The sequence below is a fragment of the Lepidochelys kempii genome, chromosome 22 (genome assembly GCF_965140285.1).
Source record: "Lepidochelys kempii isolate rLepKem1 chromosome 22, rLepKem1.hap1, whole genome shotgun sequence".
Taxonomy (NCBI): Eukaryota; Metazoa; Chordata; order Testudines; family Cheloniidae; genus Lepidochelys; species Lepidochelys kempii.
Window position 1 is genome coordinate 19,465,059 of NC_136401.1, and position 128,045 is coordinate 19,593,103.

A 128,045-nucleotide genomic window follows, 5' to 3' on the forward strand; every position below is an offset into this window, starting at 1 on the left:
TATAAACCGGGAGACCCGAGCCCGGCGCCCCTCGGCCGGGAGGAGCCGCCTCCCCAGCGGGGCCGGGGCTGCCGCTGGGCCGCGCAGAGCAGGCGGTAAGGGCGGGCGGGCGGGCGGGGAGGCGGTGCCGCGGGCCAGATGTGGCTCGAACGCGGGAGCAGCCCAGAGGCGGCGGTGACGGGGGGCGGCGGCTCGGGAGCAGGACCTGGTCCGGGGGGGTTCGGCCAGGGGAGCTGGGCTGGGGTCGCGGCGGGGGTGGGGGCGCGGCGGGGGTGGGGGCGCGGCGGCTGGGGAGGGGGCCGCCGCGGCTGGGGGGCCGGCCCTGGGCTGGGGGGCCGCCGCGGCTGGGGGCTGGGGGGCCGGCCCTGGGCTGGGGGGCCGCCGCGGCTGGGGGCTGGGGGGCCGGCCCTGGGCTGGGGGGCCGCCGCGGCTGGGGGCTGGGGGGCCGGCCCTGGGCTGGGGGGCCGCCGCGGCTGGGGGCTGGGGGGCCGGCCCTGGGCTGGGGGGCCGCCGCGGCTGGGGGCTGGGGGGCCGGCCCTGGGCTGGGGGGTGGGGGGCCCTGGGCTCGGGCAGGGGTCTGGGCTGGTGCCTGCTGGGGAGGCGGCAGCTGCAAAGGGGGAAGAGCCCTTTGGCGGCTTCTGAAAAGCGGCCGGTGAAGGGGAAGCACTTTGCACCTGCCCTTACCTGCTGCAAGGTTGCTCAGGCTTTGCATCAGACACCCGCACTCCGCTGTCCTCCGGTGTGGAGGGGGCTGGCTCTCCTGGGAGATCTGGTTGGGAAATGTATCTGACTTACTGTGTGACCTTCCAGACCAACTTTACTTGTCAATTTCTCACTCTTTTTAGAAAAAGCAGAAACCAGGGGGAATAAATGGTTTTCAAGGGTCTTTGGTTTTCCAGTAAAAGCTTCCACTTTTAATCACAAGTGTTGGATTTTTCTTTTTTGGGAGGGGGGGGGGAGAAAAGCTTGTGGCAAAACTTCCAACCAGCTACAGTATGGTGGTTCCCCCCTTGCTTATGAGGTTCTGAGTTGGAGGTTTTGAAGCTTGATTTAAAATCCCTCACAGCTGGCTTGGCTAACCTCCCTGAGAACACCATCCCCCTGGTTCTCCAGCAAGTGTCAGGGACGCCATGTTCTGAGACATCAAACTCTAGAGCAGTGATACTCCGACTGCAGCTTGGAAGCTGCAAGTAGCTCTTTAATTTGTCTCCTGCAGCTCTTTGCAGCACATATTAAAACACTGATTTAATTAACCACTCAGGGTGCTTTCCCTATATTTGCACAAAGCCATCGATGTTGCTGTGAACATAGAAAAACTAAAGATTTCCCATGTCATACTGTTTAAATATGAAACTATAGTAAATGAAACAATTAATACACACTTCTGGGGCTTTTTGGTAATGATTGTTAATTTGGCTCCTGAACTACTTTGGTCTGAGTATTGCTGCTCTAGAGCTAAATGTTTGAGGCTATTTGTGTACCCTAAAAGTGAAGGATGCAAGATTCTCTGCAGGTAACCTTTACATGCTGTTTGACCTCAGCCTCTCACAGGGAGAGCTGAGAACTGAGCCATGGGCTGATGGGACTCCAGAGCAGTGTAGCTTGAGGGACTTGTAAGTAGTAGAAGATTTTGAGCACAGAGCTTGGGCTTGCAAGGCCATCAGGATGATGGGTGGCTGCTGGCTCCAGTAAATGGACCTTCCCAAAAGAGTCAGACTTACTTACACCTAGTTAAGAGGCTGCAGGAGTTGGAAGCCTCAGGGTTGAACTACCTCTGTTTGGTAGTAGAAATCAGATCTACTGCAAATATCTACCCAGCTGCAGAGCCCTCTAACAAAGCGATCTTCTAGGGTAATCACTAACTGTTCTCCCTCTTCCACCAGCTCTGGTGTTCCTGACTTACCTAAAATTGTCTGCTCTTCAGAGCAGAAACCTTGTATGGTTTGTCCCCTACCCTTGCTGCAACACAAACATCCACAAGGTAAGGGGTTGGGTGCTGCATAAATGAATGTGTATTTCTGGGGCAGAGCAGACTGTTTTTCTTGTAGGTGGCTAAGCCTGTACTGTGCTTTTTCTTTTCTGCTTGCACAAAGCCACCAGCATCTGAGGAAACTACACTGCTAACCTCTAAACTCAAATGTCTACCTGCCCTGTGCTTATCAACACAGCTGCAGAGAAAGATGCCCAAAGTTGGCTCAATTAGGATTCAGGGTGGCAAGCTGCAAGAGGCCTGCACCTAAGTAATCCAAATCTATGACCACTTGGAGCTAAGGTCCATGTGAACTGCTAGCACTGGTCCTCTCTGCAGAACATACTGTAAGGGAGATTAGGCCCTGCACGCTTATTGTAAAGGGTAGAAATACAGCTAACATTCACCCTTCTCCAGATTAACTTCTCTCTGGGAGGTAGAGCAGGACTGCTAGCATGTCTCCTGAAGAAAAGATTGCATTATAACCTGCTGCTGTCCTCATCTGCTCACACACACAAAACAGGAGATAATCTATCAACCAGTTAATTGGTTCCTTTCTTCTTCTTGTCCCATAACTACAGTGGAGGTGTTGCTTTCAGTAATAATGAGCCCTTCTAAACCTGGATGCAAAAGGACCTGGTCTTTCAAAAGTAGTGAGACCTACAAAGTCTTTAACCTGCATTTTATCTGCTTCCCCCCTACAGTTCTATCAGCAAAGCAATAATATGCAGCTGGTAGGAGTATATTTTTCAGGTGGAGTGGGAGATAACTGGGGAATTAACTAAAGAGATACAGCTGACCACTGGCTAGACTCTTCACAGATTGTAGTTGTATCTCAGAGTGGCAATTCTTTTTCTGCAGACTTCAGTACAATTAAATACTAAACAGCTCAAAGTAAACCTGGGATCAGTGAGTGGTAAACAGGGTTCTTTTTGGCTGATTGCATAATATTTGGGCTAATCACAAGGAACATATGACTGAGATAATACCCTTAGCAATCTCGCATTTTATGAAATAGCAGCAAAGGAAAACAGACTTAACCCACTTTCCATTCTCTGTTATGCAACTGCAGGGAACTCTCATGAGAACAGCTGTCAGTTTCCCTCCTCTGCATTTCTGCTTTTGCAATGGATGCATTGAGTTAATCTGGACAGCTGCCTGTGACCCTGCTGCATTTACCAGACTGAGTGTGCAGAGATGCCAAGTATCTCAGACAGTGCAAGCAGTAGCAGGCAAGCCCAGCTGCTTTGCCTTCCCCAACAGTTTGGAGAGGGAAATCACTAGTCTTAATGCTGCAGTCAGCCATCTTTCTCACATAAAATTTTATCAGCAGGTATCTATAGTCTCTCCTCTGAACTTTCATTAAATAACTGGTAGGAGATAATCTCTCATCCCTATATTTTAGCATTATGATCACCCCCAACTGAAGAACAGTCTACAGGCCTAGATACAAAGAAATTGTGAGTTTCTTGCAGACAAAGTTGGCATCTGATGGCCTTCAGTGCTGGCTTTATACATTTTGCCTGGTGGTTGTTACACTATGAAAAATATAACCTCATTCCCATTGATCATATAAGATCAAGGCCTTGCAGAGGCTGGTGGCAGATAGAAGGAGCAATACAGATGAATTTGCTCCTTTTTAATTTACTGGGAGGGGAAAATCCTGTTGCTATGAATAGATGGAGGGAAATGCTAGAAGATGCTTCCAATGGATCTTTGAGTTTGGGAAGTGAGGTTGCACACAAGCAAATTTGCAATGCTGGCGAAAGGTGTCAGCTTGTAGTGCTGGGGCCTAACAGTTTCTGGTTATTCCTAGAATGCTGAACCATGCACAGCAGCAACAGAAGGGCTTCTCTCCCCCGCAACAAAGCCCTGCAGGCATGCCCTGTCTTTGCCTCAGCCTGCTTACCCTTAAGCATGGGAGTGAGAGATCAAGGGCCAGATCCTCCAAGATATTTACACACCTAACTCCTCTTAATTTCAGTGGGAGTTAGCTGCCTAATACTTTTAAGGACCTGGGCTCAGATCTGAAACAATATCCCAAGGGGTAGAAGGCTCCTGTTCCCATTCTCAGCTGACTGAGCAGACACCCTCTGCGTCTGCAAACACACATGCACAGTACCAACACACCCAGAAAACACTACTCTCTGGGGGTCTATGAGATTTTAATCACCTGCTGAATTTTTTGTTTTTCCATGACCTTATTACAAAAGACATTGCAAAAATAATTCCACTTTGCTGCAGCTAGACCTTGAGAGGCAGGATGTGTTTACAGGTTAGGGACAGCGGGTCAGAAGATGCAGGGTGAGGGATACACCGTACAGAGAGAGAGTTCCATATGGCACTGTCAGTGTGAGACGCTTCCACGTGAGTGCCTGAGCTGCGTCTGGGGGAAGCACCAGCTCCAGGTACCTACAGTACATGAAGGATGTGGCAGGAGAACATGTTCAACCAAAAGGGCTGCATAAACCCTCGAGTGACTGATGTGGGCCCAAGGGGAATCCGAGACTATGGAGAGGGGTTCCCTGCCCCCCCTCCAAGCAGCACTCCCTGGGATGACTGAAGGTGGGATTATTAATTCTTGTCCTGTGACCTACACAGTAGGGCTGTCTGCTACAGCCTGTGAGCTAGCAGAGCTGGTCATTTAGCAAGGCCGTAGAGGCTCCTGCTTTTAGATCTAGAGGTCTCAAGTTAGATCCCTGCTGCTTATAACCTAGCCTGCGGCATCACCTTATACTCACAGAGAAGGTGACATTTCCTCCACCATAACAGTCAATGGCTGATGAGCTTCCTGGCTGTGTGACCCAAGCCCTTGTTCCACATTTCCCTGGTACCTTACCCCAGCCTCCAATAGGGAGCTACAGGAGTCTCTAACCCCGCTGCTTCCTCCATAGGAAGGTAGCATCAACTGCCCACATTGGAGAGAGAGAGAGCACAATGGCTCCACCACAGAGCTCACTGGTGAAGACTTCAATGCACATTCAGGCTGGCCGGAGAACAGCAGTGCACATTTCCCCCTGCCCCTCCCCCCACTTGCACCAGGGACATCTCAGGCTGCAAAGCAGCGGCACTCTTCCTTGGGGCAGGCGAGTGACTGCACGGGGGTGTCTCCCGTCACTCTGTGTTGGAGGAGCTCAGACACTCATCTGGTTCTGGAACGCAGCACTTGTTTCCTCCTCTGATGTTGGGGATGCCCAGCCTGGCCAGGGTTTCCTCACGGGGACCCTCATCCTGCTGGACATCATTCAGCTCAGCTGAGAAGCAGGTGGTCCCGGTACAAGCTCAGGGTGGATTGGTCCTGATGTTCCATCTCCTTCAGTTCGTGCATCTCCTTGGCACTAGCTCCTGGGGTCTGCACCTCACATGTCTACTCGAAAGGCTCCTTTCTGCAGGGTCATGCAGGGCTCGAACCGGTATCCCCAAAGGATCTCGTCCTCTGTGTAAGAGTTCCGGGCTTGACATGTCATTCCTGCAGTGAGAAAGAAGCATATGCAGACAGGAAGGTTAATTGGGCAGGTTGTATTGCAAAAAGGGACACAGAATGGATATATAATCCCTCATGCTTCATGGGCAGAAGACAACTGCTGACTAATGGGGTCAGGAGGAAACTTTGCCTGGGGACAGGTTATCCCATAGCTGCATGGTTTCTTGTACCTTCCTCTGAGCCAGCTGGTACTGATGAGTGTTGGACATAGGATATGGGACTCATATAGTGGGTCTGAACAACCTGGCAATTCCCATGTGCCTGTTCAGCCTCTGAGGGTAAGTCTCCTGTGCTGAATGGGTATTTGTGCAGTTATTGAGGCATGTGAAATGGATATTTAGGTTCAGACAAGCACAGCTGTGGGGGCCAGATATAGACCCGTATTATACAGGAGCAGACAGTGCTAATCTGTGCACCAAAACCAGGACTTTTAAACTAGACTGGACAATATACAGATAAATATACAAGAAGAAACCAATCCTGTGCTGGCTCCCCGGGCTATGAACTAGATGGAACCAAATATGTCTGCTGTGTCTGTGATTCTAGGCCAGCGGGGCTCTCTTCTCAGCCCGAAGTTTGACTTGACCTGTCCTAGGATTGCTGTCAGACTCATGTAGACTGACAGTAGCTATTTAGTTTTTCATATACATGTTTGTCTCCCCAATGCTTCGCTATGAAACTAGGCTAGAAAGAACTCTATCTGGAGGATAGACTGTAGGGAACAATCGTGTACTGGCAGGGACTAGATCAGTTACACACTGGGAAGGGCTTTTGGGAACGCCTGATCAATATTGTGTCACCAGATTGCAAGGGGTGATTTCCTTGCCCTGATAGAGGTAGCAAGGGAATAGTTTTGCAAATGGTTCTATTGTCCCTGCTAGAGAAGATTCGTCCCTGGGCCTCAAAACAATGCTTGTGAATCTCTAATATTTTGCCTTTAGAATGGGCCAGACTGCTTTAAAAGGCAGCAAGTTTTCCCTAACTTTCCCTCTGGGGGAGGAGACACCCAGGTCCCTCTGCCGCCCCATCCCTATCATGAACAAGTTTGAACACTAGATGGGAACTGGCAGCTTGTGTTTTAAAATCACCATTTTTGACTCTAGGAAAGCCCAAGAGCTAAAGACCAGCAGAGGGAGCCCAAATCAGTTGACAATCTATTTGGAAGTAATGAAGAATAGAACAGCAAGGCGGCAGAGTTAGATTGAGAAAGGGTGTGTGCTCCATGAGAAGTGCGTGCATGTTTGTATGGGAGAGAGAGAAGAGGTGGAGAACTGATAAAGAACAACAACAAAAAGAAAGGGTTTTTAAATGGGATGGGGGAAGAAGCAGCTTAAAACATTGACATGAAAAATTCATATCAAGTAGCTGGGCACCATAACATCAAATCATCCATCCACACACCTGTAATTAACACAGTTCCAATGTCACCAACCCCAAGCATTCAAAAATCACAAGTCAGCCCCTTCTTCCCTCACCGTGCCCCCCCCTTCCCGAAAAGAAAAAAGAACATGAGATGAGCTTAAAAATAAAGAGATTTTTAAAAATAACCAATTTCTGGTTTGTTCAAGTTGTCTTCTGGGTTTGGAATCTCTAGGGTGCACAAATTCAAGCTTTTCTCCACAACCGTGAGGGCTAAAAAGTGAGTATTTATACAAACAAAAGCTGAGATTCTCATGTTATCTCATGATTCCAGTCTGGGGCTTTAAGAATGGTCTTCCCACCCCTCCCCCACAAAATCATGAGAGTTAGGAGGATATTTTCTCCCTCCAACAGTTTCCCACCATATTTAAGTGAATATCATGCTAGTGAAAAGGGCCAGACTCACCCCTCTGGGTCCTTTGGGAATCCACAGCAGGCTTCCTCCACGTCAGCTCAACACTGGGCTACAGTCCCGAGCTGGAGGGACCTCTCATTAAACGGGGAGAAGGGCCCATTCAGTCCACAGCATTTTTGCTGAGACTGTTAGCAAGGCGGTCAATCAGTACCAGCTGCAGTGATGGTTTCTGCAATGAAACTCTCTCTCCACTGATAAATGGACTGCTCCACCCCTGGGTCACCTCATGGCTTCCCAGCAACCCTTCGATGGCAACGACCTTTGGTCACTCCTCACTACCCACCTGTGCCCCAGTCATGCCAGTGACCTCCAGGGGAAAGGTTCAGTACTGGTCCCCATAGCCACCTGGCTGATGAGCATGTTCTGGCTAATTCTGCCGGAATCCTGAAAAGATGCCACGGGTTAGCTGGGCCATGGATTGTGAACTCCCTTCTCATCCCTCCCAGTGCTTCCCAGTCAGGGCTGAGGGATGTTGCGCCAGCAGCCAACTGGGAGCCAACACAGTAAGTGGGGCTCAGAGCAGGGTTACCTGACAGGCTGCTGAACTTGACTGCAGCTGTACAGGTAGCGGCAACGGAGGCCGTTTTCTTGCTAAAACTGTGTAGCAGTAGGGCTGCATGAAATTTTTTGACCGAAATGTTTTTTTCAGTGGGAAAAAAAGGTTGATTTGGTGAACAAATGTTGTGTGGATTCGCACCCGTTTCGCCAAATTGTTCGTTCTGAAAATAACCCCAAAAAAGCATTCAAGGGGAAAAAATCAAAACGTTTGGTTTTGACATTTTCAAAATGAAACATTTCACAGTTTTTCATTTTAAAGGAAATTTCAAACCAAACTGTTGCTCTGTATTTATTTTTGTTAAAAAAAATTCAAACATTTAAAAATGCTCAAAATCAAACAGACATTTACTTGTGAGTCAAATGAAACATTTTGTTTGACCTGAAATGATTTTTTAACTTTTTGAATCATTGAAAATTTTTTAAATGTTAATTTTTGGTCTGACCTGAAATGATTTGTTTCAGCTTTTCAAAACTGCCAGTGAACCAAAATATCTGGTTTTTGCCCAGCGCCACCTAGCAGGGGAATGGGCATTTCCTGCAGTACCACCTAGAGCTGCAGCATCTCTCTTCAGGACAGGCTGGATCCCAACTACTCTTTTCCTTCTCCCCTGGGATGGTGCCAAGGCTCTGTGGAACGTGTAGGATCCAAGTCTGCCCACCCGCCCTGTGTAGGCGGGAGAAGCAGTTGGTGACAACGGCTGCCTGGGTGGTTGGTTTTGGACGTCTTTCAAACAAACAAAATCCCTGAGTCAGCTCACTGTGTTAAGTAACCGTTTAGGGGAACACAGGGATTGAGATAACAAAGCCAAGTTCATGTCATGCAGCATCCCACCTCACTGCAGCAGGAGGACAGACCATCTAGGCTGGTACTCCACCCTCCACCTCAGTACAACAGATGAAGAGACCAACGAGTGTGGGATCTAATCTTTTGAACTAGGTTAGGTGACTGGGCCATTTAGACTGATATGGCACCTCCTGTTGTAGCAGATCACACTGTCAGGTCCTCTAGCCCCCTGCCCCACCAGCTGTCTCTCTGAGCAAGACATCAATGTCCCGCTGCCCTGGATCAGAGCAACGGGTGAATAATACTTATCACCTCCCAGCTTTCCATCTTCAAAGCACTTTACAGACCCTACTGACATCACCCCCCCTCAACCCAGCAAGGAAGGCTCATTGTCCCAATGGGGGAGCGAGTCAGACTTGCCTGAGGACACACAGGGAGGGAGTATTAGAACTGAGTGTCCTGCCAGTACTGTACCCTGACTCCTGATAGTTTGCGAAAGGAAGGAAACCCAAACACAATGCCCTGGGTCTAGTAGTATGGAGCAGCCCCTGAGCTAGGGAAGGATAACACCTTCCCAAACCCACCTGGGGTCTGCCTACCCTCCTCGGAGCTCCCACCTGAGGCTTCCACGATGCCCTCCAGAATCATGATGATCTCAAACTGCTCCCTCTTCAACAACTCTGCTGTCATTTCCCAGAAGGGGCTATGGTCATTGATGACATGGCAGATGATCTGTGGCTCCACCAAGAAGAGCCTGTCCTCCCCTGTGTCATAGCCCAGGTTCAGCTCCGACTGTTCCAAGGGGATGAACGCCCCTTCCTTGGTTTGTCTGGATTTGATCAGTTTGGACCTTATTTTTGCATCCACCATGTGGCTGTCCCGGAGGTCCCCAATGCGGAACATCAGGCAGAGTTTCTCATCCCGGTGGGAGACAACACACTTCTTGCTGAATATTAAGGTCTGGGCACGCTTCTTGAGCCTGGAGATCTTGACGAACATGCATCCCACCATGAGGGCATCTATCATGGACCCAACGATGGACTGGGCCATCAGCAAAATGACGCCCTCAGTGCAATTGGCCATCACAATCCGGGAGCCATAACCAATGGTCCTTTGACTTTCCACGGAGAAAAGTAAGGCAGATATGAAATTGTCCACATTCTTGATGCAAGGCTTCCACTCCGGGTCTCCTATGTGGTTGATGTCGTCCCTGATCCAGGCATCAAAGAAGAAGATGATGCCAAAGATCACCCAGGTGACGATGTAGCACATCATGAAGACAAAGAGGAACCTGCGGTACTTGAGGTCCACAGTGGTGGTGAAAATGTCTGACAGGAACCTCTTCTTTTCCTGGAAGCGGCCCAGAGTCACCTGGCACTTGCCCATTTTGGTCACACAGCGCTGCCGCTGCTGCTTGTTGGAGGAGCTGAACTGCCGATCGTCGTCGACGAGCTCGCCACGCCGGTTCTGAGGGGGTCATGGAGACAATGCTCCGGGTGGGTGTATTTTTCCGTGCTGAGTTGGGGATGTTGGGCACACTGAGGGCATGTCGTGGGTACCACCAGGTATTGATGTCCCGGAGCGGAGGCAGGGGATCATTGTGCGATGCCTGGTGGTAGTTGGGCAGATCTTCAGTGTTGATGGAGACGCTGGGCCGGTGCTTCACGGGTACCACTGCCCCTGTGCTGCTCTGCTCCACCATGCTGAGTCTCCTCTGAAGGACTGATCTGTCATCGGGGATGTTTGAGCCACAGGAGCGGGAGACAAAGTTTGACATCAGGGCATTTTTCTTTTCAGCCGCAGGGTCTGTTTGCTGCTGGCTATCTTCTGATAGGCCCATTGGGATGACCATCATTTCAGGCTGCAAGAGGAAAAGAACCAATCAAGAGAAATGCACCTGTTTTCCCTCCCATCCTTTGTCTGGTCTATTTAAACCTTAAGCACTTCATGTCTATGGTACAGCACAATAGGGCCCCAATCACAGCTGGGCAACTAGGTGCTACCTTAACACACACAATTATTAATACTGATACCAGATTCAGTCCCCAGCCCTTGCCATGACAGAGTTAAATAAAAGCCTCATCTCTGTGATAAAGCCTTTCCCAGCCCAGTAGCAGCATCGGTGCAGGAACAACCAATTACTGAGGAGACTAGAGGGATGGGAAGTAGGAAGCAAGAGGTAAAGAAGGAAGGAGGGAAAACTGCAAGAATTTCGCTATGTCGAGCAAACTCATTGCAGCTGCATTTTGAATACTTGTACAACACTTAGATACCTCTTAGCCTGGGCTGGCCAGCCTGAGCCTGAGAAGGAGCCAGAATTTATCACTGGACATTGCCAAAGAGCCATAGTAATACATCAGCAGCCCCCCATCAGCTCCCAGCCCCTCCTGCCCACTGGCAGCCCCGCCGATCAGCACCTCCCGCTCCCTCCCCACACCTCCCGATCACCCGTTTCATGGCGTGCAGGAGGCTCTGGGCGGGGTGGGGGAGGAGCGAGGGCATGGCAAGGGGGGGGGTGGAGTGGAGTGGGGGCAGGGCCTGAGCAGTGCGCACCCCCCAGCACATTGGAAAGTTGGCACCTGTAGCTCCAGCCCCAGAGTCGGTGCCTAGACAAGGAGCCGCATGTTAACTTCTGAAAAGCCGCATGTGGCTCCGGAGCCACAGGTTGGCCACCCCGTCTTAGCCAATATATATATGTTCAGGGTAGCATATGCCACATTAATGGGTACTATACATTAGGTAGCTACATTAGACAGATTTAAGAGCTGGGAAGTTACGTTAACTGAAATGGAGCCCCCCGCTTGGGAGCAACATGTGGCTGTTTTCCAGCTGCCGAGAAGCACAGGACAGGAAGTGCAGAAGAAGAATCCACTGCAATGGGCTGGAGGTAAAGCAAGTGAGGCAGAATGGAATCACCCATGATTGGGGCTAACACACCCCTCAGCTGTGTCAAGAACCGTTCAGATAAAGGAGCTGGGAAGAACATTGTCCCCAACTGGTCTGGGCTGTCCCATTGTCTACCTTCCTAGCTACATGGGTAGAAGAGTGATCAGGACTCAGCAGGATTGTTGTGGGCAATGGGGTGGGGCAGGATTTCTTCGTCGCTTGCATCAGGCAGGGCTACATGTCAAACGGAGGTGCCCAGCCTCGATGTGTCCTTTAATGATGGGAGCAACCTTACCTTCTGAGGGAAGGCGCCATATCTGCTGGTGTCCATCGGGGGCCGAGGCAGGTAGGCAAGCATGTGCTTAGCGGTGGGAGTCTGCACAGGAGGGATGGAGTTCCTCCAGCTCCGAGGCTCCTCGTACTTCAGCCAGCAACCACCGATGCTGTTGCGGACACAGAGCCCGTTGTCCTGCTGCAGCTCCATGCTGCTGCTGGCGATGGGCAGCACCATGGCTGACCTTCAGTGTTGGGCTTTGCACCTTCGCCAGTGGGGAATCCTGCCGTGTGAGAACACAGAGATGGGGGTTATTTTAACCAGCGAATGGGCAAGTTCAGTACCAAAAGCCAGCTCACTGTCAGTGAGGTTGGGGTCCTCATTCCAGAGTCGTACATGCACCCCATTCAGATTCAGCATAGAGGGGAGCCAGCCTGGCTTGGTAGAGCCCAGGTGCTCACCTCTGAGCATGGCTTAGTGCTGCAGACACACCCATGTCCCGCTGACCGGAGCTGGGTGCACTGAGGGGATATGACAAAGGCTGTCCTCGGTCCCATGAGATAGCCTGCTCTCAGACAGACAGACCGACTCCAGAGAAGCCCCTGAACTTGCAGAGGCTGCATAGTGTCTGAACCCAACATTCCTGAGCTGGGGGGGAAGTTCAGTTGATCTGTCTGTCTCTAGCTAGCTGCTTCTGTTGCCCTTGTCACTGAAATATCGAAGTGCCTCACAGATATCAGTGGGTTTCTCCTTGCATTGCCCCCCTGCAAGAGAGGGAAGGATCATTATCCCCATTTTGCAGATGTGGAACTGAGGCCCAGAGAGAATAAGTGACTTGCTCAAGGTCACACAGGGAGTGTGTGGCAGAGCTAGGACATGAATCCATGTCTTCTGAGTCCGTCACTTGTTCCAACTGCTAGACCACAGTCCCTTGTAGCCTCCAACATGATTTGGAGATTGCTGAATATCTCCCGATAATCACTAAAAGAGACAGAAGCATGGATACGCTGAGCCCCCTTAGAGGGGCCTGATTTTCAGATGGTAGGCAGCCTTCACCCCTTTCAGCAAAATAGGCACAGAGAGACTAAGTGACGTGCCCAAGGTCACACAAGCAGGCTGTGGCAGAACAGGGATGGGAATCCAGGTCTCCAGGCAAATGCCCTAACTCCTTCCTCTCTAAGGGAACCAGGGATAGCCAATCTCAGGGCTCGTCTAGCCAAGGAAGTCTGCACCAGTGTAACTACACTGCTATACCAGTGCAAAACCCGAGTGGAGACACTTCACGTGGAGCTTGCCACACGGGAGGCTAGCACTGATGTAACTACAGCAGGGCAACCTCCTCCCAAGACAGACAAGGGGAGCAGCTCCTCAGAGACTGAGGAGCCCAAGTCTCATTTTCAAAAGAGACAGGCGCTTAGAAGCCTACGGCCAGTGACTTTCAGACGGACTCCTGGTACATCTAGGCTACCAGTGCTCCAGGGGCACACCTGCATCGACATCCCCGGGGTGTAAATATGTGCAACAGCCATGGAAGGGGCTTCCCGTCACTGTCGTGAATCCACCCCCCTGTGAGGCAGCAGCGAGGCTGACAAAAGAATTCTGCCATTGACCTAGCTGAGTCTGCCGGGGGGTTGGTCGATCTCACTCCGCCACACAGGCCACATGACGTTTTTCACAGCCCTGAGCAACGTCGAGCCCAGTTTTAGGTGTAGGCCAGGCCTCAGGCTTCTAGGGGACATCTACACTGCAAAAAACACAACAACAAAATGCGACAGCACGTCTCAGAGCCCAGGCTCCAGGACTAAAAATAACAGTGCAGGCGTTCGCGCTTGGGCCTGCCCCCAGGCGCTGAAAGCCAGCAAGGGCAGGAGGACTCAAAGCCCGAGCTCCAGCCCAAGTGGGAGCGTGTACACAGGTATGTTTAGCCCCCTAACGCGAGCCCCGCAAGTCTGAGTCAGTTGACCCGGGTTCTGAAACTTGTTGCTGTGGGGTTTGGTTTTTTTTGCGCAGCGTCGACACAGGTGCCCAAATCTCTTTTGAAAATGGGATTTAAGTGCCTCAGTCCCTTAGATCCTTTTGCAAATGTTACCCTGGGCCTTATCCCACCACCAGTGTTTGGGTCCAGTCTCTATGACTGGGGAGCCCTGACGCTTCCCCCTCACCTTCCTCTGTATGTGTGCTAAGGCTGCAGAGCTAAAGGGCCCCACTGAAATTCACCAGTAGTTCACCCCTCGTGCTGCCGCCCAGCATTAATAACCCAGAGCATCTGTCCTGAACTCTGAGGGAGTAAGCCAAGTCCCAGATGAACTGCAGACTTTTCATTAGCACAGAAGCAGCACCTTGCACAAGATTCAGACACAATCTGGGGTGGGACACACACACACACACACACAACGTGGGGCTTGGAGGTGGATTAACAAAGCAAGACATAAATCCCCAGCAAATCAATCCCCTGAACTTGTTGTTCTGCATGATTGCTTCAGTAGAGGGGGAAAAAAGGGACAGGCCATTCACTAATGACAGCCCCACTATTTGCCCAAAGCCATAGGTTAAAAAAAGAAGGGTTTCATTGACAGATCTCTAAATCCTTTGCCAGCGTTAGTGACGTCAATGGAGACACAGCGCTTTGTCTTGAGATCACGTTTCGCTCACTCCCCAAAGTTGTGTTTATTTTAACAGAGGTTTTCATAGAAAGGGAAGCTGGACGCAGCCCAAACTGCTACTTAGAAACACAAACAGCACCAAGGAGAGCAAGACGAATGTCACAGCGGGCAGGTCACAATGGCTCTAGAAGCCTGCCATCTACAGACGCACGTTTGTTAGATCCACTGGGTAGAACTATTTTAAATCCAGATCTACCTAACATGGGCCCTAGCACAGTGGTTCTCTATCTGTCTATGGTTCACGTATGGCAGCCATTCCCGTAGTATCTTCACAACCTTTCCTGTGTGAGGCAAAGAGATACCACACCCCTGCGAGGTAGAGAAATGCTATTATCCCCATTTTAACCATAGGAAACTGAGGTACAGAAAGACTAATTGACTTGCCCTATACAGTGGGGATCCCATCCATGATTAGGGCCTCTATTTGTTACCTTAGTACAAATCATAAAATAGGGATAGTTATTACTATTAGTAATAAAAACACTTAGCACTTAATAGTAACGCCACCATGGACCCAGCAGAACTCTATCTATAGGGTGTTTCCAAACCGTACTTGAAACATTTGCTAATTGTCAAGCATATTGGTTTTTCAAGTCTCTCCCAATCCTCCTGGTTTCTGACATCCCCCCTCCCCTCCTCACTGCCAGGTCTGCAGGATTAGGGGTAGGGCTGTGAAGAGAACTCTGCTGGAAGCCCCCAAACTGTGCCTGGCAGACATTTAGCAAGGGCCAGGACCAACCACCTCCCCAGGAGCCGTAAATCCCCCATTGTTAGCTCTTCAGGGCTCCATCCATCAGCAATGCTGCCAGGGAAGCCTCAGTTCAAAGGCACTGAAGAACAGACATGAGAGTCTGGCCCCAAGGTGGCTCTGGGAGTTTGGGTCTGGCTTTGAAACCTTGTGCCAGCAAAGTGTGTTAAGATAATGAATTTAAGGCAGAGCTGGGACACAGAGTTTGGGGTGAGAGGCTGGGGGGCTCCAATGCAATGCCAGTTATGTGACATAACAGCATTGCCCAAGCTATCAAAGCAGGAGACAACTGTCTCCCTGGGTGCTTTCTGCGTCCCACCAAGGCAAGCTGGCCTTCCCCAGGAGCTGCTCTCAGGTCTGTGGGAGGTGGAGAGCGGTCAGAGTCTGGCAATGCGTAGTTTGGCCCACAGTTTGCCCTGTTTTGGTTCTAGTAGTAAACTAATTCACCTGATGTTCGTAGGCACAGGCCCCAAAAGCAGAGCACTCCTATCCTGCAGTGATGGGCACGGACACGCAAACCAAGCTAGACAGGGCTGGGTGCAGGTAAAACGGTGAGGAGCATGGTTTAATAAGCAAGGTACTGATGTGAAAGACATGGCCAACAAATATCCGAGAGTCCTTTCTCTCTCACTGTTTGCCCATCTCTGGACGTGGGTGGGAGGAACAGTCTCTCAGGCTTTGGGATGGGTAGTTTACCTCAGAAATAATTATCGGCCTTAACTATTCCCCTCTTCCAGGCTGCAGTGGCCAGCTGAGAACAGACATGTGCAAGCGTGGCGCACACATCACTTGGAAAGTTCACGCTCTAGGGGTCAGAGTGGCAACAGCCTGCACTGCCAAGGAGGTAATTTTCTTGTAGAAAATTCAGCCTCTAGGGCTGTCCGAGAAGGCAGCATGGCCTAGTGGACAGAGCACTGGACTGGGAGTCAGGAGACCTCACCTCTGATCCTGCCACTGACCGTCTGTGTGATCTTGGACCAATCACTTCACCACTCTGTGCCTCTGTTTCCCCTGCCTCCTTTAGTCTATTTAGACAGTAAGCTCTTTAGACCAGGGACTATCCCTGGCAATCTGTTTTGTATAACACCTGGTTCGTCAGCGCTTTGAGGTGCTGCTGTAATCCAAGGGCTTGTCTGGACGAACGGTCAGTGCATGGCAAGATAGGGTGTAAATCTACAGTGCACTGACCTGTTGCGTGCTCGCAGTTCATAGGAACCCTGCCACCGAACAGGTCAATGCACACTCGGGGACTGTGAGTGCGTGGCAGCAGGGTCCACACAGACAGTGCGCAGCAGCACTGCATAATGACACCCAGCTTGCGGAGCATTAACTGTTCATCCAGACAAGCCCCAAGCGATACCGCCCATCCAGCTCTAACATGCAGAAGGAGACTACAGCTCAAACTGTTACTAGTTTTAAATTTCATTTGTGCACACAACTAGGTCAATGACCTGTAGAACACAGTAGATGCTCTGAACTAGACAGACCCGTGTTGCCTCCCTTGAGGGAGTCTACCACGTCCCCAACAGAGTTCTGAGCATCAGGCTAAACCCAGTTTAACCTCCCAGATAAACCCCATTACTGAGGCCATTAAACACTGGTTGGTGTGGGTCTCCTGATTCACACTGATGTGTTACCTACTAGGGACTGATCTCACAGAGCTCCTGGTGTCTACCCACTCAGAGAGCCAGGGGCCATCGTAACCTTGGGTCTCCACACTGGGCAGGAGGGGGCCCATGGGCAAGGTGATTTCCCTGCCTCTGATGGGATCACCCCTGCCGGGCAGGACTAAGCTGGAATGACTCACAGTTCGCACCGCATGTCCGGGGTTTAATAAGAAATTCCCTGGCGGTGGAAGAAGTGACAATCTCACTACGATGGCAGTCGCCTGCTCTCCTTCCTGGACCACACAGTCTTTAGGCTCAGGTGTTTTCCCAGAGCAAAGATATAAACATCCAGCAAAAAGGATCCTGACTATCAATCCCTTTGCTGAGTGGTGCTGGCTCCTCCTGTTTGAATGGACTGAGCTCCTCTCAGAGGACGTGGGTTTGTCCCAGGCTGAGGGGGAATGCTTTGCGAGAGCCCCTGGCCCAAACACTAGTGGCAGGAAGCTGTGCCTGGCAGTGGAGGTTGCAGGTCAGGGGACAGACTCATTGGCATGGTAGCTTAGCCCTGTCTGGAGCAGAGACTCCTACTCTGTTCTGCCTGCCAGAGAACCAGTGAGCCCACAAGGAAATTCAAACCAAGCCAGAGGGCAGAGAACATGGAGACCATAACTACCTGTCTGTCTAGGGCCTGCAATGGTCCCATTTCCTTGTAGGGCCTGAGCTCCTTGCAATCATTAATGCATTCATCCTCCCAAGGCCCCTGTGAAGTTGCACAGGGCTATTATCTGCATAGTTCGGATAGGGAACTGAGGCACAGAGAGGCTAAGTGACTTGTCCGAGGTCCCACAGGCAGTCTGTGGCAGAGTTGTGCAGATCTCCTGAGAGTCACAGGCACAGGAGCAAGAGGCAGTGGGTTAAGAAAAGGCCAAAGGCAGCAAAAGGGCTGAGGGGGGGATCAGGAGAAACTTCTGCCTACCGGGAGGTTTATGTGGCAGGCATCTCCAAACAGCAAAGCGGTGTGAGGGGAGAAACATCCCGTGTTGGCAATGCCAGATGGGCAGGGACACCTCACGGTGAAGACACAGGCATCTGCCCTCCCACTCTGGCAGCATCCAGGCAGCACTGGCGAACAACTGGCTTGACTCACGGACTGTTGCGTCCTTTGCTGTGGCAAAGGGAGACCTCAGCAGCACCTAGCTTCCTTCTTCTGTCACCCCAAGCCTGGGCAGGCCCAGGGACAGCTCCAAACAGCACCTCAGTCTCTGAACATTTACCAGCTAGCATTTAAGAACTGGACTGGGTTGGGAGTGGCTTTCCCTTGGTCAAGCCCCTGGGAGCCTGGATGTGCTAGCCTCTTCTGGGACTTGCTCTTTGCCCCACTCACTGAATCAAGAGAGATCTCAGTTCAGTTTTCCCACCCCATCAGTCACTCCTGGCTGTAAAGTAATATTCACAAGATTCACCATCCCCTGCTTACACTTGAGAAGGCATGGTGGAGTCCCAACACCCTTCCCCAGACATCTCCTTGCTGAGAATTGTCATCTCAGCTTTGTGCTTCAAATCTAAAAGGCTGTGGGAGGGGGAAGGGAAACCCGTCCCACTCAGCACCAATCAGCTTTGAGCTCCTCTCTTCCACAGTCAGCTCAGCTGTGGCAGGTTTAATCCCAGGAAGGCAGATATTACCAAATGCCAAGTTCCTGGAAATCCGCCCTGGAAAGTGAGGCAGCAAAACACCAAGCCGTGCTCATGGGGGAGAGGGGCTCTGCTGTACCCCCAGCATTAGCTGGTTTCTCTACAGTTCCCCAAACCAGTTACCATCGTGATCAGCTTCAGACAAAAAGGGGAACTGGAACTGGATGGGCCCTTTAGGACTTGCAAAGTGAAAAGGGACAGACCTCAGACTCGCATACACAGCAGCTGGACATCTGGCTGTTCGAATGTCCCCTCCAGCTCTTTGCGGTGTGGTTGTAGCCGTGTTGGTCCCAGGATCTTGGAGAGAAAAGGCAGCTCGTATTTTTTACTGGACCAACTTCTGTTAGTGAAAGAGACAAGCTTCCAAGCTGAGACAGAGCTCTGTGTAGGCCTGAGTTACCAAGTGTTCAGGGACTTGCTAGCTTATTCATGGGGTCCCTGAAAGGAGACAGAGCCCCCCAGCCACCTTCAAAGCCAAGGACACTCCAGCAAAGCACTGGGCAGACAGGGCTGCTGTCACTGGTCATTTTCTTTAGACTGTACACGCTTTGGGGCAGGAAGTGGGTCTTCTTTGGGATTTGGAAAATGCCCGCCACACTTTAAACAGCTACTGTCATCGTCTGGCAGAGCACCTAGGGCATCCAGCCGGTCTCCTCTCCACACGATTAGCCTGGCTCCTGGCTACTCATGAAAGTCCTTCCCCACTGTTGCTTGGCTAGAGTGCTGTTGGGTTCTACATACAGTAATTTAGCGAGGCGTTCCAAACCAGAAAATGGCCCATCTAGCTCTGTCTTGTCTCCAACAGTGGTCAGTACCAGCAAACTCCAGGGAGAAATGCATTCCTGTTCCCAGGTGCTGTCTGTCTAAAGTAAATATCTAGCCCCCATCAAGATCTGGATACATCACAATCATTAATATATCACAACACCTTTGTGCGGTAGGGAAGTGCTATCACCCTCATTTTACAGATGGGAAACTGAGGCAGAGAGAGGCTAAGTGACTTGCCTAATATCACACAGGAAGTCTGTGGCAGGGCAGACAATTGAACATGGATCTGCTGAGTCCCAAGCTAGCACCCTCCCAATTGGGCCATCTTTCCTCTAAGATGCTGATCAGTTTATGCCCTGAAGCATGAGAATTGATAGCCCTTGTACATTTCTATCCCAGCTAGGGGCAGATTTACTTTGAGTTGCTATTTAAAATTCTTCCAAGGGTCGGAGTCACCCCACTGCTGGAAACCCAATGTTGGTAGGGAGCTGGGGTTGTTTTCCCTCCAGCCACGTTCTGTCATTCCAATGTGGATGAACTGGGCCCAAATGTATATTTGGGGAAGGATTCTAGCCAACATGTAACGTGGGACATGAGATACAAAATTTCAAACTTTGTAAGAAACTGTTGCCACATGAACTTAGTCTGTACTTTAAGCTGCTATTTAGAGAAGTGCCTGGGAATTGCACCCAGGTTCTAACTACTGCCACTAATGCAATTGCCCAGTATCCACCTGTCCTGGCAGGACAGAAGCAGCAGGCTCTGTTCAGCCCTTGGTCTTGCCCACTATATACTAAACTAAGTGGTGAGCTACAAGTTGCTTGGGACCAAGCCAAGTTCACCAGCCTGCGGAGTATTTCAGAGCTCACAAAGCCAGCCCTTGAGCTTCAACAGCATATCTTAAATCAATGCTGACTACGAGCTGGGTCCTACAGCCTCCGCCTGGCAGAGAATCATCTGGGATTATAGCGGAGGCGGCCCCGCACTGCACCCCATGGAAGCCAGGCACTCACTGGTCACTCAGACAGTAAAGGGACACGGTGCTACAGGTGGAAATGGACAAATGGGGGATTTTTTTGTTTTGCTCCTCAATGTGGTTTTGGGGGAGGGCAGTTTGGGCCCCAGATTGCAAGAGTGGGGTTCAGATAAATGACCCTGCCTCTAATCTCCCTCCAGGCAGCACCCAGCTGCAGTTCAATCTAGCTGCGCATCAATTCAAGACAATGCACATTCCCTCCAGCACATGATCCCGCGCCGCCGAGAGGCCAGACTGACTGACATGGGAGAGCCTGGCACCTGACAAGCCTTTTGTGTAAGTGTCTCCCAGAGTGACGCCATCTACTTAACAACATCCCTGCTGCACAGGGCCATGCAAACCACTCTGTCTTGCCTAGCAGACCCCACTTCCATGCATCATCTTCCTCTGGCCTACACCTAGCACCCCAAATGCTTTGTTCAGCTCCCTTCCCCAGACTCCCATTGCAGAACAGACTCATGTTATAGACCTGCTTGAGGTTTCCCAACAGAGGTTGGCTCAGTCATTCGTCCTGGCACCTTCCCATTGGGACAAATCCCTCCAGATTGGTGTTAGCCAAGAGGACCCCTACGGTAACCATGCAATAGCAGCTCAGAGCCCACAGCCTGCAGACTTCCTGGGAAGCAATGCACCTACCTCATCTTTCCAGCTGAGTGCCCTGCCAGGGCAGGAAATGGTGGGCTCAAGGCATGCAACCCCTCTTCTTCCAGCCGACTCTCCCACCGACCTTCCCGACACAATCCGGAACCTCGTCCCTGGGCTGGGGCCAGCCTACGGTTTGGAATCCCATCTGCCTCCACGCATCTTCCCATCAGTTCTGGATGCAAATCCTCTCGCAGTGTGCAGGGTACGAGAGCTCAGTGTCAGCTTCCAATCCCGCTCTGGGAGAAGAAGGTCACCAGTTAATCTGTCTCAATGACACGCAAAATTACCTCAAGATGATTTAATCAGGAAGGCTTGGGCAAGGAGGAGACATGCCTGGGAGAGCTGGAGTGTGCAGGGTTAATCTCCCAGGGCTTCTGATCCAGTGCGTGCAACACACTGAAGGGTATTGAACAAAATGTTCGCTAACCCCCCGCCCAAGGACACGAGCCCTGCCCTTCCCAGCACCGTACTGACAGATAGCTGACAGATAGTTCTGGCTGAAGCACTGGGAGACAGGACTTCTCGGTTCTACTTCTGAGACGTTAATAATTATTTATTGTTTGTACTGTGGTAGCACCTACTAGCCCCAGTCCTGGATCAGGACCCCACAGTGGTAGATGCTGCACAAACCCTTGGAAAGAATCTACCCCTCGTTTCCCCATCTGTGAACTGTGAGATAACACCCAACTCCCAGCAGGACTGCAGAGCTTCGTGCACTCCTGCCTGTGATGCTGGACGGTGCAAGAAAGGGGAAAGGACTGGGACAAGGAGAGGTGGGGAAAGAGCTGTTCTTCGGTTTCTAATAGGGGCTCAAACAGGGTCACAGCATGACAGGTGGCCCCAGTCACCCACCCTGGAGAATGGTTTATAGGCTCAGCCCCTTCCTGCTCTGGGATTCTCCAATGCCGCTCTTGCGTTCCCTGAAGGGAGCTCTATGTACTGTCTAGCACCCAGAAGCCCCAGCCAGGATGGGCACCTCCGTGGTGCTGGCTGCTCTGCAGGTGTGCGGATGCGCCAGAGGAGGACACGGTCCCTGCCCCAAAGAGCTCACAGTTCAGTTAAAAACAAGATGCAGCGAGTGAGTGTAAGAAGCCGCAGTCAGAGGCGGGTAGTGGGGAAATGGCTGTGCCAGTACGTGGTCTAACCAAACGCATAATGAGAGCAGGGCCCTGGCCCTGGCCCGGGCCCGCTGGGCAAGAACTAGAAGACCATTCCCTGCTCTGATAAGGAGTTCTGCAAGGGGGACTTTTCCCTGCTCTAGCATTCATGATGCCACCCATCTCGGACTATTCCCTCTCTGTCTTTGGGTGGTAGGGGTCAGCTGTCGCTAGGAAACACAACCCCTCATTCCCCCCACAATGCCAGCTCTCATCAGGTCCATAAACGAAGAACTGACATTTTGTGAGTGTTTCATTCAACCATGTGGTTACGTAGCATAGGCCTGTCCAGCAGCTCTGCTAACGATTCAGGATCTAACAACACTGTGTTGTGTTGTCTGGTAATGGTAACTAACAGCTTGCAGCCTATCAATACCGCCTCAGTGCCATGTAAGCTACTGGGGCTGTTAAAAGCAGCCACATGCTACATTTAAACCTAGTTCCCTACAGAGGGAAGGTTAAAAATAGCACAGGTAGCATCCCCATTATAAATAACTGCTTAGCCAGTGTCTTAAACGGCTCGAGGGTTATTAATACAGTACAGTTTAGTACTTAATACAGTACAAGTTAGTAACTTGCAGTCAGAGTTCAGGTAAATGATGTCTGAAGACATCAAATTCATTCTTAATTTACAGGTCAGTTTGGAAACCAATACAATTCCCCCCCCTCCCCCCCGGTTAATACCTTGCTAGTATGTTTAAACCTACCCTCCCAAACAACAGTGCGGAGTCCTGCATGCATTTTGGGATCGTGGGGATGAAGGAGGCCATGGAAATAAACAACACAGTCCTAGGTAACATGTTTACTAGTAAGTGACAATCCCAAGTGTTCTGCCTCAAGGGATTGGGCCTGGGATGTATCAGCTGGATTCAATGTTCAGTATGTCAAATTCGTCCCAGGTCAGTAGTGACTGGAAGTCGCCACCGCTGTCTGCTGGCTGCTCAGCAGCCTGTGTGAAGTGAAATCGGGTTCCAAAGAGCAGATGCCCACATCCCAAACACCGTGGCATGGCTGGAAGCCCCAAGGAGAGAAGGGGCCTGGGAGACTGGTCTCACACCAGGGGGTGCCTTTGGGTTAGGGATAGGTCCCTTTAGCAAGGGCAGCGGAGGGAAGAGGGGGCGGTGCTGGAACTGTCCCCGGGTGCCGAGGGATTCGGTCTTCTGGTCCGCCCCCTTCCAGCAGCCCTGGAGCCACCCACGCTGTGATGTCAGCGACAGAGAGTGACTCCCAGGTTGCTCTCGGATGTAGCTCGGTGACAATGTGGGGGTTGGCCCCCCCTTCGACATACCCCGACAAAGAGCAGTGGGAGTCCCGCACAGAGATCAGGACGAACCGCTCCCCCACACCCATTCTGGCCCTTAGGACACTTGCTCTAACCAAACGGCTGCCAGGCCCCAAGGCCCTGTGCCAGAAGAGAATGCAGAATTTCCTCCCCTCGGGATTAGTGAGATCCCAAGTCACGCGCCACAAATTGGGCACAGACCCAATGATGACAGTGCAGCAAGGAGCTAAAGAGGGCCATGGGTGTGCAGTGCCATCCCCAGGGAACACCAGGCCAGGTCCCTTACAGCTGTCCCAGGTGAACGCTGGAGGTGCCTTTTGGAGGAGGGAGATAGGGATGGGTGGGTTTCATTGCCCTGGCCAACAATTCCCCTCTTCTCCCTGGGTCCCAGTGACCCAGGGCTCCCCCTGAGCTCAGAAGGGCGGTGGGGTTTACGTGCACTGCGGAGGAGGTGTACCCCAGTGACAAGTGAGGTGCCACGGAAGACTCCTGGAGTATGAGAAGCCTGCTTCTCTTCATTTTTCAGCAACAGTGCAGCCCCAAGAGGCTGAACCAGCCCCTCTCTGCAGGCATGGGGTGGGGTGGGGGGGTGAGAGACAAAGAGGGGGCACGGAGCCAAAATGTCAATGCTGCAAATGAAGCGACAGGCAGCAGGGACTGAAAAATGAAGAGAAACAGGTTTCTCATGCTCCATGCATGTTCAATGGCACCTTCCACATCTCTGGGGTACGTGCACCGGGCCAGTCCCCTTTACCTCTCCCCATGGCCGGGGGAAGACACACCTGGAGCCGATCTCTCTGCCAATGTTCTCACAAGAGGAGCAGAAGACATTGCCCAATGCATCGGTATGGAGGATTTGCTCGGGAACTTCATTGTTCTGGTGCCCTTGACCTGTCATGCAAAGAATACAAGAGACTTTGTGAACAGCCCTCATGGTGCTTCTGAGAATCCTGACTGTGCCCAGAGCCCTTGGGGAAAACAGGCTGCAGGTGTTGGCAGCAACACCTGCTCCCCAAGACACTCCAAAGGGACAGGATTGGAGCATTTTGCCATTAATAGAGGTTGAGGTTGGGGAAGAGCCATAGCCTGTGCAGCCAGAGGGAAAGATCCCCCGGGGACCCCTGTTAAGTAGCCCCCTCTCTGGGGTTTCAGGTTTGGTTTGTACAGTCTAAAGAACACCAGTAAACTAACCCCTAGCACAGCCTCTGGTCACATTCCCTGCATGGGCCGTAAATGCTTCAATAGCAAACACAGTCCATGAGCTTCTCGGCAGCAGGTCCTCCACCCCTTCCACCAATTCTTTAGGCGGTTCTGACCTTCACTGAGCTCAGTTGCACTTAATGACATCCCAGCTGGGCAGCATCACCCTGGCCTGACTCTGAGAAGTCCTGCAGGGATTTTACTCCCCCAAACACATGCCACTGTGCTTCCTGACCCCGTGTGTGTGCCCATGAGCCGGGGGAAGAATCTCTGCAAAGACCTGTACTCCCTCTCCAATCCCAGCTGTGCCTGGCCTTTTGAACCCTGACAGTGACAAAGGTTGAGCTTTCCTAAGGGGCTGAAGGGAGTTTGCCTTCAGCTGAAATTCACCAGGGGGTGACTGCCTAACTCCTTTATGCTCCTTTGAAACCCCCTTGCTAGAGCCATTTCCCGCAGTGGCCGGAGGAAATGATTCCCCCACTGCTGATTGCAGTGCATGGAGGAGCTGCATTCCCCTAAGACGGCCTGATCTGGTTCCCACTGACACCAATGGTAGTTTGGCCTTGGACTCCCATGGGAGCAGAGGGGATTCAGCGCCAGCGAGTGCTCAGATTGGATGACTATGCACAGCCGGAAGTTGCTGCAGTTTATGGATTCAGGTCACACCTCACAAGCCAGGCAGAATGACAAGCTACATGCTGCAGAGCCATCTCCTCACCTCACTGCATCCAGGGCTGGAAAGCAAGATCTGCTTCTCAGCACACAGTGCCACACGCTGGCCAAGAGCCGAGCCACAAGGTCCAAGTTTTCCTCCCACATTAAACAGCAGAGCCTGGCCGAGGGAGCAGGAAAGCAGGGGCCCTGACAATGGAGAACAAACAGAGACAACGAGAAGAAAGAAACCCTCCCAAGGAGGTTAGGACACATGGTTACCCCAAAGAATGAAGCTAGCAATGGTTCAGACTAAACAAACGCATCCTGATGCCCACATTTTTGTAAAGTGCTCCATACTTTGCCGGAGAGGTGCAGTTGTCAGCCCCAGGGTTTGTTACTGTGGGGGTTCCCGTGGCTCCCGCACAGGGATCTGGAGTATGAGGACAGTGACTTTGATTGGGAAGGGATGCATCAGTCCCCCCCACCCCGTTGGCATGGCCCCTTCAAGCTGCTTGTATCAATGCCAAACTCACCTGACAATGTTACCAAATAGCAGCCACCGGTACCCGCTGAAGGACAAGAGCGCTTGGAACTAGACTTTCAAAAAGGGCTCAGCTCCAGAGTGACCAGTTAGTAAGTGTGAAAAATCAGGACAGGAGGGGTGTGTGTGTGTGCGTGGGGGTAATAGGCACCTATATAAGAAAAAGCCCCAAATATCAGGACTGTCCCTATAAAATTGGATCATCTGGTCACCCTACTCAGCTCCCATTTAGGCTCCTATGTAAGTGGCCAGATTGTCTAAGAAGCTCGGCGCACTGGGTGCTGAGCTCTTCAGACACTGGGCGCTGCTGGGGACTGAGTGCCTTTGAGAATCTGACCCCAGTGGTGGTTGCTGAGCCCTTGAAAATCCAATGCAAAATGGCAGCTAAACTAGCAGAGGTTTCCCTTTGGAATGTCTGCAGCACAAAGGCCTGAGCCTGCAAGACGCTGCGTGCTCTTCAACCCGCAAAGGGCCCTCAGTGCCTCACAGGGGCAGGTCCTAAGCAGCAGCCCAATGGTTTCAGTGTGCCAAACACAAAATAGGAGCCAAACTTGGAGCTTCAGTTCCAGTAGCTAACGTCCAGCCACAAATGGATTTTCGGTGCTGAGATAACTTCCCACCATCCACACCTAAAAACACAGGTACTGGAGGGGGAACCAGACAGGAAACACTGACACAACTTGTAAATTCAAGCTGTAGATGATCTGAGACTAAATCCTTCAAGTGGAGTTGGAAGACCACAGTATCCCCAACACCACCGCCACAATGAGGGAGATGCAGTAATTTACCAGCCTCGTCCCTGAATATCCTTCTCAATAACAAAGGAGTGAGTGAGAAATTAGAGTCACTAATCCCCCAATAAAGACAGAATTCTAAAAGCTGGACATTGTGTTCCCTTTGTACGTCTGTGCACAGAGGGATGGATGGGCACTGAATGGAAACAGAAACTTAAGACCTTCCCTATGACGTATTCCATCATTTATTTTTTAAACAACAGGGTATTTTATTTCAGCAACAAAACATGTCCTGTATCCAGGAGTCCCTCAGTTCTAATCCCAGCTTTGCCACCAACTCCTGGAATAGATTTGCACCAATCTGTGTCTCAGTTGCTCTAACCCTTAAATGGGGATAACAACATGGACCAGTCCCTGGGTTGTCATGAGGATCAATCCTTGCAAAGCATTTCCTGAGGATGTGGCGTGCCATTAGGCTTTAAGTCCAAAGATGTGGTTGCAATTCACAGAACCTTCTGGGATCCCACTGAGAAAGAAGGGAAGGCTGGGGATCCACAACATTGTGGTCTCCCCTTCTAGATTACCCATTTTCTGCTACCTGATGTATTTCAAAGGCAAAAAGCTGGCTCTTTGGGAGCATATGAATGGGCATGGACAAGTGTTTCCAGGGCAGGGCGGGTTCTGCAGCATCTGGAGGAAGGGTGGGGATGGGTTCAACCATAGATGGCAGAGTTCTACTATCTCCTTGGACACAGCATCAAGCCAGAAGCCGTTCACCAGCTGGGGACAGGAAGAAGTTGGCCACCAGTGCAAGGGATGTTTTGCCTTCCTTGGAAGCATCAGCTAGTGACCATTGCTAACCAGTCATTCGTCAGGCTGGAGTCATTGCTGGGTAAGGGAGGGTGGATCTGGTGGGACCAATGGGCCTGGCTCAATAATAGAGCAGAGTAATGCATACCAAACAAACAGATACATTTTTCTGATTGTGAGCCGGTTCCCATTCAGTTTAAATGATCTCAGACCATGGGCTCCCTCCTTCTGGCGCTGCCTGGTTGCAAAAACCATGACACCTGTGAAACAAGGAGATGAATTCAAACAGTTTTTTTCAAGTATATGTACCAAAGGAAGTTTTCCTAGTGGTTAAAGCAGCAGGACTGGGAGTCGGGACTCCTGAATTTACAACCGTCATTGACATGGGGTGGGACCTCGGGCAAGCGAGTTCGCTTTGTTCTGCCTTCATTCCCCCATCTGGGTAAGGCAGCTGGCTGTTCCTTTCAAGTTCTTGCATCATGCCCAGCACCCTGGCATTAGATCACTGGCATTTTAACATGCTCCCCACCTCCCGCTAGAGCAGGTTAAAAGGTGTAATTCAGCAGAGTTTGTAAATGGCCTCCAGCTCCTTGAAGGTAAAGTGCTGCAGGTGAACTGATCACTGTCATTACGCTTATTACGAAAGTGCTGCCCAGCCGGCAGTCTTTCCAACTCCCACCTTGAGCAAACAGGTCGCGTTTCCCCTCGGCATGCCAAGCGAGCCCTGGGAGATGCAGATGACGGGATTTCTCATAAAGGCCTGCCCACAATTGATTTCTCACTGTGGCATGCCAAGCTCCTTTGATATTTATTTAATGATTGAATAATGGCCAACACTTTAAAAAGCCTCAGAGAATGGGATAGAGAGTCACTCATCAGGCTGGAGTCATTAACGGGGGGAGAGGAGGTGTTTGGCTCAAGTATTCCACATCTCTAGTTGTTCAAGGGTTCTTCTCAACACCCCATCCCAGTTGTTCTTGGAGCTGCCATTTGTTCAGAGGTACTTTCTCTGCCAAGCCTCTCACTGCAGGGTTTCTGAGGCCTGGTGGGGGTGGGGTAGTCAGTCTTTTGCTTAACCCTCTTGCGTAAGGAGTGGTGGCCAGAACTCAATGGGACTGGTTGCCTGTTGTAGTTAGGTTGACTTTAGCGCACTGACACAGCCTGCACAGAGAGCCAGACCCTCCTCTCCCCACCAAACCTTTTTTTAGGGACAACTTCTCTCAGATGTGTTGCCTGAGAACAATCTAACTGCACCAGTTCCATTCTTCCTTTCTGCCTTGCCGTCCTGCTCTCCACTAGCACAGACCCCCTAATTCCTCTGCCTCCTCTTCTCCCTCTTCCCCTTCCCACACCTGCTCTCCCAGTTCTCTGTCCCGCTTCTTTCTTTACTCTGTTTCCCTCTCTCCTCCTTTTCCTCAATGGTAAAATGCACTTGGGTGGCTCACACCACCTGCCCTCAGACCTGGCTTCTGGAGCTGATTCATGGCAGGATCAGCTAGATAGTAGTCCGGGTACAAAAATCAACAGAGGGCCTTTTAAGTACTGCTTATAGCACTGGCTTTAACCTTAAAAAGCCTGGCCAGCCATGCCAGATGACCACCAAGTGAGGAGCACTAAATGATTGGAGATGCTTGACGACAAGGCACAAGACCAGACTTGATCCAAGTACTGCAACGTCCATCTCTCAGTAGCACTGTGGACACCCACTTGCATGTTGGAATCTCAGCGGCAATTAACAGGAGACCCTCCCAGCCTGTTGGCAGCAGCTGAATCTGCCTCAAAGTGCTGAGCTGGGCTGGGCTATGTTAGTGCGTTTTGGTTGGGACCCACACTGCAGTAGTTGCAGGGTCCCACAGCGGCTGTTTTCATGTATGCTTACGTATTGTGGTGGTGGTTGATCATTTGATGCCCTATTGCACAGCACTGAATTGGCTGGATTGCTGGAAGGCACTCCTGCCAGAATTTTTTTTTTTTAATCCAGTAAAACCAACAAAACATGAAAATAATTGTGGTCACACCCAGGAATTAGTGGTATAAGCTTGAATTTCCCCCACGCTACTCCTCTGAAAGCTAGAAACAAATAATAGCTCTCAGTCAACAGCCCGTCAACTGAAAGAGCATATTCATGGAAACCAACTCTGAAGCATAGCTTCAAAAGAGTTAATACCAAAAGCTTCTGCTCAAACACCCAAATTCATCTTGACCGGCACACAGCTCACACACACAGCATCAGCATGGCTTGGAGCTGTAACATGAAGGTTCACCTGGGAGGAATATTTCTCTCATTCTTTGGGTGGGTCTCATCCTGTGTTGTGACTTTTGTGCCACTCTGGAAGAATCGCAACCTGGACTTGAATGAAATGGAGATCTGGACCATGGGGCTTTGGCAAGTCTGCGTAACGCAAGAGGAAGGTATTATGGAATGTAAAAGCTATGAGTCTTTCTTGGCTCTGCCATTGGACCTCAGGGTGTCCAGAATTTTGATGTTCCTCTCTAATGGATTGGGACTTCTTGGATTCTTGATCTCCAGTTGTGGGCTGGACTGTTGCAAGGCCTGGGAAGCAAAAACAGCTCTAAAGAAACAACTGGCGCTTTGCGGAGGAGTGATTTTTGGCATCTCAGGAATTATGACCCTCATTCCAGTTTCCTGGGTCGCCTATAACACCGTAAATGAATTCTGGGATGAAACAGTCCCAGAAATTGTACCTAGATGGGAATTCGGGGAAGCAATGTTCCTGGGCTGGTTTGCTGGATTTTTCCTTGTAGTAGGCGGGCTGCTCATCGTCTGCTCAGCCTGTTTGAAAGGGACAGAAACGCCAACAATGCCTTTAGCAGCTTACCGCGGACCAACACAGGTGCAAGCTCCATTAGCAATGCAACACTGCGGCCAACATTCACACCCCAAAAACGCTGACCTGGTAATCTAAGACTTCCAGCACAGAGTTCTGTACTGCTCCCTAGCTTTTCAGGTTTTGAGACAGTTCCCATAATGATTTACAGGATGCTTAGCTCCTTTTTTGTCCATAAGAAATTATTGAGTCTTGCTATTTGTTTTGTCTTTCTGTGTGTTTGTAAGTTTTAAAGAGCAACAGCTTTTTCTGAGACACCTGCAAACTGAACCTAGCACTATAAAATCAAAGAGGTGAACACAGAAAACTAAACAGCACTTCATATTTCTAGCAATGCAGCATGTTATTGATTATACTATTTGAGCATCTTTGGAAATTTCTGATAGGAAAGTAACATCTGTACACAATTCTGAAGGTTATCGCTCCTTAACTGTCCATTGTAGGGAGACAAGGTGGGTGAGGAAATATCTATCTGTCTATACACAGGGATGAATTCCACCACATCAATTATTCAATTTGATGGCAACACGTTTCTGTGCTCTCAAAAAGTAACTGCATCTTGAACAGCATAAGAGGAGAAGATGGGGATGCAGGATTTTATCTATGAAAAGCAACACTGTACTATTTTTGTTCATCTAGCGAAATTTTCTGATAGAAAGCCAGTTTATACAAAAAATGCATTTTCTACATCTATGAAAGGTGCAAAATCAGTGGCAGTATCTCACCCATATATCTACTAGTCAGTGAAATCATAAAAATATCAGGCCCACAGTTAGAATGCTATCCAATTTAATTCTTTTTTTAGATCACTTGTGTATAACAATTAGAATGTAACTGTTCCTCTAAGGATCTCCTAAATTTTAACTTGGCTACCCAAAAAAAAAAAAAAAAGAAAAAAAAAAAAAGCTTGTATGCACTTACTATTACTACTACTAAGAGTTACACATAAGAAACCTGTTAAATATTCATTTTAGCCTGATCAGGAGTAAATCTGATGCTACAGTACTATTTAACAACTCTGTTTGGTTATTTTTAAAACCTTTGCTTACAATGTCTGTGACAATGAGATTGAAGCAAGGAAGCCCCCATCCAAAACCAGAATTCTTTTGAGCATCAAAGAAGTTCACTTTTGGTTTAAAAAGTTTGGTTTTGCAATTTGCTCTTCGTTCCAGCAGGGATACCAATATGCAGAGAGCAAGGTTATGGGCAGAGATTTTCCTAGCTTGGCTGAACCCAGGACATTTTAGAAACTTAGCAGACAGGCCAAAAAATGACCTTTAGGGAGCCCGAGCTCCCTCGGCCTTTCAAATCTCCCAATCACTACTTGAAATGATGCACATATTTCTTTCATGAATGGGAACTTCGCTTGCATGTCTCACTCAGGATGTGGTCTCACAGCCTGATCCAAGTCAACAGAAGGTCTCCCCATTTGCTCAGATAGGTTTGGATCAGGTCTCAAGTGTGTACAGATTAGAACCTTAAAACTCACGTTAAACAGAACTGAAAGGAACCCACCGAAAATTCGGAACAACATTCTCCTTCAGCCAACTCTGCTGCTCCCCATTGTCCGCTAAATTCGCATGAAAAAATTATTGGTGCTGCTGCTGCTGACTTCGCCTCCCCCTTTCCCTCCTGTTGCCCCACACCAAGTCAAAATCCTGTATTTGTGGCAACACCGCTGGCTGGTGTGGAAATTAGTCGATGACAGACAGTTTAGGAACTGTACAGAGCAGTAGCCAAGAGTCCTCTTTCTGTAACAAGGATCAAGAGATGCAAAACGCAGGGGCCAGGAGGGCAACATTCTTGGCTGGTGGAATGTGCTTTTCAAAGATTTATACAAACTGTTCGCTGCTTTCCAGAGGCCTGACAAACCGCCAAAGGCAAAAGAGACTCTCAGGTGTTGGCTGTTACTGTCATCCGCACCCTTGAGAAATCAACATAGGGAGTGAGGGGGGAGAGAAGAGAATTGTGGTGACAGCCCAGATTTTTTAGCTTCAGTGGGCTCCCTTTATGTGTTTGTTATGTGTTTAAGGCCTGATCCAGTGTCAATGGAAGGATTTCCGTGTGATTCACTGGGCACTGGATTGGGCTCTTCAAGCAGATTAGGTTACAGTAAACAAGTTCTTTAATTTCCTAATATTTGTTTTTTGCAGTGTGTGGGGTTGGAGGTCTGTTGTTCTTTTATTTTCGGTAGTAGTTTAATGGGACAGGGAAATATACCCATGACTGTACGAACAGCAGCACTCTGTGCATATTAGGACTGGGGGGGGGGGTACGACTGGTATGGTTCTTACACAGAGAGGTCTTTAAAATTACACACCTTCTACTAAACTCTCAACATAGCACAGTGGATATGAGGGAGTCTAGAAGGGTGGTGAACAGCAAATATTGTTACCAGGGTCATGGAGTAAAGACTTGATGAGAAATTACCTATATGGCAAAAGAGATAGGCACTTTGGGGACAGGGAAGACAAAGAGTTAAGGATGTCTCAGAACCCCATGCCCTTTCCCCAACAAGCCAAACTTGAAACTACCAAAAACGGAGGTCTCCTGAATGTTTTAGTACTAGATGATAACAGAGAGTAGCCAAGAAACAAGAGAATCACCACCATCCCACCTTGCAAAAGCAAGCCATTTAAGACAATATGAAACACAAATAAGGCCATAAAGTTGAAATATCAAAGGCCCTTGGCTCCACATCACCCCTTAAAAAGGTAACGGCATGTGACTATCTCTGTACAGTGGTAGGGTGGTTTCTTTAAGAGTGTTTTCAGTTTTGATTCTATGTTAACTGGGGAAAAAGAGGGTGAACCCCAACTCCAAAGTTAAATAACCAGGTGAGGGTGAAACAGGCAAAGTGAGTCATCCTGTCATTGACAACTAATCCTCACCTGTTTGCATTCAAACAGAACTCCACTAATTATTACTATTTTGCACTCTTAACCCAGCCCTATAAATGTCTATCTTCAATTTTCCCATCGAGTCCCCCATCTGGGAAGTATTTTATTTTAATTTTTACAGCTGTGTTTTGAACTGTTGGAATAAATCTGTGCTTTGCTAGGGAAATGCTAACAGAAGCTTAACTATAAAAAGGGTAATGGTTCTGCTATAATGCAGATTTATGTGAGCCACTGAATATGAAACTCAAACATCTCAGTCCCAAATGAACAAACTGTTTGGCTGCAGAAGCTTACAGTGCTTCTCCCTCCTCTTTGCTAATTTAATCCAACTGAATTACTCACTGTGGTGTGTTAGAAATGGCTGTTTCCTGAAGGCATTGTGCATAGAGAGAGCCTCCTGCAGAATGACTTGAAATAGAAAGGGGTTCAAAGTGGGGCTCTCTAAAGGAATTTCTCTTGGGTGGCCTGTCCTAACAAGGAGACTTCAAAAGAAACCAGTTAGCATCAATAAGCAACCTGTGTGCCAAAGTCTCTGAATTATGTACAGTGGAGGACAGGCGGGTGAAAGAGCCTTAGGTGACGCAGTATTCAAGGTGGGTGAACTTCACCCAGAAGTAAGATACAAAAAACTTCTCTACTAATGGCTCCATTTGTCTAGACCTCAATTCTTGCCAGATGGGCTGATGTAGGTCAGGACAAAGAGTACAACCACCAGGAAGGACTCAAGAAATCTGTCTCCTATTGAAAAGCTAATCCAGAGCAAAAGGGAATGTGCAACTACACTTAGACTATTTATCTTGAAGTAAAAAAAAAAAACCTGGACACAAAACAAGTCAGGGGAAAAACTCAAAGCTACAGTTCAAAGCTACTCAAAAACTACAGCTAGCTCCACCCTTATTTAACTTACATTTAAGAGAACGCAAGATTCTCTGATCCACTAAAGATTCAGCTACACTGTAACTTATCTTTTTTAACACATTAAACAAGATTGAAAACTGTAGTGCAGACAAACAACAAATGTTTATGCTAGTTGTTTTTAAACTCTAGGTTTGTTGCTAGCTATTTTTAACCCTAGGATAGAATATGACTTGTATCATATTTTTTTTCTTTACCTACACTACAATTTACAGCATGTTAATATGCGATTACAAACTACAGTGTTGCCAACTCTTTAATGATCGATTTGTTAAATGTTGATCAATGATGGGTTGAAACAACAGTACCACCTTTGGCTAACAATAGAAACTGTACACACACACATCTCTCTGCCACTAGGTGTCATTCTTTTTTCATCAAGGAACTAGCACAGGTTTGGTAGGTCAGCCTCAAAGCTTTCTTGAAGTTCCGATCTTTGTAATTTAAGAAAGTTTAAAATGATCTTGTGGGCCAATGTTCGCATTTCTTCTGTTCATTCCAAGACACAGAAGTGTTTTAAAACTTGACAGCAAAGGAAAATAAAACAGAGAGGGAGCTATTTCACTCTAAAATAAAACAAATGTTTTTATTGCACATTTATAAAACCTGCAGTCCTATCAAATAGGAATTCTCTTCCCCATTTATTCAGAACATTTTGGTTTAAACAATTTTGTCTATTCAAATAAAACACAGACTGCCCTTAAAAAGTGTCCAACTGTGGTTCTCCCCCTCACTCCCCAGTACATTTTTACAAAAAAATACAAATATACACGCTTTTACTCTAACCTTAAGTGTCCAATGCTCAATTTTCTCATCAATAACCTTAGTGGAGGAGGAAATATTTTCAGATCCGAGAAGGGAATTCCCTTTAGGGATTTTGTTTTCTTTAACCAGTTACTGATCATTAGCACAGTGATATTGTATACAAGTCAATCTTTAAAATTAGGTTCCATCATAGGACGCTGTCATTATTTGCTTTTGTCTGTCTCACAAGAAGAGCCCTGCATATTTGTTTGGCAGTTAAAAAGACAAGAGACAACTTAACTTCCTGTTTGACTTCACTCAGCTAATATATGCAGCTGCACGCATGACTGCCTGCCTGTCTTACACACAGCGTTCCATCAATCCTCGCTGTCTCTCAGTCTCCCGACTCAGACTCCTGCCAGCAGTACTTTGCCAAGATCTGGATTTATAAGCTCTTTCAGCTAAGAATTTAGAAAGGTGTGGATGTGTTTGCTGGAACCAAGGTAATAAGTGTCACTGATTTGTCAATAAACCATTCTCTTGTGCAGCTGTTGTCACTGTCCCAAGTATCTGAGGGACATTTTTTGAAAGTAGCAAGAAATAGAGAGACAATGCATTTTTTATTGTTGTGGAGATGAGAAACAGCTGTTACTGCCAGCCATATATTGTGCTAGTGGTTCCTGCCCTTCGCATTGTCATTGACAATTGTATCTTAAAAGTTCAATACCATTTTTCATTCCTTTGTATCGACACCAAGAGCATGGTTTACATCTGGATATGAATCGTCTTTATCTACCTATTCTCCTCCCTCTCCCATTCAAATGCTGTCCGACAGCAGGATACTACACCGATAGATGGGTTCCTATGTACCGCATCTAGGGCTGGAAAGTTGGAAGTTTATTTGACAGTCACAGGTGCGGCCCCATGAATGGACTCCATCACGGCTGCGAAGCGGCTGCAGAGGTCATAGGGGGAGTTGGGCCGGATCTTCGGGGGTTCTTTTAGAATGATGACCTCTGCAGAGCAGTCCAGGAGCCTGGGGAGCAGTTCGCCCAGCTTCATTTGCAGGTTGGCTGTGGAGGAGGATGAAAGAGTCAAATGCACTGGAACAGGCAGTTACAAAAAAAGGCCAATCGCAGCAGGTTTTAGCGTTGTAAGGAAAAACAGTTGCTTGCTTTTTAGACAATTATCTACCATAGCCAAAAAACTGCTCACCTCGAGCATACAGAGATGAGTATTGTTTTACGGAGAAGAGATCGTGTCATCCTAGACCAGACCTCTGGTCTATTTAAATCCTGTATCTTGTCTCTACCAGTAACCAATATTGTATGGTTGATGGTGGAGGGGTGGTGACACACCAAACTCCTCCCCTCCCTCCCCCTGACCTCCCCACACACACGTACACTATATCACAACCTAGCTGCTTGGCAAACCAGTGATGTGAAGTTAGTAGGAATACAATTGGAGTGTGTTACCAGTGCCAGGCTTTCCTCAATCCAGGCCACTTTACATGGTCGTCCCAAACCTAATTCTCTAACCTTGCAATCTCAGATTTATGCACTATATCTAGTATAGGCCAGGCATTATTCAGTCCTTCATGAATGACTACCCTCCCAGTGCTGACCCAGCAAACTCCAACAACAGACAACGAGTCAAATTTGTAACCATCCAACAATGCAAAACCAAAAGCAGACACCCTCTTCCCTGAGAGTGATGGGAATGTAGCCCCAACAGAAGAACAAGCAGAACAGGGCACAGTCCTCTAATTGATGATGCTGCAAAAATTAACCGGAACTGCCAATTACTGTACAAAAAATTCTGACCTCACTGTCCAGTCAATGGGGGAATGGAAACATTTCTCCTGTGGGAGGACTCTTCCTGTCACATCAGGTGTTAGCAGAAACTCCATGCCTATTTCAGCACTTGGCAGGCCAGCTCTCTAGTCGGTAATTAATTTGAGGAGTTCAAGACTTTCCAGATGAATGTGCTTAAAATCATTACCACAACACCCTTTTCTTCTTCTGACAGATTAAAAATCAACTGACTTAACCTAATCTACAAGCAATTTTACATGCAACATGAACAGGCTGGGGACAACAGACTTGGCCCATGCAACACAAAGAGAGATGGAAACGGCTGAGTTCTGCTCCTTTCAAATCTCAAGTTTCACTGTTTGGGATTCCATTACATGGAGGAGTTAATAAGAAAGCCAAATTTGGGGAAGTCAAACTGTTAGCAAATTTCTCCAGCTTTCTACTTTGCAGCAGCATTTTGAGAACAATCCTCCATATTTTTACCTCACTTTCCTGTAGCAAGTTTACCCTCTGCTGGTTAAAATGAGCAGTGTTAAGAGTCTCAACGCTGTTCTCTTACCCAGCCTAAGAGGAGTCATGGCAGTTTAACTTCAGCACATGAAAGGAAATGCAGAACAAACGCAGTTATCCCAAACTGAAATTCAGACCCAGAATGACCAGCATCTCCTCACTACACTCTGGATCTAATGGGCAATTCGTTGCAAAGCCTCTTCAAAGCTTGACACAGCTTCCCCCATCCCTTCCTCAAACCTGTTGGATACTGTACATGCATTTGTAGTTATGAAGCTGTACACAGCTAGAAAAAGTTCCTGTCAGTGTGTCTCATTTCTAGCATGAAGTCAGACTGCATCACATACCAACTACATGATTAGAAGCACAAATGCACCCAGTCAGTTTAGAATCTTTTCTCTCTCATCTTACAGGTGAGCATTCATATAGAAAGCAACAAAATCTGCTAATGTTAGTGTATCAGTGAAATCACACTGGCTGAAATGCAGGTTAAAGTGCTGATCACAAAGGACAGATGAGACCAAGGTACCTATTTCACATATTTTAAAATCATTCACTTCTTATATTTCAATGGCCAGGGATCTATTTTCTGTAGCTGTAGGACAAACAACAATCAAATTGTCCCATTAACACATTTCACTCTAAATATGAGCACGTTTTCGGGCATAAGTCCAGTCACAAATGCCTAGATACGCTACATATATATGGCAAATCCTAAGAATGCTAGGAAGGATTTTAAATAGGCAATAAAGCCCCTTTCTAGTTTAGACCTATGGAACATCCTGACCACTCAGAACATAGGATTTTAAGGGAAGCAAGCAAGTCAGCAATTCCCTACCATCCATGTCTTCTTGTCCCAGATAAGAGCACCAGCGGTTCCTCATGACCTCAATGGCATCCAGGTCATCCTTGGAGATGTCGTTATTGATAATGAGGTGCATACAGGGGATGATCAGCTCATTCAGGATGTTAATACCCTCCAACACATCCGCCTCCGTATTGCTTACAAACAAAGCCGCTGCCATTTCATTCAGCTTCTGTGGGAGAATCAGGGGTCACAGACATTTGAAAAAGCCCTGACTTCAAAGCATGAACAGGCTCCTAGGAAAGGTGCACACGACCCACGCCTCTTCTACCTGATGGGTATGTATGGAACACACACAGATTAATGAGAGCTGCATGTGTGCACCAAGAGAACGTAACCCTTAGAACAGTGGTCCCCACATTTTTGTGGTCACCCCCCGACTTGAGCCGCGGCTGGAAGAGGGGCCGGGGCCATGGTTGGGAGTGGAGCCGCAGCCGAGATCAAGGGCACAGCTAGGGCCACGGAGCCACAGAAATAGCTGCAGCTGGGGGTGGGGCTGGGTGGCGCTCCCTCCCCACTCCTTGTGGGACTGGCCCAGACCCCGCCACACCCTCCCTTCCCCCGAATGTGGGCACACCCTACAGTTTGGGGACCATCGCTTTAGAAGGATTAGATCAGAGAGAACATATTGCTCCAGAATTAGCTCTAAAGTATACAAATAATTTTGGCTTTGAGAGGCTACGATTCAGATCCAGAAACACCAAATGGATTTCCTGAAATCCAAACTCACTTCAGTGAATTCTGCTTCCTAGATTTTCATATTAGTGCTGGCACTTGGGAAGGGGTAGATGCCATAATAATAGGTGCCTTAGATATGATTATGCTGGCCTCAGCAGCCAAAATAAAGCAGGAACTAAAAATAAGTCTCAGTCTGCTGTTACTTATTCCTTCCCAAGGAAAGCCACATCACCTAGTGCCCAGCAAAACACTTTGACTGGTTACAAAGGAGGAGGTGATGCTGGCTCCCCACAGGGAGGGAAGAGTAGATACTGCTCTTTGTGAAAAGCAAATGGCTGGCATCCACCCCCTCTCTGAAAAACTGTTTTAATGACAAGCTCTACTACAAGGAGGTGCATGATACATTTGTCTCTTTGGGCAACCTGGAGTGAAGAGAGAATGTTCAGATGTGAACTGAAATCACTGAACTAGAAGGATTGAGTATTTAAGGCTAACCAGTCTACCACTGAGATTGTTCACTTTCAATTTAAGACTCAAAAGATACAAACCAAGAGGCATTTTCTTCTGTACAAAGCGATCAGTGATTCATCCACCCCTCTGTTGGGTCCTTTCATCAGCAGGGTGGTGTTACTTTGGTAGGCATACACCAGGTAGGTCAGTGCTTCCTGGTATCTTGGAGGAGGAGAAGGGTGGTAGTAGTCCAACACACCAGTTGTCACACATTCCAAAAGCTCCAGTTTAGCTGTCCACCCAGGCCAGATTCCCCACTTCCTCCCCAACAGAGACAAACACTTCACCTTCATTAACAGTGTTATTTTCTCCCTTCTCTCTTTTTCATTCATCAAACCTCTCAAGCACAGCCCCCATACTAGGCAGGTTTGCATTCCGTATGCCTCAGGGACACTTTGGCACTCTGGTTTCAACCGCAACATTTAGACTCTGGTCTAGATTTCCCCTGGTTTCAATGGGAACTTGGAGATGAAAGGCACTATTAGATGTTTGGAGAACAGTATTTTTTTTTTCGAGACTCCAGGGTTATATTTAGAGCTGGTCGAAAAAATCTGATGAAACACGTTTTCATTAGAACTTGCCAGTTCATCTAATTCTAAACGTTTTGTGAGACTGTTCAATTTCAACCAAGCTCCGATGGAGAACTCTCTGACCTGCTTGATTTCCTGCCAGCTTACCCACCTGCTGGACTGCCTCGGAGTCAGGGACCCCAGGGTTTTCATGACTCCAGCAGCCGGCCAATCAAGCTCTCCCAAAGCTAGAGCTTGGGATAGCTCCGTGGTTTGAGCATTGGCCTGCTACACCCAGCGTTGTGAGTTCAATCCTTGAGGGGACCATTTAGGGATCTGGGGCAAAAAAAAAAAATTGGGGATTGGTCCTGCTTTGAGCAGGGGGCTGGACTAGATGACCTCCTGAGGTCCCTTCCAACCCTGATATTCTATGAATTCCAAAACTTTGAGTTTACATTCCAAATTGGTACAAACCAAATTCTGAAATACCAAAATCCTCCGTGAAAGGGAATTATCTTTCTCCATTCAGATGTCTATATGGTATACTGGTTGCAGTATGGGGGGAAAAAAGCCCAGCTTTTCAGGTCAAAGTTCCAGGGACCTCTGTCTCTACATAGGAATCAAATTGTAATGAGAGTTTCATTTTCACCCAGCTTTCCCAAGAGCCAAGCAGTAATGGCAGTTAGTGCACTAAGTCCTCTCCAAGGACCAGAATGTAAAGTTCTGCTCATGGAAAACAAGCTGGGAACCGTGTAAGAGGCCATATCACAAAACCACCTATTAACTCAGCACAATAGTTACACTCTGGCTCAAGGTCAGCTCTGAGCCTGTACTGCAAGGAGTATCAGCAGGTCAGGAATAAAGTACCTTGGGAAAAGCACAAGGGGCCCCAAATGGCGATACTTAGGGGTGCTGCATGTGCAAGGGTACTAGCAGAGAAGCAGGCACTTTTAGGTATAAGTTACCCCATAGCTTCATCCAAAATATAATTAAATTAAACCTACTTCCTATTCTGGTAGAGTTCCAACCCTGTCAGCAGGTAAACAGACACCTTGCGAAATAAACTGTAGTCTTCATGCCATTTCTGTTTAGGGTAACAGGAAATATTACAGGTTAGTCAATAACATGCTTTCATGTACCTGTGTGTCTGGGACAAGTCCCCCAACCCCAGCAAAACCTGGTATGTTAGCTCATTTAGCCTCTGGCACGGAGTGCTCTTACAGGGACATGAATTCACTCAAGCTCAGGGCAAGTTCCCAACATCCCCTTTGCCTCCCCAAACAGCTCAAGAACACATTCACCAAGACAGATGAGTCTCTGGCAGTGTTTAACTCCACACAGAGCACCAAATGAGTCCTCTAGAACAAGTGTGAAAACACAAACAGCTGATGCTCTGTTGGGGGGTGCGGGGGAAGAGGTTAGCCTCATGGCTCCCATTCTGATTATATAGACTGACTGTTCCAGGAGCAAGTTAAAGATCCCACTGTACCTTTCAAAAAAGGATAGGGCTCAACTGAAACCGCTGTGTCCTGGTCAGCACTCCTTGGGAAACAGCTCCTAATGCTTCTGACTATATAACTGTTACCAACGGGTATGGAATAGTTGCTGTGTTTGTTTGCACAGTCAGTGCGCTGCCACTATCTTGCTCACTGCTTTGGGACACCTCCAGCACTAAGGCATTAGAGAAAAGGATAAGGAAAAAGTTCTAGTCCCTTACCTTATACTCCTCCATATTCACATCATCAGGGCCAATCTCCTTCAGCTTAGCTCGTGCTACTTGCATAATGCTAATTGACCTGCTCAGTGCAACAGACAGAGACATTAGAGAATGGCGAAGCTACGGAATCCCAAATAAGAAAGTCATGATATTGGATCCCCTGGCACAAACCTTTCATCATAGCTGAGGTTTCTATCTGCAAACTGCTCCAGGAGGGTCCGCTCCACTACCTGCTTGGGAGCATTGTTCTGCAAGAAGTAGACGAGCACGTGTTGCAGCCGGGGGTCATTGTGAGGAGCTGGGGTCTCTTTGGCCAGCAGATACAGTCTGGAGTACTCTTCATGGAATGCCTATCAAAGTCAAGCAAATGCTAAATGACTATTCTTTATTATTGCTCCACACTGAATTTGAAACCTGCAGTGGGAAGGTTGATAAGGCTGTAACTGTCCTGTAACTTAGCAGGATTCGGTGCAGAGATGTCTAACTTACATTAGCTGGCAATTGCCTAGGGTATCTTCAATTAGGCACACAGTTCCTACAGTTCTAGCCCAGAAGGGACCATTAGATCATCTAGTGTAACCTCCTGTATGTGATATATATTATATATCCTCCAGATAACCCTATGCTGAGCCCAATAACTTCAGTTAAACTACAAGAGACTACACTGTTGTGTGCTACAGGCAGAGAACAGGAGAAACCGAGGTGCCACCAATGAACAAGGCCCCTCTGATGGCAGGGAACTGAGTAGGTGAGATAGGCTCAGGTGATCCCAGCAGGCAAACCATACCCCACAACGCAACAAAAAGCGAAACATCCCCAAAAGGTGCCTGCCAGGCTGGCTGGGGTCAGAAATGAATTTTTCCCCCAAATAGGTGATCACTATGACCCTGGGCATGTGAGCAAGACACACTAGCCAGGCTTCTTCAAGGATTTTCTATACCAAGTCAGAGCACAGTTCCACCCAACTGATATACCATCTCCACTATATAAAGATGGATGAATCATATCAATCTATGTCTTAAACAAAAACATCACCTTTAAAAAGAGAACCCAAGGGAGGTAGGCACTGGCTCCACTGACTTTCAATGGAGTTGGGTGCCTAACTCTCTTAGGCATTTTTGAATATCCCAGTCCAAGTGCTCATTTTAAGGAACCTGTGTTAAAATGTGAGAGGAACAAGAATGCAGCTGGCAAAATGTTACTCTGAGCAATAACACATGATAGACAGTAAACCAAAAGCCCCATCCGATGTTCGTTCTCAATTGCAGTTGCAGAAAGCCACTGGTGTGATTTATGACTACCAGAAGCCAGTAGTCTGCTAGAATGAGTGATTTTTCCTAAGCCCTCTTGTAATTTAACTTTAGTTGTTTGTCTACAATGTCTAGCCCAAACTAGCAATGACTTGCTCTCTGGTCAGGATTATTTACCTTTTTCTAGTCCCTTTTCCCATTGCATAAGCTCAGGAGGACATACTTTACAGAAATTCCTACAGTAAGTGTGTATATTTATGGCCCAAATTTAATTACACACTATATACAGTCTGGTTATGACTAAAATTTAATTTGTATTTTCTGGTGATAATTATATTGAGCACTTATATAGTACCTTCCATCCAAGGGCTCCAAAGTGCTTTTCAGACATAATTAAACTTCACAAGCTCCTGTGAGATATGTATGGTAAGTATCATTTTTGCACTTGGGGAGAGAGAGAAGTGGAGTGATTTGGCCAAGGTCCCACAGCAAGCCATGATCAGAGTTGAGACAAGAACACATGTCTCTTAACTCTCAATCCATTGCTTTAAACAGACTATGACAAATGCATATGCTTAACTTTACTCAAGGGCTGCACTGACTAATGTGACTGTGCGTAAGCGTTTGCAGCGTGTGGACTTACACTACCTTCTGAAAGTGCCCACCCACACCTCCCATTTTCATTAGATATAAACACTGTGGGGTTGCTCACTTAAATGGACAACATTAGGTCTACTCTGGTCCAAAATGCAGGCTTGGGAAGGGGGAAACAACAAATTTTCCAAACCTAGGACTACCAGAAATATTTCTATATTATTTGCCTTAGATTCCAACATTTGTGTGTGTGCATGCATGTTTCAAACAAAAACATTCTGTGCAACCTAAACACTGCAATCTTGGGCTCAAGCATGAGACGTGGAAAATCTTTCAGTTCTTGCAGTCTAAGGGGTTATCTGTAACACAAGAAAGGATGCTTATAAAATGTAATGGTTTTAGCCTGACAATCTCTCTTTAGTCCTCTTAGAACAAGTAATGGAGTGGATAAACAGAAAGGTGGAATAGAAAAAAAAATCTTAGCTGAAGAGAAACTGCACAGGAAGAGAGAGAAGTGGCCCACTCACATCTGTAATATGTTGAAATAGCATGCATTTTTCACTGAAGATGTCAGACTTGTGTGTTAAGAGATTTTTAAAAAGGAAAATAAAAGGGTACCTTAACAAGCCCTGCTTCAGACCCATCCCGGTCAAATGTCTGACGGGCTTTAGCAATAGCGAGGATCACACCCTGCATGGCTGGGCTAAGCATCACCTACCACAAGAACAACAAAAAACCCACACACAAAAACAGAGAGGAATAGAAGAAAAGCTGTAGTGATAAAAGAAAAAAAGTACAAAAAAGGTAAAGTTTTAAAGAAAAGTTGTCCAGATCTGAATGGAGATAGGGCAACCCAGAGCTGCCATTTGACTACAAATTTAATTTTATTGTCATTATGTGCAAGTCCATCTCTTGCATGCACTGCCCATGCTGCTACAGATGTTTGAACCCTTCACTGTGCCACCCCAACTACTCCTCCTGCACTCTCTTTCCCCCCAAAATCATCAGTAAGTGAAAACAGAGAGTCTTGCATGGTGTCAAGTATCAGGGGGTAGCCGTGTTAGTCTGTATCCACAAAAACAACAAGGAGTCCGGTGGCACCTTAAAGACTAACAGATTTATTTGCGCATAAGCTTTCGTGGGTAAAAAACCAAGTGGCTTTTTTACCCACAAAAGCTTATGCCCAAATAAATCTGTTAGCCTTTAAGGTGCCACCGGACTCCTTGTTGTTTTTGAAAATACAGAGCACACGAAACATGACTGGGGAGAACCTTGCAAAACTACCATTTAACATGAGAGCAACGCCTGAGGCAAAACATTCCATTGTACTACCATTACAACACAAGTGTATATTTAATGCAATCAGGTCACATCCAGCTCAACAGATGGAGCTATTGCATTGATAAAATCCGTGAGACAAAACATAAATGTTGGTTTACGCAAAGGACAATGCTAAACCCACACCAAACCCTAAAAATGCCCATGTAAACTAACTGTCTGAACAAATTAATTCTCTTGCAGACAGATTTGTGTAGCTGATATGCAATTACAGTCTAGTCTTAGAAAAAAGACTGTGAAAATTTTTTAGGTGTCTGATGTGGTATACTGAGCCTCATAATAGGGCTCTTTCAATTGCCAGAATCAGATAACAGTACCTGTGATTGGAAAAGTTACATGGCATTGACTGTATGACATTGTCAGCTGACAATTATGATGATTATGTGAAAAGTAGAATAAAAGCCATTGACAACTGGGTGAAAAAAAAAAAGTACAAAAGCCACCTTGTGAAGCCAGGCGCCCTAGAAACACCTTAGATATGAGTGACAGGAAGGAAAGGAAGGAGAGGAAGAGGACTTAAAAAAAGTGGGAGCAGATCTATTGAGTAAGAAGATGAGTGTGTGTGTTTTTATAGAGTCACTTTTCTGACAACTTTTCAAATAGTTTTAAAAAGTAAATTACTAAACAATTGGACCCAACCTCTCTGCTTACTACAGAGGGAAAAATATACTTGAACGACACACAGTTTCATGGCAAAACCACTACTCGCCACAAATCTTCAGAAAGCCCCAAAGCAACCCACAACTGCAAAGATTAATGCCAGAAAAATAACTAGCTCCTGCACTGGGCTCTGTACCTCCTCATTATATCCATCTGCGTCAGATCTAACCAGAATCTTCCCCACTCTGGGGATCTCCACTTCAGAGACCTGTGAGCTAGGCTGGGCAGCAGACTCTGTCCCTTTAGCATCTTGTTGCTGTTCTGACTGAACTGTAAGGGCTGTTTCTCTCAGCTGGGCCTTTGTTGGTTCTGCCTCCTTTGGCTGTGGCAGCAGAAAGAGGAGAAAGAGAATAAGAAACACACAAAAAGCTAAAACCAAACAGGAAAGTAGAAAGGAGTTGGGTTAAAGGCAGCAGTGCTACAGAATTATAAGCAAGTGAGAGACAGAGGTCTGTTAACACAGAGATGCAAAAACAGCTGGCTGCTGCAGGGCCCATGTTCCAGAGTTCTCACCTCATACAGAGCAGCCTCTACACCATTCTTCTCATAGGCATCAGCTGTATTTGCAATGGCCTGCGCTGTCTGGTCCTTTGCAATCCTGGCATGTTCGGAGGACAGCGAGCGTATGCTGTGTTCACAGCCTGACAATGGATCTGATTGGAAATTCAGAGAGATGTTAACATTCAATAATGTCACCAGGAAGGCACAAATCCAAATGGAAGAGAGGAAATTGGTAAATAGGATGGCTGCATGGTACTGTACCTTAGTATTTACCAGGCACAGTGACCAATGTCCTGCCCCATTGTTAACCCATGAAACTCCACTTTCTAACCTTGTAATTGGTTGCAGCCTCCTTTGTTATGGAAGAGCCAACTCAATTTTCCTCACACACAACTCAACTCTTGGGTAACATTCCAGAAAAGACAACATTTTAAATGACAGGTCATTCAATGTAAACGCTACTAAGGTGTATCTACACTACAAACAAGCTTCCCAGCTCAGGGAGACAGATTCGGGCTAGTGGGGCTCAAGCTAACACACTAAAAATAGCAGTGCGGATGTTGTGGCTTGGGTGGCAGCTCAGTCTCTCAAGTTTACCTGACCCCCGGGTCTGAGTTTGGGTGGCTAGCGCAATTTTTAGTACACTAGCTCACGCTCCATTAGCATGAATCTGTCTACGTGGGCTAGAAGGTTTGCTCCCGGCTGCAGCATAGAGGTACTCTAAAATACCCGATCAAGCGAAGCACTTCATCACAAAAATAGTCACACTGAAGTCAATGGCACTGCTCGTGTTTAAAGTTAAACACGTGCTTAAATGCTCTGGCAGATTAGGGCCTCAAGTTTTTGTACACAGCTCAACAGACCCTGAGCTCAAGGGTCAGTATCTCACACATTTTGCCGTTCAGAAAACAATTTTGTGGCCTCAGAGGACAGAATTATGGACTACACATGGCAGAAAACCTTAATCATTTGGCAAACTGTGATGCACAACCCCAATTTTACATCGCATTTGATTCTGGAGTTTGAAATTTAATCCCAAGGGAAACAAATTAATTAATTATCTCTCTGCACTTTCAACAAATTCTTCTTTACCTCCTGTCCTAAAACATGAAACGCTGCTGTGTACCATTAAACAGCACGACTGCACTTCAATGGCAATATTATACACAACCACATTTGTGAAGCTCAGCGAGACTCATGCTATAAAAGACTGCTGTAATGGGTGGGGTCTCCCACCCAAGAGGTGAACATGTCAATTTTCTACAATAAACACATAAAATATTAATATAATTAAATCAAACTGAGATTAGATCATTGCCATGCGCTGAATGTAAAACAGGATATGATCACACTTGATGGCATGTCTATAGCTATGCAGATATCAGCACATCGCATGATAGAACATTAGCTTTTTCTGCTGATATGATGGAAATTCAGCAATTGAGCTTAGTTGGTAGCTTTTCCAAGGTGTTCAAAATTGTTATGAAAAGCTCAGATAATGGTGGAATTTATTACAGGGAAGTTATTGTAGAGACATGGAACACGATCGGCAAACACACTGATCTTGTGTTACCTTGTCCTGATTCAGACGTGAAATCCTGAGATTCAGAAGTAGCTGAAGGCTCTATCTGAGGGATCTTGCAGGATTGCTCCTGTTCCCATTCCTCCACCTCCTGTTCAAGCCTCCAGTTGTCCTCTTGTATGTAATTCTGGAGTTCAGGTGGCAGAAGTTCTATTTCTTTCTGAAACTGTCCTGTCTCTGCATCATCATCATCATCATCTGGAGAAAAGCAAGATTTTTAGTTAGCAATGAAACACACAGCAGCAAGATAATACTGCTGCAAACGAGGAATATCTAGAAACATTACAGAAGATTGATCAAATGGTTTGGAAAAATAAAGAAGGAAAAGAATTTTTTTTCCTGGAATTTGAATTCAAGATACTCCATAAATAAGTACAAGAAGATGGTAGGTGGTCAGTTCTTTGGGCAAAGGACCGTGTTTTTGTTCTGTGTTTATACAGAACCTAGTACAATAGTCCATGACTAGTACTCCTCTGCACTACGGTAATACAAACAATAACTAACCATGGAAAGGTACATTTCTGCATGGCGCACCTGGGCTCAGTAAACCCACTCAAAGTAACAATCAGGACTGAGAGAGGGCATAGATGATTTCTCTTTACCAGAGGCTACCATAATGCTACAGATGGGGCTTAAAATGACAATAACTAGAAAACTTGGAGTTCAGCTTAAAACTCTACACTTCCACCACTACATGAAACCCAGGGGTAGGAAACTGCAAGGATTCCAGGTAGTGAGTGATTTTATACAGGTACTGAAATATCTAGGAATAATGAGACACTGGATAATAATGGTATTTCAGCTGTATAGTACCGCTTAAGGGAAGAACATACTTAGGAATATATCTAATACTGAATGATAATGCCCTATCCCAGATTCTTTCTTTTATAAAAATATTTAAAAGCACAAGGATCTTTAAAAGCACTAAATGTCTATTAAGTCTCATTAAAAGCATAGGATGGGTTCATTTTAGAAACTGAAATGTCAGAGCATGAGGAAGACAAACAAGAACTTGTTTCAGCTTCCGCATTCCCATTAACTAGATTCTCCAATGACTATTGCTGCATTGTTTGCTTCTATTATAACAAAATGAGCCATGTATGAAATTATTAGGCTCTTCTAGATGGCCAACAGCTGTACGATGCCACATGTATGATAATGCTTGCAAGTAGCTGCTTATACACTCATGCATTGTAAACACACAATTACAAGGATCAGTTATCATTAGTGATAATTCATCTCAGGCACAGAAGGGACGATACGCTGCATAAACAACATGCACTGGATGTGCTGTGTATATTATGCTACCACTATCTATCAGAAGCCAAACCAAAAAGCAGGGTATAAATGGCCAGGCCAAAGTAGGAAACATTCTGTTTGATCTTATAAATGATTTGCCAACTGCACACACACACACAATGAGAATGCCAGAATACAGGCAAACTGAAATACAAAGACAAATGCAAGACTGGACATTTATATGGATAAGAAGAATAGTTAGTTACAGTTAATGCTAAGAAAAACCCTGAAGCATGAGGTTAAGACAATCTCCAACAATTAGGGATTAGGACATCCTTAATTTAATGGGGGACAGATTAGCCCGCATATGCCTGCTGCAAGATTTCTTTTACCTTCCTCTGAAGCATCTGCTCTGGCGACTGTCAGAAAGACAGGATACTAGGATAGATAGACAAGGGGGCTGACCCAGTATGGCAATTCCTATAAGCCTACATTAACCAAGCTATTTGAAACAATACTTTAGTATCAACCCAAAAGGTCTGAACAAGCGCTCACTTGGGCTGGTGAATCAAGCACAGGCAGGACAGGAAACATCTCACTTCACATATCTGTTTTGTTTCCAACTTCCTCTTTGGCCATGGCCAAATTAAAATCCCCTTTGTCACAGCTTCCCCACCCACAGAACAGGGATAACACTTACTAGTGTCATAGTGGAGTTGAGCAGGTTAATGATCATTCAATGCTATGAAGGCAACACATACTACACAAGTGACTAAGTACTACCTGCAACTTTGGTTCCAGTACCTGCAACAAAGTAGGACAGCTTATCATTGATGTACATAAGACAGTAGGCACTGGCATTCCTCAGGCCTCCATATGAATCTCTCTCCAGTTCTTCCCAGGATGATTCTGTCACAGAGATGTCATTGAATTTGAGCCAGCTCTTCCGGGGCTGGTCATATATGTAGGCCCAGTAGTGACCAGCATTTGCTTGGCCCTCGTGAACCAGGACGGCATGCAAGCGATAAGGAACCTGAAAATTCACATGAACAGGATTTCCAGGCTTATCTTTAATGGATGAAGTAATCGAAAATCTATGAAGACATTCACAGCTGTCATATGCTTAAAAATTGTCCATTTGTACATTTGACTGCCTAATGCAAACAGATTCCCTTCCCCTTGATGAGCTCAGCTTAAAAACACTTCTATCCACTACCACAGTGTCACTATGACATCCTAAGCCTGACCACCCCACTGGTATCCAAACCTGTCAAACTAATTTTATGTTCCATGTGTGGAAGTCATCATATCTCATCTAAATTATTTAATGAGTTTCTTACTACTGGGGCTCTTTTTAAAATGTTTGCCAGAGACCTATGATGTACCAGACACAAGTTCTTCTGGTTTCTATTGCTGGGGCGAAAGATAATTGGAACTTGGAGCTAAGCCCCCTTGCATTTGCATTAAAATCTGAAACAAAAATTCTCAAGCAATCAGCCTGGCTGCCTGTAACAGAGCCCTGTGCCTGGCACAAAAAGTATTTTCAGGATTAAAATTGGAGCAGCATCCTGCAAGTGTTTGTTGCATATATTTTTAAAAATACACTTCCTACAGTGGCTTTGATTCTCTGAACACACCTCTGTAATTCCAAACTCTAAGATTACCTGCACTGCTATGTGGTGACAGAACGTATTGCAAAGTACACTACCCAAAGACCCGCTTCTCACATCAGAGAGAATAGTCTAGGCTGATAACCAAAACCCATCCAAAAATAATGCCCTCTCTGTAGAGTCTACTCAGAGGACGGTAGTTCCCAAGGTCCTTCCCGCCCAAAGTATCTGAGTGACACGGATCAGAGGATACTTCATCACTCTCAGATCTTGGGAATCTAACACAACTCTGAGGACATCAGTGTATAATTTTCAGATGCCTGTTCAACCTATGCTTCCTGTTCTTTGATACAGAAACAAATGAATCCAAGAAGAGCCTGGGACTCTCAGTAACTGGCTGCTCTACTCGCAGGTAAAGATTCAGAGACCTCATGCCCTGGTGGATGCAAGAAGTTCTTTTGCAGATAGGCTCAGACTCAAAACCACCAGGCTCTTTCTCCAATAGATCAGAGACCTCTCAGGCAAAGACTTAGGTGCCCTCTTGGTCTGACAAAGTCCCATCCTGCTTATGTGGGCCCAAGATCCAGGCTCATTCCTAGGCCAGTTCTTGCTGGAAAGCCTTTATTATCTGTTTGCAGTATTTACTGGCAATGCAGTTCCTGGCTGGTGGGCAGATGGAGCAATTGCCTATCTAAGGTGTTATATACATTGCAAGGCATCCACAGTGAAGGTGACTTGATAGAAATATTAGGTCAAGGACAGAAGTCTTGAAATCTGAACACTTTTCCCAGGCACAGAAAATTTAATTGTCAGAAAAAATCCAAACACAAAACAAGAAAAAGCTAATGACAATCCCTTTTTTAAAACTCTAATCCTAATACAGGGAGATGACTAGGTTCTGCATCCACTGAGACTGAAAAGCACAGAAATGAGACAGTTGGCAGTGGAGGAGTTTCTGGACTCTTGGTTCTAGAAAACTGGAAGAGAGCTCATTCCCACACTACCTCTCGCCCCATCCCCAACAGCTTTGAAACAGGTCCAGTCACCAAGTAGCAGGGCAAGAGATCTCACATCAGGTATCTACTGAGAAGGTGTCATGTAAGTAGGTAGAACTACAAAGTGCGATTCAGTAGAGAGAAGAATTCTGAGCCCTAAGCCAGGCCATCTTGCACCGAGAAGTCAGCTATCTACAACCGAGACCACACAAAGGGGCTAACCTGTTACATACTAACGGGAAAGGGCAGCGAAATAAAGGTTAGCGTTTACCTCAGTTTTCATCAAGAAAGCTAGGGGGGAAAAACACTGACACTATTTCTTGAAAATCCTTAAATTTTTCAAAACAAGATTTTCCTGGGGAATTTTTGAAATATGCTAACGCAGAAAAAGTAAATTGACCACCAACAACTTGGATTTCACTTTAGACAATGGACATTGTTCAACTGGTAAACATAGTAGAGCATGACTACCCTGCTACTCTGCAGTGACATGGGGAGTTCATCCTTCATGGTCTTTGACCAATCCAGATATCTATGACTCTACAACATTCATCTTAGCATGTGCAGGTGCCCAAATGCTAATGGAAGAAACTGACAGAGACAAGTATTTATCTAAGATTATATTAAGTGCATTATATTCAGTTTGTTTTTAGGTTCATGGATCCTATTATTCACCTACTAAGAACACCATTCTAAATAAGTTATTTCCCTCCTCAGAAAGGCATGTGTTTCATTTCAAAGTGAACTTGGCAAAACATTTAGACACACACACCCTTCCTATGTACATGCATGCGATTTCTCCTAATATTAACGTGACCTATAGGCACACACCAGCAGAACTATATAATTTTAATGAGCCCCTATATGAAAACCTAACAAAGCCACACTTCCTACCTGACGGAGGACAGGGTCACCATACATTTGACCAATGGATTGATTGATTCTGGTAATACAGTCCTTGAGATCTATTGAGAAGAACAACACTGATCATCAACTTTGTTTAGATAGCGCCCCCTTAACCCCAAATACATGGCAGCACAGAGATACTCAGAACACAGGCCCATGCCTGCCCTCGGATACAGTCATGCAGTTACTACCACAGAAGTTAATGGAAAGTTGTGCATGCTTATCCTGTGATAGACCAGGGCCCTGTCACAAGACATATAAGGATATTTCTATACTAACGGCTGAAAAGCAGCCACCTCTGGGGTGGAGCATGGTTCAGGAGTTATCTAGCTGAAGCTACCAGAAGGAATTTAGGTTAGCAAAAGGCTGAAATGCACGATAAATACTTGGGGCCAACCTTGAATGTCCTGCTCAATCTCGCTCCTCCATCGCTGCAGGCACGTCCTAACTAGGCTCATCTCCTCCTCTGTGACCACACGAGGAGCTGGGCATTCAGGCATTTCAGCTGGTAAACAGGAGGGCTGGGGAAGTTTGCTCATTAATTCTTGCTGGGCTGGAGGGTTTATCAGAGTGGATTCTGCGCCTTCAGTGTTCTCAGTATTTTCTGTTTCTAATACACTATGAAGCAAAAACCACATACTGATGGACACATCATTCAGGCTGCTGTTTCCAGAGAGCATATGCAAGTTCACATAGCTTTAAAAAAATATTCAAGATCTGAACAAGCAAGTTTCCATCCCAGATGATGCCAGGCTTAGACTTATTCACTAGTCAGGAAACAGTTTGGCAGCCTATAAGCTTATTAAAGTGCAGTCACTTCTGAGAAGACCAGATCCCAAGACAAGAGGTGATGTAAAAGTTCAAGTTCTTACAGGACTCCACAGTGAAGCATAGAGCCACAATCCACAGCACTGACAATTCCTTCCCATTTTACCAGAGAACTCGTTTACTTGCTTGCTTAAATTTAGAGCGCAAGCCAACCATGGTGGGCAGATTTGTGATAATTCAATATTGCACTATTTTAATGGTTGATGAAACAAAACAAATGATTACTACACTGTGCAAAGAGTTCATATAATTTATCTCAAGATTACTGCTTAAACATAGCAGTTTGACTTTGTATCTGGAGAGGAAAAAAGCACAAACTGGATGCAGAGTGTTATCTGCACAGACTGGTAGCACCCATCTGGGAGCAGGGATACTCAAAAGCAGGGACTAACTGTGTTGGTATTCATACCACACATCCCCAAGGTTCTGAGTGCCTAGACAACTGAATCACACGACATAACAGCTCCTGGAGCAATGATCCGGGACTCTTTAGCTCAAAAGGTGAAAGCTCTCTCTTTAGCCAACAAACTTTTTTCTTTCCTCACCTATTTTGCTGCAGAGGTTCATTCAGACCACAGCACTCAGCTGGGGACTGTGCGGGCATCATCTGAGAGTCCTGAGCAGAGGGAACAACTAAAGGTAGCTTTGTACTGGCAAATTCAAGAACATACTGCAGCATGTCAGGTAATGGGAAGCGGCTTGGGCCAGAGCCATATTTCATGTATCTAAAGAACAGAAGCAAGACAGCAGAGGTCTGTTAACTGAATCCTCACACAACTCATTGTACATGGAAAGGAAAATAGTATGAGCAAGCCATATTTATTATAAAATATAAATGCCTAGTAGTTGCTGGTTATACAAATAACTAACTGCTGTGTTACTTAAATTAAGATCTTGAATACAAATAGCCCTTATTCAATTTCATACCTTGTTTAAAGAGAAAAACACCAACTCCTGGGGGAGGGAGTTGGATGCTTACCTTTCCAATTTCTGCTGCAGAATTGCTATTTGCTTCCTCAACTTCCTGGTCTCCTCTCTCTTCCTTTGAATAATCTCTTTATTGCTGTACAAATACCTAAACGAATACCGCCCCCCCAAAAAAAGTGACTGAGTGAGATTTGTATACCTCTAAGCTCTGCATTGTCTCTCATATGCATACATTTTAACATTTCCCTGCTCACAGACCCACCCACCCCTCTATTTCTCTAATTAGAATAAAACAGAGCAAAGTGTGAGGAATCAGTTTTGAAATACAACAGTCTTGTAAAATCTCACCTGTCCATATAAATAATCTGGGGAAATTCTAGTTTGTTGTGAATCTTCTCTGGCTGCCCTAGTGACTGATTGAACTCGAACCGGGAGAGTTCAAAGGTTAACACGGGAGGGAGCTTTGTAAACCAACGCTGTAACAAAAAGAAATGCCCCAACCAGGGCACAGGTTTTGAGAGGATTGCTGAATGGCACATTTTATATTGACAAGTTATTCTGCCCCCAAATAATTTTTTTCCCTTATACATACGAAGCGTGTACTAAATCAATATGAATTGCTATTTAGAAAACCTAATTTTACAAAATATAAGACTTCCACTTTCATTTTAGACCTTCACCATACAAAACATAGTTAAATAATATCCAGAAAGTCAATATTTGATGTCCAGGGCACTCAGATTGATAGACTACCATCTAGTCAAGGAGCGAATTTAGAATAAGTTGGCTAATGCTACACTGAAACAATGTATGTAGGCCCAAGGCCTCAGAGAAGGAGAGTTACTTCACAATGCTGTTGGCACGCAATGAATATCAACAAATAGCAGCCCGTAACCAATCTCTGTGCACTCAGCTATTCAGCGACTCTTGGTCTATTCAGAAACTGTTTAGCTTAAAAGGCACAGACAACAGACCCAACTTCTCAATATTTGGAGTGTGCAATAAGTGCCACACTGAAAAGATTATCCATAGTTGCATTTATACTTTCCCCGGCTCCCAGTTTTCAAGAATATTTCTAACATCCATTGCCAGAAGAATATTTCACACATTCTTACGCAGTGCCAGACAGACAGTACCCTCCCCGTTTTGGGCTCCTGATAGTACTCTAAGATAGTACTGCTCTGAAAGATCCATATCAGAAAGCCAGAACACAACAGTTCATCCGCGGAATCAAAATGCACCAATAATATTGACAGTGACGGCCAATATTAATGTATATAGAGGGAAGCTGCCATTTATCATGACCCTTTTGAGAAAAATCAACCAAACATCCTCATAAACAACAACAGAAGGGAAATGTTTATAAACCTGCTATTGAGGTAAAGAAACAGATTTCCAGTTAATCCTGCTGCAAATCAGGCTTCAAAACACTCACCTAAGGTCTCAAAAGATAAAATGCACTTTATTTTCCACGTCCCCTATCATGCAGTCCACTAGTCAGGATATCCTGAGAAGTTAAATTAATGAGCACAGATTTTCCAATCACATCTCTTAAAAATAAAAGTGAAAGTCCTTGATGCATGTCCTGGTTTGAGACACTTTCCCCTATTTTTCAGTTAACCATTTAAAGGAACTACGTGCCATGGACCTCTCCCATCACCTGTTTAACTCCATCTTGCTCACACTGCTCAAGATTTTGCACTACACCAATCCTACCAGAAGTCTGCTTCAACTGTGTCCATGTGGCACTAACACAAGAGCAGCAATCACCAAAATCAGGTAGTTGATTCCAAAGTTAGATGGGCCTTAAAACAAGCTCACCCTGAAGTCAAACCTCTTTTTCCTTTTTTAATTCAAGTCACTGCAACTCATCTTTCAGGCATTCATCTAATGAGTGAAACTTCTTTTCCCCTCCCCCTGTTACCACCAACCCTTGCAAACATCTCTTTAGCATTATCTTCCAGCACCTTTTTAACATGGCCTACAAGCTAATTTCCCTCAGTCTGCCTTCACATCACATGAATCCTTCCATCATTTTAGTTGACCTTCTCTGTAGTCTAACTTTCCCATTGCTTTTATCTATAAAGTGAGGCTGAATGCAATGTGTGTATCTTAACTTTTTAATTTGTCACAAAGTTAAGCAGCTTATGATCGGCTCATGATTTGAGTAATTAAAAAAAGGAAAAAATAATCAGCACAGGCAGAAGGTTAAGAGTTACAATGAGAGAGAAAAATGCACACTATAACAGGGAGAAAAAAAATACAAATTCCAAATGGCATACCATAGAGTTAAGCACTGTACTTTTACCCTCCGAAAATATGGAGGCAGTGGTTCTCCCCTACTCAGGTACAGGTAGGCTTCAATAGAAAGAGAGAGACTTTATCACACTTACACATCAGAAGCAGGCGCCTTTTTAAAAGGGTAAACTCCTGGAGTAAGTTACATTGGACAACAACGTCTTTACAAATAAACTAGGGCTTGGTGGCTTAGATATCAACTCACATTTAACAGTAATGTACATTTAACAGACTGACCATGTAATGTTTTACATTTGGTGAAGAGGGAATGTTTACAGTCACCATTTTAAGTTACCAGGATAAAACAGGACCTCCCTGCACTACATTGACTGCATCCTTTCAAGAAGAGCAAACAATACATGCAACCAACCTCTTGTCCATACTTCACTGATTGATCAGAAGGTAGTGGCTCAATCTCCCCTTCTACCATGGCCCCTTCCAAACATTCGTTCAAGTTTCGATAACCGTTTACCTGAAGGGGATACTGGCCAAAGGTCTCTATCTTGGAAAAGGTCTTGCCTGAATAAAGGAGAAGGAAAAAAATATAAACCACCTTAAAACACCAACAGAAAACACTCTCTCTTCTCTAACTTATTTTATCATATACAACTATATGTTTCCTACCAAAACAACAGCTTGTAACGCTCCACGAAATCTTGCAACAAATCACGCAAGATCTTTCATCGGGCAGGCAAGTTACACATGTCATCACAGTAGAGAAATTAGGCCCCTACGGCTCATCTTCTCTAGAGGTGAGACCCTTTACAAATCTATGTTCATAACGGTAAGCATTTAATAGAGATTATTACCCTTTGGAGAACAAACTTTACATTATATTCGCCAGCACTAGGACAACTATATAAAGATACTCTTATCTATACACCTATTGTAATAGCGAAGGACCAGACAGACAATCTCACCAAGAAACTGCAATAACACACAATGTCACAAATCACATCATAGATCTACACTACAGCAACAATCAAACCACTCAAAAAAAGAATTAAACGTAAAACAAAAAAATCTCTAACTTACCCTCATGGACCCCTTCCGTCAAGAAAGTCCCATAGAAGAGTTGCACCATTGGGTTCTCTGATTTGTCTTGAGGGCTGCTGTTTTCAAAAGGAGATTGTACGCATTTTGTTAGACAGAAAGGGAGCATATGGGTGAGTTACACTTGCCTTTACAAGAATACACATATATTAGAATTTTTATTTTGATGGCATCAACAAAATATAACCAACATTAATATAACTGGAGGAAAAAGTAGCAAAAATGGCTCAAAACACAAGCTATGAGGGAATAGGTTGTGTGTGTGTTTAAATCCTCAATTAATAAGTAAGAATTACATATGCTGCCCTTCCCCCCCCCCTTTTTTTTTAAGGCCACAAGGTATTAAAATGGACTTAAATTTAACATCTAAACCTCAGCCTTGGGCTTTGTGCCTAAAAACAAACCAAAAGAAGAGAAAGCCATTAGTTTGTACTAATACTGATAATTATACTCTATATTTTGAAAGTGCCTTTAGAAGGATCCCAAGATGCTTTTGTAAATATCATCATCCCTTTTATGTAGATAGGTAACACAGAGGTGGGAGTGACTTGCCTAGATCAGGTTACAGAGTAAGCCAGTGGCAGAAACAAGACTGCAACCCAGGAGTCCTGGATACTTGACTTCTATTCTAACCCATACTTGCTCGTTCTGGATAAGTTTGCACTCAGAACTCCAGTTATGCTTTTTTAACATGCCCCTTTATCCTTAAGGACAAAAAAATTACTCTTCTGCACTTAAAAAAATCATCAACAGTTATTTAAGTGTAAAAAGCAGCTGATTTTCATACAGCGTGACCCCATACACGTCAAGACTTTTTATTATAATTGTAACTATCACACTACAGATTAATGCACTATTCAATATGAATTTACCCCATTGGCTGTAACAACTCTAAAAAATACAATATGGAGTTTATTACCTGGTGGACAATCCATGTTGAAGAGTTCCATAAAAGCCTATGTACTCTGCAGGTCACAATGGCACTGAATAAAAGCACCTATCTAGGGAAGAAGTGCTGATGCAAACATAGAATGCTGAATATTATTGAAAAGGGATTATCCTGACTGGTGCAGTGAAGAAATGGTTTCTTCATTTGCCTAAAATATTAATTTAAACTCTAACATCTATTAGCCAAACAGCCTCATTAAAAATCTATTTTTCTGGACATTAAGTAAAAACAACCCAAAACATAAAAACTCACTTTACATTCACAGAAAGCTGGAATGCATCCTCTAGCCAATCCAGAAGCTTGTGCGTGACTTCGCTCACATCTTGCTAAAAGAGAGCCAGAAATTGGACAGTGAAAGATTCTACCAAGAAAATGCTTTGATATAAGCAGGATTTATTAAAATCTCACACTTTTTCAAATATACTCACAAAACTATTGTGGTATCTCTAACCATGTGAATGACCTATACGAGCTATGTGTTGTTACCACTATTCTAGATCAAAGATGAACACTTTGTCCTGCACTGTACTAAGTCAGAGGAAACTATGCTGGGGACATGGAGAAGAAGTCAAGTTCCAAATCTGATGATCCCCAACAGCAACTCCGATAGCAGTGAAGGGACAAATTTCACACTGACTATTTAACCGTCTTTTTGGTAGGCACGTACCTTTCACTGTCATGTATCTTTAAGAGAGAGTTTTACACACACTTGTCAGGTGAAACACAGACAGGCAAGTGTTTGGAATTATAGTAGCATTAAGTGAAATATGACTGTTTACATCTTTGCTAGGGCTGTTCTGAGAAAAGCCAAGAGGCATTGTATCCATTTTACCTGCTGTTCGTCAGCTGATTTAAATGCGCCTTTTAAAAGTTCCAGTGATGCAGTGGGGTCTACAAATTTACGATGTGTCCCCAACATTAAAGCAAAGAGACACTGAAGTTCCTGCATGAATGCAATATTTCTCTTTTCCTAGAAAAGAAGAGAGCACAATAGTCTACTGCTCAATAAAAGTAGGACACATATATGAAGAGGTAAATTACAGGGCCAGCACATAGGAGGTTAATACAAGGGACAGTCTCAGAAGAGACCAACTTGTGTTAGGAACCCATATCTCCTTCCCCATGATGCAAGGATCTTTCTTGAAAGCAAATCTGATCGTGAATTAAGCACATGGGAGAACTGAAGAATTTGCAATGGTTCCTCAAAGTGGGAAATCTGGGATCAGGAGAGGTGCCAGAAGTAATATGGCATCTAGAATAAGAAGGCCAAGCTGTACTCTAATATTCTGAAGTTCAGACTTGAGCTAGAGACTTGGGGTATTAAGGAGAGGTAGGGGGGAGACTGAGAGGAAACAAGTCCTGAATTTCCAGAGTCACCAAAACAGATTAACAAGACACAGATTTTCCACTCTCTCTGCAGTTCCTAGTTTTTGAGAAAAATTTATGAGAAACTTTCAACCATTTCTGTGATAACGCATTGTCCTCAAGAGCAATTTCCCACCCTTGTCCACAAGCAGCAGCTCAGTTTTTATAGAGTCACGAATACAAACTGCCAGAATCCCCTGGAAGAGGCAGGCATTTCCAGGAGAACTTACACTGCGACTTCGACAATTCTCAAGCATGCGCTGTGGGAGAGAATAACCAAGGACCAGCCTACGAAATTCCGGCAGCTGGAAGAGAGACTGAAAGGAAAAAATGGTTAAAAGAGACTGTCCGGGCTGGTCAACTCAAGTCTGGTCTTGGGTCTCATCTTCATTTCCCAAGTCCATGTCATTCTTTGCAGACTGTATGTTTTCTTACCCACCCCCAAATTCTTCAATGACTTTCTCCTCAAGAAATAAAACCTTTAACAGCTCTGCCCTTCCTCTTCCCCAAGACTCAATTCCCTCCCTCCATGCCAACTAAATTTTTCAAGTAAATTAAAAGAAACCTTTTGAGAAAGAGTGAGGAGAGTTCTTCCATTTCACACTGGAAATTGGAATGATAGGGCAGGGGAATCAATCATACCCCCAGAGAAGCATTTCGGTAACTGTTCCCCACTTCGCCCCAAAAACAGAAAAAAACCCACCCCCGACACTTATCTGCTGATGTAAAAAGAGCCCAAAGAATTAAGTGTGTTTGGTTCTTCTTTCTGCTGTCTCTTCTCATTTTACTAATCACTAATAATAATCATTAATGATGCACTCAGACTAGTTTCTTATTATTTCAGGCATCTAAGCCACTGTACTCCATTAACTGGAATCGGATACACCATATGCTGTGGAGCCAGCATTCACTCCAGTAAAATTACATTATCACCACTTTACCAGTCTGGCTTCTGTCATTCAAGAAGTATTTTACCATTGCACCATGACACAGGACACATATTTGTGAATAATAATAAATACATAGATATATTTACATAGCCTTTTTTTCTCATTTATCTCATTTTTGCCCTGACTACTTGGCTGCTGTTTTTGAACAAGATCAGAGTAAAATATTCTGCCACATAAAGAAAATCACACTATAGATCATTTTTGTTTAAAACGTGAAGCAGAAACCTGGCGGGCCTGCACAATCTGCTCTCAAATCTTAGTTATGCAATTGAAGTCTCTCAAAAAAACTGCATCCCAGGGTGAAGACACCCAGTTTTTCTTTTTCTATTAATGTGAAGTTGCTGATAGGAATATGGAGAAATATAGACTAGCTAGCTGGCTCACTGTGACCTTGGAAAAGTCAACTAACTTCTCTGTGCTAACATTTGCCCACCTGCAAAAAGAGGACATTACTTCCATCGTGGAGGTGCCACAAAGCTTATTTAATTGCAAGAAAGGCACGTTTTGACCCCAAAATGGCAGGCGTTACAAAAGGGTATAAAGCATTACTGTTACCACTGCATTACCTGAATGACTGCGCTAAACCAGCATGTATTTCCAATGTTCTTCATGCCAACAGGCCAGTCATTCACTCTCCTCCAGTCATTCTGCTTGGGATTCTCTCCCCAGACTTCACACCGTTTCCTTTTGGAGCGATTTTTGTTTTCAGCAGCATTTGCTTTGTGGGGCCTGTCAGAGGACAAGTATGCAAACGTCACATTGTAAGAAAGCATCCCCAGAGTCTTGACAGCCTTTTAAAAGGGACAGAAACTCATTTTGGTATGTAAGCTTGGCTAGTCAAGTAACCACAACAGAACAAGACAAAAGGAATTGGACACTACTGCAGTCCCAAACAGGAGACATACATGGAGCTGGCTCACAGACTGGCATACAGTGCCTGTCACCTCTAGGACTATTATGTTATTATCTATCTATTATATTACAGGTCAGGGTCACATTGTGCTGACAGATACTCACAGCCATCCCATCTGCCTCACAGAGCTTCCATTCTTAAAGGTGAGAGGTAGTTGGGTGAATCAAATAGGGCCTGGAGGGTTGAACTGGTAACAGTACTACAAACTTTTTTTTCATAGACCTACATGTCAGATTTGTAGACAGAGCATATTCTGTTTATTAGTTAATGGAGATAAACTCAACAAACGCAACCCAGTTAAAAAGGGACAAAGTGAATGGCTGTTTAGTAACCTAGTGCCTAGAAATTAAGGCAGGAGGCCTCAGTACAGTTCTTAATGGATAGGACCCACAAAAGCCTCTACGTTGGTCACATCGGTAGAGGTGGCAGGGACAGGATTGGCCATGAGGATAACTAGCCTTCAGTATGGTAGTGCGGTACTGCCAGTCTCTCCAAGTCAGATACAAAGTACCTTGGCGACAGTCCCCAGAGGGTGATAGTGGAAGCACCTTCCATCACCACTAAGTCCTCTTAAGTTGAATGAATAACATTTGTTTTACAGTTGATAAGAACGCACTCTGCATAAAGCCCCAGGGTCCAGGTAGAAGCAAAGAACAAAAAGCAACATCCACATTCATTGACCTGTTCGCATCTCTTTCTACTGCTTGAACTTCCAGAGACTCCAGTAAGCTGAGAGCAATGACTGCCTGGAGGTCATCTTTGTTATCAGGAGTTAGATCAATCACATCTGGAAATTGAAGTGGAGTTATCAGTTTTACACTAGAAGCAGTGAAACATTTTAAAAAAAAGGCCAAGGACCAAACAATTTTAACACAATTTTGCTTCATTAATGCAATTAAATCAAACAGCAGAAACATCACAACTTTAAATTAACTCCATGTCCTTTTAGTTTAAAAAATAAATACTCTACAATCTAGCAGTGAGCTGGGAAAAAGGTGTGCACTCCACGATGCTACTGAAAGACCAGGATTTCTTTACACCTTGATTAGGACATGGGAAGTGGATAAGCAGCAGTCTGAATTGGTCTAACAAAAGGAAAGTGAATGGGCCTTAATTAAAGTTCTTAGTACCATAGAGTCACAGATTCCAAGGCCAGAAGGGACCATTGCGGTCATCTAGTCAGACCTCTTGTAAGCCAGAGGTCTTCTGCCCCCAAATAAATCCTAAATCATATATTTTAGAAAATATTCAATCTTGATTTAAAAATGGTCAGTGACGGAGAATCCACCACAATCCTTGGTAATAGTTCCAACGGCTAATGACCCTCACTAGTAAAAATTTGTGTCTTATTTCCTGTCTGAATTTGTCTAGCTTCAACTTTCAGCCATTGAATAATGTTATACTTTTCTAAGATAGACTGAAGAACCCGTTATTAAATATTTGTTCCCCGTGTAGGTACTTTTAGACTGTAATCACCCCTTAACCTTTTCTTGTTAAGGTAAACAGATTGAACTGCTTGAGTCTATACCTCCAAAGTGTTTTATCTAATCCTTTAATCATTCTTGTGGTTCTTCTCTGAACCCTCTCCAATTTATCAACATCCTTTCTTAACTATGGGCACCAAAACTAGACACAGTTATCCAAAAGCGGTCGCACCAGTGCAAAATACAGAGGTAAAATACCCTCTTGACTCCTACTCAAAATTCCCGTTTATGCAGCCAAGGATTGCTTTAGCCCTATTGGCCACAGCTTCACATTGGAAGTTCATGTGCAGCTGATTATCCACCACAACCCCCAACGCTTTTTCAGACTCACTGCTTCCCAGGAAACCCCCCATTCTGTGTGTATGGCCTAACGTCTTTGTTCCAAGATATATACATTTACATTTGGCTTTATCAAAATACATATTGTTTGCTTCCACTCAGTTTAGCAAGCAATCCAGATTGTTCTGTATTAGCGACCAGTCCTCTTCATTAATTACCACTCCCCCCAGTGTTAGTTACTGAAATGGCTTTAAGAAATAAAGGGGTTTAGTTTGTTAACATTTTGTGCAAAGACTTGGCATCAAATTCAAGTCAGACATTGTGTACTACTGGTCCCATATTGAGTCTTGCGAATGCTCAGCCAATTACAAGGTCACTTGGTTTGCCACCTATTTGGGAGTAAGAGAGTGAAGAAAGCAGCCATTTTGAAACAGATGGGCCTTAAACAGCAGAATAAAATGTAATTGACTGCCCCCCCCCCCAGCGACTCCTGAATATGGTGCTTCTTATTTTATAAACCTGTTTAGTGCATAACAGGCAGCTCAATTAGGGAACGCATTGTTTGTGCAGCATATTTGTCTTTTACATGATTAAAGGAAATTCTTTCCAGTTACTTGTAAGTTTAGATTTATATATATGTTTCCTTAAATTTTAGCTTATATTTATACTTGGGGTTTTGTTTTGTTTTGTTTTTAAAGCATGTAATTGCTTTTAAAAACAATTTCCAGTTATTCAAACTCCTCGTTCACAGTAATCTGTCTGGGAGAAGGTCATCTGGCCTATTGTCTAGGTGCTCTAGCTGTCAGTAGCGTTATTCAGCTGTGCAGTAACACAAAACAGATTTAGCTGCTGAGCAGCAAGAACCCGTTGAAATGTGGTAAAGTAAGCCCCTCCCAGAAGTTAAAAATACTTATTTGATCTTTAGATATTTGAAGCATGGCTCCGTGCCCCTGCCAGATACTATCTTTCCAACCATGCTTCTGGCAAAAATCAGCTCTTGGCATTTATCTGTTTCCAGGAAAAGGGTGCAGTAAGCTACCTTCTAAGGAAAAATCAGCAGTGATTTTACAGCAATTAACATCAACAACACAGCTGTGCTTGTGGTAGCAATTGTGTAATATATAATGCAGATGGGGCACAGGCTATTTACCTTATGCCATCAAAGCCTGTCTCCACCAGTTGCTCCAGGTAAAATTTTCAAAATCAGCTAAACCCTATTGACTTGCAGTGGTCCCAAGACACTTAAGACACTCAGGTGCTTTTGAAAATGTTACCCTTAGTGGCTGCGTATGTCACTGTTGCTCTAACATCAGTATAATTTTATAGTACAGACACACTCGCAGGTACTTAGGACTACTATCCTGCTGGTTCTTGGGGCCTAGAGGCTGGAGTAAGCTCAAAAATGGTAAATGTGTGAGTGAATGAAGAACTACTTCTCCAGCTGAAAGAGAAACTGGATAGCGAGGAAGTTCTTGTGATAAAAGCAGCTGGTTGTTCAGTGGGCAAGACCGATCAAAGAGTGGAACACAAGCTTCAGAGAAAGTGCTTGAAGACTAGTTTAAATGCTCAAGAAAACACTAAATGGAGGAGTTTGGTTTCCCCAGGCTGCTAACAGGTATCTGTAGAAAGAAGTACATGTCTTAACAACTATCCTCAGTTCTCTATGCTATGGTGTATGACTGCCTTAAGGTCACAAAAGGCTACCAAAGCAGGGGAAGCGATCAGAGAAGGTCACAAGCCTCCAGGAAGAGCTGTTAGTTCTTAGCAGACAACTGATTTTAAAAATGAAAATAATTTCAGCTGGACAACTGGCATGCTGAGCACTGCTTATGGCCCTATATTCCAGTCTTTAGTTATAGTTATTCTTTACTTGTAGGATACTAGAAATGGATGGAAAACATTAAGCTCCTTTTGGCTACCTGAGTTACAAGGCCCTCCCCAATGAGAGCTTCTTAAACCCAGTCCTGGCCAAAGTCCTTCAGCCACTAAACTTCTGTAATGCTGTACAATAAGGCCGTCTGTATTTTATGTGTTGACCATAATGTTCTAGTTTTCCAGTTGGGTGGCAGGACCTTACTTGGTAATTATTTTGTTTCCTTCTTAACTGTATGTTATCAGCAACCACTGTTTGTTAGTTCTACCATGCAACTCATGGGCATGGAAGATAGGGCGTTTTGCCAATCACTTAAGAGGTGTTTACTTGACCTGGGAAAAAATGTCAGCTAAGTGGAAGTACTCTCAGAAACACTGGACATTCAGAGCCTGATCCCAGGAGCCTGAAGTACAAGAGGGCCACAGAATTAAAACCCAACTGAACACACAAGAGAGCACTCTTAATGAGAAATAGCATCCACCTGGAAATAAATAAGAAAATAATCTTATAAATGAGAATCAGTTTAAAAAAATCAGGTAGAGTGAAAGTAGGGCTGACAATTACTAAGCAATTTGTTATTGCTAGAATTACACGACTGTGCCATACCATTCATATTTTATGTGAAAGAGTATGCTGTAAAGCAATGAGGGCACAAAGAAAAAAAATCTAAGAGCCTAGCACATGTTTGCGCAAGACAAATAAACACTAACAAAGAGGTCCATAAAACTGAACCAATTTTCAGCAACTTCAAATCCTGTTAAATGTACACATTCTTTAACCATTTCACTTGACTGACATTGGTTCAACTAGCAAGGACACCCTGCGCCGGAGCTGTACCTGCCCTATGCAACAGAAAGGGTGAAACAAAAAGGTGGAGTTCTAAAGTGGACTCAGTTGTTCTCTGTTGCCTCGCTATAGGAATTCAAAGTGACAGTTCATCCACTTGGTGAAAAGAGCCGAAGTGGGGCTTATATAGGGCACAAGCCTTGTGGTAGCCCAGCAGAGTGAATTTCACCCCCAGCAATTTTGTATCAGTGATAAACCCATCTCACTTTCTGAGAAAGAGTGACCAGGAATGCACACAATATTCCTGATAAGAATGAACCACTTACTGGTGGGAAAAAAATGAGGAGTACTTGTGGCACCTGAGAAACTAATAAGTTTATCTGGGCATAAGCATTTGATAAAGGAGGGTTTTAGCCCATGAAAGCTTATGCCTAAATAAATTTGTTAGTCTCTCAGGTGCCACAAGTACTCCTTTTCTTTTTGCTGATACAGACTAACACGGCTATCAGTCTGACACCTGTCACCTACTGGTGGGGCGCTCTTTGCCCACAGCACTCCCTTCACAGTCAGATGGTTCCGCAGCGACTGCTTCCTGGCCTGGCTCTTTAACACGCTCCTCAGTGAGGAAGTTGACTGCTTCTGTTAGGTCACCATTTGCGGCCTGAGAGGAGAAAGGGGGGAAGGGGGAAATAGCCAAGCACCCATTATTCCAGATTCTTTTATATACATCTGAATGAAAATCAACACCATGCACGTGAAACAGAACACGCTGGCACCAAGTCAGCTTTCTCCAGCCATGAGAAAAAGCTGACTACCAGAAAGGAGTTAAAATTTTAAGGCTGAAATTTGACAGATGATAAACAGTTAGGGTTCATTCTACACCGTGTCATTCAGTCAACTCTGGTTCCCTTAAAAGAGATTAGGGCATTCACAGGCTCGAATATCAGGAAAATATTTAAGCACATACTTAACTTTAAGCATGTGAGTAACCCACTGAAATGAGACTACTCATGTGCTTAAAGTTAGGCATGTGCCTCAGCATTTTAGTCAACGGAAGCCTTATTAATGGGTGGAAGCACTGTGTCCTCAAGAAGTCATGAGTGTGGCCCTCTGCATTGCTTTATAATTGTAAGAATGAGTAAAGGAGCTACAAGGACCACATGTTAAACACAGCCCATACAGCCCATATCACAAGAGAAATAACTTTAAATAACATGGGTAGACAGACCTAGTTAGTTTTAGGGAACAAAGCAATGTTAAAATTTACAAACAAAATGCTTTTTCCCTCCCAAAACTCTGTAATCAATTAATTCCCTTGAATTTAATCCAATATTTTACTACAACTCCCACTTGAAGAAACATTGAAGGGGACTTTTCTGTTTGTTATTTGTTAGTTTCCTTCTTTTTAAAAAAAAAAAAAAAAAAAAGTCTCCTTGTGCACAGTCAGCATCAACAGCCACCTCCTGGCTGACAGGCCTCAAGAGAACAGTCTCCAATGGTCCCACGCTAGGTAATATTAGTACTGTACTACCCTTCATTCCCTCCCAGTTTTCTGTTGCAATTTATAATGCATACAATGATTTACAGTAGGGATCTTTCCAGGAAAGTGTTTCTTCTTCTACCCAGGACCTCTCATATGCCTCTCTTTAGAGCTTACGTTGTTCTGTTCCCAGTTCTGGCAAAACGACCACAAGGCTGAAAGCACAAACCATAAGTCTGTGGTGGTTGTTTCAGCTGTGGAGAATTGTGAAGACTGTTTAGCTGAAGGAAAACTTATTTTACTCCACACTTTTATTTATTGTTATGCTTCAGTACATACATGAAAAAGCCCACTTGAGACAAACCTCAGTGTTCCCCAGAAATGATTCCAGCATGTCAGCATAATACTTGTAGTTGCAGAACAGACTCTTAAAGCCTACTACTGGAAAAATATGGGGACTGCTCCTGTTGTATTTTGATTCAAAATGTAGAAGAATGGCTATTAATCCAAAGAAGGGTTACTCCCATTCAGCCATAACATCATATGCTGCACTCATGTATCCACCCACTCATGTAGGTCTCATGTCTTGAAAAGAACAGAAGTTAGACAGGGGATAACTTAATAGGTGACTTGATCCATCCTCCTATGTGGACAGAATTGTTCCCTAAAAAGAAAAGGAGTACTTGTGGCACCTTAGAGACTAACCAATTTATTTATTATTTATTTATTTATTATTATTAGTCTCTAAGGTGCCACAAGTACTCCTTTTCTTTTTGCGAATACAGACTAACACGGCTGTTACTCTGAGAATTGTTCCCTGTAGCACATAATCTACTACTTTTGTCGAGTCCAGTTTTGAGCATCTCAAGCAAGGCAGTATTCTAATATTTGCATATTACAAATGCCAAACAAACATTTGGAGTTTAAATGCTATTTACAGAAAGCTCACATACAGGTTAAAGCTTGAACCAGCGCACACAACAAGACAAAGTCAGCAGAGACTTCCTTTCAACAGAACATTGACGACATTCACAGCATCTTCGCAAACCATACTAACCTTCAGGGCTGCATGAAGGAATGAGGGATCCTGAATTCCTGTGATTTCTCCCAAGCGGTTTAAGAGCATTTGGAAATTCTGTGGTACAAAGGACAAAGAAAGCTCATGTAAGGAGGTGAATGAGAAAGATACCAAGCTTCTGCCGTGCTTGTCAGGGGCTCACTTACGATTTTAACTAACACAAGACCGAACACTCTGAGATAATGACACTGTCAGACTTCAATCTGAATATGTTAGAATTCTTCCAATTGGCTTACAGACTAACATTAATTTTTGTTTGTATTTAAAAGAGAATGTTAAAAGGCATATCTGAGAAGAAATGGTAAAAATGCCAATAGCTACACTGGGGGAGAGGGGCAGGGCATCAGTGCCCCATGTAAATCAATCCTCTCAAAGAGAGGCAGCATGTGCATTACCACATATAAGGAGCCCAGGGAATTTGTGTGGGTTTGATGGAGGGCTATTTTAAGCCTAGTTGCACATGCCATTTGTGTGTGTCACTTCTCACTTACAATAAGGTGCCAGAGATATACAGCACAGTGGGCCTGGAGAATCCTCTTCCCCTCTTCCCACAAGAAGCTCTGAATTTTTGGTTAGCTAGCTGCTTGTTGGTTGAGTTACATCTCAAAAATTTTTCAATAGAGTGACTACAACCAACCCTTGACCATGAAAAACATTATTTTAGGTTTCAAGTTCTCTCTTTTCTCTCTAACATCAGGAGTAAATTATATCAGAAAAATAAAAAATTCATATCTGTGACCCTATACAGGGCTCCTCAGCGCTTTATTCCACATTTCCCTTATTTACTGTGTCTGAGGTTGCTATGGGGGATAAACAGGGCAGTCCAGGCTGTGGAGTTGTCAATATGGGGGTGATCTGCAGTTTCACAAGTCTTTTTCACTGAGTCTGGGTGGTGCAGCATGTCTACTTTTTCAGAGCCTGGCCAAGACAGGGGCTGGAATGATAATGAGGTGGCTGAAGCTCAAACTGGATAAGATGAAGGGGATTCCCGCTGATTGTGGAAGCAGCTCAAGAGCATGGTGGGGACAGTATATGCTCTTCTTATTGGGGGAGATAGTTGCAAATGTAATTGACAAAGAGTGGCTGAGAGAAGCTCAAGGAGCAGTCAAGGGACCAGAAGTCACAGATGGCTTTGGTGGCCAGAAATCTTTTTTTCCAACCTCCACTTGGTCTAACAGGTGTGATAGATTCTCTCTATTGAGAGAGCAATATCCTTGTCAGAGCAATCCAGGCCTTTCCAACCTCCGCATTGAATTATTATGAAAGGCAGATGGGAATGCCCTTGACCACTACAGCTTATGCAAAATGTGGAAGATAACCTGAGGGAGTTCATGGCACCAGTTTTCTACAGATCACACTGTGATCCTATTCGCTTCAGAATGAGTCAAACAATTTTAGTCAGGAATGGTCAGCATTTGGTCTGTCAGATCTGAAAGCCTAGGGCTCCAATAACAGCATGGTGAAAGATGCTTTTCAGCCTTACAGGTAGACAAAAGCATTCATCTACTGCACAGAGGTAACTCCAAAGTCCATATGGATCACCGGACAAAGAATTTGTGGTCAATGGAGTAAGATAAAAGGGTTATATTTTATCAGTAAATGTCAAACTTGAACTTCATCACAATCACATAAACTGACAAAAAACATTTCCATAGATAATTATTGAAATTTACAGATAGAAAGAGTAAGAAAAATGCTGCTTGAAAATTTATTAGAGTTTGATCTATGGATATTTACTTTGTATATTTTGACATACAATGTTGACAATATGTTTTTTAAGGGCTATAAATCTTTAACTTTTGACTCTCAATATTTACTGTCATTAAATAATTATTGTCTGGTGCCCCATAATCTCCTGCACATGAAAATCTGAACAGATAACAATGAAAAAATGTTTTAAAATAATCAATATTAACCATCAAAATGATAAAAAAAATAAAAACTGAATTCTGCCAAGCCTAATGATAATAACCCACTGCACATCTGAAAACTAATAAATGCTTCATACAGACCTAGTTACTTTGTATTAACTGCCAGTTCTGGCATAAACACTGAATCAAAGGATTGTCCTTTTGTAGCAGTGGTCATCAGCTTTACTGTCTAAGCATCCCAGTGCTATGAATAACTTTAGAGACAGCAGTGAGCTAGAGAGGTCAATTGTCCATAAAGAGTTAGAGCTCTTGATTATTCTAGTCCATGACAATTCTTCCTCCACAAGAAACATTTCAGCAACCTTCTAAAGCTAGCATTTTGTTTCAACTGGAATTAGAGAGCATGAGATACAGCTTTGCAATGCAGCAATCACGAGTGTAGGAAAAACATCAGCACCCAGAAAGAAATACCCACCATCACTTCTGACATACTTGATGTTAATGAGGCTCTTTAGAAGCCCACCCTCAGTCCTATCCAGAATTTTAATCTCACCAATTTGTACAATTCTTTGATCCTAAATCTATTGCTCTGCAATTCCACTGTAAGATCCTTCCCATAGTCTGATAAGACTAACAGTAACTCTACATATTCAGATCTAATTTGGGTCATGTTTTCCTATGGGAATTAAGCAAGTCACCTTTGTTTCCAACCATCCATCAAAAGTACAAACAGCAGTCATTCAATTCCTGTTATTTCACTTAGAAACACTGTAAAACAAACAGCAACATCAACCTACACTGGGCTTTACAGAAAAGCGTGAACCATAGCGCTTGCCCCAAAGAGCTCGCATTCTTTATCCTTTTCATAATCTACAATATATAAAAAGCCAAAAATAAAAAATAAAAAATTCTTGAGAAAGTATTGAGTAAAAACCAACTTACTGCCCCACCCAAAAGATAAACACTTTGGTTAATTCTTGGATAAAAACTCTCCTCACTCCCAAAGCTAATCCTGTGAGAAAAGAAACAGGAAATTCTTAGGACGAGCAGGCAGTACAATGGGAAATTTCATGCTGATGAAATGCCAACATTCTGAGGATCGGAGCTGCAGTTCTTCCACAAAGGCAAACCCATTATATCATGTTGCTAATTTTGCTGCCACACCAAGTTGTATTCCTGTTGCTTAACTCCCCTTTGAGCTGCAGGGCATATTTTTTTTTGGTCTGGAGGAAAACATAAAAAACTTAACTTTTACCTACATCTAACCCACGTTAATAAAAAATGCACAATAACTAAACTCAAGCCAGGACAAGACATGTTGTGTACTCGAGGAGGAACAGTCTTACTGTGAAAAGAGGGACTAAGCAACTAGAGTCAACAGGCAACTCTCTGTCGTAAGTGGTATCCCGAAGGCTTCTGGTGCAATTTTATCCAACCTTCAGTTAAAGACTATTTTCTACTCGCTAATCAGTTTGTGTTGGTCCTCTGAGTGCTCAACTAATGCGTGTTTTATTGCACTAGCATTTTAGTCACAAGACTAGGGTTTAGCAACTGAAGGTTTCCTCTGTACAACATATTAAGAGGGTTTGCATTCATGGCGAACGAGCATTGGCAAGTGCCAACACACTTGCACTGGCATGTTTTAAGTGTCATATTTATTATATGGTTTAAAAATCCCCACTCTGTTCTGACTTGTCTTTGTGTTGTGCCACCTCGGAAACTGGACATTAGTAACTGAAACAATTATAATATACGGCAGCACCACAAACATGCCTGGCACATTACAAGAAAGGGAGTCCCCTGCCCAGAAGAACTTACAATATATGTTAAGACTATGCAACAGAATAGGATGATAAACAAGGGGCTGACAGAGGGGAAGATGATGGTGTGGTCAACTAAGGGAGTGATGAGAGTCCGAGATTTATTACGTTAAAATGACTATGGAATATAAACTACCTGAAGTAATATGGGATTTAAAGCAGGAAAGGATAGAGGCAGGATAGACAGGTTCCAAAAAGGGACTGCAGAAATAGCAGTCAACATGAAGGACAACACAGTGGCCTGTATGGAAGCAGCACACAAAATAGGTGACCTTTACCCCCTGCATTTTAACTTCACATTTATCATGCTTGAAAAATAGATACCAAGAAGATTAAAAACCTACAAATGAACAACAACAACAATTGCAGTATTTGTACAGTAAAACCTTTTGCAATGAATGAAAATAGTTGGCCATTGCTTTAATGGCCATATGCAGACTCCCAGTCTTGCACAATTTTGACATTAGGACTGCATAAATACTGCACAATTAGAAACACAAACAAAATCAATCGCCTGTTCCGACAGAGTTCTCCAGTGCAGAACCCACAAGAGCTTTGAAATACATGACGGCTTTGGAGCGAAGTGGAGAGCAAAGGAACAGCCAAATTATCTCAAGAACATAGGTTCCTTGAACATCTTGGATTGGGCTCAATTCCAATGAATGCACCTTAGGCAAGTCCCTGACCTTTCAAACTTAAATGAGATTGAAAGTGAATCTATTCATGTTCTCTTCGTGTTACACGTCTATGGACATACAACTTGCATCCTTCAGCATAGTTTTAATTGGTGCCTCTAAAGGCAAGTAATACAACCTACATTCAGAAAGACTTCAGAAGATGTCTTTGTACATGGCACAGAAGTTAAAGGTGGCTGTTTTAATAATGGCAAGAGGTAAAATGAATTACTGGGGGATTTTAAAGGCAGAAATGGTGTCCACAGACTTCGTAGCTTCCAAGGCCATAAGGGACCATTATGATCATCTACATAACACAAGCCAGAGAACTTCCCCAAAATAATTCCTAGAGCAGCTTTTAGAAAAATATCCAATCTTAATTTAAAAACTGTCAGTGATGGAGAATCCACCACAGCCCTTGGTAAATTGTTCCAATGGTAAATTACTCTCACCATTAAAAATGTACACTTTATTTCCAGTCTGAATTTGTCTAGCTTCAACTTGCATCATGTTTTGGATGGATTATCCATCCATTGGATCATATTATACCTTTCTCTGTGAGACTGAGAAGCAAATTATTAAATATTTGTTCCCCCTGGAAATACTTCCCCTAGTGTATTCCCAAACATTTTTCCCAGTTGGGCAGTGAGATAGAGTGGTGGATAGTTTTTCAGAAAGTTATTTCTTGCAAATTATTTTATCCCTATGTACTAATCCACCTAAAAAATTTAAAAGTGGAGTCCCAAGAAAATTCTAAGCCATTCCAACGATGTCTGGTGGTAGTTTGTTTGTTTTCTTTTGTTTCTGTTTGTTTAAATGTAACACTTCAGTCACTAATGAAACAAGACACAATTCATGCTGTTAACAGCAGAGGTATACTTTAGAATCCAGATAGATAAATATTCACTGGGGTTAGCCTCCTTCATGGAGACAGAAATTCATACTTCCATAGCTATTCTTTTCAATGGCCTGCATGAATCAAGCGGGGGTGGGGGGGGGGGGAGTTTCAGTGGGATTCCTAGTGTGCAGATGTTCTTTGTAGACATCTGCCCTGTTACTAACTGATCCCTCCAACGGCACCCTTGGCAGAAAGCACAAGGAATGAATGAGCATGGAGCTCAAACTCTTTTCTTCACTTGAGACCTGTCCCTCCAAGTCAGTGTTGAGGCACATTGACAGTGTAAACATACTGAGATGAGGGAGGCTCGCATTGTCACTGCTTGTCCCGTACACCTTCCATAGAATAATTCAGTCTTCAGCACTGTCAACCAGCAACCTTACACTAAACTTACCTTCCCCCAGGATACGTTTACTGCTCCCACTTAAGGATTCAAGCATGGGTCTCTGTTCACCACAGGCCTGATCCAAAGCCCACTGAAGGCAAAAGAAAAACTCCCACTGACAGAAGCTGGAAACACCCTGTCATTATGATATTTCGGGGTGCAATCCAAACCAGTGAGGGGCTGTCACTCCTGCCCTGCAACATGGGGTGCCTCACAATGCTTTGCTGCCTTAGCTCCCAACCTGGGCTCCTCAGAAACAGCATGCAGGTCACATCCTAAATGTCTATCTGTGTGTAGCCTCAGCCTTGGTCCAGCAACTCTGACCCAAACAGTCTGTCAGCAGACAACAAGCCACACTCCAGCTTCCAGCAATCTTGGCTACTACTTGCAGGGTGATCCCAACACAGCCCCTGTCCTGGATTTCTTCCCCCAAAAAACATGTGTTCTGCATTGTCCAGCCTTCTGCTGGTATATTAGGTCTGTTGCCCTCTAAGGGGATCAATATACCACAGTCTGCAACCTTAAATGAAGCTACCCAAAACAATTCACAATCCTGGATTCGTTTTAATTAAAGAAGAAAAATAAAGTTTATTTAACTACAAGGAGATCGGTTTTAAGTGAGTATAAGTATAAAGCACGAAAGTCAAAAATGGTTACAAGAGAAAAAGATAAAATGCTTCCTAGTACTAAACTTAACAAGTTCAACTTGGTTCAAGATGAAGACCCTTATCACATGCTTCCAGCTACATTGCTGACCAAATTCTCAGGCCAGGATCTGCTCCCAAAGTCCAATGGTTGTTTCTTTTGTCTTTTGGGTGAAAAGGCAAGAGATGGATAGGGAAAGATAATTTGGGGTGTTTTTGCCCCTCACTTTACAGTTCAATCAACCTTTGAAAAGCATTTTCCTGAGGGTTACCCCTAAATAAAGTTCATTCCTGCTGTGGGGATGGAATCAAGAAACCTAGTGGTGAAAGAGGTTCCATAGAGTTGTTTGCTAAGATGCATATCTGTTTGTTCCTGCCCCCTTTCCTTGGCAAAGAATGACCATTTGATAAATGACTGCCCATCAGCTTTGATGACACCTGGCTAGAAGCATCAGCTTTGTCCTTTGTCTTTGAGAAACAGGTTTACCCACTCCCCAACCTTGTCTAGTAAACACACTTCAATCGTGATTTTAACTTATGTTCATAACTTTACATATAACGTTGCCACATATATTTCACCATGACATTACTGACCAGCAGGTTATTAGTTTTCAAATGATACCTTACAAGGCATACTGTGAACAAAGATTATTAGAACAGTGCGTAGGGTGTGAATACAGGGTGGACTTGGGTACAGTCACTCCCAAGCAAGATCTTCAACAGACACATGAAGCTCCATAGTCAAGGTGTTCTGAAAGCTGTGTCCATTCTGTCTCAGATGCACAGATGTGGTGAAGAAAATGAAGACATCACGAAAGATTTCAGTCCAACCAGTCGAGAGGAACATTCATGCTTAGGTTTAAGGCACTTCCATTAAAAAGCTGAAGAAAACTTTATTAATATCAGGTTTCAGAGTAGCAGCTGTGTTAGTCTATATTTGCAAAAAGAAATGCATCATGCATCTGATGAAGTGAGCTGTAGCTCACGAAAGCTTATGCTCAAATAAATTGGTTAGTCTCTAAGGTGCCACAAGTCCTCCTTTTCTTTTTATTAATATCTTTGATCTCTCAAATCTTAAAATTCTTCCCATTTGACACTAGCTAGCTAACATAAATTGCTTTAAAATCACGTACAATGTTAAGCCACAAATCCATGGATGTTAGTGCAGCACAATGATGACAGAACATGACTCATGTTCGCATCTGTCCATACACAGCAAATCATCCCTGTATTATAGGAAACATCATCATTCCTCAAAGATGCTGCAAGTCTTCCAAAGAGATCTCTTGCCCTTCAAAAAATAAACTGACGGCATCATGAACGCCCAATAAAGTAAACAGGACAACGGGGCTAATTTTGTGATAAGCATGCAAAGCAAAGAAGTTTGCAAAATGCACTGAACGGGTACGTGCGGTGTGTACATGCCACATATTATAGTAACTTTTTTAATGTATTAACTTAAAAGACGGCAAAGGAAAGCGCATGGGTTGAACTTTCCTGGGTGCGAGTCTCTTTGGCCTGGAATACTTTTGACGGGCGACAACAGGACTAAAGGAAGGAATTAGCCTTTTTTGTGGTGGGAGCAGCTTTCGCCAGGGGACGAACCCCCGCCCCCCTGGGCCCCGTCACCCGGCGGCTCTGCGGGTGGCAGACGCCGGGCGAGGGGAACGCCCATCGCCCCTGAAGGCCACAGCTGGGGGGCAGCGCCCCGGGGCCCTCACCCCCGAGGTCACCCCGGGGAGCGGGAACGCGCCCAAGGCGGCGGAGGGCAGCGGTTATGGAACAGACCAGAGCCCGGCGGCAGCGGGACCCTCCTGGCCAGGACCCCCCGGCCCCCGCCGCCCGGTCTATCCCCGGGGGCGGGACCCAAACCAGAGCCTCGGGCCGGGCCTGCCCCCCAGGGCCTCGCATCCAAATCTCGGCCCGCAAGCGGCGGCGGCGGCGCGCGCTCCCCGGGGCGGGGCGGGGCTCCCCTCACAGGCCTATCAGCCCCCCCCCCAGGTGAGCAGGAGCCCATTGCTACCCCGCCGGCCCTCACCGTGGTGCCCTGGCTCTCGGCGCCGCCCGCCGCGGCCGCGGCCTGCAGCTCCGCCGTCATCCCGGGCCCCGCTCGGCCGCCGCCGCCGCCGCCGCCCGCGGGAAACGCCGCGCGCGCCCCCGCCGCCCGGGGCCGCGCCCGCCCGCTCGCTCCTCAACCCTGCCGAGCACCTTCCCCTCCCCCCCCCGCCGGGGCTGGGCACGCAGCGCGCCCCCGCCGGGCACAGACCCCCCCCCACGTCAGTGGGCACAGACCCCCCCATCAATGGGTACAGCCCCCACCACCACCTGCTCAATGGACACAGACCCCCTCCCCCCACACTCATCAGTGGGCACAGACACCCCCCCACACACTCATCAGTGGGTACAGACCCCCCCACCTGCTCAGTGGGCACAGACCCCCCACACACACTCATCAGTGGGCACAGACCCCCCACACACACTCATCAGTGGGCACAGACCCCCCCACCTGCTCAGTGGGCACAGACCCCCCCACACACACTCATCAGTGGGCACAGACCCCCCACCTGCTCAGTGGGCACAGACCCCCCCCACACACTCATCAGTGGGCACAGACACCCCCCCCACCTGCTCAGTGGGCACAGACCCCCCCCACACACTCATCAGTGGGCACAGACCCCCCCACACACACTCATCAGTGGGCACAGACCCCCCCACCTGCTCAGTGGGCACAGACCCCCCACACACACTCATCAGTGGGCACAGACCCCCCACCTGCTCAGTGGGCACAGACCCCCCCCACACACTCATCAGTGGGCACAGACACCCCCCCCCCACCTGCTCAGTGGGCACAGACCCCCCCCACACACTCATCAGTGGGCACAGACCCCCCCACCTGCTCAGTGGGCACAGACCCCCCCACACACTCATCAGTGGGTACAGACACCCCCCCCCACCTGCTCAGTGGGTACAGACCCCCCACACACACTCATCAGTGGGCACAGACACCCCCCCCACCTGCTCAGTGGGCACAGACCCCCCCCACACACTCATCAGTGGGCACAGACCCCCCCACCTGCTCAGTGGGCACAGACCCCCCCACACACTCATCAGTGGGTACAGACACCCCCCCCACCTGCTCAGTGGGTACAGACCCCCCACACACACTCATCAGTGGGCACAGACACCTCCCCCACCTGCTCAGTGGGTACAGACCCCCCCACACACACTCTTCAGTGGGCACAGCCCCCCCCACCTGCTCAGTGGGTACAGCCTCCAGGAAGCTCCCTGAGGCGGGCACAGACCCAGTCCCTGTGTCGCCCCCTCACACACCGCCCCCTGCAAGCCAGCACCCGGCCGTGGCACCCGCACCAGGTTGGAGCCTGGGCACAGCAGGCTGAGGCTCTGGCCCGAGGCGAGGGGGCCACGTTCCCACACCCCCGCTCCAGCACCCCCAGCTTCCCACAGCCTCATACCACCCTAGCACATCTGCCCCCCGCCTACTGAGCCCTGGCTATGTCACAGCCCTGCCTCGCCCCAGGCGTCGCTAGGCCACTCCGCCAGCTCCATCCCCTCCCGTGGTCTAGAGGAACGTATTACCACGAGAGGCCCTGCTCTCGTACTCCAGGCAGCCCACAGAAAGCTCAACGCGCTGTAATCCCTATGAAAAGCAAACAAGCATCCATGAGGCCATACAGCTATCTATCGAGGGGAGTTAGTGGCCCACGTTTCCCACTGTCTGAGCACCTCACAGTCCTTAATGCAGTTTGGGGAGTGCTATTAGCCCCATTTTACACATCGGGAACTGAGGCACAGGGAGGCTAAGTACTTACCTACCAGTCATCTTACTTACAGGTCATCTGTGGCAGATCAGAGATTTAACCTCTCTGCTGATTATGTGGTGCAAAGTGTCCTTTCATCAGAAGCACCCCATCCTAAGCTAGTGCTCTAACCAGTGGCCCATCTTCCCCCCTTTCCTTAAACAGTATTCCCTTCCACAGCAACCCTCATAAAAGGATAGACCTGGCTACATGCTCTGAAAGTTAGCAGATTCTGTCTAGTTCAGACTGTCCAAACACCACTGCACTGTTAACATCACTGGGTCCCTTCAAACCATCACCTGAAAACCTCCTCACCTGTTTAAGCTGGTTAACTATCATACTGGCTAGCCAAGCTCCAGTTCTTTAGATATTGCTGCTGGGCTACATATTCATTTTGAGCGTTGTAAACCTGAGCCCTCGTTACTAAGATTGTAAGCTCTTGGGGATGGACCATCTTGTACAGCACCTAACACAGGGGGTCCTAGCCCATACACTGGGGCTCCCAGGTGCTACTGCAATCTAAAGAATAATAGGAGGAGAGAATCAGCCCTGGAAACTCTCTGTGCTGGTTGGTGTTTTAGACTAGAGGACTACATGATATTTTATTTATGGGACTGCAACTGTTGCAATGCTGGGCTTTTGTCCTCTCATGTTCACAAAGTGTAATTCTCAAGGTTTTGGTGAAACATGCCTTATTCTGGTGCTGCCACCCCTTTCACTGGCAGGCACATTAAGTTTTGTAACAAAATATTTTGAAAGCATTTAGCCTTCCCAGAAATATTGTCATGAAATTGTTTTGAAAATATGTCAATGAAGACAGTGCTTGTTTGGCTGTAAACATGCCCCTGGCCCTGTGGGAAAACCAAACACTGCAGCTTGGGCTTAGCGTGGGAAAGCTAGAAAAGTGTCCAGAAAGCAACAGAAATGAAACTCAGTTGTTTTGTTCACTGGCCAAGCTCAGTGAAGTGAAAAACATGCCCACATCAATGGAGGAAATAAAGGAGAATGGTAAAATTCAGGCTGTTTTACTGATATGACGCAGGGAAGAAGTGTATTTGCAAAAAATATACATATGGGGCAAAATCCCCTGCTATGGGTGATAGCCTAAGTCACAAGAAGGGGTGCCAAACTAGCTTTAATCCATTTGTGCATTCCTGATCTTAGGCTGGATTTGTACCAGACCAAACCAGTGGTGTAAACTGGAGCAGCCAAGGGGGCAGTCTGGCATTTGAGGCTGGTCTAACCCACATTTCTCTGGCCACACCATCTGCAGCAGGAGGGATGTGGCAGAGAAACTGTACACCAGAGGAAGATACTCCCTCCCCCCCATGGTGGTCAGCCTGTAGGCAGCATACTAACTTTAGATTCCCTCTCTGCTGATTATGTGGTGCAAAGTATCCTTTCATCAGGAAAAAAATCCAGGCTGTATTTTTTAATCTGCCAGCATTCTAGAGCAATGTACTTTTCATTAACAGCAGGGTAATTCATTAGAAAAGTTACATGAATGACCACTCTAACTTGAGGCTGCTACAGTTTACGCTCTTGTCTAACTTTTAAATTGATATGTGAATCAATCGGGTAGTGATCAATGGCTCCATGTCTAGTTGGCAGCCGGTGTCAAGTGGAGTGCCCCAGGGGTCGGTCCTGGGGCCGGTTTTGTTCAATATCTTCATAAATGATCTGGAGGATGGTGTGGATTGCACTCTCAGCAAATTTGCGGATGATACTAAACTGGGAGGAGTGGTAGATACGCTGGAGGGCAGGGATAGGATACAGAGGGACCTAGACAAATTGGAGGATTGGGCCAAAAGAAATCTGATGAGGTTCAATAAGGATAAGTGCAGCGTACTGCACTTAGGATGGAAGAACCCAATGCACAGCTACAGACTAGGGACCGAATGGCTAGGCAGCAGTTCTGCGGAAAAGGACCTAGGGGTGACAGTGGACGAGAAGCTGGATATGAGTCAGCAGTGTGCCCTTGTTGCCAAGAAGGCCAATGGCATTTTGGGATGTATAAGTAGGGGCATAGCGAGCAGATTGAGGGACGTGATCGTTCCCCTCTATTCGACATTGGTGAGGCCTCATCTGGAGTACTGTGTCCAGTTTTGGGCCCCACACTACAAGAAGGATGTGGATAAATTGGAGAGAGGCCAGCGAAAGGCAACAAAAATGATTAGGGGTCTGGAACACATGACTTATGAGGAGAGGCTGAGGGAACTGGGATTGTTTAGTCTGCAGAAGAGAAGAATGAGGGGGGATTTGATAGTTGCTTTCAACTACCTGAGAGGTGGTTCCAGAGAGGATGGTTCTAGACTATTCTCAGTGGTAGAAGAGGACAGGACAAGGAGTAATGGTCTTGAGTTGCAGTGGGGGAGGTTTAGGTTGGATATTAGGAAAAGCTTTCACTAGAAGGGTGGTGAAACACTGGAATGCGTTACCTAGGGAGGTGGTAGAATCTCCTTCCTTGGAGGTTTTAAGGTCAGGCTTGACAGGGCCCTGGCTGGGATGATTTAATTGGGGATTGGTCCTGCTTTGAGCAGGGGGTTGGACTAGATGATCTCCTGAGGTCCCTTCCAACCCTGATATTCTATGAAGCGCATGCTGGTGAAGACATCAAGTAAGTAACCCCAGAGAATGAAGTCCTCCATTTATCCACAGGGCAGGTACAGCACAAGCACCAGCAGGGCAAGCTCCTGCCATTCTGCACACTGCCCCTATGCCTCTCGCCTGAACTGCAGGAGGGGTCTCCTCAAGAGAGAGGGGAATTCATGCTGCAGGACTTCTCTGTTGGGATTGACAACAAGAGGGCCAGTTGTATTGGTGCTTGATATGGTTTGGACTGTTATCTAGTGGGGAATGGCCTGAGCCCAAACTCTTTTCATACAGTCCACTAAGCAGCCACCACATGGCAAAATTTGTGGCCACTACTTGAGCCCAGCCTTATCCAGGGGGTGCAGTAATAGCATCTGGGCAAGGGGATATGCCCAACCCCTCCTTACCCTGAAGAACACATCAACCTAATTTCAGGAAGGGAAGTTCAAAACAAAACAAAACAATAGAGAATCCAATAGCACTCCCATAGTAAGAGGACACACATTTACAAAGAGTTCTCTCGGTCATCTTCTCATGAATCATTGTTGATTTTCTGTTACAAAAAAAGAAGCATGTTTAACATAGTTGGTTTCCACAGTATGGGATCACCATCTCACCCGATCACATTTTTCCAGGGCTGATCATGACAATAACAGCCAAAAAAAAAGAGGGGAAAAAAAAGCCAAGTTTGTCACCAGGGCCACAAGGTGGCGCTCTGACTATGCGGATTTCGTAAAACAAACAGTTTAGCTGGTACTTCCATTTAGGCCTGGTCTATGCTACAGCGCTCGGTCAACATAAGCTGCCTTACATCGACCTCATTAGGTCAGCGTACACCCTATGGCCTTGCTCCCACTGCTGTAAGTGCCTTACTACACCAACCTAATAACTCCACCTCCACAAGAGGTGTAAGTCTTATGTGGGAGTAGTTAAGACAATGCAATGTCCCTGTAGAAATTGCATTACTTAATTTATTGCCTGTCATCCTGGAGCAGTGAAACTGACAAGAAAGCCAGTTCCTGGCTTCCCAGTCAGGCTGCTGCCCAGTCTCCACTCCAAGTCAGGCTGCCACCTGGGCTCTCTACTCCCGCAGAGAGTCCTGCTGCACCCCAAGACCTTAGCTTCCCACTCCCAGCTGGGCTTCCACCTGGCCTTTCTGCTCCCCAGTGGGAGCACAGCAGTTGACTGGCCTTAGGCATGGATCTCCCCCTGCCAGGAACAGGGGGCAGCCACACCAAGCTTCTTGGCTCCCCACTGGGAGCTCGGCTGCCTCAGAGTTACGAACAGGCTCCATTCCTGATGTGTTCGTAACTGTGAGGTTCTCCTGTATTTAACTGCATCCTTTGCAAACTGCTGCTTCCAACATGCAATGCTCCAGCTACATCTGAGTGGAAAGTTCAAGCATGAAGCTACTTAAGATGAAGCACTGCTTGTTGGGAGAGGTTCTCCCCATCAGTTGCTGTTCCTTGTTAAAAATGTGGCTAGCTGCAACATGCTTCATCTTAGCAAACTAGGTGTAGGCCTCTGCTCCTGGGAAGTCACCGCCTTTCTGTGAAGTCAAGCTCTGTCATTCAACTGTGTTAATTCCAGTGTCTCCTATCACCTTAACCTGAAACAGGTAATGAGTGGCAGTTTATGAAACAAAAAGAAAAGGAGTACTTGTGGCACCTTAGAGACTAACCAATTTATTTGAGCATGAGCTTTCGTGAGCTACAGCTCACTTCATCTGATGAAGTGAGCTGTAGCTCACGAAAGCTCATGCTCAAATAAATTGGTTAGTCTCTAAGGTGCCACAAGTACTCCTTTTCTTTTTGCGAATACAGACTAACACGGCTGTTCCTCTGAAACCAGTTTATGAAACAGACGTAGTTGAAGCAGCTCAGATGAAATAAGTAAATCCAGACATACACGAAACCACTTCCTGGTGGTAAGATGCAGTGAATAGCTGACTCTCTTTCCACAACACAAAGGGCCATATTTTTAAAAGGTATTTAAAATCCCATTGAGTTAGAGACCAACGTGTTTTTGTGTGTCCTGTCTGCATCGTTAGGTGCCTAAATAAATGCTTTAAAAAAATCTGACCCAAACATACTAAATAAAGCACATTCCAGAAGGAGCATCTCCTGTTGGTTACTTACAGGACTTGCAGGTTCCAGAGAGCCACATCTCCACATAGAAGTGTTGTACTGAGAAAGAAGGAGCAGGAGGAATAGGTTGATCTGGAGATATGGAATATCTTAGGAAGTCCAAACTCCTAAGGACAGGAAAAATGACTTTGCATAAGAGTATTAAAGTACACTTACAATGACTGCCAGTGCATCTTCTTTTTCTATGCTTGCTTTCGTAAGCTGGAAGTAGAGCTGGTTTGAACATTTTTGACTAAATGTATTTTTGTTGAAATATGCTGTTTTGTCAAAGTTGAAATGTTTTCACAGGCACGTGTCAATTTCAACTAAGTTTTTGCTGGGACAGTTTCTGAGGTCCAGGGCGCTCTGCTCATTTCTAACCAGAGCAAGAGAGAGGAATTGAAAGCCTGTCCTTTTCGGCACACTTGCATTTCATGCAATCATTTGAAAGGTCCTGTTTTCATTCCAATGCCAAACATACAAGTTCTGAGACCTCAAAAAGTTGTCCTGAACCAGAATTGTCATCGTCTGGCCAGCTCTAGTTATGGGCTGTGTAGTGCTATCTTGAGATCCGTGTCTTGAACAGCACGGAGCACAAATGTGGCATGTAAAATATAAGATGATCTAGCTTACTGTTTGGAAGGGAACAGCCCCTCAACCTGCTTTTACCACCCCCTCCCCCAGTCTTCTGTCCCTGCCTGTCCAGATGTGACACTCAGAAAAAAATCTGGTACCCCTGAATTTGTACATCTGTCATAATTCCCATCAATTTCAGCACAACTGCCAAGGGAGTGAACAAAGGGAGCTGGCGATTAACTTCAAAGAACTTTGTTGGAGAGGAATAAAGATATTTAGGGCCTATTTTGTGAACTAATTGCATTTGCATATTTATGGGATTTACTGATATAGCAGTAATTAAAAACTATTTAGTAGTCTTAAAAGACGCATAACTCAGTTGCTGTTTGCATAATAAACACATCCCTTATTATGTTTATTACGTTTGCATAATAAACTCTTCCGCAGCCTGTTAAGGCAGCCATCCATTTGGGAGGGGCCACAGCTACATCACTGCCTTCCTAGTGAATTGAATGCAGAGGGCAACCGAGCACAGGAGATGAAAGGAAGCATTCCCAGCAGAGCTTACCCCAGACCCTTGGCAAGGATTCACCAAGCAGTAGGCAAGAGGGCAAGTTCAAGGCTCTTTATGTCTCTGGGATGGCAGCACAACCAGCTCCTTCAGGAGGGAGATGTCTCATGTTGCTCCGCAGTGACCCCTATCAGTATGTCTACCTGTAGCATGGTTGTGGCTGCCTGGGCTAAAAATCAGTGTAGACGTACAGCGCTTGGTCTGGAGCCCAGGCTGTGGGACCCCATGAGGGATGGATGGATCCCAGAGCTCAGGCTCCAAGCCCAAGCCTGAGCATCTACACTGCAATTTTTAGCCCCGCAACCCAAGCCCCATGAGTCTGAGTCAGCGGGCCCAGGTCTGCCGCAGGTCTTTTAATGCAATGTAGATGTACTCTGTGTGTCTGGTGTTTCCCAAGTTCCCATTGCTGGAGTATCTAGACAATGACACTGTCTCCCCATGAGGCAACACACTCAGTTTCTCTTGGAAAGTTCCCCAGCACCCCATCTCAGCTCCTCTGCAGACCTCTTCTGGCCTCTTGTCCAATCCTTCCAGGAACAGGAGTGCATAGCCCCTGGGGGTGGGGGCGGATGTATCTTACAGCTCTGCAGCCAGCCAGCTCAGGAGCGATGCTGACATGCTTTGGAGAAAGCTGAGCCAGCTCTCCAAAGCACGGGGAACAGGGCGACCTCAAGGTGCAACCTGGAGGACAAGAGAAGGAAAACGGGTCTGGGCGTGGGGTAGAGTGTGTCAGAGAACAAAATCAAGATGATAGAACTAATCTGAAGTAGTTTGGGTGTAGAAGAGGATGAACAATTTAACCTTGCTGCTTTTGTGCCAACCAGCAGGTGACATCAAGTGACATACCCCAGCCTGTCCAGCCATCTAGGGAAGCGAAGAATAGGAAAGGAACACAGGACATCAGGCAGACTCAGTGAATCCCATTCTTCTGTTCTATGACACATACCAAATTCTTCACATTTCTTAAAAAGAAAAGGAGTACTTGTGGCACCTTAGAGACTTAGAGTCTCTAAGGTGCCACAAGTACTCCTTTTCTTTTTGCGAATACAGACTAACACGGCTGTTACTCTGAAACCTCACATTTCTTACCGGCTCCCAGTGCTGCATCCTTCCTCTCCTTTCAGCGTGGTCTCACAGCAATTGGCTCCTTTCTATGGAGTTCCAGTCAAAACCACTTTAGTGCTTAGAGAGAAGAGGCCCTTCCAGACACCTACTCCCGCTCTCCCCATCCTCAGCATGCAATAGTGACTCCATGTAATGCCCTCTTAAGGGAGTGGATCCCTTTCAGAATCTCTGAGAATACATCCGGAGTTGCTATTTGCAAAAGCTAAGCAGACCCTTTTCCTGAAGTTGTCTACCATAGGCAAAGCCTTTCCTTTCCCTCTCCTTAATCCAAGAAGAGAAATACAGAGAAAACTGAGCACAGAAGAATTATGTGGTGGGTAGGCAGATCTTCCCCCATCACAGCCAAGGTCAGTGGAGGAGAGGATTGTTCTGTAGTTAGGGAGGGTGGATTTAAAGAAGGAGTCCAGGAGAAGAACGTTCATAAAACACACATGCGTCAATTTGATGACCAACAGAGACATCGACCGACTTAGAGAGAGAGGCTGCATGGAGGGAAGAGAACTGCAGACTCAGATGACTGCAGAAGTGGAAGGCCAGCTCACATAGTGTATTCCAGAAGGATGGACAGCGTGGGATTAGCATCCACTGAACTGCTTTGGTATCAATGTCACCAAAAAGCGACACATGCTCTAGCAGCAATTGTCTACCTGCTAAGAATAATAAAGCTGGGGATCCCGAGGCTGACGGTACTTTAGTTAATGAAGGTTGTGATGGATTGTAAATCATTAACAATGGCCATCTGGTGACAGGCAGATGGTCAAGAGAACATGCTAAAGAAGGGCAGACAAGAGGCTTGCTACATATCTCTGTGCAGATCTCAGCTTAGCCCTAGAATGAATACCTATCTAGTGACACTCTGTGCAATAGAACAAAGAGAACCCGGACTTGAAATAGTACTGTACTCTGATCAAAATGCCTGAACTTTAAGTCAAACCTTGCCACTCTTACTCAGGGAAATCCTCCATGGGAGGGGTTTTAGTGGAAGTTTTGCCAAAGTAAGGACTGCAGGATTTGGGCCTATAAGGGTATGCCTACACTGCAATAAAAACGCCCCACACTGAGTCTCAGAACTCAAGACAGCTGACTCAGGCTTCAGGGATAAAAATAGTCATGTAGAGATTTGGGCTCAGGCTGGAGGGTGGGCTCAGACTCACACCCCCTCGCAGAGTCTCAAAGCCCAGGCTCCAGCCTGAGTGCAAACATCTACACCGCTATTTTACAGCCCAGCAGCCCAAGCCCAAGTCAGCTGACCTGGACCAGCTGCAGCCATGCTGTGTGTCTTTTACTGGAGTTTAGACATACCCTGAGAAGGTTTCTGCATACAGAAATATTGTACACATCCATTCATGCAGGTATATTCAGTCCCTCAGACACACCCGCTCTCACCTTTGCCTGGTGACAATCGGCATCTGAAACAGAGTGAGTGGGAGTTGGACACACTGGAGGAGAGCGTTTGCAGATCAGTGATGATGCTAAGAACCTGTGATTCTTTGGTGATCCTGAAGGAGAGGGGGAGTGGAGAAAGAGGGAGAGGCTGGTGTGTCTGAACAGAGGGCAATGGAGCAGACACGTCTATCCTGTCTGAGTGCGTCATCCTGGTAAATTATCAGACACTGGTGAACTCAGCTATCTCTTGGGTAGTCAGAAAGGAGGCCTTTCCCATTTCAGTTTTCAGAATGGAGAGAGGTGAATAGTGGTGTCCCCCAAGGGTCTGTACTGGGCCCAGTCCTATTCAACATATTCATAAACGATCTGGAAAAAGGGGTAAACAGCGAGATGGCAACATTTGCAGATGATGCAAAACTACTCAAGATAGTTAAATCCCAGGCGGACTGCGGAGAGCTACAAAAGGCTCTCTCAAAACTAGGTGACTGGGCAACAAAATGGCAGAAGAAATTCAATGTTGATAACTTCTTAGTAATGCACATTGGAAAACATAATCCCAACTATACATATAAAGTGATGGGGTCTAAATTAGCTGTTACCACTCAAGAAAGATCTTGGAGTCATTGTGGATAGTTCTCTGAAAACATCCCTCAGTGTGTAGCAGAAGCCAAGCAAAGCTAACAGAATGTTAGGAACCATTATGAAAGGGACAGAGAATAAGACAGAAAATATACTGCCTCTCTATAAATCCACGGTACACCCACATCTTGAATACTGCGTGCAGACGTGGTCGCCCTGTCTCAAAAAAGATATTTTGGAATTGGAAAAGGTTCAGAAAAGGCCAACAAAAATGATGAGCAGTATGGAACAGCTTCCATATGAGGAGAGATTAATAAAACTGGGACTTTTCAGCTTGGAAAAGAGACGACTGTGGGGTGGGGGTGGGGGATATGATTGAGGGCTATAAAATCATGACTGGTGTGTGTTGTAGGAGCAGCAGTGATTTGTATGACTATGCTATGTATAACCTGTATGCTCAAAAGGTCTGTTACACTTTCTCCCCACTTTTGTCTCCTCTCCCTCTTTGAATACCTGTGAAGTGGCTTTCCTGCTCTCCCTCCCTCCTGGAGTGCTTGTGGGATGAATGGGCTGGTTGAACAGCTGGAAGATCAGAAGAGCTCCCAGGTAGACAAGGGTTGATCACACACCCAATTCATGGACACTGCCCGAGTTGGAGTGTGACCAACCAGATGTGGCCAAGTCATCTCTAGTCGCAGGCCATGAGGAGCAGGTCCTTAAAAGGGGAAGGGGCCATGTGCTCACGAGTGCATTCACAAGCTTGTACCTCCCGTGAAGGCCCTTCTCCCAGACCGCCTGGCCAGTGGTTCGCCATGTTGCATTTCATTGTGCTCGGGAAGACTTACTTTCATCACTCCGTCCATCGCTGCGCTGTGGAGCACTTACCTTGAAGGATCCTGACATCTCCAGTGCCGTGGCTGTCCTGGGAGCGTGAGTATGCGAGTGTGAGTGTGACCCTCCCTTCTTTTGAACTTAGCTATCAGTATAATAAACATGCTGCTTTCTGCCAAACTCTGGTGGGTCATTAGTCCTCCCTAAGCTGACTAGCTGACCCAATTTCGGGTAACAGTGTGGAGAAAGTAAATAAGGATGTGTTATTTACTCCTTCTCATAACACAAGAACTAGGGGTTACCAAATGAAATTAATAGGCAGCAGGTTTAAAACAAACAAAAGGAAGTACTTCTTCACACAACGCACAGTCAACCTGTGATATTCCTTGCCAGAGGATGTTGTGAAGGCCAAACTATAGCAGTGTTCAAAAAAGAACTAGATAAATTCATGGAGGATAGGTCCATCAATGGCTATTAGCCAGGATGGGCAGGGATGGTGTCCCTAGCCTCTGTTTGCCAGAAGCTGGGAATGAGCGACAGGGAATGGATCACTTGATGCTTACCTGCTCTGTTCATTCCCTTTGGGGCACCTGGCATTGGCCACTGTTGGAAGACAGGATACTGGGCTAGATGGACCTTTGGTCTGTCCCAATATGGCCGTTCTTATGTTCTTACCTTTCAGAAGATGCCCTGACCCCGATTCAGTCCTGGCTCTGGGGTAACAGGGCATGTTACCAGACAAGAGGAAGGGTCTGGTGGATTCCTCAGAGTTGCTGGACTGATACATGCATGGTTCATAGAGAACAAAGAGCTGTTTAGGAAGAGGGGACATTCTGTCATTGCACTGGTGGCCCATGGGGATACAAACCAGCACTGGAAACATGTCTCCCATTATCCAGGGGAAACTCCACTGCCAGAATTAGGAGCTTTACTTCCATTTGGGTTGACACCATCATCAGAGACACTGCAGCTGCCTGGACAATGAACCAGGCAGCATAAACCCCAGATTTAACCAGCAGCATAAACCCCAGAAATGGGCCCAAGCTGCAAAGTTAAAGGGGTATTTGGATCCAGGCCCATTTCTACCATAAACCTGGACAGAGAGCAAGTGCATTCGTACCACTTAATCCCCTTTTTATTTGCAGATGCCAATTCATAAGGGGCCTGAACAGCCTTTGAAATAATCCTGCTGTCAGGGAGTGTCTCGTTCCCCTTCTGAAATGTGCCAAATAAACCCCTGCCCAAGCACTCCCATTAATCACAGTGTAATACATCTTTTAATTAAAGAGAGTCAGGAAAGACAAAAAGCAGACAGGATTCCCCCACCGCCTGCACTGTTAGCGATTGTTCTTCATTAAACAATAGCAGGTTTCCATTATCCAGGGTAATTCAAGAGAGTGCAGTAACTATTGTCAAATGCTGAAGACGCTGCTGCACAAGTCTGATTTAAAGCAGCTATTTGGGCCTCAATTATTAATGGAATTAGCATGCTGTAAGTCAGCGACAGGCACAGCCTCAGGTAAGAGCACTAAAGGAAATCATATTAGCATGGTATTTCCTCTCCCGGGGACCAGCCTCAGATTCCATTATTCACTTAGCGCTAGAACGTCAATGAAATTAAAATGCTGCCTACAATCCGATTCCAGATCAGAAGGGGCTGGGTATTTCAGAGCTAGCAGAGAGCCCAGAAAGGGTCAGGCAATAGCTGTGTTCACCGCAGCCCCTGTTGGATGTTTTAGAGAGAAAGACGTTCTAGTGGGGAATGGAGCCCGGTAGAGAGACACTGTTAACCTTCACTTAAGAAAGCCTCTAATGGTGGGAGCGCTCGACAAAGCCAGATGATGAGATGGCAGCTGTTTTCATGTCCCTCTTCCTCCTTAATCTCTTAGCCTCAGGTAAGTTTATTTGATAAGACCGATGCTGTAACCCATGCCTGCAAACACTGTGTATGATTATATATATATACACACACACACACACGGTATATACTCCCTAACTATACAATTAGATGAGAATATATATTATAGGGGACCATCTTGTGAGAACTCTGACAGCATGTAATGAATAGGTGACCCGATGGTGCTGCTTCCTCTCTGGCTGGTCTAATTTTGTGATATAATTAAGATGAGCAAGATCCTTGCAAGCGTTCATCTGACTAGGAGTCTAGAAAATGCCAGTGATTTCAAGGGGTAAGCTACCAAAGTCTCAGAGATCTATAGCGTGCTAGGACGTGCATGGTACAGATACAGAGAAGTCTCTTGTGATGCATGTAGCAACGACTGTGTACAGTATGTAATGGAGAAAAGAAAGGGTCCAAAAATGTAGAGGGTCAGTACCTTATTTTCTATGTAAAGTTCACCACCAGTTTTTCAGGCTGGGAGGTTTGTATGGGTCTTGTTAAAATTCAGGAGAAACAGACATCTCACTTTTAATGATATTCATTTCACTGAAAAGTCCCCATGGTTTTTTAACTATTTATCATCAGTTTCCCACAGGGTTGAACCAAGCCATTGCTCAAAGCAGCCGCTTCTTTTAGATCTCTTTGTAAATAAGACTGAAGTTTCATTTTGGTTTTAATATTTCTTCTGACAGTTGAATGGGAGACTTTGCTAAGGTTAGCAGTCCTGATTGTGCTGGAATCCCACCTCCGTGCAGGGCTGCAAATGGGACACACTTCAGTTTCACTCCATAATGTTTCTGTAATTGGGGTTGGAATGCAGGCCAGTGGTGTCATGTTCATTCATTGCCACAATGGTGACAGGTGGGCGCAGGTCTTAGAACCTTGACTCAAAGCAGGCATCCTACAATTGATCATTTTTAGTGCGGTCATTAACTCCATCGAGTAGAACTGTCCCTATGGAACCTGCAGAGAGATTTTTGCCTTCTGATGTTGTGCAGGTCCCCTTTGAGTTTACAATTTATACACAGTGCATGTCATGTTAGAGAGAGAGAGAGAGAGGACAACTAATAACTGTCCCTCTGAGGATCTCAAGTCACTTTACAAACGCCCCACGAACTCAGATAACATAGCTGTAAGCATGATATTGACAGGCAGATGGAGAGATACAAGGCAAGTATCATTAGCTCCATTTTACAATGGGGAAACCGAGGCCCAACAGAGATGAAGTGACTTGCCCAAGGTCACACAGCGAAAGCGCGGCAGAGATGAGGCTCAAACCCAGGTGACTCAATGCTCTATGAAGCCAGAAGATAGCTCCTTGCAGTGAGAGGGACTGGCCTGTAGGGTCGAGAGGAGGCAGCGTAGGTTTCAGAATCCATTTACAGTCTGGAAGAATTCTGCGGGACCTGACTTTGCTCTCTCTGTGGCAGGAGAGGGGTTGACTCAGTTTCCTCCCTTCACAGCAGTGGCAGAGATCTACAGAAATTCCTCGTGTCTGAGTCTGAGAGTATCAGACTGCGCTTCTCACCAGTGGCACTAGAGTTTTCTTCCTTCCTGATTTTGTCATCAGGGGTCACCTGAAAACCAGTGCAATCTGTATGGGCAGGGAGGGTGCTTTAGCAACTGTTGTCAGAGTAGGTCTTGTATTTCACGAATTCTTCTGCTCCTTGGCTGTGCAGTATTTTTGTGTTAGTTTGAAGATTTGGCAGTGTCCAAGTGTTTCCAGGGGCTGATCATCAAGACTGTGAAATTATGCAACAAGACCTGTGGCATGCACTGTATTCACTAAATCTTATGAACTCGTGCTGGGTTAATGAAGATGGGGACCGTAATTTCATGGAAATCACATCCCATTCAGACAGACATTAACATCCACCTACTGTTGTGTGGTCCAGAGAGAGCTAACCTAAGACAGGGCAATGAAACAGGTGTGTGTGTGTCATTCCCCAAATTCATATGGTGTGTAAGCACTGCACGCTCACTCATTCCTGATGCGTTCCGTTCTGCAAGGTGCTGAGGACTTTGGGCCAGATTTTAAAAAAGATATTTAGGCCCCCTACACCAATTGAAATTAATGGATTTTGGGCACGTAAGTACCTTTAAAAATCTGCCCCTTTGGCCTGGAAATCAATGAGACTTAAGCATGTGATTTCCTTGATCAGGGCTGTGCACCTTGCAGGAATGTCCTGAGCTCTATGAGAGAGCTCAGCAGCCTCCCGACCCCATCAGCATCTATGCTACATCCATGCTGTATGCAGCATCACATTGAGATTAGCCTCCCCCAGAATATTGTGTGTAACTCCAAGATGTGCTAAAGTGATTTAAATGGAAGTTAGGAGCCTAAATATCTTGTGGATCTGGGCTAAAGAGCATGAGATACACACAGACAACACTGATTAACTAAAGTATCCACAGGTGAAGGGACAAAATAGAAAACAGCTTATTTCCAGCCTGTTTCCATTCACATCCATCCCCCACTCACCACCCACAATGATACAAAGATGTTCCATTTCCAGGTGACCCTTCCTAATGATCATAAGCAGTGTGAATTATTACATTATATTAATATGCCCTGAGAAGTCACAGGGAAAACCTTTGCTGAGCCATTCTTGATGGATTCTTTCTGTGTCTGTTGAGACAGTGCTGATTTGGGATTGGTCTAATGCTCACGTGAATGTCATCTTAGCTCTCAGAGGAATAATTTAGTGTTAATTAATGGTCACTTACAATGTGAATCTGTCTCTGCCGTAATTACTCTTCCTCTGGCCAATTCACTTTCATAACAAAAGTGAAATTATTTTGCAATTTATGTATCTAAATAAGCACCCAACCTTCTCATTGGGTCTGTTTTCTAAAGATTAAACAGGGGGTGTGAGTCCTGAAGTTGCCTTCTCTGCTTCAAAATGGATAAAAGATCATATTTTTCCACTTGCTGTGTAATTAGACTGTGGAACTCATCGCCACATGATGTCATGGAAGCAAAGTATGTAGTAAGATTCAAAGAGAGATTGGACTATTTGGTGGATAACAAGAATATCCAGAGTTAGAATAATTTATACTAACAATAAAGAGTATTGGATGGGAGATAAAATCTCATACTGCAGGGTTTAATCCAATCTCTAATTATTAGGGATAAGGATGGGACTTTTATGGAGGAAAGATGATCACACATCTACTTAACCCTTACCTTTCTCTGAAGCATCTGGTGCTGGCCACTGTTGGAGACTGGATGCTGGATTAGATGGATGAGTCTAGTCTGGTCTGTCAATTTCTATGCTCCCTCCCAAAGCTGGGCAGCTGATGACAGTATCGCCAGCTGGAAGAACTCAGCCCCTGGGGCTATCTTATTCTCTGGGCTTGTGTAAGAAGCAATATCAGCTCCTGGAGGGAAGGCTCTGTTTCATGTCACTGTCCAGTGCCCCCTCTAGCAAGCACTTGGAAGAGCATGTTAAGGACTGCAAGGAGCTATGTCCAGTCTTCATCAGCTGGACAGAAGTAAAGATAAGCAATGGGAGATTGCACAGGCAGGCCCCCACATTGAAATAGGCTGGACCAGATTCTTACCAGGTGTCAATTGGCATAACCCTGTTGACTGCAATGGAGCTACATCAATTTAAACCAGCTGAGAATCTGGCCCACTGTATCCCAGAACGTATCAGTGAATGCCCTGGTTACATCACAGGTTCTGCTGGCCTGGGGAGAAAGGATCCCAGTTCACAGTAGTTAACATTTAGTGTAACTTTATCTCCAGGGTCTAAATGCTGGTGCTAACTTAACCCAAAAGTGCGGTCCCTCATCAGGCAGCTATGCTCTTTGCATGGACACACTAAAGCCCAGACCCAAAAGGAGATCCTTGTGGTCAATATGCAGCATCTCCACTTGCTGAACCCAAAGGGAACATCCCTTGGACTGCACCACTAGGCACTGTACTGAAAGGGACTCAGGCAGGAGTTGTGCCCTCCTCACCTGAACCAGTAGGAGCTGCAAGGAGTTGGTCTCAGCTGGGAGACCTATCCCCTGGCTGAGCTGGCAGGAACCATGGTGAAGGGGTCTCAGCTGGGATCTTACACGCTGCTCTTATTGAAATTACAGTTTCTGAAAACTGCCCTGAAAATGGTGCTGGAGGGAGGGCCCTCCTGGGGTGCTGAACAGGCGAGGCTGCTGCTGAGAGCATAGCGAGAGAACGAAATGCTCATTTGGCTTACAGCTCTGATGAGATCGAAGGTGACTATTCCACGACTCACGCCAGGGCACCCACAGCATAGTCTCTAGCATTTTGTTCTCAATGACGTTGATAAATCATCGAAATTGCCGCCTCTGGCGGCTAGTGACACCACATGCTTCATAAAGGAATGGGTATGAGCAGGCCTGGTGTGCCAGGAAAGGAGATCTCATTTACAGTTTCCTGCTGGATCTCTCATACCTTCAGCCGCTCATCAAAACAGCCATCAAAAGCACTGAGTGCTCAGGGGACTGCATGCGCAGGACACTGCAGATTAGATTTCATTCACGCGCATTGGCAATTTGCTTCAGCCCAATGAGTTGGTGAGGCTGTGCTCCCCGAGGTCTGGCGAAGCTCGTGAGCAAAATATCATTTTGCATTTCAGAGGGAACACTCAGAAATGTGTCACTTCCAATTGCTGGGTTTCATTTCTCCTTTACCTCCACCTGTATTGCTCAGAGGGCCATGGAGTCCTGTTGCAGGACACAAGCTGGATTTCCCCCCACCGTTTTTACTATGCAAACAGGGATTTGGGTTTTCTGTTTAGCATATCTGTAAGGGGGTGGTTAAAGAGGTAAGGAAGAAAGATCAGACAATCTCATTAACTTCCAAATCAGAGTGATTTCTGGGTTCACTAAATTCTAGTTCACATGCAGCTTCTTAGTCTAATTCTTGAATGAGATCCACAGAACCTGGAAGGAAATGTCCATTAACAGGAAGCCAGTCTATTACCAAAAAGTAAAAATAAATAAAGCGAACTTAGTGCTGGTGAACAGTATCAGATTGTCATCCTGAGTCTGCCTCTTCAAGCATCCACAGAGCAGGGGCAGCCCAGACAGCCCACACTCTGCCCCATATGCTCCAGAGTGGAGAGGAAGGGAGCTCGATGGGAGAGAACAGCTTCTGTCATGAGCCTCTCCCTTCTGGGGCTGCCAACCAGGAGCCGTTCATTGCCTATTGTGAGGACACTATTTTAATGAGGTACGTTTTAGCTGTTCACTGTCTGTTGTGAGGACACTATTTTAATGGGGTACTTTTTGTACACTGGCAACTAAGAGCCACCAATTCATTTCAGAGAGGCCACAAAACAGTTATCAGGTGCTAACAACTTTTGGCAACTACTAAGCCAAGGCTAGATGCAAACCAACGGCCTAATCGTAAAGTGCTTTGTTACTCCGGTGTTAGTTTCAGGGTAACTGCACCTGTATTTCCTCCCTCTGTGGTCCCTTGAGGGCACTCACTTAAAGGTTTCCAGCTCCCATCTCTCTTGGGCAAAGGCCCACATTTCACTCCCTCCAGACCAGGGTTTTAAGGCTGCACAGCTTCCTACTTCATGCTGTTATATTCCCCATCAAGTCAGAATGCCTGAAAAGGCCAGCACTGAGCTTTGCTTTTTCTCTAAGGGTTATGATCAGTGTATTGCTAGTAGTTAAAGTTACCACACAGCTCCTTCTAAGCAAGCACATTATTCTTAAGGTAAAAGCATTTCTGAGAAAACCGATTGAAACAACGGAAGCTAAACAGGCAAAAGCAGCTTACCAGAGGTCACCCCCAACTCCAACACAGGGCTCTGGTACGAGTCAGGCCTTCAAAGCCTACAACTGGGTTTTCCCTGTGGTTACAAATTCATCCATCTTAGATCCAGAACCAGAACAAAGACTAGGCAGATAGCCATTTCTTTATATAGCTTGGGCCTTTGATCTTGGCCTTCTGTATCATGTAATCAGCAGACAATGACCCTCTCCTCAGGAGTATCTTGGAAAGGCTGGGTTTTTGCATAACCAGAGCTGGAGAACTTGCATTAACCTCTCCTTAGGGATTTCCTGGGGAATCCATTTAACAGGTATTGTCCCAAAAGGTATTGTTCCATATTTGTCTGGTATATTTTCAATATAGTCTTTTGAATTCCCAGGCCTCATGTCTATCACATCTCCCCCTAGAAAGTTTACATGCCATCCTGGCCCAAAATATCACATCAACTTAATACAAGAAGGTCTTCCAAGCATATTGCAGGAAATTGCTATCTCTGCCACAACTCCATTCCCAACTAATCAGCCCATACAAAAACACCCCCAGCTTCAGCAACAACAACAAGAAGAGCTAATAACTTTTCCTCTTCTACCTGCCAGGTCTAATTACACAAATTCATTTGTTTTGCAGGAAGCTCAACCGCAGATGCTCAAAGGCCCAGAAATTCTACTTTGAATCGTCTGACCAGACACCTTTTACTGAATTACAGCAAGGGAGTGAGACCCGTCAGAAACTGGTCAAAGGCCACTACCATTTACCTTGACCTCTCTGTCCATGCAGTGCTGGATGTGGTAAACAGAATCTCAAGCTCATTTACAACCAGTATCCCACTGTTCATAATACAGTAGAATCTGCTAGCTGGAGACTGGAGTCGAATGGATGACAGTAGCTGTGCGTGATGCTTTTCAGCAGAAGGAGCTGTCTCTGTTTATTGACAAACCATTTTGCTCCTGGTCCTTTTAAATAAGACTCTCTGGAATTTCAAAATGCTAGAAAGAGTTTTTTAAAGTGACCCAGTCAATTTAATTCAGGCTGAGAATAAGTATAAATAATCCTTGACAACTCAGCTCAATGAAGAAATATTTTTTAACAATAGGTTGTTTTGCAAAAGGTTGGACAGATAGACAGACAGACTTTTGTAAATCCTCTATTTTGATCAGTTTCAATCAGTACAGCTTTGAGGGACTGAGGCCTGGGATTTACCAAACAGCCTAAAAGAGTCAGGCAACCACGTTGAATGGGATTTGAGTGCTAACTCCCTTAAGCTACATTGAAAATCACTGTTTTAAAGCTTCCCTTGCAGTTTTGGAAACTTACATTCAAACAGCTTTGTGTTAAGTTAAGAGAACCAGGAAAGAACATTTTAACAAAGAGCTCAGGGCAGACGGACTACTATGTAACAAACACTGGCCTAAGGGCTTTGATGCTTTTGGAGAAAATCTGGTGTGTTGGGGTATCAGAAAATGATGAACAGATACAGATGGGGGAGAGTTCAGAAACTTAAGACCCAAGTTAAGGGAATTTGGAAAGAGCTGAAAAGAATGGATAAAATGAGCCCCAGTGTCCAGTGTGTGTTACATATACGAGCACAGTGCCAGTGAGAGAGCAACAGATGCTCTGTGCCTTTTCCCTTAAGGAACCTCAGCTGCCAGACCAGATCAGAGAAGCCCAATGCTTGTCTGTTACCAGAATAGGATGCAAAAGTCACTGAATCACTTGCTTCCATTGGTATTTCAGGATCTACTGATCTTATCTCATGGGTAGATATTCCATGGGTACCATTAATATCATGGCGGGGATCAAACTCAATATTCACAGCATATCACCCCCTGGTGTTTCAGAAGTAGAGCACAGGGGAAATAACTGTTATGGAATGAGAATGGGCTGGTTCATTGGGAATGGAGTTGTTACACATATGGCAATTTCCTGCAATATCCCTGGAAGAAACTTGACTATAAGCAAAGTGAAATTGAGCAATCCAATGACACCGTCCAACTGGAATGAAACACAAGTAGTAAAAGAAACAACAAAAATAGCCAGTGTGATTTAAATTAGACTGATAGAATTCTCTCTTCTTTAACAAGCTAAAAATGTTCTTAATAGCACCGATCAGGGGAAATATTAAAATATGAATTTTAATTTTGGCAGTGTCTGTTTAAGCACAGTCAGAAGCTCTGTGCAATCAAACTGCCTCCTTAGACTACCTGAGCCACTTTGATATTCTGGAAGCTGCTGAAAGGTATTTGAGGAGCAGGCAAGTGTATTAACATAGGCAGAGTGTGGGCACAGTATTAATTATATGAAATATGCTACATGAATTAAATAACTACAAGCACTGCAATTTCCTCTTATATTGCAACTATTTAATTCCTTGCTGGTGCATCAAGATTGTATTTCAGAGCATGTAAAGATCCGAAGTTTGGGTGTAGATCAAGGGAGTGAGGCACTCTCATTTTCTAGAGGTGTCTAGCACATCAGAATCTACTTCCTCCTGCCTTGGACCTTCCATCATTCTTGTACAAGGAGAAAATGGGAGAGAGCAGAGTTGGAAAATGTCTTTTTTGTTACAGTAACTAAAAGAAAGAGTCTCTAACACAGCTCTAGCAGGGTTTTGTTTTTATCCATCTTAACTGTAATGAGTCCCTCGTTATCTTTCGTACACAGTAGGAAGTGGTGAATTATATTTCACTTTCTGAATTCATCATCTTCACTCCATTAGATGCGAGCTAGTGGGGTTTGGGTGCAGTGATTACACCAGACCAGGAGAAGAGCAGTAGTATTTAAGTCAGGGTCTTCTCTGCTTTCTTGGCTATAATGAATGCATGTTCAAAATATCCGTATTCATGCTGTCAGATAAATCTAATCAGAGACTTGGCTCCAGAGCCAATGTCATGAGGAAGCTGTAGGCTTTAAAGGGCTTGATGCAGTAGAGACTTCAGCAGGTGCATGTAGTAATAGACGAACTGTTCAGCAACCATTGTTTTGTGTGAAGAGCTCTCGCCCCATCTTCATCACTGCCTCTGACTTCTACTGTGATCTTTTGCCTCCTGTTTCATGTACATAAAAGACTAGGCTTGTCTGAGAATATCAAGTTATTATGAGTACCTTGGGGAAATCCGAGTAGGGAGATAATCTAGTCAATGGAGAAGAGTTCCAATTTGTTTATATTGAGTTTCGTCCATTCCGAATCCCAGATACCTTTGTATTCCACTCCGCTGACTAGAGCCTCCCAAACAGACGTTCAGGCATCTGTTTCTATAGTCTGCCGAACTGGAGACGATAAATGAGGATGCGTGGGAATGATCTGTATATTTGCTAACCACCAATTTACGTCTAAGTAGTCTCCCTCTGTTAGGAAGACTAATGAATTCCAATTCTCGAAAATATCCTTTGCTTTTAACAAGCAAGATGGAAGGTAGCTGAAAAAGAAAGAGGGAAGAGCCGTGAATAATGCCACGAGAGAACCAATTATGCCAGCCAGCTGGCGTTGAGAAACTTCTTGTCTCCCTTGACAAAAAGATTCAAGTTTTAGCCTCGGCTGTCTTTTCTCCTCCTTGCTCACCCTGGGCCCCTCCAACATTGGGATCTCTGTCGGGGCCAAATGGAGAAGCAAGCAGTCAGTGTAGGATAGCCATCAAACAATGGTGGTGGCACCATCACGGCAGACAGCGAAGGCATGCTCAAGAACTATAAGCATTAGCAGGGGTGATGGAAGGAGTGGACCCACAAAAGGATGGGGTTGTCCAGTTGCTCCCCCATTTTGTGGGCCTATGATCCTACAGTTGATCATTTTGGTTTAAGATGTAATCAAAAAGGATTAATGAGGGTTGAAGGTGCTTTAAATGTTGCTCTCTGCAACAAAATCAATATCTTCAAGTCAAGTCAACTGTGGGAGTGAATCTCTCGTGCTGACTAACCATTAGCGGAGTCCCTCTCTCGTCCAAATCTGAAACTGGCCTGGCATGTATCCTGCATAAGACTATTACTGTGGGTCATAATAGGCAACTCTAACAGGTGAGCCAAACGGCAGCCTGCTCTCCCTAGGCTAAGGTCATCTAACCTGGAATTCACTTTTACAGATCACACATGTTCATAGCATCATAGATGTTCACTGTGTGGGGAAAAAACCTGTTAGATCATTGAATTCATCCTTCTGACAGGCAGAACATAGCCCCCCAGGAGAGGGCATATTGGATATTCAGCCATTACAAAGGAGCTTAGCCAAATGGCCAAACAAAAGTGAGTGTGTCTTATAAATGATTTTTTTCTTTTGCATGCATGCATCAAGTCCTGTCTGGGATGCTGATGCAGCCCCCCCCCCCCCCGCAGAGGACATCATAGAAACAGGTCATCTGTATTTTGTACATCAAAGGTGTCTGAATAGGGGTCACTCATTTCTTTTCAATGTAACCTTTTGAGCGATGATCCAAAGATTCTGGAAAGCATGTTGCAGTTCCTTTTTCATCTCCAATGATTTCCTAAGTCACTTTTTCCAGGGAAATTAGCTTAATCCGCTTTCAAAATGGCATGGATATACAAATTCCAAGCTCCGGGTCTGCAGCAAACCCAAAGCATTCCTGCTATTCTCTCTCATTCCATCAAGATGGGAGTCACACTTCATTAACAACTACTGTCTTTCTTCCATCTCTTTTGGGAGAAATTTGATCTCCTATATTCCAAAGGAGCCTTCTTTTATCAACTTGAGCTTTTGCTCCATCCCAAGATACTAGTAATCTGAGAAAACCTTTTGCTTCAAAAACTAATAAGGCCTTGATCCTACAAACAATTATGTGTGTGCCCAACTTGACGCATACGAGTAATGAAGCAGCACTGCTCACATTCCTAAACTTAAGCACGTATTGAGGTGTGTCTGGATTCTACCACAGCACAAATAATAGAGCCAGAGAGGAAAAAGAAAATATGCTGAATCATTACAAAGGCAGGGAATTTCTACATGTCATAAAAAATACACCTAGCTTGAGGTCACATTTCTGTTTTATGAGCAGGAAAATCCATCCACAAAAAGATTTAACCCAATTGGCTGCCTGTAGCAGCTGAGACAACACTCTTTGAAAAATTATGAATATCCTGATTACAAATACAAGCTCAGACTCATATTTTTAGCCCTGGATTTGCTGAGAATATGGTACTATGCTTAGCAGCCTGATTAATGTCACAGTAACTAATTAGGGCACAAGAGAGAGACAGATGATTCATTTAAAGCGTCAAGTGCAGCCAAAGCACTATTTTATCAAAGATAATTTACTGTCGTGAGGATTGCACAGACACAGACGAACAACAAACGGGAGCCGGAGACAGGTATGAAGTGAGGTGATGGCCAAACCAACCTCAGGATCCTTCTCTATGGCCTGGTTTTATCAGAGAGAAATGTAAAGGGATGCAATCAAATTGAAATCTAGTCAGTTTCCAAAAAAATGAGTTGAAAGTCTTCCATGAGCTCCCCCTGGCAGGCTTGGTGATTTTACAATCACAATTTCTCTTATTTCTTTAGCTCTTCACGCAACAAAAATAATATGAAGAAGTCACAGGAGCACAACTGAGTCCAAAAGAAAGTGGTTTACTAAATATACACAAACTTGTATACACAGGGCTGGTTTTGATGGCTTCTAAAACCACAGAACACATTGAGCACCACTGGAGGGCTCACAAGCTATTTAAAGCGATATTATCCTATTCTTACACACCATATTTTCCCATTTCATAAATGTTCTTCTATCCCATGATACTGCATGGAAGCCCCATGCAAAGCACAGGAGAAGCTCACTAACTCAGGTCCCATTCTTGCAAACAGCTGTTACCAGGCACATCACTTACAACAGTGAGTAATCCTGTAAAAGCCAATGGGACTATCCCTTGTTGTAGATATTACAGCCGGGAGCAGGTGATTGCACAATCTACCTGATTATAGAGGGGAAAATTTGAAATTGATGATATACAAAGAGTGGGAGAGATTTTCAAAAACACCTAATGGATTACGGTGCAAAACCCCAATGACTCTCAATGGGCAAAATGTACAAAACACCACACTAAAGAAATAATGAATAATACTTATCTAATTTCTTTTATCTAGAGCAACCTTAGATGTTATGTATAACACCAATGGGTACAGCAGAGCCTACCCGTTCTGAGAGCAGTGTAATTTTTAAGTTGTCAGGTCTCTTTATGATTCATTGCGTCAGTTGTATAACTTGTTAAACATTTGATTTTATTTTTCCCCTTACAGGATACACAGAATCAAAAGCTAACAACAAGCATTTGGTTTCGGCAGGTAAATTAATATTTTCTTCCCTAACTACATGTGATGGTGAAGCAGAGAGAGAACTTAATTGCTCTGTAGCATTTATTATACATTACTTTAGGTTGTTTGCTTTCTGACTCAGTTAATATTGTAATGATCAGTTTAGAGTGCACCTCAACCAATACATAGTGCTGTGTCTTAGTGCTAAATGTCATCTTGTTGTTGTACCTGTCTGGGTGGGTTTAAGGGAAAGAAGTTTTGAATCTTGCATATGTGTGTTGGAGTTGATACTTTTAGTGTCCTAGTAACACCTTTGATTTCTATAAGCAAGTATTCCAATATCCTAAACACACACACACACACACACTCCCTAAGCCAGCCATCAGAGATTCCCCAGTGTCCTGAACATAACTGAAAAAAATCATTCATAATGAATAATGCGTTAAGTTTAGCTTCTTCCCTTTGTGGAATATCTGATTGTGATCTTCTCAAAATGTATGCCTTTGATATTATTCGACAACATCTTGGGGGATATCTTCCAGGGGCCAGGGCACATTCACCTGCAGTGGGGTCTATCTCCCACACCAATTCCCTTCTTTCCTTCCCATGTGGAACTGAAAAAAAAAAAAACAGTCAGGTGTTTTAAAAGGGTTCTCCACCATCCTCAAAAGCATCAGATAGGGTAGATGAACAAAGCATACACATGTGGTGCTGCTCGAAACATTTCAAAAGGTCAATTAGCATTTTTTTAATTTTAAATTTTGACCCAAAACCAAAATGAAAAAAAAAATGGAAAAAAATGTCCTTTTCACATTTCAACCCACTCTGGACGCAGGCAAGTCTCAGAGACTGCACACTCAGAAACGTATATTCTGAGCCAGCCTGGCTAAGGTGAATGGGGATGGTGGAGCTGAAGAGGACTGCCTGTGTCAGCACCGATTGTATAGACTCCTGGTGACAGGTAAAGCCACTGTGTTCTGATGAGAATTCGACTTTACACACCTGTAAAAATCTATCCTGTAGGAAGCAGACTGGGAGTCACTGCTAGCCTGAGCTGCACTTTCTTGGCCATTAGCACAGGGGACCAAGCGATTATCACATTCCCAATGCAGGGATATTTTCTGTACCTACCATCCCTAAATTCTGAAGTCAATGGTTCAAACGCACCGTGACACCTCAGTTAACCTGCCCTGCCAAGTCGCAATATGAGAAGCCAGCCGGGCAGTCACGCTCTCCGTCTCCCTCCCACAGATCTGGAAGGATGAGTTTCTCACCTGGAATTCCAGCCTCTATGATGGGATCAGCGAAATTTCTCTGCCACTCAGCACCATCTGGTCTCCAGATATTGTCATCAACGAGTTGTGAGTTTGGAGTCGGCCGGAGTTTTACTGCACACCAGTAGGTTGGGGTGGGTTTGGGGTTTCTTTTTGGCTGATCAGTGCAAGCTCTGCCTCTGCCCACAGCAAGAACAAAAGGCTCCATTGGGGTGGGGGGGGGGGAAAATCTTGTTTCTAACAGCTCTGGACTCGCTGTTTGAAGGGGATGGATTAACAGTCTGAGTCTCAGGTGTGAGACACTTAGCTTCTGTGGAGCAAGAGATTCCAAACACAGCAGGGTCAGCCTCGCACTTCATCCTTCTGAGCCTCGTAAATTGAGTGCCACAGGCATTGTCTGTCTGATACTGAACCTGGTCCCCACAACTGCAGTGCCCGAGCACCTCACCATCTTAACGGCTTCATCCTCACAGTACCTGTGGGAGCTAGGCAGGATGCTGCTTTTATGTCCATTCTACAGATGGAGAACTGAGGGGCAGAGAGAGGTCACACAGTGACCTTCCGGAGGTCACACAGTGGAAGCAGGGAATTGAACCTAGGGTCTACTAAGTCCCAGGATAATGCCCTGGCCACTGGACCATCCTTATACCTGTAGTGTCACATGAGAGCTCATTAAAAAAACCTCACTGCCTGTATACTGCGTAACGAAGTCGTCGGGTCTCTCTCCCCCACCCTCCCTGTGCAACAAACCCTCCTGTTCTGTACAGCGTGGACGTCAGTAAGTCTCCCGATCTCCCCTACGTTTACGTGAATGCTGCTGGGAAGATCAAGAACCACAAGCCCATGCAGGTGGTGTCCGCGTGCAGTTTGGAGGCATACGCCTTTCCCTTTGACACCCAGAACTGCAGCCTGACCTTCAGCAGCATCCTGCACACAGGTGGGCAGGACAGGACTCAGCCTAGGAAATGCACATATGCAACGTCCAGCTCCCACAGACAAGACTTGCCAGCCCGCCAAAGACAGTGAGGTTTATTTTCTTGGGATGCACAGCTGGGGAGTGTGAAGAGGAACGTGACTGGCACGTGTTGTAGGACCTAGCTCAGCACTTCCCAGGATAGGCGCCCCGCTGAGTGCTCCCTTTGGAACACAGTGCTGATCTGGTGGCAGCATCAATGCCAGGCATTTCGTAAGTCAGCAGGCAAGCTCTATCGCTGCAAGGTAGCCAGCTCTGTCTCATGCTGGACGTTGTAAGTCTGACTCTGCCTTTACCCTGGCTGCCCTAGAGATCACCCAGGCGGAAAAGTGACCAACTGCATCTGCAATGGCCGCAAGCAAGATCCCACGGCATGGTGGGAACGGGTGTCCTAGGGCTCCAGTCAGTTCAGGCAGTGTCCATTCTGCAGAGAGGAGCAGTTCAGTCCCTGAGCTGATGGGGCTCATATAGTTTCCAGGGACCATACAGAAGGCCAGTGAAGCTCCTTTCCCAGCCCTGTGGCCACTGGCAGCTTGTGGAGGAAATGGGGGGAGACCATCCCGCGTTCACAGGTCCCTCCCTTCCCCTAAGTCCCAGCCCTTTGTTTGTGTCATTCTCAGTGGAGGACGTGGACCTCACCTTCTGGAGAAGCCGTGAGGACATTAAGAATGACAAGATGTTGTTCCTGAATGATGGTGAGTGGGAGCTGCTCTCCGTGCCCTCACATCCCCGGGTCCTGCACATGGAGACCGGACGCTTTGCCCAGATTCAGTTTAACGTAGGTATCAAATATTTCTCCTTTACCTCTAATCTGCGGACATCTTTCCGTTTGGCACCTTCCCTCCTTTTCTTCTCTTCCTCTCAGTGATTTGTGCTGGGCTTCAGAGTCTTTGAATCCATCATGAGAACAGGGGCTCTGCTGTGCTTCACGTTCTCACTCACACATGTGACACAGTGCAATTCCTAGCTACCGATGGGTTGTGGTCCACTGGGAAGTGGGCAGCTACAACATGGAGGACGAGCCAAGATGAGGGTGTAGCGAGAGAGAAAGCAGGTTATTCTGTAAAATGCCCCAGTACCAGCACTGAGGATGAGGTAGACAAGAGAGGCACAACCAGCTGGATGCTGGGAACATCCCTGGTTAGATACCACATGGTCCAACCCAAGAGGCAGGGCTCACTCTCTCTCTCTCCGTGGGCTCTTGGAGATCAACTTCCAAAGCGAGTCAGCATTAGCATTTGCCCAGGCTCCCCATCTATCGGGCAGCGTGGGGAGAACTCCAAGACAGAAAAGTTACAGGTGCAGTCTGAAAATAGGTGCTCACACCTGGTCCTCAAACACCCCAGAGAAGAGAAAGTGAAATTTAGACCAATGCTGAGGTACGGCAGCTCTGAGCTAGCACCTGATCCCAGTACAGTGATGGATACCATACAGTGACCTCGTGCCAGGATCCCCAGACAAGGTGGCATAGGTCTGAGTGGAATTGAGCACATAGTCCAAGTTCACATGCTTTTGAATGGGCTGAAAAATCTTTTTATTGACTTATCATCATCTTTATTGTTATTGTGGTGTGAAAAATGTTTCTCTGGGTTCCGGACCTTGACTATACCGTGACTAAGAAATTTGGACCTTGACAAAGAATAATTGACTACTCCAGTCTAGAGGGTCAAGGCCAGAAGCAGCACTCTGTACCATGTCACGCCACAGAGTCTGGTCAGAGTCAAGGCCAATGAACCATACTGGGTCAGGGCCAACAGGCCAGCCAAAGTAGGGTTGGCAGGGTGCAAAGTTAGGAGCAGAACACAGGAGGCCAGGAACCAGGACCAGGAGCAGGGCTGGAATCAGGAACTAGGTACAAGCCATGGTATCAGGACTGCACAGCAAGGTCTGTTTGCTGCAGTGAGCCAGAGATCAGCCTAAACTCCACAGACAGACTCCAGGTGATTCCCCAGTCCCTTAAACACACTATTCAGTAGACTCCTCCAGCCAGGACCTCTGTGGGTGGGAATGCCTGGGGTGCTTGAACCTGTAGAGTGCATAGGCTGCTGTTCCCTGCTTTGCCAGAGCTGTTGAGTGGCCATGTGAACACGGCAGCCACGCAGGAGGCAGGAGACCCTGCTTCCAAGCCTGCAGATCATCACGCCTACACACATGGACTTCGGGCTCCAGATGCTAAGGCAGTAACTGTGTAGTACAGGATAGAGCATCCAGTGCAGACACTGAACAGGGCTGCTGCAGGTGCTCTGCCCCAGACATCCCTCTGTCACACCAGCATGGACACTTGCATCACTCATGAAATCGTCTGACAGCAGGACCTACGTTCCAAGCAGCAGCCCTGAGGAGACAGCCTGTGGCTCCCGTCTCCTCGCTGGAGGAGGCTGGAATGCAGAGGGGAAGCAGCTAATTTGTCCACACCACTTGCTGGAGGACGAAAATGTGTTTTTGTTTTGATGAGCTTCTTGACTAAGAGTTAAACACCTCATTAATTTTAAAGATAGCAGCCTGCGAACATTATTAATGCCAGAGCGAATAATGAAGAGCATTTAAAGGGAAAAACACTAAGAGAAGCAACTGCAGGGTGGGCTGCAGATCTGGCACTCAGCTGAAACACACACCCATTGGGTGGAAGCAGCAAACACCACTCAGGGCTTCGAGAACCCCGAAGCCTCTCAGAAACTTTTCAGACCTCCTGGGCCCCAGGCTGGACAGCTCACCAACTGCTGCCCAGCCCTTCCCAGTTTCCCAGCAGGTCCCTCTTGCTAAGCAGCACAAGCTCAGCCTCTCTCCCTGCCTTTCATACACCAGGGGGAACGCAGAGGCAAAGCATGAACCTGGCAGTTAATCAGTCCTTGTACAAAGGATCCTGCTAATGGTGACTGAGTTTAGGGCCAAGGTTTGGGCTGGAGGATATTTTAGCTGACTTCAGTGGAGTCGCTTGCAATTTACCCAAGTGTCTCCGAGAGGAGAATCAGGGCCAGTATGGCTGACCTTAATGCACTCACAGAACCCCCTTACCCGACTGGTCAGTGTCTTGGAAGTGTCAGGGAACACCCCAGACTGTCCTAGGAACTACGAAAGGGACAGTTTTTCTTGTAAAAAATTATTTTTGACAGAAAGTGGCTTTTTCAAACTTTTAGTTGAAATGTTCCATGTTTTCTATTTACATTTTCCAGGTTTTCATAAAAACCAAACCATTTTCAGGAACAAGAGTTCAGTTTTTAAATTCAAATTCCAAAGCATTTCAGTATCGGGTTCCAAGTTTTTGTTGAAAAACTGAAAATGTTCCCTGGGGAATTTAACTTTTTTTTTTATATTTATATTCCTGCAAAACATCATGAGCATCTTCCCTCCAATGCCCCTCGTCCTGTACCTGGCACCGTGGGGGAGCAGGCAGCGTTGCCTTGAGCAGCAGCAGCCTATCCGGTGGCTCCGACTCTCGCACTGGTGCTGAGACCCTGGGGTGTGGTTTGCCCTGGGAAAATCCAGCGTCTGTCCTGACGGGGTGAATGTTACTTTGTGTTAGTGCAGAGCCATCTGTTCTTAAGTTATCTAATTACTTGTATAGCCCCTGTAGGTAAGTAGTCCCCACCACAGCAGCCCACTTTCTGCCTCTGTACCTACAGTACAGACTCACTGCTGCCCTGTTCCGTCCCAGCAAACCCGTCGCCTTGGCACTTGCCCCAGGAACATGCCAGGTATGTCTCAAGGCTCAGGCAATGTTTGGAAGCCAGGGCTGCTTTCAGCAGGTGGACCTCACATGAAGACAATTGTCATGACAAGGATGTCAGTTCTGAGCCCGGGACCCCTTCCAGTAGCCACAGCAGGACACATTCCTCTGAGCCTGGGCTACAGCAGAAACAAACACTGGGGACAACAGGAAACCTAGAGAGTGACTGAGATTCAGGGGTATGCCCTAGGAATCTGGGGATTGAGGGGAAAGACTGCACTGGCAGGTGGGGTCACCCTGGGTATTGCCCTCTCATTCCCCAAGATGGGAGATGTGCCCAGTGCACTCACACAGGAGTCCACTGGGCATTGACCCTGGGCACTGAGTAGGTCTCCTCTGAAAACAGCACAAGTCAGCCCTGCGCCACCTGACCAGCTTTCCAGCCAGAGTCACCTTTGACTCCTTACTGCCCAGGTAGCCCAGGTGAGAGGAGAACATTGCAACTTTCCCATCTGCAAGAGAAATCACAGCACTTATGTCTGAGGTGGGGGGAGAGAATGTAGCAAACTTAGCGGCAAGCTGTGTCTGGGTGTCAAACTCCGTCTGTGCCATAAAGACAGTCATGCAAAATTAAGTGCTGGTGGGGTCTGCTATCAAGGAGACAATTCATGCCTAACCTTGGGTAATATTCCATCTCCGATGTGCGGCTGATGTACATGCTCGGAATGAGATTGATCTCCTTCATTAACATCAATGGGCTGCAAATACCTTTGTGTACTTATTATTACCTGGCTTTAATGGATAATGAAATTGTGGCATAATATTGCTAACACCTGAAGGGTGTCTAATGGAGAACATGACTGAAACTAAAGTGCTTCCCTCCCTTTGCTGGAGAATTTAAAGACATCAACTTCTTAGCCTATTAGGGAGGATGGGATTTGGCTGGTGTAAAATCTGCAAAGAGTGACTCCTAGCAGAGGCCAGCTCAGCACAGTTCCTACTCGCCTAGCCAGGAGGAGGTAACCCCCAGCTGACTCCTGGTGGCTCAGTGAGAAGAACTGGGGTCTATGCACCTCCCGGCTCCTGCTCTGAGCCTTGGCTCAGGTAACACACAGAATGCAGCCACAGCACATGCCACGTCTGACTGGGGGCTCCACTGACTAGCTAAGTCTGCCCTGGTATCTGGCTACCAGATCCAGGGCAGTGAACTCAGTAGAAGTTTGTTGTATTGTGCTGTGGGTGAACCGGGTGCAGGACCCCAGCCAATTACAGATGCTTCTCTCATGGAACTCATGCAACACTCCCCCTTTCTCTTTGACCCTGCCAGGAAGGGTGAGATCCAGACTGGGACCTCCACGTGGCAACATAACACACTGGGCCAATGCTTTGCTCTTCAAGAGCACCATGCTGAGGAGCATGGTACTGATGGCCAAATAGAGACATCCGAGATGCAATTAGATCAGTACTGCTCAACGCACTCAGACTCTCAGAAGCAGAGAGGAGGAGGCTACCTAGGCTTAATTTCCTCCCTCGTGATTTTCATTCTGACACCCTGAGTGGAAACGATTCCCACTAAAACTGTTCTCTGCCTTGCAACAGTTTTTTAGTGGGAGTAGTTTTCTCATCACATGCTTTGACACCCGGGGGTTTTGATTTAAAAGTTTCAGGTTCCTTCAGATCCATTATGGCAATGGCAAGACTTAAACCAAACCCAACAAGTTGGGTTAAACTGTGCATTGCAGATAGATTTGGAAAAGTTCACTGGACCCAGAACTTACCACTCCACCACCTAGAAATTTCATGAAGGACCCAGTTACAAACCTGTGAACCGGAGTCTCAAAAATATCATGCCCAGTGAGAGAGAGAGTAAAATGTTTGGCTTCAAGTTTTCATTAAAGGTTTGCATGGCCCTAAAAACTGTTGCATGAAATACAGATGATTGTGTTTCCCCATTTGAAGCCCAAACTAGATGAATTCTCTTGGCTACAGGTTTTGCAGCAGGAAGGTTTGCATAGATGTCACCAAGATGAATGGCAGGGAGGCAGTGGGCGGGTTTGTCTCATTACTTGGATCACAAATACAGCAAAAGCAACCACTCTTGGTGTTTGGGGATTTCAGCTTCTGTCTGAATCTGCAAAGCCCAGAGGCAAAGGGATCATGTGGAGAGATATATGAATAAGAGGTTGCCAACTTCAAAAATGTTCCAGGTTTGCGGGGAGAAAATTCAAGCTGGTTGTGAATTCACAAACGTTTTGGCCACATCTGTCTCTGACCAAGGTAACAATCCCTTGCCCTGGCCCACCCTGCACCAGTTAGGTGAGTGGCATGGAGGAGCCCCCACATCTCTCAGTGCTCTTACTTGACAGGTCTCTGCATCTTAAAAGATGCTAAAAATTCCAAGCTCCATTGTTTTCAGGTCACACTTAGAATTGGCTCTGACTTCTCTTCTCCACCCCAGGTTGTTATCCGAAGACGCCCCCTGCTATATGTGGTCAGTTTGCTGATCCCCAGCCTATTCCTGATGGTCATTGATCTGGCCAGCTTCTACCTGCCACCCAACTGTGGCACCAGGATAACCTTCAAGACCAGCGTGCTGGTTGGCTATACTGTCTTCAAAGTCAACATGTCAGACAAGCTGCTGGGCACTGCGGTCAGCACTCCCCTCATTGGTGAGCTGGGTTTGGCCAGTGCATCTTGGACAGGCTGGGCTGTTATGGCAGGGACTCTATTCTAAGGGAGCATGTAAATCTGCAAACACTAGAGGCCAGAGATGGTGAAGACCCATGAGTTTATCCTAGCTATCCCAGATCCATTCTCCAGACTAGCTTTAAAATGGGCAGACTTGGGCAGTAATGGTACATCTGCCTTGGAGAGAAAGTTCCATGGTCTAATCATTCTCATTTCAGGGAAATGTTTACTGACGTCCGTCCAGCTCTCCCTGATGACTAGGTGTCTTACTCTGACCAGGTGGGGCCTCTCTTGGGCAGCCAGTCATTGGTGCCAGTACTATTCTTCTTTAAAGCACCTGTTGCTAACCCTGATTTGATGTTTGCATCCTCGGGCAAACGAACCTCTGGGAAAAGAACTACAGTGCCGCTGACACCCTGCGTGCACTGCAAACCCTCCTGGCATCACCCAAACAATCATCTTGCATCGCTCGGCTAGATGCTCAGCAGCATGGTTGTGTCAGATTTTCAGCCCAGAGTGGACTGGATTTGTATTTTTCAACCACTGTGCTAGCTGAAACCAGGTTTATGTAGGGTAGTAATTTAACACAATGGATGCAAACTTTGCATGGCTGCGGTAAGAGGGTTTGAAAATGGTTTGAAAACACTGCAAAGCCCCAGTGTGAGCAGAGCCTTAGGATATGTCTGCACTGTAACCAGGAGCTGTGATTGTAACATGTGTAGATGTACCTAAGCCAGCTTTCATCTAGCAGTGAAGAAGTTGTGACAGCATAGGCTAGCCCCACACACCCAGGACCCTAGGTACATGCTTGAGTGGCTAGCCCATGTTGCCACCGTGGTTTCCTTACTGTTGCTACTCAAGTTACCTTTGCCCTAGCTAAATCAAACCTAACTTGGGTATGTCTACATGCTCTGCAGTCACTCCCCATGACTGCAGTGTAGACACATCCTGGGAGACTATTTCAGCCATTGCAGTTTGGCGTCCTGGTTGCCTGTCCCACTCAGTAATGTTCTTTTCTCTTCCCTTATTGCCTCAGGGGTGTTCTTCACGGTTTGCATGGCCCTCTTGGTTCTCAGCCTGTCCAAGTCTATCCTGCTAGTAAAGTTCCTTCATCTGGGGGAAGACCCTGTGCGGAAAAGACTCTTCTCCTGCTGCTGGGTAGGCAGTGCCTTAGACAGAGGAAGCCCCGGTGAGAGATCCCAGGCTCCCAGGCTGCAAGCAGCTCGTGACATTGCAGGTACATGCAAAGCTGGGTTTTCAGCACACCTTGTGTACATACAGCCCCCTGAACTGCTACCTCGCTGAACATGCTTTGCTGTCATTGCAGGTCTCTTGTTGCATGGGGAAGAGGAGGAAGGGAAAGGAGAGGGGCCTTGGAAGGTGACGAGCGCCCGGAAGGCCCCAATGGAGAAGATCCTGGCAGAGCTCCTCCTGATTAGCTCCCATCTTCGCGCACTAGACTGGGCCGGCAGACTAGAAGTCAACTGGCTCACGCTGTCCTACAGGCTGGATAGACTGCTGTTCTGGGTGTATGTCCTGATCCTGGGGGTGTATGCAGTCACACTCTGCTCCCTGTGGGTAGTCTGGAGCTCCCAGTAATGGTAGTAGGGGAATGGCAAAGTTAACATCAGCAATGCAGATACAGTCAATGCTGGTGGGGACTGGCTGGGCTCACAGGGGTAGGGAATGGGCTACTGAGTGTCCGTCTCTTGGGCTTCATATCCAGGTCACAGGGACTAGCTGGGGATGGGAGGACAAGACTTTTCACCTGTAGGGCATCATTTCCAATCTAGAGCAGGTTGTTAAGGGCCTAAAATCTTTACCTTCTGCCAAAGATCATGTGGCCCATTGCGACCGAACCCCCTCACCTTCCAGCTCATACTCCAGGGGGCCTTCCCCGCTCTGTGGATCTCCAGAGCGCTTGGTCTCCAGGATCTTCTATCTGGCACCCTCCCTCCAGAACTAAATTCTTGCTGAAACAAAAACAGAAACCCTGTAAAGAGCCTTTACCTGCAGCTGTCTCTCGTCGCTCGTTACCGCTGCGCTAGTGCTTAGCTCCAATTGCCCATGAAATGCTTCCACTGCTATTAAGGAAATGAAGAACATCAGACAGGTTTTGAACCACTCCCACCCAACCCCTTCCACCAGTGGGAACAACCTCTCTGTCTTGAACTCCCCTAATTTCAGCTGGGAGGCGCTTCCCCAGAGTGTGTGCTCAGACGCCTGTGGAGTTCTCTGCTCCCAGCAGCTGGCCGAGGCATTCCAGCTTCGCAATCCAGCGAGAGGGCAGGTGGGGTGCACCCAGAGTGAATTCCCACCCATGCCTAGAACTGCAGGTACTTCCCAGTCCTTTCTGCGCCACGGGACCTCTGCTTGCCCGCAGCTCCTAGGCACAGATTTGGCAAAACACATCAAGACATGCTTAGTACTAAGTACATGCTCAAGTCCATCCATAGTCAGCTAAGATCTTAAGCACATTCACTGTTGCCATCAGTGGTCAGAGCAAGGGGAACTGGGAGTCCGGACTCCTGGGTTCTATTTCCAGTTCTACCATTGAGCGGCCTCAGGCAAGTCACTTAAACCTCTCTATTGCATGCTTTATTGCTCTGTTAGATGGAGCCAAAATCTACCTGCTTCCAAGGAGTTAGCTGCGAGACTGGGGAGTGTTTGCAATGCAGCTGGGGCTCCCCAGATGAAATGCATTACAGGAGGACCAAGCACCCTTGCAAAGGCGGATTCAGCCCACAGTGCTCGACCTTTCCCAGAACCCTACACATAACCAGTCTGCCCTGTTGCTGGCCTCTGATGCTGAGTTACCGTCTCAACGTACAGTGCAGATATTATAGCATTTTATCCAGTACAAACAATACTCTGGCTGGGTCGTAATAAGCCATTCCTCCACGGCATTAGTTCAGTGTCTGCTTTCCCTCCTCTGACCCAGGCAGGTCCATTTCAATTAGTGGAAACATTTCACCTCTCCACATCCCCATTCAGTGCTGGTGGTTAAAGAGCTTCAAATGCTAACAAAATGACATTGCAAAAGTTGTTCCATTTAAAGTGGAGTTTTCCCCACTTCTGCAAATATCACTGTGCCAGGAGCTGGCGGGGCAATCATTTATCAGACAGCTATTCAAAGGAGATTAAACAGAAGTCAATGTGGAGGAGACACCCTCTTATGCCAAAGCCAGGTTTGTGTGCATTACACTGAGCGCCACTTCAGAGCGCTGCTATTTATTTATTTTTAAACAGTAACACACTTATAACTGTCCCCTCCAGGCAGTTAGGCTTGAATAAAGACTGGGAGTGGATGTGTCATTACACAAAGTAAAACTATTTCCCCATGTTTATTCCCCCCCCGCACTGTTCCTCACATATTCTTGTCAACTGCTGGAAATGGCCCCCCTTGATCATCACTATTTTCCCCATGTTCCCTCCCCCCCCCCCGCTCTCCTGCTGGTAATAGCTCACCTTACGTGATCACTCTCGTTACAGTGTGTATGGTAACACCCGTTGTTTCATGTTCTCCGTGTATATAAATCTCCCCACTGTATTTTCCACTGCATGCATCCGATGAAGTGAGCTGTAGCTCACGAAGGCTTATGCTCAAATAAATGTGTTAGTCTCTAAGGTGCCACAAGTTCTCCTCGTTCTTTTTGCGGATACAGACTAACACGGCTGCTACTCTGACACCTGTCCCCTCCAGGCAGCCCAGAACTTTGTGCTGCTGCCAGAGTGGTGAAACCCCCGCATCTTCCCTCCCATGGCGATGCTGGTTATTTATTGCCCCTGTTTATTTTTATTATAAGGGTAGGAACACAACGTGGGGCAGTTTTTCTTATCGCTCTTGTAAAATCTTATTTTCAAAATGCTGCTGCTGTAAATTTGGACCCATTACACCTGTCACAATCACACTCTCGCGTAAAGATGAATAAAGCCAATGAGAATCACAGATGGAAGAGAATAATCAGGTCACCTCCTCATCCCAAACAGGATATTTTGCTAGCATTTGGCCATCATTGTTACAGTCAAGCACAAGAAGGCAGAAGACACTCACTTGAGATGTGTATCCACAAAGGAAAAAAAGTTTATTTGGGTTCCACTGCAAACCTCACACTATCAGCCCCTGCTAAACCCCCACTGCTTTGCTGGGCCAAATCAGAGGTTACCGATATGAACTTCCCTGGTAAGTGTACTTTGTCCAGCAGAAATACATCTGATTAATTGAGTTTCAGCTGAAATCATGCTTCTGAATTATGAGGGGAGCCATCTGCTTAGAAATCACATGCTGATAACAGATACATTGCTTTGCCTCATTTTAGAATATTAAAAGCAAATGAACTATCAAAAAGTCCAGACTACTTGGCAGCCTTCAGACAGTGATTGTCCAAACTGAGAGAAATGCAAACCGTGGGAACTTGCACCATTACTGACAGTCACTTTCCCTGACTGCTTCGCAATGCTGCATTGTCAGGGTTCAGCTAAACAGTCATTTGTTTAAAAACAACTGTTCTAGTTGGTTTAGTTCATGGAAACATTTTCATTTCTCAGTGCATTAATGTCTTTTTATTAAATTTTGGGGCCCAATTGAAACCGATGATGTTGTCCCTTTAGCCCCAGAAGAGCCAATCAGAACAGACATTATGAGCAGGAGAAATCCCTGGGATTTGGAAAGATCCCACCCTTAACGAAACACAACATTCTTTTGCCCCCCGTGTTTTACTTGGACAGTGACATCCCCAAGCCCACCCATTCCCATCCCTTGGTCCTCGGACCTGTACAGATGCTTCAGCCGTTTCTCACTGGTACCTCCAGCATCTAAAGGGTTTCAGATACTTGTGGTGCGCCCATCTCACTCCCTTAAACTCAGTGAGGCTGCTCACAGCATAAGGCCCTCTTGAACCTGATTTAGGGTATCAAAATCGGCCCTTACCGACGAGCCTCTGTGTCTACACTGCAGCTGGGAGCACGTGTACACGGACACACAGCGAGGGCAGGAGCTTGGGCTAGCTGGCAAAGTACAGTCACTCCTGACCCCCTGGGTACATGCTCAGACAGCTAGACTGAGCTGCTGTCCATGCTGCCATGGCCACACTGCTATTTTTAGCGCACTAGCTTGAGCAGACCTAGCGCGTGACTCTCTGCAGACGCTGGGAAGCACGCTCCTAGCTGCAGCGTAGCCATACTGTGTTGCTCCCCACCAGACACATGTACGGGGTGCAGCGGTCTACCTCCCATTCATTTGTACAATCTCTTATCAATCATGCTTCCAGTTGTGAGACTGGGATTTGGGGCAGCCCATTCTGCACTGGGGGGGTTAGTGGCACAGTGACTGGGGGTGAGGGTTCCTGACGGGTCCAGCCGAGCTATTAGCCTGGTAAGTTGGTACAGCTGCTTGAAAAGATTGGGAACTGCTAGCCATTCTCTTGGTTGTACTGTTCTCCTTTACAATGGGCTGATGCAAACCTTCTGAAGCCATTGGCAGGTCCTTTCCCCACCAGGTTCACAGCTGCTTTGGAGTCTCTCCTTTGCAGCAGGCTGTCTGCCAGGGTGCAGCAGGCAGGTTCTTGTCCTGGTTCTCTCACACTTGCGGTCCAGCAGAAGGAGGTCCCTTTGATTAGACTCTGTGATGGAGGAGGAGCCCAACAAGCCAGACCTGGGGGGCTGGATGGCTCAGGCACTCGGTGATTGGAGACGGTGCCCAGCCGTCCCTGGTACTGACCAAAGCTCATTCTTTGCGATTGGTGGCTGATGTAAAAGGAGTCTGATGGTCTGTAAGCAGTGGGGAAGGTTCCCAAGTCACCAGTTAGCACCCACTGAGGCCCACCCCTCACTTGCAGAGTTGCAGTCACAGTAGAGGAATCAAGGACTGAACCGCCCTCTTGCAGGCAGCATTGCAAGAGATAGCATGGTTTGCTCTGGATCCCACAGGAGAGAAGCCACGTGTAATCTGACAGAACGGAGTCTGATTCTTTATGCACTGATTTGGTTTGTGCACATGAATACAGCCCCGTGGCTTTCCCATCACGGAATACATGACTGAAGCCACGTAAGCCACCCATCTGCAAGTCCACTTCTATTTACGGTGAGTTATTTACCTAAGGAGACATTTATGTGCTCATAATTAGTAAGACAATGCAGCACCGAGGCGTTCATGATAGCCTGGTTCTTAGCACAGAGCAAAACCATCAGTATCTGAAATGACCCATGACAGTGATTTGATTAGTGAAACGTGTAACTGAGCTCCCAGCTCAGCCTCACATTGAAAATCAGCTTCCAGCCTCCGCCGATCAGATCAGGGAGGTGATGTACTTAAGTTTGTGCTTCATTTGGCAGGGCCATAAAGCTGAGTCACAGCAATGTCTTACCCAGGGGCTGCGGGGACCACGCTGAGCCTGTGGGTGCTGCATCCCAAAACACAGGCGCACGAAGTAATTCAACCACACCGAGGAACAGCAGCCAGGGAAGGGAGAGGTTAAGACGCAGTGAAGCAAGGGGACAGGAGGTGCTTCTGGCTGAGATTTCAAAGGAGACCGAGAAGTATAGGGAGAGCGTTCCAGATGCCAGGAGGTACTGAGAAGGCGCTCACACTTAGCCGAGTGTGTCTGTTCCCCACTAGGGCTGGGTCTCATAAGAGGCATGGTGTGTGGACACTGAAAACATTGACCCTGCACACTAAGCCCGGGCTCTGACACAGGTTTGAGCTCAAGCCCCTTGCCTTGTCTTGTCTTTCCATCCACACACATATCAATCTGCCTTGAGTCAGCAGGCACTCAGGACCAGGGGCCTAGGACCCCAGAGTCCAAGTCCTGCAGAGACTTGGGTCCATTTTGCAGTGTGGACACACCTCAAGCTGCAGACCTGAGTCAGAGGGTTGGCACAGTGCAGTATGGACATATTATCACGGCTGTGGGACCCGGGTCCAGCCTTTGGAAACCCAGCTTTGCGATGCAGTGTGGACACTCAAGCATGGGCTTGGAAACACTGAGTCCACAGAGCTGGGCATAGGTGTGCCATGTAGACACATCCAGAGCTGTGTGTTCAGCATCACTGTCCGGATACAGCTCAACACAAGCCAAGGCAGTGCCCTTGCTTCCTGTGCTTTCGGACACACTCCCACCCCAGGCTTCACGCTCAACTGGCTGAGTTCAGGCTGGAGAATGAAGCGTGGTTTAATGAATGAATAATTTGAGCAGATACAGGGCATCAGGTGCGGAGTCAAAGCTTGGTTGGCATCTGTCAATCACTATTAATGCAAGTAATGAGCCATCAATACCACCACTTCTTCCCCGCAACAGCTTAGCCAGGAAAGCTGCAAGTGCAGCTGGAAGGCTGAGAAACTGCCACGCTGGCAGCCCAGAGAGAAAGCAAAAACCTGAGAGTCAAGGTTCCTTCATGTCCTATTCCCCCTGCACATCTGCCCTGGAAAGCTGCCGGCATCTGCCAGGCAGGGACGTTTCCCTCCATGCCATGTTGGAGATGTATCATGAGCCCATTTGGTGTGAGCAGCCTCAGCCAATGCTCCTGAGGGGGCAGCATTGACCAGCATGTGGAATTCTGGATCCCCGAGGCTTGGAGTGTGGGGTGTGTTTGGCTGGGAGGGGTCAAACTGCCCCACCCCATCCCCTTTTCTCAGAAGCAGAGCAAATGGCAGGGTGTGTCAGAAACTCCAGAGTCAGAGCCACCGGCCACTGCAGAGCAAATCATTACCAGAAGAAATTCGAACAGATGTTCAGTCCCACGCTAGGCCACCTGCCCCACGCAGAAGGAGTCACTGCAGGATCTGCAAAGCCCCTCCTGTGCGCTTCTCCTCAGCCCCGGGCAGAACCCAATGGCTTCTGCTGCATTTCGCTGAATTCCCGGGTTTGTCCAACCTCATGGTTAAAGCGGAGCTCATAGGGTGCAAATCCACCCGGGGATTCCCTGACACCTACTTGGTCCCGAACAGCTCTGCCTGAAGCTTCATTCTTCTGGTAGAGGATCAGGGTGAAGCCACCAGCTGTGGGCAAACACTGCTTGTCACCGGTGCTCCTCTCCACAGGCGGCGTCACCTGAGACAGGTGCCTGCATGCGGCCATCCTAAAGGGGCTCCAAGCAGGCAGGGGCAGGGTAGCAAGTTGCCAACACAGCAGCTTCAGCTCACAATCTGAGCTCAGCTCCTGTTGTCTGGTATTGATTGGCTAAAACAGCCCCAAGCGCCTCTATCAGCCCAAGGCCATTTGTGTGTCTGCAGGCCGCAAGAGCTTTGGAACGCCAGCCTGCTCCCTAAGCTAAATTAAAGGCTTAACAGCGCAGCAGATCCTCCCATGCCCGATATCCTTCAAAAATCTATTAGCTTTTATGGGGAGCTGTCTCCATATAAACAAGAAATGGCCCTGTGCCCCGCAATTTACAAACTACAGCTACACCATGGGCTCATTTTTAAACCTCCCTATTCCCCTGTCCTTCCTCAAGCCCTTGCCTCCGACTCTCCATCTCCTACAGAGTCCCACCTTCTGGGAAACAGAGGCTGCTTCATTCCCTTTTCAGGGCTGCTGCCATTTTAAACTGTGACGCAAGCAACTTTACCGCCTTGGTGGCCAAAATCCCTCTAGGCTGGGGCTAGACCGTATTCAAGATGGAGCTAGCAATGGGCTAGGTAGAATGTAATGCAAAGGGTTACTGTGCAGGTACCTGAGGGGTGTGGAGCTTAACTAGGTCTTCATTAGGCACCCTTTAAATAGGGAGCACTGAGGGGAACAGAGGGTAAAACCATATGTATGCTGGCTCTGCTCTCAAGAAATACTGAGTTTACTTCTCTGGCCTGCAGTCTTTGTTACACAGAGTCTCTTTGTTACACAGGGCCTTACCATGGAGCAATGGTCAGAAAAGTGATTATGTACAAAGGCCTCTTATTCTGCAGAGAACTCTCTGCATAGCCGGAGCCTGCTGCCAAAGCAAAGGCCTGTGTTTCATTTCACTGCCAGCCCTAGGGCTGGGGCTGCTAGGGAAGAGCAGGCTAAATTCTGTCCTGTCACCACTTGCAGGGCGCGAGGCACCAGTGGTTCCACCCACTGCAATTCCACAGGTTACAGAAGCAAACTTGGCCCCTGGGATCTTTATCCCCGGCAGTGACACTCAAGCCTGTTTTGCTTTAATCCCAGCCAGACTGTGCATGTTTGTAGGTGGGAGAAGCCATAGTTTCCCTTGGAAATTTCATCAAGAAGTTGTTGTGAGATAAATGCAGGACTGCGGGGTGCTCCTTTCATGGTCAATTTTCAGAGTAGATCCTCACTTTAAAGTGTAAACTGATTTTGCTTTACAAATATTAGGTCCAGTTTTGCATTTCTGTAGTTCCTTCAAATGCTTTATGGGCCTTGCAAGCCATTGACTCATCCTCAGCTTTTTAATGTGAGCTGCAGTACCAGAGGCAAGTAATTAATCCTATTGTACACATGGGGAAACTGAGGCACAGACATAGACTGTGACTTGCCTACGGTCACAGAGCAAGTCCATGGAGCGGGCTGGGAATGGAACCAAGACATTACTATCCATCCACTGCTCTAACTATTCCATCATACTCCTCCCCAGTATGAGACAAAACAATGAAACTATGAGGCAGTTGGGAGGTGTATAACATTGAGGTGCATTGGAAGAGCTTTGTCAGACTGGCATAGCAGGGGTGGGACATAGGTCAGGACAGAGGTACATCAGCAGAGCAGGGAATGACTGCTGTACAGCCATTGCCTGCTCTGTGCCGGACTTTACCACAGTCGCTCTTTAGAGCGACACTTTTACAAGAATCAAATTCACCCAAAAATTTGGAAAGAAAAAGAGTTATAAGAAAACAGTGGAGGAACTGTGAGGATGCTAGCAAATTTAACAAGTGCTCAAGCTGTTCTTCAGGTACTCTCCGAAGGGGACTAATAATTTGAGCCATTCCACACGAAAGCTCAAGGAGGGTCATTTCTGTGATTATATGCAAAAGTAAACGACATGCTATGTTCCATCACCAAGAGCTGTGGGGTCCTGAGTTTAATTCCAAGTGAATTACATATTTTATGGAGGCTGGGGGCTCTAAAACAAATATGAGGGGAGGAAAACAAAGACCATCAAGATCATAAGCCATCCTGCCTCAATCAGAAATCTTTAGCCTGATGCTCAGCCTGAAAAGCTGACGAGAAAAACTCTCTGCAGCATTGGGAGAAAGAAAACCTGATAGCCTCAAAACAGGGGATGGGAGAAGAGAGGATGCTTCCATGAATTCCACTAGGAGCTAACCATGCAGATTTAACCTACCCAGAGGAAGCACTCAGCACACCTGCGGATGGGCTCTCCACAAAGTCCTTTGACAGAGACTCGATCAGATTTTGTACAGCTCCAAAGCAAGCATACAAAAGCCCAGATTGGATCATCCATGCACTAATGACAAGCTGTCTGAGGTCAGGGAGGGAGTCTTCAGTTCAGTGACTGATGCTTCCCTTGTAAACAAACATTTATTTACTTGCAAACTGGATGGAAAATTCACCTTTGGGAAAGGGCCACATTTGAGGCAATTTCTTGTTTTGCTTAAGTCTAAAAACAAAAGTTTATTCAGCATGGATATACTGTTGCAACCAATACTCCAGTTTGCATCTGAGTTTGTTTAATTTCTCTGGATACAGGATAATCCAGGAGACTAGGAACCACTATAGACAGCTGCTTCTGAATGCTGAATATAGCTTGGAGTGCAATTTCTCTCACTTGCTAGTGTGTCTCATAAAAGTTAGCGATAGTTAAAAGGAAATCCAAGTAGTTCTTCACTAGAGCTGAGTTCGGATTTTTCTGACAAAATGTTTTTCCACTGGAAAAATCTTCGAAACAGACGCTTCCCAGTTTTGAAGAATCTCTCATTTTGGGGGGAAAAAATTGAGTTTGAAATTGAAAGTTTGGGAATATCCTAAAGTCCTACTTCAACACTTCCAAAACAGAAAAGGAGTACTTGTGGCACCTTAGAGACTAACCAATTTATTTGAGCATGAGCTTTCGTGCTCAATTTCGTGCTCAATATTTCATGCTCAAATAAATTGGTTAGTCTCTAAGGTGCCACAAGTACTCCTTTTCTTTTTGCGAATACAGACTAACATGGCTGTTACTCTGAAACTTCCAAAACAGTTTGAAATGACTTTTCATTTAGAAATCTTATTTAATTTATACGTAAAAAGAGGTTAATTTTTTTAAAGGTCAAAATTGAAACAAAACATTTTGATTGACCTGATCTGCATATTTGGGGTTCATGAAAATTTTCAAGATGTCAACTTTTTGTCCTGATTCAGGACAGGTGTTCTCCCCCCATCTCCCGCCTTCTCAAAAACTTAAATTCTGTGAAAACTGTTTCCTGCCCTGCTCTTTACTACTCAATGCCATCTATTTTGCATCACCGTGCATTTCCAACATTGTGGCTCAGGCTAACCTATCCCTGGTCTGGATAACCTACCAAGGTTAACATTTTCAGAAGTCCCATTTTCCAAAATAACTTTCACACTTAGAGCTTTATTTGGTCTGTGATGCATCCAGAGCAGGTCTAGCTAGGTACCACTCAGGCTTAGTTACAGGGCAAACTGTGATGGAAAACAGCTCTTCTTCTCGAGGCTCTGAAAGTCTCTCAATGCCAAGTGCTTCGATTCCCAGAAAAGCAATTACCATGCAGCAGATTACAGAGCTAATAAAATCCCATTACACCATTTCGGAAAGTAAATCTGATCTGGATGCTGCCAATTTATATCAGACGTCCCATGAAAACACATCCATTACAGTGGGCATCCGGTAACAGCCCCAAACGTACAGTCTCTATGTGTGTGTAACACGAGGCTATAATATATCACACTAATTAGACATCCGATAACAGAAGGGCTGATAGAAACAACATTAAAATCTCTTTAAAGATGAAGACAAACCCCAAGGGAGAAAATTCAGAGTTAATTATTCTGCTACAGTAGCTCTAGTTCAGTTTCCCCTCATGCCAGGCCTAGCACTACGATCACCCTTTGTGCCCAGGCCTTAAGCCACCTTCTCCCTGATTCTCAGGCCCTTAGTGGGCCTCCACGCCTAGGCTGCCCTGGCTCTTGGCCACTACAGCCTTGCCTGACATTGTGACCAATGTGCAAGCAAGGAAAATGACTCAGGTGCAGGAACACACTTTCCTCTCCTCTCCAATGGGAGGCTCCAGTTTACATGCCACGAATGGTCACAAGATGAGCCCCATGGCCTTGGGATCTGCTCATGCTTCTGAGCAAGAATCTGGGCTTTATTCACCTTTGGGATAGTTATTGCCATGACATCCCCCTTGAGATCGGGAATGAGGCAGATAGGAGGATGACAGGAGCAGGAATTCAGTGCGCAAGGTGCCAGGGTTGATGACCCTCTCCTCATCTCCAGAGTGGGCCAATGTAAGGATCACTGGTGCATTCTCTATGCACCAACCACCTCCTGCCAGCCAACATGCCCTCAAGAGGCAAGGAGGCAGACCATCCACAAGACCAATGTAGTCTTCAGCCTCTGAAGAAGCTGGCAACAATGGGGGCAATTAATGCCAACTGAGATGGTTGCTGGATGCATCACCCCTCCCTTCCCCAGACCAGTCACTGTGCGTCATTCCAAAATGAGGCCAGGTGTTAGCAATGCCCATCCTCATATCCAGCTGTGCATCCCACAGGGGTTCACCTACAGCTGGGCAGTATCCGCAGCACAGGGCATGGTCCCTGGCTCTGCTACAGTAGTGCTGCTCATGCTTTTTATTATCCAGATTCAATAACAGCAAACAGCTCTGAGCTGTCTGCACTCCCCGGGAGAGGACTGGTAGTCCTCTAACAGCCGAGAAATCAAATTAGCCCTGGCTTTGCACTCTCTTTCCCTGACACAACTCCTGGCAGTCGAGGGGGAGTTCATCAGGGCCTCACACTAATCCTTATCTTGTTTAAGTGACTCCACGCTGCCATCTGATGCAATTTGCACCGTGCTGCAGCCAAGGGCTCCAATTCCTGCCTATCTGTTTTGCCATCAGTTCCATTAATAGGAAATTTCTTCAGGGAAAGCTTGACTGCTGTGCCGTCCGGGAGCAAAAAAACCCAAACCAAACCAAAAACCCAACCCTGGTGATAACTATCATTGCAGGGCCCCAGGGTCCTGGACTGCTCCCTTCGGTTAGCTCATCACAGAGGAGCCCAGTTCTTCAATGCTCACCTAGGAGTCCACCTACCAAACTTTATCAATGCCAAAAAACGCACAAGAGCGTTAAAAGGGAGATAGTCTTTCACTAAACAATTAGCGGCCTTTCCCCTGCTATTTATCTGCAGCTCAATTTTAATAATGATTATTTCAGCTGAGCTATGTCTAGAGGCCCCACCCTCACAATTTTCCTGCAAGTCTCAGGGCATTTGGGGCTTCTCAAAGTTCCAGCCCCCAGAGTCATCTTTTGGGGGAGAAGGTCAGCTTTCTTTTCAAATAGTTTCTACCCCTCATGGTTAAGAAAAAATTGTTTACCACATAGTGGAAAAAAAATAACCCCCCAAAAATAAAAATAATAAAAAAACAAACAAAAAAAACCAAAAAGAAGAAACCGAAAATTTATTTTTGGCATAACAAAACATGAGATTTTTCAATCTTATGATTTTTGAGGCCTGACTCATGATTTTGGATGCTTGGGGTTGGCGAGTCCATGACTGTGGCTCCTGACTGTGACTGCCATAAAAATAATAATTAATAATAAAGACCCAGGGAGAACATTAACTGTACTTAACAAGTGGAATACTCAATTAGTTGCAATAGCACCCCTAAGCTAGCCTATAACACAATCAGACTATCCCAGAAACATTCAAGTGATAGTTTTGCTCTTCAAATTTTGCTTGCCTACAGGGAATTAACTGCATGGCACTGATTGTTCGGCGCATATTGATTATTTGCCATTTGGCTTTGTAAAGGGAGTTTTTTAACAAACGTATCCAGTTTCATTGATCATTACATGCCACACTTCAGGTTGTGACATCACACATCGACACTCGGGCTTTGCCGTTCGGAAGCAGTGGTTCAGCTTTGTCCTGTTGTGCAAACGGCTCAGAAACCCACAAGTCATGTGGGAGAATCAGCCAAACGGAAAGCTCTCAGTGCGAAGTGGCGGCCAAAAAAGGGCTGACGTGATACCACTCATTAGCCCTTTTGGCCACTGCATCGCACTGAGTGCTTATGTTCCGCTTCAGTGCATAAACAGGAGAATCTCAAGGAGGAGCAGAGAGGTTATATTACCTCTGTATTTGGCACTGGTGCAACCACTGCTGGAATCCTGTGTCCAGTTCTGGGATCCACAATTTAAGAAGGATGCTGATAAATTGGAGAGGGATCAGAGAAGAGCCCCATTAGAAAAGATGCCTTATTGTGACAGACTCAAGGAGCTCCGTCTATTTAGCTTAACAAAGAGAAGGTTAAACAGTAACTTTGTGACAGTCTAGAAGTATCTACTTGGAACAAATATTTAATAAGGGCTCTTCAATCTAGCAGAGAAAGGTAGAACATGCTCTATTGGCTGGAAGTTGAAGCTAGACAAATTCAGACTGGAAATAAGGTGTACATTTTTAACTGCCATAATTTAGCCATGGTTATGGTGGATTCTCCATCGATCACTGGCAATGGTTAAATCAAGACGGGATGTTTTTCTACAAGATCACCTTAAGGAATTATTTTGGGCAAGTCCTAAGGCCCATGTTATACAGGAAATCAGACTAGATGATCACAGTGGTCCCTTCTGGCCTTGGAATCTAGGAATAAACCTCTGTGTTACATAAGAGCATGGAAAAAGAGACAGCCCAATGGACAGGAGAGGGAAGATGTTTTCAGCTTTAGTTTGAAATGCAACAAAGGGTCGGATTGTGTCCTCACTTACAGCAGTGTAAATCAGAAGTCACACCACTGAAGTCACTGGAGTTATACAGGTGTCAAGCCTAGGGATTTTAATGAGTCCTTAAACCTGTATGAATTTGTTTTACTTGAAAACTTCCTCTTTTCTCTAAAAAGGAAAAATTTAAAAAGTAATCAGAAAGTTGTAATATTCTAGACACCTGCACACACTTGTACAACCATACACGTGCACACATATCTATACTTTCTTCCCTACGTGCCTGAATAGAGACATCCAAATTCATTGTGGGATAAGCAGGCCACACTCCACAGCAATCAATTCAGCTGCATCAATTTAGCCAGTTAAACTGAACAGACCGTGTGAAATCAACCCTTACTGACCACACATCAGCTGCCTAGAGGTGGCTCCTTATTTGAAGGCTGATCAAAACTGGGTGGGTAAACTTTAAAGTAGCTGTACACCCTCATTGGCCATATGATCCTTAATACAGGTCTCATTGTGTGGATGTAATATATACGTTACAGCAGTTTAATACATCTTGCTGCAGGAAACCTCACTCTCTTTTCATCCAACCCACTAGCAGAGCGATAGTTAACATTATTCATCCCCATTAAATTCCAATCTCAAATCAGAGGGTTTTGTCTACAGCAAAAATGAGACATTTAAAACAAATTATAGAAAAACCACCACCATCAATTCTATCTGAAACAGCTTTTAGCCAGGTCTCAGGTAACAAATTGCCTCCCTGGTTAACCTCATGCAGACATGCCAGTGCCCTCCCTGCCTGGGGAGAGACTGAGAGGCACTGTGCATTTGTCCCGTGTGACATCAGTCCGGGTGGGTGGGTTCCTTTTTTATCCTCCCAGCCTGAAATGTGATGCAGCAGAGGAGTCTGATTGCAAGATTAATTACGCATTTTCAAAAACCTGACCTTTGGGGGGGGGGGAGGGAGTGAGCAAAAGGTGTACCTGCTGCCCTGATTAGGTTCCCTTTATCTGCAGAGGGATGGATAGAAGCGGGAGTCAGAGCGGAGGAGAACCAGAAGACTCAGTCCTACATGTGGAATCATTGTGAAGAGGAACTAAGAAAGACTGCGACCCTCTGGATCAGAGCCATGCCACCCTCGACTCTTTGGGCATTTCTTGCTCTGCTGCTGTTCGCTTTTATGTTTCAAAGTGAAGGTAAGGAAACTTATGGGAAAGTTAGGGGGAGTCTTGTAGGTGCTGAGAGATGGGTAGAAGTATTTTAATACAAGCCTGATGGCTTAAATTCTGTGCATGAAATACACCAAATCTTTTTTTAAAGAGACACTCATGTTATCACAATTGATCTATACAGCCTGATGAAGGGGGGACACCCATAACAGGTTATGGAAAGGGTTCTGTGATTTTGCATGTTCAGAGGAGTGTCAGAAATGCAGGTCAGGCTCTGGAGCAGAGAAATTAGCAATAGCCTTTGTGACAGGCTAACAGGATGTTTTTAGACTCGATAATTTTAGACTCAATAATAAAAGGCTGCAGAGTTGAAAAGTTTAAGCTTGTTTAGTCAGAGAGGATTAAAAAAAAGAGAGAGAACACAGTGATATATATATCAATTTGGAACCTGTTGCCCAAACACTTGAGCTTGGTAAACAGATATCCCTACTAATGCTTCGTTTTTCATAATGGAGGACTAAATATTTTTGGACGACAGTTAACAGAACAGATGTTGAGTTGTTTTCCATGCTCCTACTCCCAAGCAGTGCAGACTCTCTCATAACTGTCAGTTATTAGTTAGGAATCATTCTTTATTGTTGTCGAACTTTCCCGAGCAAGGGAAGCAATATTGTGGAACCAATGCAGCTGTAAGGTTTCAAAGCAAGGGCATGTCTGAGATTTCCTTTGAAGGCAGGTTGGAAACTGTCTTTCATTGAGTATCATTTCTGGCCCCCAAAACTGTTGCATTAGAGTGAGGATGCAGAAGAGGAAAGGAAGGAATAGCTGTCCTGAGTAAACAATGATAAAAGCAGGGAGGAAAGGGTCAGATCCTCAGCCAGTGGAAATCAGTGTAGCTGCACTGAAGTTAGTGGCCCAGGCTGGTTTATAACAGCTGAGCTTCTGTCCCAAATATATTTTATGGGGGTGGGGGAGAGACATAAACACAATGAAAAAGCAAAAGTGGCAAGATCAGCTAGGAAGCCACTGCCCTGGAATCAAAGTCACCAGGACTCTTCAAGTCACAGCTGGCTGGGCACCTATTGGAAGAAGTCTAGCAAGGTCGGAGTCCCACACAGATAGCAGAAGATGCACTAGACAGCTTAATGTTGGCCTCTTCCAGCCCTAATCACTTTATGCTTCACTAATGGGTCGCTCCACTAGAAGCTACTGTCACATCATCTAACCCCCTCCCCCCACCTCCCAGCCCCGCCAGCAACCAACGTTGTTCATGGCGTTCCTCACTTTGAACGTTTGGGAAGCTACAGCCAGCGCCCTACAGCACCCGCTCCTCTCTGGCAT

General features: G+C 46.0%; 4 protein-coding genes across 13 annotated transcripts; 2 read left to right on the forward strand and 2 right to left on the reverse strand.

The window, feature by feature from the left end:
• Nucleotides 1–689: 689 nt before the first annotated feature.
• On the reverse strand, nucleotides 690–27,868 carry LOC140901650 (G protein-activated inward rectifier potassium channel 4). Of its 5 annotated transcripts, none has more exons than XR_012155916.2 (8): nucleotides 25,306–25,857; nucleotides 24,170–24,278; nucleotides 20,940–21,184; nucleotides 18,703–18,796; nucleotides 11,811–12,072; nucleotides 9,247–10,490; nucleotides 7,571–7,671; nucleotides 690–5,438 (listed from the first exon to the last, which is right to left on the reverse strand). XR_012155916.2 is itself a non-coding variant. In XM_073320870.2 (7 exons), exons 6-7 carry the CDS (start codon nucleotides 10,013–10,015, stop codon nucleotides 7,655–7,657), a joined length of 786 nt encoding a protein of 261 aa, XP_073176971.2. In that variant the 5' UTR covers nucleotides 10,016–10,490; nucleotides 11,811–12,072; nucleotides 18,703–18,796; nucleotides 20,940–21,184; nucleotides 24,170–24,278; nucleotides 25,306–25,857; the 3' UTR covers nucleotides 6,939–7,654. The 5 variants fall into 5 exon arrangements, 3 of the variants coding, with proteins under 3 accessions (XP_073176971.2, XP_073176969.2, XP_073176968.2); XR_012155915.2 differs by having other exon boundaries at nucleotides 7,279–7,671; XM_073320870.2 differs by lacking the exon at nucleotides 690–5,438 and having other exon boundaries at nucleotides 6,939–7,671.
• Nucleotides 27,869–29,560: 1,692 nt separating this feature from the next.
• Nucleotides 29,561–30,253, forward strand: CLDN25 (claudin 25). The gene has a single exon (XM_073320872.2). The coding sequence runs from the start codon at nucleotides 29,561–29,563 to the stop codon at nucleotides 30,251–30,253; it is 693 nt and encodes a 230-aa protein (XP_073176973.2).
• A 4,296-nt stretch (nucleotides 30,254–34,549) lies between these two features.
• USP28 (ubiquitin specific peptidase 28) lies at nucleotides 34,550–76,711 on the reverse strand. 6 transcript variants are annotated; one of them, XM_073320519.2, is made up of 26 exons: nucleotides 76,606–76,711; nucleotides 68,255–68,332; nucleotides 66,246–66,378; nucleotides 61,977–62,082; nucleotides 60,949–61,111; nucleotides 59,663–59,749; nucleotides 58,900–59,037; nucleotides 58,320–58,393; nucleotides 57,101–57,177; nucleotides 56,436–56,584; nucleotides 54,116–54,243; nucleotides 53,820–53,915; nucleotides 53,386–53,565; nucleotides 52,410–52,630; nucleotides 52,001–52,071; nucleotides 49,306–49,534; nucleotides 47,254–47,460; nucleotides 45,693–45,832; nucleotides 45,316–45,501; nucleotides 43,800–43,895; nucleotides 41,509–41,687; nucleotides 41,338–41,416; nucleotides 40,625–40,704; nucleotides 39,150–39,273; nucleotides 37,897–38,095; nucleotides 34,550–35,807 (listed from the first exon to the last, which is right to left on the reverse strand). In XM_073320519.2, exons 1-26 carry the CDS (start codon nucleotides 76,663–76,665, stop codon nucleotides 35,632–35,634), a joined length of 3,456 nt encoding a protein of 1,151 aa, XP_073176620.1. In that variant the 5' UTR covers nucleotides 76,666–76,711; the 3' UTR covers nucleotides 34,550–35,631. The 6 variants fall into 6 exon arrangements, with proteins under 6 accessions (XP_073176620.1, XP_073176621.1, XP_073176622.1 ...); XM_073320520.2 differs by lacking the exon at nucleotides 53,386–53,565; XM_073320521.2 differs by lacking the exon at nucleotides 45,316–45,501.
• Nucleotides 76,712–90,012: 13,301 nt separating this feature from the next.
• HTR3B (5-hydroxytryptamine receptor 3B) lies at nucleotides 90,013–114,116 on the forward strand. Its single transcript, XM_073320606.2, has 9 exons — nucleotides 90,013–90,066; nucleotides 96,454–96,614; nucleotides 102,068–102,112; nucleotides 103,334–103,443; nucleotides 104,124–104,293; nucleotides 104,950–105,107; nucleotides 110,455–110,665; nucleotides 111,721–111,921; nucleotides 112,012–114,116. Exons 1-9 carry the CDS (start codon nucleotides 90,018–90,020, stop codon nucleotides 112,281–112,283), a joined length of 1,377 nt encoding a protein of 458 aa, XP_073176707.1. The 5' UTR covers nucleotides 90,013–90,017; the 3' UTR covers nucleotides 112,284–114,116.
• The last annotated feature ends 13,929 nt before the right edge of the window (nucleotides 114,117–128,045 follow it).

Excerpts from the sequence above, each read along its gene's own strand:
- LOC140901650 (XM_073320868.2), bottom strand. The coding sequence starts at position 10,015 with ATGGGCAAGTGCCAGGTGACTCTGGGCCGCTTCCAGGAAAAGAAGAGG.
- CLDN25 (XM_073320872.2), top strand. The coding sequence starts at position 29,561 with ATGGCTTGGAGCTGTAACATGAAGGTTCACCTGGGAGGAATATTTCTC.
- USP28 (XM_073320519.2), bottom strand. The coding sequence starts at position 76,665 with ATGACGGCGGAGCTGCAGGCCGCGGCCGCGGCGGGCGGCGCCGAGAGC. Across the intron at positions 53,916-54,115 it reads CAGATTATTTATATGGACAG|GTATTTGTACAGCAATAAAG; the intron begins GTGAGATTTTAC and ends GTATTCGTTTAG. Across the intron at positions 52,631-53,385 it reads GAACCTCTGCAGCAAAATAG|TGTATTAGAAACAGAAAATA; the intron begins GTGAGGAAAGAA and ends TTTGCTTCATAG.
- HTR3B (XM_073320606.2), top strand. The coding sequence starts at position 90,018 with ATGGCAGCTGTTTTCATGTCCCTCTTCCTCCTTAATCTCTTAGCCTCA. Across the intron at positions 90,067-96,453 it reads CCTTAATCTCTTAGCCTCAG|GAAGCTCAACCGCAGATGCT; the intron begins GTAAGTTTATTT and ends TTTGTTTTGCAG. Across the intron at positions 102,113-103,333 it reads CAAGCATTTGGTTTCGGCAG|ATCTGGAAGGATGAGTTTCT; the intron begins GTAAATTAATAT and ends TCCCTCCCACAG.